Raw genomic sequence first — 144,179 nt, forward strand, 5'->3', positions numbered from 1 at the left:
CCAGCCACATGGGTGAATGGAGAAGAACATATGAGGCAGGCTCAGAACACACAGACACAGGCACCCACAAGCATGGGCAGAAAGAAGACAGACATGTAGGAGGTTGGACACATGGGCAGGCGAGCATGTGAATTACTAGGTCTCCTGTTTGGGTGCTGGAGGTCTCAAGCCAAGCCCCAACCTGGTACTGGTGGTGGTCTCTCTGCTTGTCCTTCTGCTTCCAGTGTTTCACTTGAAGGATTTTTTTAAAGGTTGAAGGGTGTTTTTTTTTTTTGGGGGGGGGGCGGTAATAATAATTCAGGTGGGACTTTTTGCTATTGACCTTTAATGATTCTGGCCTTTGTTTGAATGGGGCAGATAAAGTGGGATGTTTTTGTATTTCTCAGCACTGAGATAATTGGGAGTCATTGATTCGTATCTGATATGATATTGGGGGTGGGGAACTTTTCCACACCCAGCCTGGGTGAGGTCAGGAACACAGAGTTCTGTGCCACTCTTTCTATGGTGTGTGACTCTGGGCCAGACATTGTAATGAGCTCCCCAGCTGAAGACTCATATGTTGATAACTACAAATTGTATTTGGTCTGTAATTCAGGGTGCTGATTTTTTCCCCTGAACTAAGTAAATGATATTCATATGCTGGATTAAAGTAAGATTGTTAACCCTTTAACGTTGCTTTCCTTAAATAAAGCAGATCAAAGAACCTGTGTTGGCAGCTTTCTGGGTGCTGGTTGTTGGCCGATCTTACACAGCAGCTGCTAGCAGCTGCTAGCAAGATTGTTGCTTCAGGGAGGTACTGTGGGAGGACAAAAAGTCAAGATGAGGGGCAGAAAGGGAAGAGAGACAGACAGACAGACAGATAGAGAGAGACAGAGAAAGAGAGTGGCTAGTACTGTACAATAAAGTCAACACAGGTTTGGTTTGTTTTTTTTTTTTTAATACAGATTTCTTTCAGAATTCTTCCCATAAAGTCTAATTCGTGTATAGAAATTTATGTAAAGTCACAACTGTCCGTATAAGGGACTAGAATGTTGTGCTGATGTCCACAAAATGTTTAAAGATTTGAAGGAAGTTTTTAAGCATATTGATAGATACTCTGCGTAAGATTTAAAGGAGGACATGAATGAGGTTCTTAAAGTGATAAAGACATGGATGGCTTGATTGCAATCTGTTTTGTTGGAAAGAGCCAGCTTTTGCTTTGATATCCCAAGTCTATTGAAGTGCAGAAAATGGTAATTGTGATATGATTAGGTCTTGCATAAATGACCAAATTATTAACATTCAATATTTTTAAAAGCCAATAGGAAATTGATTAAGTCATTTGCTATAGATTTAATCTAACATTTAATCTTTGGCAATGGCATAAATATGTGCTTTATATGTCTAATGTGACCAATATAGCAATGTATTTAGAGGTTTATCTCCAGTATGTTCATTATATTACTGCTATATCTTGATTAGTGCTATCTGCTCATATAGACTGTAAACCCTGAGAAGGCAGGAACCTACAAATCCCCAAAATGTTCAGTACAGTGACCTATGTTGGTTAGTACAATGGTCACTCAATTGAATTCCATAAACATTTATTGTCTCTGCAAGACATTCATATTTATTAGTGACAAATGATTGCCGTCACACAGTTCCTCTTACGTTAAAAGTCCTTTAGCTCTCATTACTCGTATATTCATAGATGTGTACCTTTCTACTGAATCTGAGAGCCAGCAAGGGAGGAGTTACTCAGTCTCATAGAAAGCCATGCACTAAAAGTAAACTGACTGTGCTTTCATGTCAATACTCCATGATAATGCCTAATAATCACCATGTCACCTGGCAACTAACTGCAAGAGGAATAGTAAAAGGGAATATATGAAATGTCTGGGGAGGAGTGGGATTCAATAATCCATTTTGCCTTCAAAATTGTGTTTTAGATCCAGATTATGGCCATTTGCTAGTTTTCAGTATGAAACATACAGGTATAATGTTATATGTGTATTGTGTACATGTATGCATATGAATGAACATGTACGTTACACTCGTGTATTGCAAATCTATTAAATATTGATATCTTTAAATAATTAATTAATGTTTTGATGACATCAAAAGCTTGCTAGTTAATGATCCAATTTTACACAAACTAGATATTAATTTATACGTGAGAAATTTATTTGAATTTTCACATTGTTTATCGCTATGCTTTCCTAAGTCCCAGGGATCCTTTTCTTCTGGATCTTGTTTTTTCTTCTAATTTTACTTAAAAGTATTGTTACAAATAAGGAGAAAGCATCTTCATCAAATAACCAAGCAAAAAAGAAATAGAATGTTTCTTTTTGTGTGTATATATAAGTGTAAACAAAACCCCACCTGCTGGGTTGGAAAGTCAGCAGTTCTCCTGGGTAGAGGTCAGGTGGGGTGGAGAATTTAGAACTAAAATTTCATTCACTTTGATTTTTTTTTTAAATTCCACATTTGTACTCTTCCTAAATTTTAAATTTCTGAATATTGGTCCATTCAAAATGCAGCTTTTCCTTCCTACCTGTATGATAGCACACAAACACACCCACACAAATATGCATTCAGGCACACGCACACACACGCACACACACACATACACACACACACACACACACACACACAGAGGAACCACCTGTTCATTTCAGAAAACACTAGCATGTATTTCTTTACTTTCTATTCAAGGTCTCCTGACTGCAAGCCAGACCTTGCAAAAAATGGCTTCTAAGGAAAAGAACCAAATTGAATGACTGCCATGTGATATGCAATAATATTAGTCCATGAGTAGGAATCACATTCATCCCTGAGCATGGGAAAAAGTGGAAAAACTACATGGAAGAATACATTAAAAAATCAGGGGGAAACAAGTGCTTCTATCCTGATTTTGCTTTTTAAGTAACACTGTCCTCTTTAGATTGCAATGTCTATGAGGAATAAGCTGATTAGTGGAGGAAAATACATAGGCAGTGGCATAAATGTGTCATTTTACAAACACTTCCTTGATTCTTTTTAAGAGGGCAGTACATGTGGAGGCCAAGAATAATAATACAGTTAGCAGTTACATAGCACCTACTATGTGCCAGACATTACATAATCATTTTGCAAATACTATCTCATTTGATCGTCATAACAACCCCAAGAGGTAGGCACTATTATTATACCCATTGTACAGATAAAGGAACTGAGGCAAACAGAGGTTAAGTGACTTGACCAAGGTGGCACAGCTAGTAAGTCTCTGTGGATAAATTTGAACCCAGGTCTTCTAGACTCCAGGCTCAAAAATCTATCCACTGTGCCACCTGGTTGCCTGCATGGCATGTAACCAATTTCATGGTCACAACCACATGAAGAGCATGAGATGTGACCAATTTCAACTTTAACTGTAGTGTCAGCATTAATTTTCTAATTGGTTCACAGAGGAAAGATAAGAGCTTACTTATAACCTAATGATAACAGGTAGGAGATAATCAAGAAAAAAATAGTTAAATTTATGGTATTCCATAGAGTTCCCATGGGCACTACCTAAATGGCAAATCTTTTGACCTCTCTAAGTATCATTTTCCCCATTGGCGGAATGAGTATCTTGGCTTAGACGGCCTTTGAGGTCCCTTCCAGCCCCAGAGCTAGCCTCTAGCATTTTAGATTTTGTTTATTAGAATGTTTGTTAGCGAACTAGAAGGTTAATTATAATACGGAAATTAAAATTCTGATTCATTGATGCCCTAAGACAAACATTTACAACAAATAGATAGGTAGGACCAAAAGAATTATAAAAATGGTATTTTGGGGGGAAATAAAAATTAATGCTTATTGTTGAAGCAGTCTGGTCACAGAGGATTGAGTTCCTGGCTTAAAGTAAGGAAGGTTTGGGTTCAAATCCTGACAAGCTCTATGTGCTTCAATTCCCTAGGACGTCTCTACTAAGGCATAGGTCCCATTATGACCAGCACTGGCAGAGATGAAATCCTTCTAGTCATCCACTCACAACCTACGAGGCATTCTGGTCTTTTCCCTTTCCCTCACACCTCATATCTAACCAGTTGCATCTTTTCTATTCAATACCCACAATACACATCCCCCTTCCACTTACTGCTGCCCCACCTTGTTTAGGGTTGCATAATCTGCAGTCTGGTCTATTGCAATAGCCTCCAAAATGATGCCCTGAATCCAGTTTTTCCCCACTCCAATCCATTCTCTATCCAGATATACCCTGATATTTACATACAGAGGTCTGACTGTCATTCCAATGTTCATAAAGATTTGGTGTATTCCTATTGCTTCTAGGGCAAAATACAAACTTCTCTATCTGGTATTTAAAGTCCTTTATGATCTGGCTACAGACTCTTTTTCCCTTGCCTTCCTCTCATATGTACCTTCTTTCAACCAAACTGAACAACCTACTGTTTTATTTATATAACATTCCATCTTCTGCCCCTCTTAGTCCCATCTTTGCATAGATGACTGTCCTCCACGCCTAGAACATACTCCCTCTTCTTGCCTGTCTCATGGCATCCCTCTCTTTCTTCAAAGCTCAGCTCAAGCACCATCTCCTACAGAAAACCTATTCTAATCCTCCCAGTCACTTGTGACATCCTAACCCCTGCACCTGAAAACTACTATGTATGGACTTTTTATTTTTCACTTACTTACCTATGTACATGAGTGATGCCCCGCCAGTCAACCCCACTTTACAATGTAAAGTGGAGGAGGGCAGGTTGTTGGGGGTTTTTTGGTTTTTTTGTCTTTACGTCCCCAGCCCCTAGCACAGAGTCTGGCAAGTAAAAGCCGTGTTGAATGGAATAGAATTCAGTCAAGGTTCCTTCAAATATAAATGTACTCGATCTTCAGGAAAATAATGACTCATAGGAGGTTAGATCTAGAAGAGGCTGTAGAGATCTAATCCCTCCATTTGACCAGTGAAGAAATAAGTCATAGAGGGGCAGTTAAGTGGCACAGTGAAAAGAGAACCAGCCCTGGAGTCAGGAGGACCTGAGTTCAAATGTGACCTCAGACACTTGACATTTAGTTGCTGTGTGACCCTGGGCAAGTCAATTAACCTCAATTGCGTCACCCAAAAAGGGAAAAAAAAGAAATAATTTGGCAAGAAGTAACTTGCCAAAAGCCAAAAAGCAAGTTAATGTGGCCCCCTAGAATCTCAATCTCATAATTACCAATTTAATGTTTTCTACTGTATCCTACTAATGTTATAAAATATATACACTTGACCCACCATTATTAGGATATGCATTTTGAATTGTCTTTCTAGTCATGGAAGTGGTGTGTGTTGAACCATGTACGTCTCCCGCAATTGAGAGAATAGACATGGGGGAAACCTTTAACTATGAAACAGAGCAATGTTAGCTAGTGTATGTTGGAATTGAAGCCCTTGCCTTGTTCTTAGCAAGCATTCAAATAAGTTCAACAAATATTGCGTCAGTATTGTGCTGTTTGTGCTAGGCTGTACTTTTAATAAACCATAAATTCTATGAGAGCTGGAAATGCATTTGTATCTCTCTCTCTCCTCGTATCAGGAGGAAGGGTCCAGCAAGAGAGAGGGACATAAGGAACCATATACTCCTGTTTCTTCTCTGCTGATTCAGCCCACCCTCCTTCCAAACCCCACCATGTGGCAGACACAGTGGCCCCTGCCAATGCCCTCTTCCCTCTTTGACTGAACACTTATCCCCTCCTGTAATTCCTCTGGAGGAAATTTAGGGGCTCCCACTCTATTCCAATCTTCAGGTCTACTTCCTCTGCCCAACATTTGTGAGCCAGGCAGATACAGGCCTTAGATATACACCCAAAGCTGCTCATACCACTTTGAGAAATCTCCAAGTATAATACTATAGTACTAAGAAAGACCACCAGGCTTTACCATCTGTCCTGTCTATGTGCCCTACTGAAACTGGACATTGACATCTGGCCTGACAATGTACTCTGGGCCTTGCCATTCAATCTGCAACTGTACCCTCCTTTTATGTATTTTCTCCCTGAATTAGAATATGAGAATAGAGACTGTTTCATTTTCATACTTGTATTTTCAGTGCTTACCATAGTGCAGGCACTTAGCAAATGCTTTTTCATTCATTCATTCAGCATAAGGAACATTAATAATATTTAGTGAATGTACTAGGTACTATATTCCATAATCCCAGTAGCTTAGCAAAATTGGCTCAGAGAACTGATATTCACTAAGACAGAAGGACATAAGAAAGACATAATTTTAGACCTAGAAGGAAGCTTAGAAATTATCTAGTCCAACCTTTTTCTTTTTATAGATAAGGAAACTGAGGACTAAATTGGTTAAATGACTTACTCAAAGTCACACAGGTAGTAAGTGACAACCTGGATTCAAACCCAGATCCTGATCCCAAACCCAACACTCTATTCATTGCAGCACACTGCTTCTGAAAGATGAGAGAAATGGAAGCAAAGATAGAGACAGAGAGAGGACCCCAGCAAAGGAAGCTGATTAAGTGATGTATGAGGCATTCTATTGAATAAATGCATATTCAATTCACCTGATGAATTTTAATAAATATTGGTCAAATAGCCTGGGATAAAATAGAACCAGAGAAATTATAGCGATCGCAGCTTTGCCTTTGCTTGCTTCTTGCCCACACAAATTCTCCTATTTTGAGTGAAAGGGGCACATGGGGCCCCTATAGCTTTAAAACTGTAATCTACATTGCTCTGATGCTTGGTTTCTCAACTGGGCTTCTAAAAGAATCAAGCGTCCAAACTAAAGGCAAGGAACTTAAGTTTGTTTTATATATTAGAAACATTTTAATTATAAAGCAAGGCAGGATATTTAAAAAAAATTCTGGGAAAGTGGTGGCATTCTACATTACTTCTTGAAGACAGGCAAGGTCTATTCTGAAGACCATTATAGAGAGATCACTTAGGTGGCCCAGATTTTCCTATTTCATTTTAAGAAATGTTTATACAAATACACACACATATAAGGTTTGTTTTGGTTTTTGTTTTGGTGGAGCAGCTACGTATCCATCACAGTGCCAGGCTTCAGGAAATATACTAAAGAAAAATAAGAGATAGTCTCTGCCCTCAATTAGCTTATGATCTCACCGGAATGACAAAGCATATACCAAAGAACAATTAAAAAACAAACAAAAAAAAGGAACAACTAGAGAAAAGGAAGTGAAATTTCTGGGAGGATGATCATGGAAATTCCCCAACTCTCGAAGAGAAGTCTGGTTTGTTTAAGTTAAAATGGTCTACCTGGTGAAATCACAAAAGCTTCAGTGTCCTAGTTATTTCAAACAAGATGAGACCAAATGAAAAATTTGTAACTGGGGGCAATCATGCACTGGAAAGACAGGCTCTCTGGATCAGTGCTTCCCGCGGTGGGTTTCTCTGATGCTCTGATAAACTGAGCAGTGTGTTTGGAAAGGAGGTTTTTAGTACTGCTTTTGTCTAAACAATCCTGCACAAAAATAGATGCTATTGTGAATACAATCACCAGAGGATTGTCAGGCAAGTGTTTTGTGAGCAGCAGCCCATAGATATTGGGATTTTTCTGGGTTCCAGGTGGGCAGAGCCACCTGATTAGCAGCCAGTCTCCAGGGAGACAGAAATTGCTAGTAGCCATTGACCTAGATGCCTGAAGAAGCACACTGTGCTAAGAGTTAGACCGCATTTAATCCTTTCCCTGCTAGGAACACTGAGAGCCATCGGCATGACAGATGGCTGAAATATTCTAGATTTTATTTGTATGCATAGACTTTGTATTAATGGAAAGAAATGTTGGGAGTTTCCAGCTGAATGATGCAGCACACATCTGGATGGAACACCAAAGCAGCTGGGCATATATCAAAAGTGTCACTGATGTTAGAGAACCCTGTAGGGTCATCATTGTCTCTAAATGAGGCTCCTGGGGCATTCATTCCTTCGCCTCCAGAAAGTCTTCCCAAATCACCCTGGGCATGAGGTCATTCTCGGATTGTGTATCCATGTATAATCAATTCAGATGTTTTGAATCAAAACAGATGCTCCTTCAGACAGCTTCCCAATAAAATCCTAAAATATCTGAGTTGAAAAGGACCTTGGCTATCAGCTCATTGTTTTACAGAAGAAGAAATAGGATATTTGAATTGTTGTGACAGCTCTCTTGATTTCTAACCTATGACACCTCTTGACAGGGATCAACAGGAAAGGGTATTAGAGGTCACACAGTCTACCACCTCCGTTCTACAGATAAAGAAACTAAGGCCCAGACAGGCTAAATGACTTTCCAAAGGTTCTTAAGTAGCATGTGATAGAACCAGGACTGAATCGCAGAACTCCTGACTCCTTGTGCTCTAAATCTTTTTCTAGTCCCTCAGAAACTAGGTGGTACTGAAGAGGTTTAAGGAAAATGATGATGGGTAGGGAACCATAGGTTTCTAGTGGTGCTCAAGATCCCAAAATACCAACACGCTGGGTCCAGCCAAAAGAATTTGACTCAAGCCTTCTCAGCCAAGGGAAAAGACAAGGTTTATCAGGGATTCACCTTTGTGACACCTGTTTTCACAAGCGGGCCAGATTCAATCTACTGAGCTAGGTTGAATCTGAGCTGAGCTAGATTGAACCTGAGCACCTTCATGGAGGCAAGATGGAGATTATATACACAAAGACTGTAGGAGGGATTATATACACAAAGACTGTGGTCTGGGGTGACTAGAGGAGGGGTTCAGGGGGGGTCCTGAGGAGGACTCTAAGGAGGATGAGATGAGGTCAGAGTCCAGGAACCAAGAGAATGGGATTAAGGGTGGGAAGTAGCTGAAGGCATGGATATTGATAATATCAGGGTTGGGAGGTAACTGAAGGCATGCATAACTATAGTAACAATAGAGGGCAAGACTTAGGTAGAGATTTGGGCCTAATGATAATGTAAGGCTACAGTCTCAGGGGAAGGCCAGATCTAGTTGGAAGATTCAAGGAGAATTCAAGGAGGCTCCCAAAGACTATTCCAGATTCAAGGGGGTTCCCAGAGACTGTGCCCTCATCAGTACAGTGGTTAGAGCAGTGGGCATGTAATCAGGAAAGTCTGAATTCAAATCTGACCTCAGATACTACTTAACTGTAAGACCCTGGGCAAGTCATTTACACTGTTTGCCTCAGTTTCCTCACTTGTAAAATGAGGGTTATAATAGCATCTAGTCTCCCAGGGAACTTGTGAAAATCAAATGAGATATTTGTAAAGGTGCTTTGGACAGTGCCTAGCACATAGTAGGTGTTTAATAATTGTCTCCTTCCTTCCTTCTTTCTGCTGTATCACATATAACATAAATATAATCATCCTAGGGCCTGAGCATCTCCCTTTATGGAAAAGATGTTAACTCTTTCAGATCATCAGTGTGCTTTAATTAGCTCTCTGTGATGCAGGAAATAAATTACCTGCCGCTAATCCACCTGTCTATCCCTGCCTTTTAGTACCCCTTTGAGAGTCCTTCCTATTCTGTCACTCAGTAGGTACTCAGAGATAGATGAACAAATTTGAATATTAATCTAAATTGAGTCTAATTAGAAGCCAAATATGTCACTAAGGTTTTACACTATGTGGTCAAAAGGCAAATTGAATTTAAGGTTTAGGGATTCTGTGCTTTGGGGATTATCCAGTGCCATTGCTTCTCACCACTGCCTCAGTTTCCCCAAAAGTAGTTACCTTCTCTATACTCTGTATATATCATGTATATCCTAATGTATGTATATCATAAATATGTGGTATGACCACAAAAGGAAATGGGCCTGTCATGTAATGAGATTAAAGAATAGCCTAAGGATATGCTACGGGTTCCCCAGTCACCCACCCAATGTCCAGAGGTCTAGAGGAAAATCCCTCACCCACTGGGTGGATATCAATGTAGAACTTACAGAAAGACATGGATGAGAGTAATACAGGATGACCAGACATGGGAGATTTAGCAAAGTAATGAAAAAAATTGGGGACCCTGATCTGATGGATAATTCATTTTACCCTAAAGTTCCCCAGAAACACTTCACTATGGGTTGTATTGTGCTCACCTCTTCTTGTACCTCCATTCAACAATGCAAGCTATTCCTTATCCCTGAAAGCCTTTCCCTCCTCATCTCTACCTCTCAGAGTCTTAGTCTTCCTTAAAATCTCAGCCCAATGAGCACTTCTTTCATGAAGCCTTTCTTAATCTTTCTAGTCACTAGTATTCTCTTCCTCCTCAAATTACCTTGTATTCCATTTACTTGTATAAATGCTGTGTCTCTCCAGTAGGATATAGGCTTCTAAGGGCAAGAATGATTCCATTCTTGCCTTCATGTTTCCATTGAAATGACTGGTAGAATTTAGGAGCCACCTCAGTTCCCAAATATTCAAGCTTTTGGCAAGTAGAAAAATATAGCAGCCATGGTTTACATGCTAGCTAAGTAGTAGTTTGCCATATAAATGCATTTATAAAATTTTATGGAGAATAGAGGACTATGGGCAGTATCACATCACAAAACAGCAAGAAGTAGGGAAGAGGAAAACAAGTATACCTTGTGTGTTCTAGAGTTTTTGGTGACATCAATAAAGCCAATCAGACTACTTGCCCCCTCAAAAAAAGCTTTGTGAGAATGATTTGTATATCTATCGAAGGCATCTTTGATGTATATATGAGAAGGAAAGATTTTTTAAAATGAAAGTCTGAGATTATTCCGGAGTCTCTTAAATGAAATCTATAACCATTCAAAAGAATTTGGCCTAACCATCCACAAGGAAGCTGAAAGCCCTTCCAGCCCCACTGTCTCATAGTCTAGCTGACATGAAAAGATTTGGGGCTCAATTAAATGAACCCACCTAGCCATGGCAGATCCATTTATTTCTTCTGCTCAATTTATGCATTTTAAGTATAACAAGCAAGCTCCCTGTCATCTAACCTCCACCTCTGTCCTGTCTAGACTCAGAAAGCAAATGATAATTATTTGAAAAGAAGAAAAAAAAGCTATTAGTGTTCAGAAAGAACAGACTGCTCAAGCCTCTGGCTTTGCTCAGAACTCTTATAAGCAAAATTGTATTTTTCTCCCTAGGCCCAAATATGAAAAGGGGTAGATCACAGGATGATTCTTAAATTTTCAGTGTGAGCAATTATGCCTCAGAAATTGGCAGAGACTACAGATTAGAGCCTGATTTATTGTTTATGTTCTAGACTTAAGAAAGTGATGTAGAAAATGTTTATAATGCAGAGCAAACTTAAAAGTTCATCCCCCCCTCCAAGAGATCTGGTTGTTAAACATTTACTGGCATACCTCTGAATAAGAATCACAGATTTAAAAGTGGAAGATACCTTTAAAGTCATATAGTATAATTCTCTCATTTCATTGATAAGGAAACTAAGACTCAGAGATATAAAGTGACTTGCTTAAAGTCATGCATGTAGCAAGAAGGAAAACCAAGATTTGAACACAGATCTTCTGATTCTACATCCAGAACTCTTTCTACTGCAAAATTCTACCTCTCAAAAGTAGGTGGAGATGACAGAGATAATAAACTACAGCACCAAACTAGGATTGTAACCATACTGTACATTTGAAGGCAATTCCCCACCTCATGTTAACCAGGCCCCACCTGGGATTGCTCTTCTCTGCCCTTTGGCAAGACAGATTCTAAACAATAGTTGGAGAACTCAGTGGTGTTGTGATTGCCATAATGCCACCTCATACTGCTGCCGGGGATCTTATTCTTGGATTGTGTGTCCAATGGAGGAAACATGAATGGAGACCCATTCAGCCTCTTCTAGCAATCCAGTATACTCTATCTTATACTTTATACTCTATCACTGGTTGGTTGAGCATCTGGCCAATAACAGTGTAGTATAGTCACTTTCTGGCCATCTTCTCCTCCTGCTCCCTTCTCTCAGGAAATCACTTTCCTTTCCCTCCTACCAGAATTTTAAACTCCATACCAAGGTCTCCCAGCTTTGATAAATGAACCTTCACCATATCATGCAAAACCATGCCTCTACTCTTACTGTACTCCTTTTCAGCACCCCTTTATATGCTTTCTTCTCCATTACAGTGCAGTCTCCTTGAAAGCAAGGACTATCTTGAATATTTATTTTTGAGTCTTGAGAGTTTATCACAGTGTTTGCCACATAAAAAGGGTATAATAAATGTTGTATCTATCAATCCAAACATCTCTCTCTCCATCTATCGCTGTGTTTAAAACAATATCAAAAAAATTAAAAACAACATTGACTTCCTGATCTAATTAATAGCTTAATCAGACAGTGGTTTAAAAAGGAAGAATATGCCCAACACCACAAATTTTTTATGTAGTATATTGCTTATACAGAAGCATCATGGCATCGTGGATGGAAGGATTCAAGAAGGCTCAATCTGATGAATATCAGTTCAGTGACTATTGGTAAAAATGTCAAAACAAAACAAAACAAAACAAAACCTTGAACTCTTAGTGCCCCCAGACAACTCTCTAAGACTGGAAATCACAACCTACATGTTCTAAAATGTTTATAGCAGCTCTCTGTGGTATCAAAGAACTAGAAATTGCAGGGGTACCCATCAATTGGAGAATGGCTGAACAAGTTGTGTATACAATCATGATGAAATACTACTATGCTGTAAGAAATTGTGAGCTCAACGAGTTTAGAAAAACATGGAAACGTATGCATGAAATAATGAATAGTGAAATGAGCAGAACAGAGAGAACATTGTACACAGTAACAACAGTATTGTTTTAAGAACAACTTTGAGTAAACAAGTTATTTTGATTATTTTGAATACTTAGCTATAAAAGATATATAAAGAAAGATACTATCTGCAACCAGAAAAAGAAATGATAAATAGAAGTATGTAGAGAATAATTTTACATACATATATTATGTATATACATATACATATACATACATACACACACACACACACACACACACACACACACATATATGCCCTTTTGTGTCTAATGGTAGCCATCTCTGGGGAGGAGAAAAAAAAGAAATTTACATTATAATTTTGTTGTATATCTGAAAGCAATAGCAAGCTGTTCATGGTAGATTTGCAGTTTCATGTGCAATCATCTTTTTTATTGGAATATATATGCATATATATATATATATATATATATATATATATATATATGGAAATGCTTGTTTTATTCCATAAATTAAAAATATTTTTTTTAGAAAGTTACCCTTCTACTTTAGTGAAAGGATTTTCTACACTGGGAAATTCCTACCAAAAAAAATCACAGATCCAGACAATAATTAAATGAATGAATGAATAAAGTAAGATAAAATAAGATTAATTTCCTACCTACAACTTTAAACCAAAGTTTCCAAATAGTTGTTATCCAAATCTTGTTTTCAAAGGGCTGCCCATTGAATGGTCGATAATGAAACACAGAGCCAGACCTGATGCATGGTGAATCTAGATTATTGCTTCAAGCCCCACACCACTGTAGTAACTGCCACCTGGGCAGGATGGAGGAGTCACCGAGATATGGGGTGAACCCCCCCCCCCAAAAAAAAACATACATACATACAGTCAGTCAGTCCACAAGTACTCTCCCCGCCCCCCAAACATTATCACCTTTTGTGATTTTTTTATTTATAAAAATGCTGTTACCCAAATGAGTAATGGATAGGACGGGGGAGAAAGCATACCATTAGTGGCTCTGTCTCATGCCTTCTTAAGGATGACTCCACCGGGGCATTGACTTCATGGTCTTTCTTACCTTGAATCCCTCAGAGACAGCTGAATTAGTGGAATATAGGCCACTGTTGGCACACTAAATAGTCCAGGTTATGGTTGCCCAGCTGCATTTCCCCAGTGATCTATTTGCAGCTATCCAAGTTGATTGATTTCCAGTCACTTTTCTTCATGATAGGCCCTGGTTACCTCATGTTGTCCCTCAGGTATAAGTAGATGGTCTGTAAATTAATCCTAAACGATATGGTGATATTTTTTTTTCACCAACCTCTAATAAAATGTATTTGGAACATGGAGCTGAATTGATTCCTGGCTTTGCTTTAACAAGTATGTTTTATGACTGTTCTCCTGTACTGCCTTATATTTACAGAGACCCCATCTCCCCAAAGTACAAAGCACTTAACTGATTCTCCAATTAATTCTCCTTGCTTCCCTGTGAAGGAGAAAAGGGTTAGGCACCATTAATTCCACATTGTAGATTGGAAAACTGAGGTGTGGAGAAGCATGAAAACTAACTGTGTGGTTGCCCATCAAGGCTAGCTCTCTCATTTTTAAGGGGCTGGTCTGGCTATCTACTAATTTCCAGTCCTTATGCCTCATTGTATTGTGATAACCCTGGGTTCATAGGACCAAGGATCTAGAACTAGAAGATACTTAGAAGTTGTCTAGTTCAACTTCCTCGTTTTATCAATGAGGAGACTGAGGCCCAGAGAGATAAACTGACTTGATAGAAGTAGTAAATGCCAGAGCCAGCATTCAAATTCAGGTCCTTTGACTCCAAGTTCAATGTTCTTGCCTAATGATACAAAGGTTTGATTCCCCAAATAGATAAAGTCAAGTTAAGTCAACAAGCTTTTTTAAAGTGCTTTCTATGTGCCAGACACTTTTCTAAAGTGCTGGGAATAAATATATAAGAAGAAAGAAAAACAATCTCTGCCTTCAAGAAGTTTGTATTCAAATAGCAAAAGATAACACATAAAAGGGAGCTAAAAATCAGTGGGAGAGGAGGAGGGGAAAGGGGAAAGGGAAAGGGTCAGGGCAAAGGTTACCAAGCAGAAGCATGGTAAACAAAGTCCAGAGTGTCAGGAGTGAAACCTGGAGAGGAATAAAGATGTGGCTGACCTAAGTATTTTCCTTAAAATGGGCATTCTAGAAGGAAGCAGCTAATTCTAAGAAGGGACTGCACAAACAGAGAGTACTTCTGGTGTGAGAAAGGCAAGAGTGGAGTGAACATCCAGCATGAAGAGGATTCCGTGGAATGGTGAAGAAAGACTATAGAGTCAGAAGTGGAAGAGCCTAGAGAAGGATGAAGGTAGAACCAACATTTATTCAGTCCAAATATCCCTATTATAACCAATCTCCATGGAGTTGATCACAATGACACCTTGAAAATGACTGTAAATGAATCAATCTCTTTAAATTAAAAAACAACCCAGAGATGATAGGTCAGCACATTTTCTTTGTATAAGAATAGTACATCACTGTTACGTTACCATCATTGGGAAATCCTTAAAGTTGTCACAGAGGAAATATGGTGCAAGAAGCTAGGTAATAGACTAAAAATAGGTCACTGGACCACTTCTAGTTTCTCTACTTAGTCATGCTAACTTATCCGTCTCTACAGTATGACTAACATTAGGAGTATCATTCTGTGGATGTTAAAATATTTTACCATCAATTTGTTAAATTAGGAACATGTTCCTCCAGAAAGCTAGCGAACAAAGCACTTGGAGAGAAAACAATGGTTGTCTTCATTTCTTCGAATTGCTGTCACAAGAAAGAGGGGCAGAACTAAGAACAATGAGCAACAAAGAGGGAGAATTAGGCTTTATGTAAAGAAAATCTTCCTAACCATTAAAGCTATCCAAAAGCAGAATGGGTTTGCCACCCAGAAGAGCATGACTGGGGCGGAAAAGCAGGTGGGTGGCACCATAGCGTCCCAGAGCACTGGGCCTGGAGTCAGGAAGACTCATCCTCCTAAGTTGAAATCTTCCCTCAGACACTTACTAGCAGCATCACCCTGGGCAAGTCACTTAGCCCTGTTTGCCTCAGTTTCCTCATCTGAAAATGAGCTGGAGAAGGAAATGGCAAACTATTTCATTATCTATGACAAGAAAACCCCAAAGAGGTCACAAATGATCAGATACAATTGAAATGACTGAACAAGAAAAAGGATGGAAAAAGTCCTTGAGATTATATAATATGAAGAGCAGGGGAAGGGAATACAGCAAATATTTATATAGCAAATATTATGATCCAGGCACTGTGATATGCATTTTTAACAAATACAATCTTTTAATAACCACAAAATCATTGAATGATAGGTGCTATTATAATCCCCATTTTATAGTTAAGAAAACAGGAAAACAGGGGTTAAGTAACTTGTCCAGAGTCACACAGCTAGTCAGTGTCTGAGACTGGATTTGAACCCAGATCCTCCTGACTCTAACACTATCTCTAAGTGTGAGCACCAATTGAAGCAATTGTAGAAGGAGAAAAAAAAAACATTATGGAAGGAGCTGTTTTCAAGTATTCGAAGGATAGGCATTGTTCTGTTTGGTCCTAAAGGGCAGAACCAGAAGAAATGGGTATAATTTACTGAGAGACAGATATGCCTAATGTAAAGAGAAAAAATCCCAAATTAGAAATGTTCCAAAGAGACACTAGCTGCTTCAAAAAACAGTGGATACTTCATTACTTATTGACTTCCAGAGAAGCCTAGATGACCACTTACTGGAGACATCAGAGAGGGATTCTTGTTCAAACACAAGTTGGACTAGATGGTCTCTACAATTCCTTCCATCTATGAGATTCCATATTCTGGTCCTGTATTCTGAGTAAAACCCCTCATTCAATCTCTCACCATGATGTAGAGGTGACCCAGGGTTCTAAAAGGGATATGCCAGTTTTTCACGAACCCTGCCAGATTCTGCCAAGCTGGAAAAGCTGTTAATTTTTATCATGGCCATGGATTATCTGTCATCAAAAAACCTAAGTGCAGAGATGCTCATCTTCAGAAAGTTGACCCCTCAGTGATAAATGATGCCTCGAGAAAGATGAAAATGCAAAATGACCTTCAATCTTGTGTACTCTCCTTCTGCTTTTTCAGTCATAGGAGCAGAGTGACAGAAAAGGTGATGGCAGATATTAAGAATTGTGCAATTCTTAGACCATGTATAAACATTAGCTGTTAGAAAGAGAAGAAGGCCTCCCAAGTACATTAGTTGGAACAAGGAAGTGAGACAGAGAAAGATACAGAAAGGAGAGAGGGAGGGAGGGGGAAAGGTAGGAAAGGAGAGAGAAAATGAGAGAGAGAATTTATTGAATGCTTAATAGTTACTAAGCACTGAGCTAAGCAGTGGGGATACAAAAAAAAGGAACCAAGATAGTCCCTGACCTCAAGGAGCTTACATTCTAATTACAGAAGATAGCACTGAAGAAGCAAAAACATGGACAAGAATCCTATCTATTAAAGAGGCACGAATGAATTGAATGAGTGTAGCAAATTCCCATATTGATAATATACAATTCATCTAAATATCTATAGTAAATGTGCTCTAGCTAACCATCCCAGAGTTAGTCTACTAAATTTCCCCCTTCAAAGTTCTAGGGTTAACCTAAGGGTTTGGAATGTCTCTATCTACTGCTATTAGCTTAAAACTCCACTAATTGTGTTCAGACACACACACACATCATCATCATCATCCTCATCATCCTCATTAATATAAACTTCATTGGCTCACTATTACCTCCAAGGTCAAATAAGAAATTCCATTTAGTATTCAAAGTCCTTCATAACCTAGCCTGTTCTTACCTTTCCAATCTTCTCACAATTTATTACCCTCCATGTACAATGGAATCCAGTGACACTAGCCTCTTTGCTGTTCCTTACACATGAAACTTCCATCTCGCTATTGTATATTTTCACTGGCTATCCCTTGTGCCCAGAGGACTCTCCATCCTCAGCTCCACCTCCTGAACTCTCTGGCTTCCTTCAGGTCCCAACTAAAATCCCACCTTCCACAAGGAAGCCTCTCCTGACACCCCTTATTGCTAGTGTCTTCTCTGTGTTCATTATCCAGCATGTACCTTGTTTGTATAAAATTGATTTCATGTTGTCTCTCCTCCATTAGACTGAGTTCCTTGGTAGTGGAGACTTTTACTTTCTTTGTAAAGCCTTAAGACAGTGCCTGGTACATAGTAGGTGCATGATAAATATTTGGTGTCTAGTGACAACTGAGGCTTTTTCAAGACATTCTCCATTTGCAATTTTGCAACTGCAGTCAAAGGTTGCTGTCTGTCACATGGGCAGGTGAACTGAACCAGCTACAAAATGTCTCTTGATACTCCAAAGTTATGTTGTGTCTTCCATTACACGTTATCACAACTCTCTCAGAAGCCAGCCTTCCCCCTTCCCTCCACCCAGATTCGTCCATATGGGGAGTACTATCGGTAGCACTCTGTGCATGTATCAATCCCTCATTACATCAAGTTAACAATGTTAAATATGTCAATCACTTCCTTAGCAGAATAATTTACATTAATATTCCTTGTGGGCAAGTTCTCACTAGGAAGTCTTTGGTTTCCTTGTCATTCCCCTGCATCAACTAGAACTGCACTCTAATTTCAGATAAACAATAAAGGTGGCAGACTGATCACTTACCTTTCTATCTACTCCAGGAACTTGGTAATTCTCACCTGGAGGAAACATTCACTTTCTCTCTCTCTTTCTCTCCCTTTCCCTCTCCCTCCCTTCTCCCTTTCCCTCTCCTTCCCCCCTCCCTTTCCATCCCCCCTCCCTCTCCCTCTCCATCTCCATCTCTCTCTCCCTCTCCTTTTCTCTCTCTCTCCCCTTCCCTCTTCCTATCCCTCTCTTTCTCTCTCTCCTGCCCTGGAAGAATATAAGTCAAGATTTTCTTGTCCATGTCATTGCTTTTTAATAGTATTGAACAGCTTTGGCTTCTTTTCCTCATTATCCTAGCCACTGAGGGGTCCTTGGATTGACTGGAAGCAAGATAGCACAGATGAGTCTGTGTTTGGAGCCTGGTCTTTTTTTAAGCATCGCTGGCTGTGATTCAATGCCTTGGACACATGCTTGATAGCTTTCCAACACAGTCATTTGATGCAGAAAGGAGGAAAAAAAGAATATAGCCAACCTGCAGCTAAAAATAATTCCAGAGGGCTGGAGGCAAAGCTGAGGTGATGGAGGCCAGCTCCTGAAACAGTTGATAAACCTGTAGCCTTCTGCCAGTCAATTTCATGCATTTTCTTTTCTTTCTTCCTACCCTTTTGACCCCTCCTTTTGGTACTTTCCCATTTCAGGGAATTCAGGCAGGAGAAAGCCATGCATATTAAACTAGCAAATTTCTGGGTGCTTTTCTACTCATCAATCTAGAGCTCAGAATTGCTATTCAGCGATACAGTCCTAACTTCTTGACAGCCTAGTGGGTTAGAGAATTATTCCTCTCCTTCAGCTTCCAGGAACCTATCCTGGAGCCTAGTTGCTTTGTTCTGCTTTGGCAAGATGAGGTTACTTGCCTCAATGCCAGAACTGGTACCATGGAGAAAGCACTGAATATGGAGTCAGCAAAACTGACTCTTCCACGTACTGTCTCTATAACCTTGACCAATCCACTTAACTTCTCTGAGCCTGAGTTTCCTCTTTTGGGTGAGGGATTTGGAATAAAATATCTTTGAGGTCCCTCCCTTTCCCAGGAATCAGGGGCTGAAAATAAGTGTGTGTAAATGTGTGTGTGTGTGTGTGTGTGTGTGTGTCCCATACACAAACACGTACTTATATATGTGTATATGTGTGTATACATATACACACATACATTATATACATTTATCCACATACACACACAAACATATATATATGTATATATATATATACAATATATGTATACACACACATATCTATCTTGTGATCCTAGAAATAGAGCCAAGTTGGTCATAGATGAACAGAAATAGGGGGAATGAGACTAAATAATAATGCAGCTGACATTTCTGTAGTACTTTGCAAAATACCTCACTTCAAGAAACATCATCCTCACTTTACAGATAAGAAAACTAAGTATTAGAGGAAGAAAGCATCCAAAGGCACAAAATTATTCAAGAAATATTAATTAAACATCTACTATCTTGGCACTGTGTGCGATGCTGGGGACATAAAGAAAAAAATGAGATAGCCCCTTATGTCGTGGAGCTTACATTCAATGGGAAGAAGGTGAAACATGTACATATATGCAAAATATATACAAGAAAAATACAAAGTAATGGTGAGAGAAGAAAGGAAAACTAGCAGCTGGGGGAATTAGGAGAGATGATATAAAAGGTGATACTTGAAGTGACCTTTGAAGACGAGGAAATGCTCAAGCCAAGGATAAAGAGGAAATGCATTTAGGCATGGGGCCATGCAGAATCCATACCAAGATGAAAGATGAAGTACCATGTGTCTAGAACAGCAAGAAGGCCCATTTAGCTGGACTACAGAGTTTGTAAATGGCAATAATGTGCAATAAGGTTAGAACGGTATGTTGGTGCCAGGTTGTAAATGGCTTTAAAGGCCAAGCAGTGGATTTTGTGTTGGAGAGACAATAGATGCATGTAAATAGGGAACCAATTAATAATCACTGGAGTTGAGAGTCAAATCCAAGTGTTCTGACACCAAGACCAAAGTCCTCTACATTATACCATGCTACCTCAGGGAACTGGGCAAAAGTTGTGAACAGAGAGCAAACAAGCAGTTTCTATGGGTTAGAGATGTTAGATAATTGAAGACTATTTCAATCTCAGAAATATTTGATTCAAAGCCAAATCTATATATATAGATTAAGCTTAACATCATTCCTGGTGTTAAAATCTCATGGAAACTACTGCTAATAGCTGATATATCACGTGCAGTTTTCCTGGGGACAAAGGAAGTCCTCTCACCCACAGTACAGGATTATGGTTAAGTTCATTAACTGTTTAAAAGAAATTTAGATAGGATCTAAAAGGATCAAAGAACTTGTACGTTAAGAGAACCCTAACAAGTCTGTTTCTCTTGTTTTGAAACATTTCATCTTCTACCTGCTTTGTTCTTCCTTTATGGAAAATTAACCGGTCAATATCATAAATTAGTTAGGGTTCCAATTCTTATCTATTGGAAGAAAGAACATCCATATTCTCAAATCTAAGAGCTCTTATCTTCTTTTTGCTCAGTGGGATATGATTGAATATTACTGCATTATTTGTTGTTCAGTCATTTTTTCAGTCATGTCTCACTCTTTGTGACCTTTTGGGGGGTTTTCTTGGCAAAGATAATAGAGTGGTTTGCCATTTCCTTCTGCAACTCATTTTACAGATGAGGAAACTGAGACAAACAGGGCTAAGTGACTTGTCCAAAGTCACATAGATATTAAGTATATGAGGCTAGATTTGAACTTAGGAAGAGGAATCTTCCTGACTCCAGGCCCAGCACTCTCTCTACTGTACTGCCTAGCTGCCCTAGCTATATTATGAGAACATGAATAATTCAGAGAAGCAAAGGAAGACTCAAATTAACTGATTCAAAATGAAGTAAATAGAACTTCAACAACTTGCACAATGACAAGTAATGGAAACAGAAAGAAAAAATTAAAATGAATGTTATATTATTGTTATGACCAAATTTGGCCTTGGGAAAGAGTTGAGAAAATTTACCTCCCTTCCTTCTCTGCTGAGTTGGGGGACTTTGAAGGTGGAATAATAAATATACTGTACAACGGTTGATATGTTCTTTGATTTTGTTAAACTAGTTTTTTCTTCTTTTTATTTTTGTTACAAGGAATGGATCACTGAGTAGTGAGGCAGGGGTCAGGGAGAAGAGGAATAATGAAAAATCAAGGTGATATGGAAACAAAAGATATCCATTAAAAAGACATAAAAATAATATCAATTAAAAAGACATAAAAATAAACGCAATAGGTGTTGTGTCCATAAAGGGACTTCATAAATTTCAGATATGATAGAAGGGATTGCCTTACTAAGATTATGTATCTTTATACAATTCCTATAATCTCCATCTTCTGGGAGTGATAAAAATATATTGATAATAGTAACTTGTCTCTTTCAGGACTACTAGGTGAAAGGAGGGAAATACTATAGTGAAGAAACAAAATTTCAGAAATAGAAGAGACCTTAGACATCATCTAATTCAACCTATAGAACCTACTATATAACTTCTATATAATTTCTAATGTAAGCTACAGTTGAAGATCTTCAGTGATAGGAAACAGCATTTCAACAGTTCGTTCCACTATAATCTTTGTAATAGAAAGTCGCAAAATCCCAAACTGGGGTGGGGGTGGGGAGGGGTTGGGGGAGAATTGAAGAGGCCATCTATTACAACCCATACCTAAATATGAATCCTTTCTACTCAACCCCAATACAACCTCCTCTTGAAGACTGGCAGTCATGGTGAATCTACTACTTCTTGAGGCAGCTCATTCCACTTCAGAATAACTTTGTTAAGAATCTTTTCCTTACTATTTTCTTACAAATTTTCTCTAACAAGGAAGCTGTCTCTGGTAACTAAGATTTTAAGAGAAAGAGAAAAAAACAACTATTCAACAAAATTAATCAATACTTTGACAAACTCATAATCCTTCACCTCTGAAAAGAAAGGAGAAAGATACATTGCCATTCGAACAAAAGTGGGGCAGAGTAAAGATATATTTATAAATGAAAGTAAAGTAAAAACAAAAGGCAACAATATAAAAATGTTTTTTGAAGTGGAGAATAGAAATGCCACAGAATCTATAATAAAGGAAGAAAATAATGGTTGAAAATGTGCAATGTTAATGGGGGCGAGGGTGTAAGATTGCCCCTACCCATTAATAGGCCTCATGTGGAACCCATTAGGGGAAGCTTGCTTGAAGGAAGGCTTCCACACCTTTTGGTACTAAGCTAATTTGGCAATGAGTCAGGTTGTGGTGCCTTCTGGCTCTGAGCCTGTTAGCCAAAAGAGTGTATATTTGGAGAGGTGAGCTTTTGGTTTGGGGCTCACTCATTGGAAGAATGTTCATGTGATTTGGCCAGATGAGACTCTGGGTAGCTGTTAAAGAGCCCCCTAGCTTTGAAAACCCAGACGTTGGTGTTTCTCTCTCTGGGAACTGTATGCATTGCTATAGTCAGACAGTTAGAAGCCTGTCTGTTGATTTTTTTTTCTGTTTGTATTTTCTCTGAAGTTCAGGATGCTGACTTTTTCCCCTGAACTAAGTGAATGATATATGTGTATTTAATTAAAGTAAGATTGTTGACCCTTGAAACAGCTATCTTTCCTTAGTAAAGCAGACCAAAGAAACTGTGCTAGCAGCCCTCCTTTGTGCTGGTGTTATTGGCCTTACACCTCCACAGTAGTTGCAAGTAACATTGTTGTTACAGAATGTAATGGAGTGAGTAGCTTTAGGTCTATCTTGAGACCAAGGACTTGAAAAGGAAGAGAAAGAAGGGCATGGATGAAATGGCCAACAAAAGTTTAGCTCTTCAGATAGTAGAGTACAATACTTTCTTATTGTATAACATATCATCGAACAAAAGAGCTATTCCTTGATTTCTCCCCCTCCTTGATCTTACTATGATCATTGGGTGTTCTACATAATGACTTGTTTTATGAGCTGATGTGTTGTTGCCCCAACTAATAATAAGTAACAATAGCAGGAACAATTAACAAAAATTATAATAACAAATAAGTAGCTTGAGTACAGGAACAATGGGGTACTTCTGTTTTTCTCATCAATATTAACACAATGTTTTACCAGGACAACCTGTAATTTTTTTTCACAAAATCTATATTCATATCCAATCCTCTCATTAATTCAAGATCTTTTGTTGTTCATCTTTCATTCTCAAAGAGGACCAGTGACATCATGAGGGTGACGACTTGTGTATGAATTGGATTTAAGTAAAGCAGAGCTAGGCAAAACCATGAAAAACAAGTCAATGACTTGCTAAAGGAGACCCAAAAAAATACTGAAAAATACACTGAAGAAAACAACACCTTAAAAAATAGACTAACTCAAATGGCAAAAGAGCTCCAAAAAGCCAATGAGGAGAAGAATGCCTTGAAAGGCAGAATTACCCAAATGGAAAAGGAGGTCCAAAAGACCACTGAAGAAAATACTACCTTAAAAATTAGATTGGAACAAGTGGAACCTAGTGACTTTATGAGAAATCAAGATATTATAAAACAGAACCAAAGGAATGAAAAAGTGGAAGACAATGTGAAATAACTCATTGGAAAAACCACTGACCTGGAAAATAGATCCAGGAGAGATAATTTAAAAATTATTGGACTACCTGAAAGCCATGATCAAAACAAGAGCCTAGATACCATCTTTCAAGAAATTATCAAGGAGAACTGCCCTGATATTCTAGAGCCACAGGGTAAAATAGAAATTGAAAGAATCCACCAATCACCTCCTCAAAAAGATCCCCAAAAGAAATCTCCTAGGAACATTGTCGCCAAATTCCAGAGCTCCCAGATCAAGGAGAAAATACTGCAAGCAGCCAGAAAGAAACAATTTGAGTATTGTGGAAACCCAATCAGAATAACCCAAGATCTGGCAGCTTCTACATTAAGAGATCGAAGGGCTTGGAATGCGATATTCCGGAGGTCAATGGAGCTAGGATTAAAACCTAGAATCACCTACCCAGCAAAACTGAGTATCATGCTCCAAGGCAAAATATGGATTTTCAATAAAATAGAGGACTTTCAAGCTTTCTCAGTGAAAACACCAGAGCTGAATAGAAAATTTGACTTTCAAACACAAGAATCAAGAGAAGCATGAAAAGGTAATCAAGAAACAGAAATTGCAAGGGACTTACTAAAGTTGAACTGTTTTGTTTACATTCCTACATGGAAAGATGACATGTACGATTCATGAGACCTCAGTATTAGGGTAGCTGAAGGGAATATGCATATATATATATGTTTATGTATATATATATAGGTGAATGTATATATATGTATATATCTATGTGTATATGTATGTATGTATATATATGTGTATATGTGTGTGTGTGTGTGTGTGTGTGTGTATGTAAAAGAGAGAGAGCAGACACAGGGTGAGTTGAAGATGAAGGGAAGATATCTAAAAGAAATAAAATCAAATTAAGGGATGAGAGAGCAACATACTGAGAGAGGGAGATAGGGAGAGATAGAATGGGATGGATTATCTCGCATAAAGGTGGCAAGAGGAAGCAGTTCTGTGGGAGGAGGGGAGAGGGCAGGTGAGGTGGGAATGAGTGAACCTTGCTCTCATCAGATTTGGCCTGAGGAGGGAATACCATACATACCCAATTGGGTATCTTACCCCACAGGAAAGAAGAGGGAGGAAGATAAAAAAAAATAAAATAAAATAAAATAAAAGGGGGGGGTGATGGAGGGAAGGGCAGATGGGGGTGGAGGTAATCAAAACAAACACTTTGGAAAGGGGATAGGGTCAAGGGAGAAAATTCAATAAAGCGGGATGGGTTGGGAAGGAGCAAAATGAAGTTAGTCTTTCACAACATGAGTAGTGTGGAAGGGTTATACATAATGATACACATGTGGCCTAGGTTGAATTGCTCGACTTCTTAGGGAGGGTGGGTGGGAAGGGAAGAGGGGAGAGAATTTGGAACTAAAAGTTTTAAAAACAGATGTTCAAAAACAAAAAAAAAAAGTTTTTGCATGCAACTAAAAAATAAGATACACAGGCAACGGGGAATAGAAATTTATCTTGCCCTACAAGAAGGGAAGGGAAAAGGGGATGAGAGGGGAGAGGGGTGATAGAGGAGAGGGCTGACTGGGGAACAGGGCAACCAGAATATATGCCATCTTGGAGTGGGGGGGAGAGTAGAAATGGGGAGAAAATTTGTAATTCAAACTGTTGTGAAAATCAATGCTGAAAACTAAATATGTTAAATAAATAAATTTAAACTTAAAAAAATGCAAAAAAAAAAAAAGCAGAACTAGGCAAAGTCATCAGTCTCACTTTCTCCTCCAGCATCATCAGAGTCTACTAACAAGACAAAGGTCAAGAAGACTGGTGATGGCCTAAGATGTCTCAAGATTTTTTAAGGCCATGGACAATAAGACATTTGGTAGGTTGAAACATGCTGAATAAAAAGATAGTGTTGCCCGAGAGAGGGAGAGAAATAGCTCATGAGGACTAATCAATACATGGAATTCTTTGGGGATTTCCAATTCTGTACAAACATAAAATCTATCTTTAACTTAGTACAAGTATAAGAATCCATCAAAAATGACTTAGGTAAATCTTAAAGATCAAATGAAATAATATTTTTAAACATTAAACCCAACACTTGGCAGATAGTAAGTGCTTAATAAATGTTTGTCCCCTTCCCTCCTCATTAAAAGTGACTGTAAAGATATGGCAGAAAGGTACTCCTGAAATTAGGATGGAATTGAATATGCTCTCCTAGACCCATAGGGTCCACTCCAACACCAAACTATGAAGGCTTCCCAGCGCCAAACCATATCTTTTAAAATTCCTAGTTTCCTTCAAGGCTCAACTGAAGTATCACCTCCTAGCCAAGGTGTCTTGATAACATCAATTTCTAATGCTACTCCCCACCTTGAAATTATTTTGCATAGTTTGTTCAGATCTATATTTTTTTAGCCTACTAAGCTTCTTTTATGGAAACTTCTACCAAGCAGATCAACAGCTCTTCTTTAATGTATAGTCCTAGAGATTGTCTAGGTCACTAAGAGATTAAGTGACTTGACCATGATCAATCATTCTGTCAAGCAATAAATATTTATTAAGCATGTTCTATGTTCCAGGCATTGTGCTACATATTAGGGATACAAAAAAAGGCGAAAGACATGTACCTGATCTCAAGGGGTTAGCTTACAATCTAATAGTCACAAACCCAGTATCTATCAGAAAGGGGCCTCCACTTTCTTCTCTTTGGATTTACTTTGTTATTTTCAACTTACTTTTCTCTCTGTGTGTTATTCAATAATTTGTTAATCCCCTATGTTCAAGAACCATCTCACTTTTGTCTTTGTATGGCCAGTGCCTGGAACGTGGTGCTTAATAAATGCTTAATGAATTAATCAGTGAAATGTAAATTGGGATGGGAACAGTGAGAGTGTGTAAAAATAGAGAGACAGGGAAAGCTCAGCTCATCGGAGTTGACTCAGAAGGCAAATGCTTCCAGTCTGATCAAATTATCCAATTATCTTTTCCCTTGGTAGAACTAGCTGTAGAGTACCCTCTCAGATTCAGTGACAATATCGTACCTTTTGCATTCTAAGTTCTATGCCAAGTCTGAAGGACAATAGATGTTCCCATCTTCCAGGATGAATGTTGCATCTGAATAGAGAATCAGTGATCTTAATAATAAATAGCCTTGTAGGTGACAATGAATAGAATATTGGGCTTGGAGTTAGGAAGACCTGAATTCAAATCTTCCCTCATATACTTACTGATTGTCAATGGCTGACTCTAGTCAAGTAATTAGTCTCTTTCAGCCTCAGTTTCTTCTGTAAAATGAATGGTGGTAGACTAGATAACTTCTAAGGTCCCTTCCAGCCTCAGTTTCCTCATCTGTAAAATTAGGGGGTTGGACTTAATGACCTCTATAGTTCTATCTAGCTCTAAATCTATGATCTCATTGACTCTTGCTTGACTGGCCCTTTGATTACTTTCTGTAGGCTGCTTTTTCAGCTCCAGAATAGCTGCTAGTTGCTGTCTACCTGCATGCATTTGGGCCCTCTTGCCTTATCTGCCCTTTGTCTGTCACTCGCCATGTTTATCTGACTCTTGGCCATTATTGTCCTGACCTCCTATGTTTCTTGTTTATTCTCCCACCCTAGTCAATGTTTCCTTTCCAATTTCCTCTACCTGCTGCTACCCATAACCTGACACAATCATACCATAAAAAAACCTCTAAATCCCTAATAATATAAGAAATATCAGAACCACTTGGATGCTTCACCTCACACCATCAAATTGGCAATGACGACAAAAAAGACCAACACAATCAAGGTCGAAGGAGCTATGAAATAACAGAGACAAATCAATATTGTTGGAGCTGTGAATTGACATAACTGTTCTGGGATTCAATTTAGAATTATGCAGTAACATAATTAAACTATTCACACCCTTTCATCTGCTACCGGGCATATATCCTCAAGAAGGTCGATTATAGAAAGAATGCTGCTTATGCTAGGGGCAGCTAGGTGGTAGAGTGGATGGAGCATGGGATCTGGAATTAGAAATACTTTAGTTCAAATCTGGAATCTGGCACTGACCAGATGTGCTCTTGGGCAAGTCAGTGAACCTCTGTTTGTCTTTTACCTCAACTGTAAAAAGGAGATAAAAATAGCATGTACCTCACCAGATTGTTGTGTTTTTGTTTTTTTATTTAATATATTTAGTTTTCAGCATTGATTTTCACAGGAGTTTGAATTACAAATTTTCTCCCCATTTCTACCTTCCCCCCCACTCCAAGATGGTGTATATTCTGGTTGCCCTGTTCCCCAGTAAGCTCTCCCTTCTGTCACCCCACTCCCCTCCCATCCCTTTTTCCCTTCCTTTCTTGTAGGGCAAGATAAATTTCTACGCCCCATTGCCTGTGTATCTTATTTTCTAGTTACATGCAAAAACTTTTTTTTTTCTTTTTGTTTTTGAACATCTGTTTTTAAAACTTTGAGTTCCAAATGCTCTCCCCTCTTCCCTCCCCACCCACCCTCCCTAAGAGGTCAAGCAATTCAACATAGGCCACATGTGTATCATTATGTATAACCCTTCCACAATACTCGTGTTGTGAAAGACTCACTATATTTTAGTCGTTCCTAACCTTTCCCCCTTTATTGAAATTTCTCCCTTGACCTTGTCCCCTTTCAAAAGTGTTTGTTTTTGATTACCTCCACCCCCATCTGCCCTCCCTTCTATCATCCCGCCTTTTTTTTATCTTCTTCCTCCTTTTATCCTGTGGGGTAAGTTACCCAATTGAGTATGTATGGTATTCCCTCCTCAAGTCAAATCTGATGAGAACAAGATTCACTTATTCCCCCTCACCTGCCTTCTCTTCTCTTCCTACAGAACTGCTTTTTCTTGCCACTTTTATGTGAGATAATTTACCCCATTCTATCTCTCCCTATCTCCCTCTCTCAATATATTCCTCTCTCATCCCTTAATTTTATTTTATTTCTTTTAGATATCTTCGTTTCATCATCAACTCACCTTGTGCCCACTCTCTCTCTCTCTATATATATATACACATACATATATATATATATACACACACTCACATATACATATATATACATAAACATATATGTGTATATATATATATATATATATACGTATGTATGTATGTATGTATATGCATATTCCCTTCAGCTGCCCTAATACTGAGATCTCATGAATCATACACATCATCTTTCTATGTAGGAATGTAAACAAAACAGTTCAACTTTAGTAAGTCCCTTGCAATTTCTTTTTCTTGTTCTTTTTCTTGATTGCCTTTTCATGTTTCTCTTGATTCCTGTGTTTGAAAGTCAAATTTTCTATTCAGCTCTGGTCGTTTCACTGAGAAAGCTTGAAAGTCTTCTATTTTATTGAAAATCCATGTTTTGCCTTGGAGCATGATACTCAGTTTTGCTGGGTAGGTGATTCTTGGGTTTAATCCTAGCTCCATTGACCTCAGGAATATCGTATTCCAAGCCCTTCAATCTCTTACTGTAGAGGCTGCCAGATCTTGGGTTATTCTGATTATGTTTCCACAATATTCAAATTGTTTCTTTCTGGCTGCTTGCAATATTTTCTCCTTGATCTGGGAGCTCTGGAATTTGGCAACAATATTCCTAGGAGATTTCTTTTTGGGATCTATTTGAGGAGGCAATCGATGGATTCTTTCAATTTCTATTTTGCCCTGTGGCTCTAGAATATCAAGGCAGTTCTCCTTGATAATTTCTTGAAAGATGATATCTAGGCTCTTTTTTTGATCATGGCTTTCAGGTAGTCCAATAATTTTTAAATTATCTCTCCTGGATCTCTTTTCCAGGTCAGTGGTTTTTCCAATGAGATATTTCACATTGTCTTCCACTTTTTCATTCCTTTGGTTCTGTTTTATAATATCTTGATTTCTCATCAAGTCACTAGCTTCCACTTGCTCCAATCTAATTTTTATGGTAGTATTTTCTTCAGTGGTCTTTTGGACCTCCTTTTCCATTTGGGTAATTCTGCCTTTCAAGGCATTCTTCCCATTGGCTTTTTGGAGCTCTTTTACCATTTGAGTTAGTCTATTTTTTAAGGTGTTGCTTTCTTCAATATATTTTTCAGTATTTTTTTGAGTCTCTTTTAGCAAGTCATTGATTTGTTTTTCATGGTTTTCTCACATCCTTCTCATTTCTCTTCCCAATTTTTTCTCTACTTCTCTAACTTGCTTTTCCAAATCCTTTTTGAGCTCTTCCATGGCCTGAGACCAGTTCATATTTTTCTTGGAGGCTTTTGTTGTAGGCTCTATGACTTTGTTGACTTCTTCTGGCTGTATGTTTCGGTCTTCTTTGTCACCAAGGAAAGATTCCAGAGTCTGAGACTGAATCTGGGTGCATTTTTGCTGCCTGGCCATATTCCTAGCCAACTAACTTGACCCTTGAGTTTTTCAGCGGGGTATGAATGCTTGTAGTTAAGAGAACTATGTTCCAAGCCTGGGGGGATGCGCCAGCTCTGCCACACCAGCACTCCTCCTTCCCCAAGAACCCCCAACCCAGACCGGACTTAGATCTTCAGCAGGCTCTTCACTCCTGCTCTGATCTGCCACTTAATTCCTCCCACCAGGTGGGTCTGGGGCCAGAAGCAACTGCAACTGTGGTTCTGTAGCTGCCCCACCTCCACGGCCCCTGCGGCCGTGGCCGAACCATGACCTCCTTTTTTCTCTCTGTCCCCAGCAGCTTTTCCCACTAACCTTCTCTGTTATCTTTGGTGTTTATGGGTTGAGAAGTCTGGTAACTGCTGCAGCTCACTGATTCAGGGCCCTAGGGCATGCTCTGCCCGTCTCCTGGTCTGGTTGGTCCACACCGCCCACGCTGGGCTCTGCTCTGCTTCGCTCCACTCCCAGCTCCATGCAGGATAGACCTCACCCAGAGACCATCCAGGCTGTCCTGGGCTGGACCCCTGATTCCCTCTGCTATTTTGTTGGTTCTGCAGTTCTGGAATTGGTTCAGAGCCATTTTTTATAGGTTTTTGAAGGGAATCAGCGGGGAGCTCACACTAGTCCCTGCTTTCCAGCTGCCATCTCAGCTCTGCCCCCCTCACCAGGTTGTTGTGAGGGTCAGATGGATATTTGTAAAGTGTTTAGCACAGCATCTGACACTTAGTAGGTGTTATAAAAGTGCTAGCTAACAAAATTTTCATAGCACCATTCTGTGTGGTAGCAAAAAAAAAAATACCAGAAATTAAATGGATCTTCATCAATTGGCAAATGGCTAAATGTACTATGATATATGAATGTGACAAAATAATATTGCACCACAATAAACAACAAATATGAGAAATTCAGGGACATATGGAAAAACTTTTAAATGCATGCAGAACCAAGAAAACAGATCTGAAACAATGTACTCAATGAGTATATTAATGTAATTTTTTAAAAAATGAATCAAATAGCTAAACTCAGATTAACTGTAGTGACTCATTTTGATCCTAAAGAGCAGATAATGAAACATATTTCCCTCCTTTTGATAGAAAGGTGGGAGACTGTGGGTGATGAAAGTTTCTTATGCTTTCAGATTCATTTTTTCAAGGTTTTTTTTAACTCTTTCTTTCCTAGAAACTAGGATGCAGGGAGGGAAGGATTCATTTGTGTTTGATTGTGACATAAAAAATGAATATTTTTAATAAAATGTTGTTAAATAAATTACATGAGAGGATAGAATCAAATGGAATAGGCTGCCTTGTATGCTAGAGAATTCTTTGGCACTGAAAATGTTTAAGCAGAAGCTGTACTAACATTTGTCAGGTTGTTAATCTTACAAAATCTGGGGAAGGCAGACAGATCCTGAAGATGCAGTTTGCACACCACTCTGCAATTGTTAATTATCTCTATAGCTATGAAAGGGTGTCAAGATGTTGTCTTGATGCTGAGGATAGAAACATGACTGTTGGCATGGATCTGATTTCTGGGTAAGGTTGTGAGAAAGAGGGGAGCCATTATTGAATAAATGAAGTAGAAAAGATGTACAAAAGAGAGAAGTGAGTGTGGATCAGCTATTGGGTACATACAGAGGAGATACAGAATATGAGGATGTGAGTGTGAGTCAGGAAGTAGGTATGAGTGCTGACATTCCAGGCCCATCCTGCATTCCAAATGAGGAAAGAATAGTTTGAGCCATGTGTAAATAGGAAATTCATTTCTAGGGACTAACCAAGACACATTTTCCTTTCCTGAGTTGATTATGGTCTAGGCTTCTAGTTCCTAGTACTGATCCCTAAATAAAAATCTCAGTAATTAGAAGCCTGTGGTAACAACACCCTAAAAGATCTGTGTATCTGAATGGCATAGTTCTGAGTTGCCTCATGGTTGAAGAGAATGCTATGGAGAAGGCAACAGACCCTGAACTTAGGTGTGAGTAATTAGTAGTGAATGATGATATGGTGATGAGTATATATGAGTGGGTTTTTGTCAAAGGATATTATGGAGGCAATGCAATGCAGAAGAAATAGCACATGAAATCATTTGATTATTATTAAGATACTTAGATCTAAAAAGCACATTTTAAGTTTGATGCAAAAAATTAGGACAAATTAAATGTTAAGGATTGCCATTTAAGGTAGTGTGATTTAAGGGAGACGTTGTGGTACAAGGTAGAATGAAGGCTTCTTTGGGAGTCAGAAAACTTGTTTTTGATGAAAGGTTCTACCTTTTACATTCTGTGTCTATACCTCAGTTCACTTAACTGTAAAATGAAGGAGTTGAACTTGATAGCTTCTGAGGTTCCCTTCAGCTCTAGCTTTAGGACCCTGTAATGGCAAGCAGGGTGGGACTTTTTGCTGTTTTTTCTTTTGTAGTGCTTCTCAGCACTAAGGTCATCAAGTAAGTGCCTTTGATTGAGCCTTGCCTTTGTTTCAATCAAAAGTCTTTCAATCAAGAATCTTTGATGACCTGCTTGAGTCACAAGAAAGCCTAAGTCACATGAGTTTGAGTCCCATCGTTGTGACACTCTCTGACTCTGAAGAAGTGTATACATACCCTAAGGTTAGCATTTTGCTTTGGGGGCTCACTCATGGGAAGACTGTTCCTGTGATTTGGCTGGATGAGACTCTGGGTAGCCGTTAAGAAGCCCCCTAGCTTTGAAAACCCAGGTGTTAGTGCTTCTCTCTCTGGTAACTATGTGTATATTGCTATGGACAGATAGTCAGAAGCCCTGTCTGCTGATTTGTATTATTTGCTCTGTTTATATGATTTCTGCTTGCAATTTCTGTTTGTGTTTTCTCTGTAGTTCAGGGTGCTGACTTATTCCCTTTAACTAGGTGAATGATATATGTATGGTTAATTGAAGTGAGATTGTAAAAAACCCTTAAAGTTGCTTTCCTTAGAAAAGCAGATCAAAGAACTCATGCTAGCAGCCCTCCTGTGTGCTGGTGTTATTGGCCTTACACTTCCAGAGCAGCTGCAAGCAGCATTGTTATTACAGACCCTAGAATCCTAAGATCCCTTCTATCTCTAAATGTATGACCTGATGGCCTCTGTTGACTAATGTAACATACTCCAAGAAGCTGAGTGGATTGAAAATACAAATAATTCAAGAAGTACTTAGATAAGTTCATGGATAGATGTACAATTGGTAATTAAGGTAGTCTAGGAATATTTGGGGGCACATACCTAATATTTTGAGGATGATGTTAAAGATGACAATCATACTTTCCCACAAACCATCCCTTGCTATCACTGTAAGAGATGAAATTCTAGGAAGGATGGAACATGGTCCTATTCCAGAATAATATCTCCAATATTTTATTACATTCCCAAAACTATTTGCTTGATCAGTGTTTATTTTGCCCTTAATTGCTTCTAAAACTATTCCTTTCCTTCCAATTACAAAGTCCAATTCTGCCTGCCACATTATTATTTCAAATGAGACTTTATAAACCAACCTAAGCATCTCAGCCACATGCTGTCAGGATAAATGTATAAAGTAAGAGAATCTTTAGCATAGATCTGATAAATCCCGTGTAATATTCTTAGAATTTTTTAAAGTTCTTAATCCAGGTCTCCTGAATTATCAGGCTCTAATATATGAAGACTATGTGTGGAGATTAACAATGATGTGGATGATGTGGAGACTAAAAGACCATTAAAATTAATTTAATGTGCCCAACCATTTCATGATTAATTTATTTTGTGTTTTAAAAATTATAAAATAAAACAGAAGGGATTGGATTAACCTCTGCCCTGATGAATTAGTCTGAAATTATTGCTGAAACATATCAAATAAAATGATTGTATAACTCATTAAGATATGTATTCAGTTTCCAAACCATGGTGAAGAGCCTTGTAATTTTAAACATACAACCACCAAATTGAGAAAGGATTTGGGTCTTGGTGGTTATCAATCAGCAATTTTTCTAATCCATCTGAGCACCTGGCAAAAACTTCAAATGACTCATCTGTTAAAGCCACACATTTATATGTGCCTTTTGGGAGGAAATATCTAAAGTGGAAAAATATTCCCCAACAACAAAGACCATATTGTCTTATTTCATTAAATTGTATTTTTTATTGTTCTTGAAATGGAAGATGGCAACCTCAAGTGGTCATTAACAATCAGCCCCTGGACTTCATAGTGGGCTCTGTGAAGTTATGTGTATAAACTTCTATCTAAAGAGCCTAGAGTAATTCTAAAGAAACTGTTGCTAAATCAGAAGTGATTGAAAGGTAAGCAAGGGGGAATTTGTACTATCATATTTTTTTAGGAATAGGAAACTAAAAGAACAATGAGGTCATATGGCTAACTGTCCGACACAGTAAATCAGTATTGAAGCTTTTCAGACACAGATCTTCTCCTTTCCACCCACCCACCCACCCCCTATATAGTATTGTAATATTTCAATTACATTTACCTGTAGTGTATTCCAAAATTTCCTATTTATCATCGTTTCTTAACTTTTTTGATTGGCATGCTCTTTGGGTATATGCCCACATTAAAAGCAATTGCTTTTAAGTATCAGGCAAAATAAATTCTAGAGGGCTCCCATAATTAAACCATACCATAAGGTTTAATTAGCTCATGTGTTTTGAAATCCCATGATAAAAGGAAAGATTTCAATGCTTTCACTGGTAAGGACAAGGTTTAATTCATAGAAGTTAAAAATGAGTTAATGCAGGTCATAGGGAAAGAAGAAATAGTCCCTGCTGAGACATTTGTAATTTTTTGCATGTGATATGTTTAAATGTTTTCAACCGTTTATTTATAATTAGGCATAGTAAGGGATTAAAATGAGTCCTATCATGTAATACTTCCATAATACTTAGGTAATGGATCAGCACAGTCCTTTACAAGCCCTTGGCAGTTATCTGTCCCAAAATCTTTGTATGATCAACAGCAGAGTTTGAGGATATGCCTCTCACTGCTTCACTACAGATTCTGCTTCTGTGGCAGAACAGGCAGTAAACCCTTCAGGGGCAGTTTTACAGACCCCTGAGGCTTAGTGCAGAAGTCTTTCACCAAGTGTTTCTCAGGTGGACCCAAAGAAACCACTTAAAGGAGAACAATTCATTCCATATAACCAATATAGAGTCAAAAGATTACAGATTTATCTAAGCTGGAAAGACCTTAGAAGTCCGTCATCTAGTCTGATCGTCTCATTTTATAGAGGAGGAAACTGAGCACTCAAGAGGCTAAATAACTTGTTTTCAACCCAAGTTCTCTCATTTCAGCATTCTTTCAACTATACCACTCAGTCTAAAATGAAGAGGTTCAACACTTAACTTTGAAAGAAATGATTATTAAGTAACAAATTACTGGGGAGAGCCAGAGTTATTTCCTTTTTAAGGAAATTTGTCCTTGCCCCAAAATTTACCTACCTAGACCATCAATACAGTAAGTGGAGTTGTTGCCCCACCTAACTAGAGAACCTAACAAAGAATTTAACCTAAGGTGAATTCCAACCCATTGTGTTCTACTCAGACTTGGGAGGGGGTAGATCCTTTGTTTAGATTTTCCAAGGTTAGGGGATAGTCTAGAAGTAAATGACATAATCAAGTCACATCACTCATCCTCTCATTAGAATAGGTCTGTCTATCATTATAATATTCATTCTCTCATTAATTTTTCACCAATCAGAGTTGATTACCATCCTCAGGAATATCCACTCTTCCAAGGGCATATAGGCATTGAGTGGGTTCCATCAGGGGTTCTTGGCATTCAAGAGTTCCACTGACCCCTTTTATCAATTTTCTACTACATGGTTAATAAAATGATTAATTACCCAGAAATTGTGTCTCTTAAACTTTATATGTCACACTTTTTATCTCTGCCTTACACCAATAGGAAATCACCTGGCTTATAAGAATGGCACTAGATTCAAATCTAGCCTCCTCTATTTTCAGATGAGGAAACTAAGACCCAGGCAGGATGATTGACTTGCCTGTGGTTACATAGTTAGTAGTAAAAGCATTATAATATCCATCTTTTATAAGAGAAAACAGGCTATGAGAGATGAAGTTACTTGCCCCTGGTCATGCAAATAGTGTTAGATTTTGAATTACAAGCCAGATGTCTCCTGAATCTAAGGGTTTTTTTTGTTGTTGTTGTTGTTTTTGTTTCGTTTTTTGCTGTTTCAGGAGGCATCTGGTTTCCAGTCCAAAATCTAATCCTATTCGGTGACCATGGATAGGTAACTTCATCTCTTACAGCCTGTTTTCTCTTATGAGAATACTTTTATTACTTTTATAATGCATGTATTACTAACTAGGTAACAATAAGAAAAACATTCAACCTCCATGGGCCTCAGTTTCCTCATCTGAAAATTAAGGAGTTTGGTCTAGAAGCCTTCTTGTTTTTTTTTTTTTTTTGGCAGGGCAATTAGGGTTAAGTGACTTGCCCAAGGTCACACAGCTAACAAGTGTGTCAAGTGTCTGAGGCTGGATTTGAACTCAGGTCCTCCTGACTCCAGGGCTGGTGCTCTACTCACTGTGCCACCAAGCTGCCCCTCTAGAAGCCTTCTTAAGTCCCCTGAAGTATCTTGTAAAAGTTACAGTCCTATATAGATGTGATTGATTGGGCAAGTCATTTAAACCACTTTGTACTTTTGTTTCCTTCTCTTTTAAATAAGAAAAGATAACAAAAATTACCTCTAAGATGCCTTCCAGCTCTATGCAATAATCCTATGGTGCTCTGAAAGGATGCACCCAAATCCCTATAAATGAGGTTAATCAGAGGTATGAGCCTCATTTGATAGAGATAAAGTTACAGATGACATCTTGTCTAAGACCACAAGCAGATCAAGGATTTAAACTGAATTTTCTCATCCCCTGTCCTTTGTGACCTAGCTTTGATTCATGGAGCAGGCATGACCAAAGTGGAGAAAGGGCTACGTCTCCCAGAATTCATATTCCCAGAGAATGAATACTCATTGGGAGAACAAGTATTCCAAATTCTGAATGTGTGTTCACTAAACAAATTGATTGTGTTCAGGAAACTAAGAGAAATCAGACATAAGATGAAGTGGTAATGGAAGTTTCCATTAAGATTCATGCGTACAAGAAGGTAAGGATGTGTCAATGTATCATAGAAATGAATGCACCTGGGAAAGAGAAACATGTTGTGCCCAGAACATTAGTAATCGATGCATGGAGGTGCAGTGGATAGAGTGCTGGGCCTGGAGTCAGGAATACCTGAATTCAAATCCAGCCTTAGACACTTACTAGCTGTGTGACTCTGAACTAGTCACTTAACCTTGTTTACCTCAGATGCCTCATCTGCAAAATGAGTTGAAAAGGAAATGGCAAATCACCCTCGATTATTCACCAAGAAAAACCCAAACGGAGTTGTGAAGAATTGAACACAACTTAAAAACACTCGACCACAAGAAGTGAGTCCCTAAGCATGAAGTCATTAACTGGGAGTTTGTAGATCTAGCTTTAAATCCCAGCTCTGGATGACAGTTAGGAGGTCATTACAATATTACAGGTAAGAGGTGATGAGGGCCCGATAACTTTGGATGAAGTGAAGGGGACATATCCAAAAGATGATGTGGAGCTATAAATGACAAGAGTTGGCAATTGATTCCCCTTGTGAGTGAGATTTGACATTGAATATGACAATGAAGTTGGGAATTTGGGTGAGTGGAAGGATGGTAATGCCCTTAACAATACTTGGAAGAGGGTGGGTTTGGGAGGAAAGGTAATTAGGATTAGTAACGAGGTTCCTTAATTCCCAGTCTTACTGTCAACCCAAATTACCTTTCTCTTTGGATCCACCACAGTCCTTACAAGCTTGCTTTTTGACACCAAAGTTTTTCTACATTTAAAAGACACCTGTGATCATAGAACCAGAGTGTAGCCCTTTATAATTCAGTGGGAAGTGAGATTCTGCCTGAGGAAGAAGGCTGTTCCTTCAATGCAACTATCTCCTCCCTGTCATCAGCTCCAAGAAAGATGTCACACTTGCAGGAGTTCCATCCTTTGTCATTTCTACTTTACATTTCTCTAGGGCTTGGCACAGGGTAAAAAGAATTTTAATTCATTCACTCATTTGAAACAATCCTAGAATACATGAAGAAAAGAAAATCAGAAGTCTGTTCTGCTCTGCAGCATACCAGTAAATTCTAAAGTCACACTCTTGCACAAAAGAGTTCCAAATAGAAAACAAAATTTCTCTAAATCTTTTCATGGTTTAAATGAATTTCTCATCAGTGGCTATTCATCTTTCAAGTTTTGATTTTTAAGTATGTAAAAGATACTCATGAAAAGAAATAGTAACTTGAGAATAAAAAAAAGTAACATCAACTCCACCCTAACCCCCATCACACAATATAGCTTTCTGGATGCTTCCCTAATATCTCCTTCTGTTTTACACAAGAAGACACATGAGCAAAAAGGTCTTATGCTAGGATTAATTGGATTCATGCAAAAGTTTCCATTTGCTCCTAAGACTTAGCAAATTAATTTGGCACATAATGAAATATGGCGAAACAAATCCAGAATGGATATTGCAAATACTGCCTAGTTCAATTACTATCAAAATGCCTATACAGAAAAAAAATATTAAAATCAGAACACATAATTGCAGACTTAATTACAGCTCTGTGCTAACCAGATGTAATCATGCTGGATTTGTCAGAGCGCTTAAACCAATTCTGAAGTCTCTAAACTAGTTGTGAAAGAAATGGGAATGTACATCCAATATTGAATTATGGTCAGGCTTGTTCAGACTGGGCTGAGTCATTTATTCTAATTTAACCTGATCTGTTAAGCCTAACCAATGAGTGGGGAAACTAGTATGTTTAGAGCCCCAGTACTCAAGGGCCTTATAGAATAAAGGCAGTGCATTAGACAAATGGAGAATCTGTCATGTCCTATTCTGCCCCAGATATATAAATTTGAATTGCATTTAGCAGTGGGTAATGGCATCATTAAATTTCATAATCATAAAATATCATAAATTACAAGGTAATCTTAAAAAATCATTTACTTCTACCTTTTCCCTACTCAAACCTTTAACAAGCAATAACTGACAATTAGATAGCACTTTGAATTTTGCTAATGATTTTATGTAGATTACCTCATTTGAGCCCCAGGACAACCCTGTGACATAGAGCTCGCAGACTTGAAAATAAGGAAACTTGCAGCTCAGGAAGTTTAAACTACTTGCCCAAAGGCATTCCCTGGTGTCAAAGGTGAGATGTAAACATGGGGCTTCCTGATTCTAGGTCTGCCATAATGGACCTGCTCTCCAGAGCAGTAAGTTTGGAGCCAAGCTGACCCCTTAGAATCTCAACCTTGCATTTGTTAACATATTATTGCTCAAAGCACTTACATATCTAATGTCCCATCTCTTTTTCACATATAGCCTTATAATGCAGATAGGGAAATAGTTTATGTCCCTCTTCAGGAATTAATTCAACACCATGTAAATGGTCACTGATAGTTGGGAATAGAAGTAAAATGTCCTGATTCCTCATCCAATTCACTCTTCTAGGAGGGGGGAAAAAGATATACATTATATACATATATTATATATGTGTGTGCCTATGTATATATGTATATGTATGTGTATGTGCATATGTATGTATATGTATATGTATGTAAATGTGTGTATGTGTGTGTATGTGTATATGTATATGCCTATATATATCTATGTATTCTGGACAAGGGGGAAAGATCTAAGTAAGAGAAAGCAGGATATATAAGATGTGTTTCTTTTTCTTTATCAAAGCATGCATCCATGCCATGGTATATACATGTCCATCCCCCCAGCTTGGGGGAAAGGTCCCTTATAACTCTCAATTCTGGGATTCTGTCATAATTTGCAATGTCTGGGTATATCTCATCATAAAGGAGCTGGTCACCACTTTTTTGGATCACCAGATGGCATTAATAAATATGGATTAAGTTTCAAGTCCTGGTTCCTCTCCCCATACCAGACCTCACATTAATTCAACTAAATAAATGAATGTTAAGCATATTGGAATAAGATGTTTCTCAATTAGACAACATGGTCTAGAATGCTGAGCCTTCAGTCTTTGACTGCATTCTGACAGAGATTCCAGTTCTCTAAAGAACACTTCCCTTTTCTTTGTTTATGAATTTCTTAACAAAAGATTGTTTTCCTCCCCCTAAAACCAGAAAGCAGACTGGTCCATGGGGTCTGGGCTCCTCCTTGAAAGATAAATGCTCTGAATTATAACCTAAAAATTGAATAAAAGGCTGTCTTTTTTGTGAAAAAAAGAAAACATTTTATTGAATTCTAAAATACACCAAGTGGCATGGTCTGAAAGAACAACTCACAGTACTGAAAGAACTTATGGATGGGGTTATTGAGCCACCATCAATGATCTTTTAAAAATGAACAAGGACAAGGGTGCTAGAGATTAGAGCAATGTGAACTAAGTTTTCAAAAAGTAAAGTGAGTAGATTCTTCCAAAAATAGACCTGTGATCTGTATCTCAATGAAATCATTAAAAAGGGAAAAGGACCCAGATGTACAAAAGTATTTATAGCAGCTCTTTTTTGGTTACAAAGTATTGGAAATTGAGGAGATGCCCATCAGTTGGGGAATGACTAATCAAGTTGTGGTATATGAATGTACTGTAATACTGTTGTGCCATAAGAAATGATGAGCAGGCAGATTTCATAAAAACCTGGAAAGACTTACATGAACCGATGGGGAATGAAATGAGCAGAACTAGGAGAACATTATACACAGTAACAGCAACATTGTACAATGACCAGCTTTGATAGACTTAGCTCTTCTCAGCAATGCAATGATCTAAGACAACTCCAAAAGACTTGTGATGGAAAATGCTATCCACATCCAGAGAAAGAATTATGGAATATGAATGCAGATTGAAGAATATTATTTTCTCCTTTTTGCTGTTTTATTTCTTTCTCGTGGTTTTCCCTTTTTGTTCTGATTCTTCTTTCACAACATGACTAATGTGGAAATTTGTTTAACATGATTATACATGTATAGCCTATATCAGATTGCATTCCATCTTGGAGAGGGGAAAAAATTTAGACTCAAAATCTTATAAAAATGAATGGTGAAAACTAAAAATAAATAAAGAAAAATTTTAAAATAAGCTTATGAACTTGATTTCAATTCCTGGAAATGTTCTGCAATGTCTGTTTTTTTTTAAACTTATTAAATTTTTTTTTCCCAATTACATGTAAAAACAATTTTAACATTCTTTTTGAAAAGGCTGTCTATTTGCAGGGAACTCTCCCACCATGCCAAGAGTATTCCCACAGAGCATTCTGTTCACTCCTTAAAGAATGTTGATGCTTCATGTGTGCTGCTCCATGGTAGGTATGTGGCATATTGACAATAGAGCGCTAAATGAACAGTCTTGACTTCGAAGAGCTAGTGGTGAGGCATGCTCTCTCCTTTCAGCATAAAGGCAGTGGATTACAGATGCAAAATGAGGGATTTATTGACAACTAAGGTCAATGGGTTGGTTTGCTTCACTTCATTATACTTTTTCATTCGGGGGAGGAGTAATTCCAAGAGATAATGATATGTGGAAAAGCAATTCCATATGGAGGAAAGCACCCTGGATTTGGAATCAGAAGACCTGGGTTAGAATCCCAGCTGTAACCCTTATTTGCAGCTGCTGCTGCAGTTGCTTTTGTTGTTGTTGTTCATCCTTCCTTTTCCAAGAGGACCAAAGACATCACAAAGGTGATGCCTTGACTTGCAGGTGAATTGGATATGAGTGGGGCAGAGCTTCACTCTCTCCTCCTGAGTCGTTGAAGTCCAGTGGCAGGACAAAATTCAAAACCACTGGTAATGCCCAACATGCATAGGATGATCTGGGCCTTTCTAAATTAAGGTCTTTACCAGCTCTCAGTTTATCTGAGGCCACACTGATTCAGTAACTAAAGGCTGGGTAACAGTAGAGACAAAAGATGGCTCCATTTGCCATCACAAAGTTATCTATATAGAAGGGGAAGACCCATAGAGTTTCTGGCCAGAACAGAATACAAATGACCCAGGATATATTCTGAACTCAGAATCTGAGTTTAAACCCAGACAGATTCTGTCAGTCTTGTAGTTGATTTATAATCCCCTTCTGTAATAATAATAATAAATAGTAGTCATCCACTATTTGCAAGAAGGAAAGACCTCTAGCAAGGGGAAGTCACTGTTTCCTGATGATTAATTTTTCACCAATAACAATTATTCAGGTATTTTAGTTTACATTAAGACATCTATCTCTCTCTCACTTCTGTCCTTGGCTCCTGGTTCTGTTCTCTGGGACCAAGTGAAACAAGGCTCCTCCACACAACAACTTTTCAAGTGATTTTATTTTAATGCTATAAATATATTATACCAGAAATCTTCATGAAATAGCATATAATGTGCAAACCTGTCCAATGCCACAGAAGTGTAAGTCTTGTATCCCTTGAGTGCTCTCTGGGACTGTTTATAGTGCTAACATGTTCTTGAAATATGACATTTCTCTTCTGTCTTCCTGTTTAACCATAGCTTCCAAATGCTTGCACTTAAATTTTCAACAATTTAATTTGTACCTCATTTAAACTTTTTCAATCACATTTTTTTAACCAATATCATCCTCCCTTACAGAGCTGTCTTAGTAGAGGGAATTTCCTTACTTATGAGTTCCCTGTATCAATAAAATGACAGGTTTAGTCCCTATCTGAATAACTTGTTTAAATATTTCTGAGTAAAGTTGTTTCAAGTGCATGTTATATCTTTTTTATATCTACCTGCTTATCTACTACAAAATATTTATTAGTGTCATCTACATGATCCGATGCAGAACCTGGGTTGAAGAGAGATTCTTTGTGGAAGCTCATATTCTCATGGGAGGAGACCAAATGTAAAATTTTCTCTTCTCCAGGCTAACCATTCCAAGTTCTTTCAACCAATCTTCATATGGTGTGATCTCAAGGTCTTCACCATTCTAGTTGCCTTTCTCTGTAGTCTACAATTTGGAGTATTATCCCTGCTTACTTTGGCCTCCTGACTTCCCTAGCTTCTTTCGAGTCTCACCTAACTTTCTACCTTCTCCAAGAAGCTTTTCCAAATCCCTTTTCATGCTAATGCCCTTCTTCTGAGATTCCCTGTGTGCCCCATATATCCCTTATACACATAGTTGTTTAAATGTGAACTTCTTAAGACCCAGGACTGTTTTATATCTTTCTTCCTATCCCTAGGACTCATCCCAGTGGCTGGTACACAGTAAGCACTTGAAGTTTGATTGACTGAAACTGCACTTCTTATTCATTGATTAGGAAACAGCATTTGATTTAGCAAAGCAAAACACTGTCTTAAAGGCTTTTTTAAAAAAAAGTCTCTGGGGGTGGAGCCAAGATGGTGTCATAAAAACAGGAACTCCCTTGAGCTCTCCCCCAAATCCCTCGGAACACCTGTAAAAAATGACTCTAAACAAATTCTAGAGCTATAGAACTCATGAAATAACAGAGTGAAACAAGTCTCCAACCCAAGATGGCCTGGATAGTCACTGGGAAGGGTCTATCGCACCATGCTGGGAGCTGAGTGCAGCCCAGAATGAGCCCCACCAGAAGAGACCAGGATGGAGCAGACTGGACAGAGCAGACCTCAGGGCACTGAATCACTGGTAGCTGTGGCAGTTTCCAGACTCCTCAAACCACAAATACCAAAAAAAATATAGCAAGTCAGTGGAAAAATTGTTGGACCTGGGTGAGAGAAGGGCAGGGTCAAGCATCAGCCCCAGGGCAGTAAAGGTAGCCGCAGCTGTGGCAGCAGCAGCAGCAGGAGTAGTGGCAGCCACTGCTTCTGGAGCTCTAGGCCCATAGATGATGGGGAGAATCAAGCGACTGATCAGAGTGGGAGTGCAGGGATCTCTTTGCTGGTGCTAAGGCAAGATTCTCTTGCCTTACCCTGCTTCGATCTGGGTCACAGTCCTGGTTGGTGGTCCTTGAGGGAGGAGGAACACTGGTATGGCAGAGCTTGTGGTGGCTGTGGAGAATGAGTCTTCCTGGTAGTCACACAGCAGAAAGGAGTGCCTGCATGCACAAACCAGAGCACAGAAAATGAGCATCATACCACCTCAGAATAGAAGTAACTCTGTAAAGAGTAGAGCAAAACCCCTGAAGCTTGGGACAGAGCACTCTCCACTCTAGAAGCAGTCACACCCTGACAAAGAGCTCAAAAGTCAAGTAAATAGCGGGGAAAATGAGCAGACAGTATAAAAGGACTCAGATTATAGAATCTTACTTTGGTGATAAAGAAGACCAAAACGTATAGCCAGAAAAAAGACAACAAAATCAAAGAGCCTACATCAAAAGCATCCAAGAAAAATATGAATTGTTCTCAAGCCATGGAAGAGCTCAGAAAAGATTTGGAAAATCATGTAAGAGAGGTAGAGGAAAAATTGGGAAGAGAAATGAGAGTGATGCAATAAAACCATGAAAAACAAGTCAATGACTTGCTAAGGGAGACCCAAAAAAAAAATACTGAAGAAAATAGCACCTTAAAACATAGACTAACCCAAATGGCGAAGAGCTCCAAAAAGCCAATGAGAAGAAGAATGCCTTAAAAGGCAGAATTAGCCAAATGGAAAAGGAGGCCCAAAAGACCACAGAAGAAAATACTGCCTTAAAAATTAGAATGGAGCAAGCAGAAGCTAGTGACTTTATGAGAAATTAAGAAATTATAAAAACAGAACTGAAAAAAATGGAAGACAATGTGAAATATCTCATTGGAAAAACCACTTACCTGGAGAATAGATCCAGGAGAGCTAATTTAAAAATTATCAGACTACCTGAAAGCCATGATCAAAAAAGAGCCTAGACATCATCTTTCAAGAAATTATCAAGGAAAACTGCCCTGACATTCTAGAACCAGAGGGTAAAATAGAAATTGAAAGAATCCACTGATCGTCTCCTCAAATAGATCCCAAAAATAAATCTCCTAGGAATATTGTAGCCAAATTACAGAGTTCCCAGGTCAAGGAGAAAATGTTGCAAGCAGCCAGAAAGAAACAATTTGAGTATCGTGGAAACACAATCAAGATAACAAAAGATCTAGCAGCTTCTACCTTACGGGATCAAAGAGCTTGGAATATGACATTCCAGAGGTCAGGGGAGCCAGGATTAAAATCAAGAATCATTTACCCAGCAAAACTGAGTATAATACTTAAGGGCAAAAAATCAACTTTCAATAAAATAGAGGACTTTCAAGCATTCTTGATGAAAAGACCGGAGCTGAATAGAAAATTTGACTTTCAAATACAAGAATCAAAAGAAGCATAAGGGATTTACTAAAGTTGAACTGTTTACATTCCTCCATGGAAAGATGATATTTATAACTCATGAGACCTTTCTCTGTACTAGGGTAGTTGAAGGGAGTGTATATATATATATATATAGACAGAGGGCACAGGGTGAGTTGAATATGAAAGGATATCTAAAAAAATAAAATTAAGAGATGAGAGAGAAATATATTGGGAGAAGGAGAAAGGGAGAGATAGAATTAAATTATCTCACATAAAAGTGGCAAGAAAAAACCGTTATAATGGAGTGGAAGAGAGGGTAGGTGAAAGGGAATGAGTGAACCTTGCTCTCATGGGATTTGGCATAAGGAGGGAAAAACATACACACTCAATTGGGTATCTTACCCTACAGGAAAGTAGAGGGGACGGGGATGGGGGGGGGGATGATAGAAGAGAGGGCAGATTGGGGGGGGGCAGGGGCAAAGGAGAAAATTGAAAAAAAGGGACATTATAGGATGGAGAGAAATATAGTTGACCTTTCACAACATGACTATGATGCAAATATTTTGCATAACAATAGATGTATAAGCTATATTGAGTTGCTTGCCTTCTCAAGAAGGGTGTGTGGGGAGGGAAGAAGGGAGAGAATTTGGAACTCAAAGTTCTAAAAACAAATGTTAAAACAATTGTTGTTACATGAAACTGGGGAATAAGTTATACAGGCAATGGGGCATAGAAATCTATATTGCCTTACAAGAAAGTAAGGGGAAAAGGGATGGGGGTGGGGATGGAGTAGGGTGATAGAGGGGAGGGCAAACTGGGAAAAGGGACAAAAAAAAGTATCTCCCATCCATATCTCAAAAACTTTCAAGATTCCTTGGAACATATAACAACAGCAACAATCCTAATCAATGACCCCCTAATTGTAAATATCAGCAAAGATATATAACAAGAAGAAATATGTTCCTCCAATATATCAGCCCCTGCAATGCAGGAGATCCAACGCAGAATCTGGTTTGACGAGAGATTCTCTGTTGAAGCTCACATTCTAAAGGGGAAGACAACATGAAAACAACTATGTACATATAAGGAATATACAGAGAAAATAAATCTTAGAAGGAAGGCACTAATGTCAAAAGGGACCTGAAGAGGTTTCTTGAAAAAGGTGGCATTTTAGCTGAAAGTGGAAGGAAGATAGGAGGTGGAAAAGGACATTCCAGACATGGGGGACAGAAAGAAAAAACATACAGCATTTGGAGATGGCGTGTATCATGGGAAGGGCAGCAATGAAGCCAGGGTCTGTCATTGGATTGTAGAGTATGCAAAGGGGAGTAAAGTAGAAGACTAGAAAAATAGGAAGGGACTGGGTGTAAAATAGTAAAGATATAGTCTATTGTTGAAAATTATTTGTGAAAGACTACTTGTCCCTATTAGAAGGAGGATTAGATTTATCAAGGATTTCCTCAATTCATGTAGTTGGCACTCATAAATATTTTGAGGCAAATAGTCAGGTAGACATAAAAAAGATATAACACACTTGAAACAACTTTGCCCTGAACTATTTAAACAAGCTATTCTGATAGGGACTAAACCTTCCATTTTATTGATATAGGGAACTCACAGATAAGGAAATTCCCTCTACCTAGGCTAGTCTGTAATTTATAGTCTCAGAAACCTGCCCTGAGCACTGGAAAGTTAAGTGACTTGCTTTGAGTCAGTTATGTCAGAGGCAAATCTTAAACCCAGGTCTCCCTGACCTCCAAACCAGCTCTCTATCCATTATTCCATAAGTAATTTATTGAAAATCAAAAATAGGAAATGAAGAACTAAATCATACTGGCATTGATCATAATTTAATCTCTAGGTTAAGCAATGTAAGATAGCTGCCACAAGAATGAGACTAAAAAAAATCCACAAAACACCTTATTCAGCAAATGTCTGACTTACTTACCAGAAAGAGAGAGATATCTATCAAAGGCAACACTGGATTAGAATATAAACTCATTCATAAAATCTTATGAAAAAGGAGAATGGATAGTTTTGGGCCATACTGTCTCATAAAGCAAAGAGAAGCAGTGGAGAATAAAACCAGTTTGAAAAAAAATTGGCACAGCTTGACAACTAAGCAAAGTAGTCCCAAGGTCATTATACAGTGAAAAGAGGAGAACTACAAACAAAAAATAGAAAATATATGCAAAAATCAATAGCACATTTTTCTCCCTATCAATGACCTTTAGTGCCAGATGTGCTAATAGAGGGGGTATAAATGGCACTAAAGATGACAAATATGGGGAAAGCATTCAGATTGAGTCAAATGGACATAAAAGGTCCATGCTGGAGGCAATACAGCTGTGAGAACATTGAAGAAACAATATATAGGCATCTGAAAATGAGGAAGATACCAAAGATGTGGAAAAATAAAATCTATGACCTATCAAACCCCCAAAACCAGAGTCTGTTCTAAGAAAGAAACAAATGAAATTAGGGTACGTGTGTTCACATTTTAATTTCTCTCACAAGCTGGAGACATGCATTGCATGGGAGTTACAGTCCAGAACTAAGCCTCCCTAAGGGGGCCAGTCCAGAACTGGCTCAATTTGGAATTTGGGGGTACAGGGCTGCATGCCCTTCAAAAAGTAAGTAGGCGTTTCCAAGTGTAGTCAATCAACTCTGATTGGTCAATGCACTGGGAGGTGGGCTATTTTAAAATGAGGTCTTGGATTACATGATTTAGGTCACTTAATCTTGGTACAATACCTTTTCAAGATGGGCTAATATTGTCAAGATTTAGTGGTTTAGGGGTGCTCTGAACTCCAAAATATGAAATGAATTTGACCCCAGCCTTCTTACAGCCAAAGAAAAACAAAGTTTATTAAAGATTCACCACGTTGGGTAGAGTATTAAGAAATCTTACTGTTTTGTGATGCTCCTATTGACAAGCCAGCCGGATTTAATCTGCTGAGCTCTATTGAATCTGAGCGCCTTCATAGAGGCAAGATGGATCTCATATGAAGAAAGGTTGTAGGAGGGATCTAGGGTGGTCAAGTAGTCTGGGGTGATGGGAAGAAGGGTTTAGGGAGGATCTTGGTGGGACTGGGGTGACTAGGGGGGACTGGGATGAGGTCAGACTCCAGGAACAGGATTAAGGGTGGGAAGTAGCTGAAGGCTACTTGGAGATGACAGACCATGGAGGGCTAGGGTAACAGACTTGGGTATATATATTTTGATAGGATCAAGGGGGGAAGGGGAAGAGTCACAATCTGGAGGTAACCAGACAATGGAGGGCTAGGCTAGGCTATTTGGGCATGAAAAGCCAGATCAAGTGGAAAGATTCGAGGTGAGTTCAAGGGGGTTCCCAGAGCCTGAACCCCATCAATATCATCCATCATCATTCTATCTTCAGAGCAAATACTTGCTCTATCAGACCAGCCCCACATCATACCAGACTACTCCCAGTCTTTGGGCCATCTATCTCCTGGGTTGGAGTTTGACCAGGCTATTAAGATTCAATGCAATCTCATCATCAGTACCTTCCTTCTAAAGGAGATACTGAATTTGTAAGGGGGAGGGGGTTGGGGGCAGAGGACTCTGAGTCTCTAAGACACTGATTACTAAGATTTAAAATCATTTTTCACACACCTTAATACCAAAAAACATGACTAGGTGAGCACCAATATCTCCTGAAAGGCTCTCACTTTCAAGAAAATATCATTTTAATGTTGTCTTTCATGCTTTGATATCCCTGAGGTCAGGAGTAAATATTTGAGCAGTCCTATAAGATCAGATTAATTATACTATAATAGCTAGAAAATGGCTAAAATTTATATAGTGCTCTAAGGATTGCAAAGCCCAAGTTCCCACTTGGTCTTTGTTTAGGCCCTGATTGTCTCAGAGTGAATGTAAATAGAAATTGTTTCTGTTTTGGCCAGAAACCTGAGTGTCTTCCCCTCCCAGATTTATTTTTTTTTTTTTTACATAGGTAATGAGGCCATTCTCTGCCTCATTTCTTATCTAGCCTTAATCAGTGAATGGGCACTGCCTCAGTCAAATTGAGACCTGGGAAAGACCTTAATTTAAAAAGGCCAAGGTTTCCCACTGCATCTCCAGTTGTCCTGATCTATATCTGGCCAGTGGACCCAGATGGCTCCAGAGAAGAAAGTGAGGGTGGTTGATTTTGCACAGCCCCCCCTCACTTAAATCCAATTCAGTTGCACTTCATGGTATCACCTTCCCGATGTCATGGTCCTCTTGGAGACAAAAAAATAGCAAATATTAACTTGATTTACCCTCATATCCACCCTGGGAGGTAGGTGCTATTATTATCATCTCCATTTTACAAAAGAGTTAATTAAAGCAGATAACAGTGAAGTAACTTGCCCAGGGTCTCACAGCTGTTAAGTATCTGAGGCTGAATCTGAATTAAAGTCTTCCAGATTCCAGGCCTAATCTCTATTCTCTTGAATACCTAAATGCCATAGGACATTTATGTTCCTTGGCATAATAGTAGTCTTTGTGAAACAACTCTCAATGGAAGCTCTATATAATGATACAGAAATGAAAATCTCATACAAATAAAGAATTCTCAGGACTTTAGACAGCTAGCATTTCTATAGTGCTTACTAAGTTCCAGGTGATTTGCAAATATTATCTTACCAGATTGTCTCTTCAACCCTGGGAGGTAGGTCCTATTATTATCTTCATTCTATAGTTGAAGAAACTGATCTGATAGGTGGCTGTAACTTGTCCAAGATCACACATCTAGTGTCTGAGGCTGGATTTGAACTTGAGTCTTCCTGAGTCTAGGGCCAATACCTCTATCCACTGTGCCATAGACAATACTAATGGTGCTCGAGGTTTATGAAGTATGCAGGGAAGACTAGCACCTCTGGTGTGAGGGTTTTCTGAGCCCTTTTCAGGGCTACTCATCCACCTTTGGTCTCTACATGGCACTCAACCTTCATCTGTGGCTCCAAGGAGTTGTAGCATTCCCAGTGGCCATACCCTGGTAAACTGTCTCTCTGAAATCCATATAAACCAGGTTAAGGGTAACTGACAGGCCTCTAAACCATTGGTGAGTTAGGGAGGTGTCCATCCCAAGCATGTGAAGACATCCCCAGTGCAGTGGGTTGATGAGAACAATTTATTCCAATGGCCATGAAGGCAACTGAAGTAGGCATTGTGGAGCACTTAGAGCTTGATCAAAGACATCAAGGTCATCCACTGCCTCTTAGGTCATTGCCAGCTGTCCTGACTTTTGTCTTACCACTGTACTTACATGAATCTAGAAGAGAGTGAGGCTGATGATTTTGTGCAACTCTGCCTCACTTAAATCCAATTCACACACTAGTCATCACCTCATGATGTCATTGGTCCTCTTCAAAAAATGAAGGACAAACAACATCTACATGCTTGAAATGAGCCTTGTCATTTCTCCTTTCCTTTGTAACAATAGATTTCAGTTGCTCTTACATAGATTTATAATATTTCATTTTGCCCTGAAAACTTTCTCAACAATAATTATTTTAATTAAATGGGGAAAAATGTTCCCCAAAGTGCAGGCTTCCTTATCTCATTAGCAAATAATACTATTCACTGTTTAATTACCTGGTTAATTTCAAAGCAAACAAGTACCACGGGGTAGAGAAACTGACCAGAAGATGCAATCTTATACATAATTTCATATGTACAATCTTTTTGCAGTTGCTGTCTATCCTCAGATCTCTAGAAAAAATTACACACTATATATGGACCAAATGACTTCATTCATGCATCATCTCTAATTCATTAACTAACTTATTGAACAAACAGTTATTGAGCATACCCTCTCTGCAAGATGCTCTGTTAGGTGCTAAGGAGGATCCACCTCAGATGCTTACTAGCTGTATGGCCCAGGGCAGCTCACACAACCTTTCTGGGCCTCAGCTCCTTCAACAATAAAATGAAGAGACTAGATTTAATGGCATTTAAGATCCCTTCCAGCTCTAATCTATAATGATCCTATGATCAAAAATAAATCAGACACAGTCCTGATCCCACTCCCGTAAGGAAGGTGTGAGACATACACAAATAACTATAATACAAAATTGAATGTGACAAATGTATAATAGATGGAAATCTTTTCTGTCAGAGAAAACTTTATTTATCCTTTCACTTCACTCCTGGGTCATCTCCTCACCAGCTGCTAAGGGTCCCTGACCGAGAAACCAATCCCTGAAAAATTTAACCCTTTAATGTCTAGAACTCCTTCCCCACCCCCATAATGATTAGTGGTTATCACAATCAACCTCTATATCTTGGCTTGGGTTCCAGCCATATTTCCCATCACCATTCTGCCCTTTCTACACCATCATGTGTGTAGCCTCTCCTCCACCTGTTGCCTTTTTCCTGTATGGAATCTTAATCAGTTAAAATCTGTCCCCAAGGGCTCCAATCACCATATCTGTAATTTCCAAAATCAAAATATGCCTCCCAGGCCACCACTCCCCTATATGTAAGCTCCTTGAGGGAAAGGACTGTCTTTATTTTTCTGTCTTTTCTCCCTAGCACTCAGCATACTATAAGTGCTTAATAAATGCTTTTTAAAATTCATTGTTCATTTCCCTCTCCTTGCCTTGATTTTAAAAAATCACATTCTAGAATCTAAGAAGAAGCTGAGCGAAGTTCACAACTTTATACCTGCTCAATATTTAAAGGTTTGAGATGCCTTGTGAAAGTCCAGAGCCCTACTGTTTCCATAACAACTGATTCCCCTGAAACCCATTTAAGGGAATAGGGCAATAGAATGACCCCATGTTTTAACATTTAATAAAGCTCTGTTAGATATGCAGAGAAAAAGTGTAAAGTTTATGTTGGCCTTGTTTCTATGTCGTATGTCTCATTGAGCAAAACAAAGTTGTTTTTTTTTCAAAAGCAAGGCAGATGAAGAGGCCTGTGGCCCTCTCCATTGGTCTGTATAAGGAGCAGCTGAGGCACAGCTCAACATTAAGAAATGGGATTGAGAATGGCTGATGCATCCTTTATCACTGCAATTTCCACAAGGTTATAAAAGTCATGCTTGGATAAAATCATGAAAGCGCTAAAGCAATGATCTAAGAAATGGATGCAGATAAGCCTTCTCCATCCTAAATTATGAGCAGAGAAATGGAAATAGACACGAGACTACTGGTTCTGAAAAGAAGGATATGGTTTTGCCAGATCTGTGTACAATAAGACAGCAAATCATTTGATGGACATTTCACTTTGAGTCCCCACTGCAGCTGCTGAGAAATCTATCCCTTTGGTATGTAGGGAAATGGGCTGTATTTGGGGCCTGGGAGAAATGGTTGATTCTCAATGTATTTTACAAAAATTTACAAGAGGTTCTAAACTTCCCCATTACTCTTTCTATGAAGTATCTTGATGATTTTTGAGATAGTAAAAGAGTCAGGATTTGTACTCTGTGTCTTTAAAAGATCATGTGGGGTGGGGGGTGGGAGAATATGCCCTTTCTCTTGGCATCCATGGGGCCCAGAATGCTTTAGCTCTGTTCGAGGCAGTTAACTTGGGCCCAGCCTTTTAGAAACTGATAAAACTTGTGCTTTAATGCTCACATGAAATAAGTACATAATCATGTTTCCAAGGCCTGAAAAATAACAATATGGCCCCAAAGGCATATAAAAAGAAATTTAACACACTCTTTCTTCCCAGGTCCTTCTGGTTTTCATGGGCTGCTTTATTGCTGGCCTAGTAAAGAGAAGGAAGTGGAGATGACTAAAAAGGAGAAGAGGTGGCAGAAGTAAAGGGACTAAATGCATTTTTGGGGATGATTGGAGTGCTAATGATTTCCTAAAAGGCCATTTTATCTTATTTGTTAGGATCAAATATCTTAATTTCTTGATCACCCTCAAGGGAATACAGATTTTTTTCATCTGAAAATACATAGTTAAATATGTTAAATGTATTTTTTTGTTCCATGAATTAAAAATGGTTTTGTCCTCACAATACCCAAACAACCATGAAAAAGGGAATAATTTAGAGCAGCAATCATTTTTGTCTAGCCAAATCTAAACAAGTCTGACTGATTTTTTTTCATGGCTTCTCTGTTGTGTTGGCATCAAAAAGGCCCTTGACTAAAAATAGAAAGCCATCCAATCGGAGGTTTGTAGTTTCAAGAGAACTTAAAAGCCATCAAATCCAACCCCCTCATTTTATAGATGGGGAAACTGAGAAACAGAGTGATTAAATAAGTTGTCCAGGGTCATTCAACTAGAGAGTACCTAAAGCAGGACCTGAACATCTATGTCCTCTTGACACCAAGGCCAATTCCTGATCTTCTCCACCACCTAGTTAGTAATGATATTTATCTCTGTGTTCCCAACCTCCCTTTCCCATGTTCTTTTCTGCCTCATAGTTTTATAGGCATAATACAAGAAAATCATTGTTACAGACTTGTGAAGCTAGAAGGAACCTTAAAAATCATCTACTCTAACCCTGTCATTTTGCAAATGAGAAATCTGAGACCCAGTGACTTGCCTAAGGTCACACAACTAATTAGTGATGGAACTATATCTCCTGATTTTCTGTCCACTAGACTTTTTACTACATTACCACAGTTCTTATTCCCTTTCATCTTTTTCTTCCTACCAAAATCAGCTGTCAGGAAATAAAATTAAGTCACTGTCTTTCTACCTCAGGAGCCCTTCATATTTTAAGTCTTCACTTTCCTTGGATGAAATTAATGTTTTAATCTGTAATGATGGATTAATAATTGCCCTTATGCAAGGACTTTGTCCAAAAGCACACATCAAATTGATGGTAGAACCAGGCCTATAGACAATTGTCAAAGAGATTGCAGGAATAAGTAATCAAATGGGAGGGATATTTCAAAAGATGAGGTATAGTGGAGAAGGGGCGGGAATCCTTCAAGGTATCCCTGAAATCATAACATATAGGTGGCCACTTACTTCAATGATGATAAAGCTTTCTCTGCCTAGAGTCCCACCTAAAATTCATGGAATCCTCAATCAGTCAATCTACAGAACGCCACACTAAGTACCAAGTGGAGACACTGTAATTTTAGCTCATCATTTGCAGGAAGCATTATGGTTACAGAATTGGACCATTCACTCAAAGAACCATCCGTGCAGTTCCTTACCTCTATCACTCAAAGGGATCCTGGTATTCAATGAGTTAATCCAGCCCTTGAATTGAGGAAGAAATTATATATTTTATGAACTAGTGATTTTTTTTTAGATTTATTTGTGATGAATGAAATAAGAGAAACTTTAATTTATACAGACCCCACTAATGTGGAAACTATAGTCTACCTTTTAAGAGATAAGGACTATGATTTCATCAGTATAGAGAACTCCCAGGTGAGAAAAGCCCTTCTACCAATGCAGGTTGGCACCTTCTGGGGCACTGAGTAGATCGGTGTTTGGCCTGAAGTCACACAGGCAATATGTATCAGATGGTACAAAGGATAGAGCTTGGGATTTAGTCATGATGATATGAGTTCAAATTCTGCCTCAGACATGAGCCGTATGGCCTGAGCAGGTCATTTAAGCTCTCTCAGACTTATCTTTAAAATTATTAGGGTTAGGCTGGTTTACCTGACTAATTCTTATGAAAGAAGGGATAATAGACCATAAATCTAAAGCTGGAAAGGACTTTACAGATTATCTAGTCCCAAATAATCCTTTATAGGTAAAGAAACTGAACCTCATAGAAATTAAGTGCCTTGTGCAAAATCATCTAGGTAGTAATTGTCAGAGAAAGATTTTGAATGTAGGTCCTCTAAATACAAATCCAGTGCTATTTCCATTGTAGCAGACTTACCCATCTAATCTCATGAAAGTCATTTTGTTTCCTAGTTCCTTAGTTTTTTCATCTCTAAAATAAGAGTGTTGAACTACATGACCTCTAAGGTCTTTCCTGGGTAACCACGTGACTCAGTGGATAAAGCACCAGGCAGAAGATTCATCTTCCTGAATTTAAATCCAGGCTCAGACATTTACTAGTTGTGTAACCCTGGGTAAGTCACTTAATTCTGTTAACCTCAGTTTCCTCATCTGTAAAATGAACTGGAGAAGGACATAACAAACCACTCAGTGCCAAGAAAACCCCAACTGAGGTCATGAATAGTCAGACATGACTGAAAGGACTAGACAACAGGGTCTCTCCCAGGTCTAGAGGACCTTACACTATAAGCCTACATTTCTTTTCTTTTCTAAGTCAACAATTCAGATTTTTCATTAATTCAAATTGGCTTTCTGTCCAGTCAGTCCAAATCAATACAGATTTCATTCAGAAGGCAAAATCTACAGCAGTTTCAAAATTCTTAGCAAAGTAGATGAAGAGTACATGTAACCACAGAAAAGGCAAATGATTGGGTAAAATACCCCAGTGATTCTCAATAATAGTTTTTTTTTTAATTTGGGAAAATTTTGGTATTGAATTATTCCTGCTTTCATTTAGTGTTAGTGGTAATTGATGAAGCTCCTTGGAGAGATGTGAAAGGGTTCTTTTCTACATGCATAAACTAATCTGTGATCAGAGGTATCCAAAGAAAGAAGAGTTTTGAAAGCAGCCCATCTTGATATGAGTTTGATATGAGTCATGGTAAGGAGGTATGATGAATGAATCAAATGTTTGAAGTCCTTGGTAAAGAAAGGCTTCATTATAAGGTGTATATTTAATTAACAGGAAGCCTCAGTATATAGTTGAGTATTTACGACAGTGCCACCACAATTCACTTTGGCCAATTGTGTCAAAACTCTCCAGCATGTCAAACAGACAACCTGTTGGAATCAGAGAATCTAAAATCTGGAAAGGAAAGCTATACACAGGGCAAGTCGTGCATTTAGAGTTAGAAGTCAGTACTGTGTCTAGCTATGACAAGCAGCATAGCTCTTCTAAATATAAATAGACACCTAAGGCTATCACCCTTGATATCATCCTTCACCTCCCTGGGGCAGTACTGCAGAATGTTAGTTAATGTATTCGTTCCAAGGCATTTGCTCAGTGCTCCCAACCAAAAGAGAACATTTATTCTATGCAGGAAATTAATGAGAAATGTAGCTTTTCCATGAAGTTCCCCCCAACTATATTCATTCAGTCATTATCTCTCCCTTTCTCTTTCCCACCCCCCCAAAAAGCTTCCATACTTTTCCCTAATTTGAATATTTCTGTCAAGGGGATGCATATCCTTTCAGTCACCTAGGTTTGCAACCTCAAGTTCATCTTCAACTTTTATTCTTTAATAATATTTCATTTTTCCTCAATTACATTTTGAAACAGCTTTTAACAATTTTTTTTAAAGTTTTGAGCTCCAAATTCTATCCCTCCCTTCTTCCTCTACCACCCTCTCTGAGACAGTAATCAATTAATCAATATATAAATCAGTAAACATTTACTAAGCAGTCTCTACATGCCAGGCACTGTGCTAGGCACTGGGGATACAATGAAAAAAATTAAAACAATCCCTGCCTTCTGGAATTTTACTTTCTAGTGGGGGAAGCAATATGAACATATACAAATATATACAAAATAAATATGTCTAACTGCAAGGTGATTGGGGTGGGAAGAAAAGTAGTATTAGCTACTGAGGGAATAAGGGCTTCATATAGAATGTGACACTAGAGAAAGAAAATGAGGATTCCAAGAAGCAGAAGTAAGGAACAGGGAGGGATGTATGTTCCAGGCATGAGGAAAGGGCAGTACAAAGTGACAAAAACAGGCAATGGAGTATCATATAAAAGGGACACTAGAAGTGGAGCCAAGATGGAGGAGAAAAGGCAGTGCCATGCCTAAGCTCTCCCCAAAACCCCTCCAAATACCATTAAATAATTCCATAAAATAATTCCTGGAGCAGCAGAACTCACAAAAGGACAGAGTGAAAATAATTTCCTAGCCAAAGATTTAGAAGGTAAGCAGGAGAGATCTGTCTCACTTTGGCAAGTATAGAGAACAGGCTGTGCCAGCAGAGACCAGGCTCCAGCAAACCAGTAGCAGACCTTAAGAGCCACCGAATCTACAGCCGTAGCAGAGCTCTCAGTCCACAGATGGTAAAGGGGTCAAACAACTGGTCAGAAGATTACAGGGGTCTCTTTGCTGACATTGGGGGAAAGACTGTTGCTTTGCCCATATTCAGATCTAGGTTATAGTTCTGAGTGGCAGTCCCAGGACAAGGAAGAGCATTAACACAGCAGAGCTTGTGGGCCACAGTGGAGCAGGGACCCTGTTCACAGTTATAGGGCAGAAAAGAGTTCTTTTGGTCACTCACACAAGCCAGGAGAGGAGTAAACACCTCTCCTTAGATCCTACCACCTTGGAAGAACTAAAAACTTACAGGTCCCTAGAAGTATCTCTGAAAACAGATGTGCAAAATCCCTGAAGTTTGAGACAATGCCCCCTCCACCTGGGAAGCAGAGCCCCACTTTAACAAAGGGTTAAAATGGAAAAATGAGAAAACCACAGAAAAACAAGGATGATCAAAATATATACTCAGAAGAAAATAATAAAGTCAAAACTCCTACATCCAAAGCCTCCAAGAAAAACACAAATTGGTCTCAGGCCAGGGAAGAGGTGAAAAAGGACTTTGAAAATCAAGTGAGAGAGATGGAGGAAAAATTGGAATGAGAAACAAGAGTGATGCAAAAAAAAATTTTTTTAAAAAGAGTAAACAGTTTGGTAAAGGAGATGCAAAAAAAGGAAAGAAAATAATATCTTAAAAAAAAGACTAGGCCAAATGGTAAAAGAGGTTAAAAAAAAAAAACCAATGGAGAGAAAAATGCCTTGAAAAGCAGAAATAACCAAATGGAAAAGGAGGTACAAAAGCTCACTGAAGAAATTAAAAATAGAATGGAGCAAATGGAAGCTAATGACTTTATGAGAAATCAAGAAACAATAAAACAAAACCAAAAGAATGAAAAAATAGAAGACAATGTGAAATATCTCATTGAAAAAATAGCTGCTCTGGAAAATAGGTCCAGGATAGATAATTTAATAATTATCAGACTACCTGAAAGCCATGATCAAAAAGTGTGTAGACATCATCTTTCAAGAAATTATCAAGAAAACTGTCCTAACATTCTAGAATCAGAGGGAAAATAGAAATTGAAAAGAATCCACCAATCACCTACCGAAAGAGATACCAAAATGAAAACTCCTAGGAATATCATAGCAAAATTCCAGCGATCCCAGGTCGAGGAGAAAACACTGCAAGCAGCCAGAAAGAAGCAATTCAAGTATCATGGAGCCACAGTCAGGATAATACAAGATTTAGCAGCTTCTACGTTAAAGGATCAGAGGGCTTGGAATATGATATTCCAGAGGACAAAGGAGCTAGGATTACAACCAAGAATCACTTACCCAGAAAAACTAAGCATAATCCTTCGGTGGGGGAGGGGGGATGGATATTCAACAAAATAGAGGACTTTCATGCATTGTTGATGAAAAAAACAGAGCCGAATAGAAAATTTGACTTTCAAATAAAAGACTCAAGAGAAGCATAAAAAGGTAAAAAGGAAAGAGGAACTATAAGGACCTTCATAAGGTTAAATTGTTTACATTCCTACATGGGAAGATGATACTTGTAACTCATAAGAACTTTCTCATTATTAGGGCAGTTAGAAGGAGTATATATAGACAGAGGGCACAAGTATATGTTGAATATAAAGGGATGATATCTAAAGAAATAAAACTAAGGAGTGAGAGAGGAACACACTAGGAGAAAGGGAAAGGGAAAGGTAGAATGAGGTAAATTATCTCACATAAAAGAGGCAAGAAAAAGCTTTTACAGTGGAGTGGAAGAGGGGGGATGTGAGAGGGAATGACAGAACCTTACTCTCATTGAAATTGGCTTGAAGAGGGAATAATATACACACTCAATTGGGTTTAGAAATCTATCCTACTCTACCAGAGAGTAGGAGGGGAAGGGGATAAAACAAGGTGGGGGAGGGGGGTTGGTAGAAGGGAGGGCAGATTGAGGGAGGTGGTAGCCAGAGGCAAAGCACTCTTGAGGAGGGACAGGGTAAAAGGAGAGAGAGAACAAAAAATGAACAGGGGGGAAAGAGGATGGAGGGAAATATAGTTAGCAATCATAACAGAAAAAATTTTGAAGCAAGTTTCTCTGATAAAGGTTTTATGTCTCACATACATAGAGACCTGAGTCAAATTTATGAAAATAAGAGCCATTCCCCAACTGATAAATGCTCAAAGCATATAAACAACTTTCAGATGAAGTAATCAAAGCTATCTGTAGTCATATGAAAAAAAATGCTGTAAGTCACCATTGATTGGAGAAATGTGAATTAAAACAATTCTGAAGTGCTACCTCATACCTATTAGATTGGATGATAGGACAGAAAAGGAAAGTGACAAATGTTGGAAGGGATGTGGGAAAATTGAAACATTAATGCATTGTGGGTGGAGTTGTAAACAGATTCAACTATTATGTAGAGCAATTCAGAAATATACCCAAAGGCTTATAAAACCATGCATAACCTTTGACATAGCAATACCACTACTAGGTCTGTATCCTAAAAGAGTTTTTGTAAAAAACAAATAGGAAAAGGACTTATAGGTACCAAAAAAGGAACAGTAAAAAGACCAGTTCGATTATACCACAGAATGAATGAAGAGGAATATCTAATAATGCTGGAAAGGATATTTTTTTTTCAGATATGGAATAGGTAGTTTTGTTCCTCCACACTCACAAAAATAAAGGTAAGGTATGATGAATCATAAAATAATTACAATCATTAGAGAAGCTAATATTCAAGCCTCCTTTGAATATTTCCAACAGTTTAGCAGCCCTATTTTATAATTTATCATCTCTATGTAGAGTGCAAAGTAGGTACTCCCTCTCTTTCTCCCCCTTCCTTCCCTTTCTTCCTCTCTCTCTCTCTCTCTCTCTCTCTCTCTCTCTCTCTCTCTCTCTCTCTCTCTCTTTCTGTCTCTCTCCCCCCATCTCTGTCTATCTCTGACTCCATCATTTTTTTTTTCTGTTTCTCTGTCTCTGCATCTCTGTGAATGACTTTAAATACCAAAGGAGTTTGTACTTGTTCCAAGAGGTAATAGGGAGCCAAAGAAATTTATTAAATAGGGAATGATATGATCATGCCTGCAACTACACAGAGAATCCTCGAAATGGGATAAAACTCAGGAAAGGGAAACAATTTGAAAGTAAATGCTAAAAAGCAAATCCTTTAGGCTTCCCTCTAAAATCTGATTGCTTATCTAATCCTGTCAATTCTATTTCTATATTGACCCCTTTATCTCCATTCTTACAGGCCCCCCTCCTAGTTCAGGCGTTCAAAACCCTATCCTAGACTACTGCCACTTTGATCCTTTTACTTTCTTGCTCAAGAAGTTCCTTGTTACCTCTCTAAGACAAAATACTGACCCCTCTGTCATTTAATTCCCCTCATAATTTGGTTCCAACCTAACCTTTCTAGAAATAGGACCTGTGCTTTCATTAGTATGGGGAACTCTTCTTTTTTCCTTTTTTTGGTTGATTAGTCATGTCTGACTCTGTGACCCCACTTGGGATTTTCTTGGCAAAGATATTGGAGTGATTTGCCATTTCCTTCTCCAGGTCACTTTACACATGAGGAATCTGAGGCAAATAGGGTTAAGTGATTTGCCCAGGGTCACACAGCTAGTAAGTGTCTGAGGATGGATTTGAACTCAGGTCCTCCTGAATCCAGGGAACTCTGAGGTGAGGAAACCCCCTCTACCAAGCCAGCACTTCTAGGGCACTGAGCAACAGTTCATTGAGTCACATAAGGTCCAGGGCTGTGCTGGCAAAAGTTTAACAACCAGCTCTGGGGGGAAAAATTCCACAATATGATTTTATATTAAGTCTACATTATCATTTTCTCCATTACTTTCAATTAAGCCCTCCAACCAGGTGGGTCCATCACTCTCCTGCTGATGAGGGTTTGGGGTGAGAGGTGCTCGACACCCCAAAGTACAGAATACCGGTCCTGCCGAAAGAATTCGACTCAAGCCTTCTCAGCCAAGGGAAAGAAAGTTTATTAAGAGTTAGCCACATAGGCCTGCCCCAGAGATCCCATCCCTTGCGACGCCTGTAAGGAAAGCGGTCCAGACCAATCTGAGCTAGATTGGATCTGACCACCTTCATGGAGGCAAGATGGAGATTATATACACAAGGTTGTGGGAGGGATTGAGGGGTGGTCTGGCGTGGCCAGAGGAGGGGTCTAGGGAAGGACTTAAGGAGGAGTCTAAGGAGGAGCCTGAAAGGACTGTGATCGGTCAGACTCCCTGGTGGGGAAATAGCTGAAGGCTATATGGAAATGACAACCATAAAGGGCTGGGGTAGCGAGCTAGGGTATAGATATTTTGATCAGGTTTAAGGATGGGAAACAGGATTAAGGGCGGGAGGTCGTTGGGAGACAAGATAAGGGTAGGAAACAGCTGGACAATAGAGGACTGGGCAAGGTAGGCATTTGGGCTTAATGGTTTAGCCTCAGGCCAAGGCCAGGTAGAGTGGGAAGATTCAAGGAGAGTTCAAGGGTTCAAGGGGTTCCCAGAGACTGTGCCCTCTCACTGCCAGGCTTGTATAACCAGTAGGTATATGGTGACATAGTGAATAGAGCATAGGCCTTGAAGTCAGGAAGACTATGTTCAAGCCCAGCCCCCAGACAGTGGCTCTTTGGCCTTGGGCAAGTCATTTATCTTCTTTCAGCCTCAGTTTCATCATATGTAAAATAAGGAAATAGCAGCACCTACCCAACAGAGTATAAGGTGCTACTTCAGTGCCAGTTTTTGTGTGTCAGAAGCAGAATTTAAACTAGCTTTCCTGGCTTTGAGGCCACCTCTCTATTTGCTGCGCCTTATTGCTCCTTGATTTTCCCAGGCAATCTCCCATCCCAAGTATTAACCAGGTCTGACCTTGTTTAGTTTTTAATATCAAATGAGATCAGGCATATTCAGGTGGTATGAATGTAGATTATCCTTCCAGACTGATTAGAATCACTTCTTACTTAATCTAAATACACCATTCTGCAGACTTCTCCCTTCCCTCAAAGCTCCATGTGGCCCCATCCCCTTGGAACTCTGGGATGGGGGGGAAAGGTGGGAATGGGGAGGGAGGGAATGGGCAGCAGCTTCAGTGACCCAAACAGAGGACCCATGGCATAGCCATGGCATGGGGCTACACTGCTGTCATCCCTGCCTCCAGACTGCAGGGGAGTCAAATTTGCATAATGTGAATTTAGGTAAAACAAAAACTGTCTATATGTCTTACTCTCCTCATGTGATCCACATTCTAGACAAATGAACCTATTACTTCTATTCTCCTAATATTCTATATACATCTCCTGTGTCTTTGCATAGTCAGTGCCCATTTCTAGCATGTACTATCCTCTCATCTCCTCTTTAAAGACTTTTTAACGTACCTTCTAGGATCAGCTCAGGGGCCACTTCCTACTACACATTTGTGATTTCTGCTCCCCCCACCACCTTGTTGTTAGTGTTCCCCTCTACCATGCATTCAGTTTGTATATATTTCCTGCAGAAGTATTTGTGTACTAGTTTTCTCCAGGTAGAATGTAAACTCCTTGAGGGTAGAAACTTTCATTTTTTTGTCATTTCCTCATGGGCTATGTCCATGGTGCATATTAGACACTCAAAAATGCTTGTGGAATTGAATTGAATAGAACTTAATCAAATTGCAGGCAAATTTATTAGTTCAATAGAAAACAATTAAGTACTTACAGCAAACATCATTGGAAGGAATGTTACCATGAGATCACAGATTAACTTGAGTATTTGAGATTTGGAAAGCATCCATTTGTTCATTCATTCAACAGAAATTAAACAGCTATACTGTGCAAAGAGCTTTACTAGGCAACAGGGGAGCCACAAAGTTTTGGTGAGGTACAGTTGGTGTCCACATAGAATTTACAGTCTAGTAGTAGGATAAGAAAACAACACACATAAATATAATAGGCTTATAATCCCCTGGGTAGAGGGCTCAGGAAAGGAGAGTGAGGATTGGATTCATTGGGGTAATGCTTTCAATAAAAAAAATTAGAAGACCAAAAATGGAAGGGAAAATAGGAAAGAAATCTGTTGCATTGTCCTCTAGTTCTCACCCTCATCACTTGTTAAAATTAATTATCTGAAAAAAAAACTGAAGACGGAGGACCTATGATTTAATTTGCAAAACTAGCATTTGCATATCAAGCCAGGTCATCTCACTCCTCAGATATCAGAGACAAGAAATGATTTAAAGAGCTGATTTTTATAACAGAAGAGATGAATAAAAAAAATTAAAGAAACTTGTTTGTTGTATTGTTATTGTTTGTCCTCTTTTGTTGAAGAAGACCTATGACATCGCAGGTGATGTCTTGACTTGACCTTGAATTGTATTTAAGAGAGGCAGAGTTCTACAAAATCATCAGCCTCACTCTCTCTTCCTGAGTCATTGAAGTCCGATGGTAGGAAAAAAGTCAAGATGACTGGCAATGGCCTGGAATGCAGTGGATGACCCTGACATCTTCAAAGTCTGACTAAGCTCTAAATGCTCTACAATGCCTGCTTCAGCCACCTTCATGGCCTTTGGAACAAACTGTTCTCATCCATCCATTCCGCTGGAGGAAATCTTCACATCTTGGGGTAGACATTTCCCTAACTTGCCAACAGGTTTGAGGTCTGTCAGTTACCCTCAACTTGGTTTAGCCTGTCTGCCCAGACAGTTTAAAAGTGTGTGGCAACTATACATACTACAGCTTCTTAGAGCCACAAGTGGGAATTGGATGAATCAGGTGGACACCAAAGGTTAGAGAGCAACCCTCACACCAGAGGTGCTAGTCCTCCCAAACACTTCATATTTGGTATATTATAATATACATGTAATTGATCACTCTCCCCCCAATCTGTCCCTTCTTCAACCCATCCTGCATACAGCTACCAAATTATTGTTACTAAACCATAGATTTAACCATGTCATTTTCCTATTTGGGCAAAAAAACCTTTCAATCACTTCCCATTGTTTTTAAGAAAAAAAGATAAAACCCTCATCCTGTCTCATAAATCTCTCCACAACCTGGCTCCCCCAGTACCTTTCTAGTCTAATTTCATAGCATTCCCATTCATATATGTTCTGTTTCAGCTAAACTGTTCTGCTAGCTGTTCCCCATATGGAGCATCCCATCTCCTGCCTGAGCGCCTTTACACAAATAGTACTAACTACTTGGAATGCTCTCCCTCCTCACCACCACCTCATGGAATCCCTAACTTCCTTCAAAGTATAGCTCAACCACTACCTCTGAAATGAGGTCATTCTCACTCTCTCCACTCATTAGCACCATTTCTCCCTTGGAATTACTTTGCATGCCCTTATCATCCTACATGCTGTATCTCAACAGTAAAAGGCAAGCTCTTCAAGAGTGTTTTTCATCTTTGCCTTTGGATTTCCACACTTAACAAACAACATATCACACATTCTAGTCAATAAGGGTTTGTTGAGTAGAATTGAATATCAGAAATTGGGCAGTGGGAAATAATTCTTGTGGCCTACTGAATAATACCTTAACTTTGCCATACAAATTCATCTAGAGGGCCCCATACTCATTTTTTGTGGCTTTATCTTTTTTTCTGAATCCCCTATAAAACTTTGTACCCTTGCCAAAATATATTGTTTACTGCTTCAGGCAAACTGTACTTTCCCATCTTCATCTCTTTGCCTACCTCATTCAAAGTGAGAACCTGAAAAGACCTTAGCCTGAAAGGGCCAGGTCTCCCACAGCATCCTGGGTCATCTCCAGTCACCCTTATGAATATCAGGCCACTGGACCCGGATAGCTCTGGAGGAGAAAGTGAGATTGGTGACCTTGCACAGGCCTTTCTCACTCAAATCAAAGTCAACTACAAGTCATGTCATCATTTCCCTGATCCACTTTGAGAACAAAGAGCAAACACACAATGTTGTTTCCACTGCCTGAAATGGCCTCCCCCTATATCCCTTTGTCAAAAACCCATGACTTTCAAGAGCAGATCATAAAGCACTCCCTTTCTGAAGCCTCCTCTGATTTCTCTGATTGAGCCTTTAACTCATTTTAGTGACCACACCAGTGGTGTTATTTTTAAATACCTCTATTAAGGCACTTGTCATCAGTCTTGCATTCTAATTAGTTGAATACTTGCCTCATACCCCTGACTGAATTGTAAGGTATGAGAAGGCAGGATCTAGAACTTACTCAACCCTGTATCTTTTAAGTAACCTAATTTGGACATAGCAGGCATTTCAGAAATATGTATTGAATTGAAGTGAAATGAACTAAATTGAATCAAGTTAGAGAAGATCTTTGCATTAGGTGACATGTAAGATTTTTTACAACTCTGACATTCTATGGTTCTGTGATCTTGCTTTCCTCTTAGAGGAGGCCACAGATGTGGAGATTTGGATTCACAGTTGGATGATTCAGCTAAATTTTTTTTTCTTTTTATCCTGGCCTGTAAGTTACCTGCACTATCTCATTAAGTTCAGGCAGTGGAAAAATGTTTGTATTCTTGGGTATTTAAATCGAAATTTAAAAGGCTGGCACATGCTGGTAAATATGTCAGACTGCATAAGCAGATTTACCATTCTGCATTTTATAACTTGGGCTGATTCTAAGTCAGCTGTGGCCAGGTTGACTTTATTGTACTATAATTCTCAATTCAACAATTTGCATTTTCTTTTAGGTTGAGTAACTCTTTCCACTGCTTATTACTTTACTGTTGCTACAGGGGCAATGTAATACACAGATGGCTTTCAGGAGGGGAGTAGGTATTTTCTGTGATTACCATTCCTTCTCTCTGCACTGATTATTGTAAGAATAAAGATCCTAGCATGTCAAGTGGAGAGGTTTTCTGGACCTTGAAAATGGAAAGAATATTTTACTTGGCTCAGAAACAGTCTACAGTTGTGCTCTGGTGAGAAACAACAGACCTGTCCCTCTAATTTATTCAGATAAATTTTTATAAGCAATCATGAAACCAACCCAATATGACATGCCAGAGAGATAAGAGCAACTCAGTACAAGCAGTGATAAGGAAACACTGATTTCATGGATAAAGTTACATCTATTTGTTATACTATTTCAAATAAGGTCAAAACACTTACCATGCCTCCTTCACCTCCAATTTTCTTTAGTGACGTCAACTATATTTCTTGGAGAACCCAGATGACAAAAGAAATGAATTAGTGAAATCAGCCACGGATATTCACCTAGAAAAATGCAGTTATTCTGGGTTAAAAGTGAGTCTTAATCTGTAAAAGATGAATATTGTGGCACATGGACTGAGGATAACTGAGAGATATACAGGAAAAGGATGAGCTGTCCTGAGACTAATGGATTCCACCTGACTGGAGGGCCTCCACAAGAATCTGGGTGATTACTTGTCAGGAGTGCTATAGAGGCATCTAGGTGGGATAGAGAGCTAGACTTGGAGCCAGAAAGACATGAGTTCAAAGCCAGCCTCAATCACTTATTAGCCTTTGTGACCCTGAGCAAGTCACTCTCAGCTTTTTCTATCTGTAAAATAGACATGATAATAGTATCTACCTCCAAGGGTTGAGATAAGGATAAAATGAGACGTATTTATAATGAGATGTATTTATAAACATTCTGCAAGCCTTAAAGTGCTATAAACATGCTAGGGGAGGGGGAGAGGGAATAAGCATTTATTAAGTACCTACTATGTTGCAGGCACTGTGCAAAGTGTTCTAAAAATATTATAGTAGTAGCTACTACTGCTATTTTTAGAAGAGATTTTGATGTGGGTTAAAGTAAGTGACATTTCTTTTAATTTTATTAATTAAAAGTGATATAATTAACAAGATTGTCACAGGATCACAGAATTTAATTTTGGAAATGACTTCAGATAAAAAAAGGATCCCCTCTACATCCTCCTTGAAATGTGGCCATTTAGCCTTTGCATGAAGACCTCCAGAGATGGAATCTATCATCTCCTAAAGTAACCTATTGTATTTTTGGACAGCTCTAAATGTTATAAAGTTTTCTTGTCATTAAGCCTAAAATTTGGCACTTCGTAACTTTTACTCATTGTGCCTAGTTTTGCCTTCTGGGGCCAAGTAAAAAAAAAACTATCATATGCTCTCTGTCTTCTCTTCTCCAAATTAATCATCCCCAGTTCTTTCAAATTTATGTGGCATAATCTAAAGATGCTTTAGCATCCTAGATTTCCTCCTCTGGCCAAACTTCCAGAGATGAAATTCAATAGTATAAATGAATGAATGAATGAATTGATGGGTGGATGGGTGGGTGGATGGATGAATAGATAAATAAATAGTGAATGAATGGATTAATCACAAGTTTGAGATGGGACTAAATGGCTCTTTGGCTGACAAAAGATGTGGGGGGGAAGGAAGGAAGGAAGGAAGGAAGGAAGGAAGGAAGGAAGGAAGGAAGGAAGGAAGGAAAGAAGGAAAGCATAGATAGATTAGGTAGAGAGATGATAGAAAGATAGATAGATAGATAATGGATGGATGGATGGATGGATGGGTGGGTGGATGGAAAATTCTGGACCACATGATCTCTAAGTTGCCTTCTAACTCCAAATCTCATGATTTCATGTGACCTTGCCAGAGACTGAACTATCATTGCCTGTGGGAAAAATGGAAAATGGTCATCAAAATAAAGAATGTGAATTCAAGCAGAGTGGAATGAAAGATCTAGATAGATCATTGAATTAGAAATGATGGAAATTGGATAAGGTGACATTGTTATGATGTTTCTTTGAATGAGAATGTATTTTCCCTTTTTTAATGCCTTGATTATTATATTTGAAGAACATAAGGTTATGGTTATTGAAACATACCATGGAAATGATTATTTCACACCCCTTAAATACAGCAAATTAGCAAAGAAAAATGATACAGTTCTGAGTGCGCCCTTTGACTCTACATACACAAGGATGAAACTATAAGTCCACGCTTATGAGGAACAAAATTTCTTTCTCTGGGGCTATATATTTTTTCTTTCATTTAGGTTCATTGATTCTGTAGGTCTACATTTTTCTCAGGGCTCCTCTAAAAGATATACCTTATTATTTCAAGGCAAGGTATTCATTAGATATTGTCAGTTATACTCCTTAAAAGGGTTGATTTATAGAACCAAAGTAGGAATTTTTTAAAAACCCTTTTAAAACATGATCTTAGAGAAAATCAGCAAAATGATGGAATGGAGGGAAAGCAATTTAGCCCAATTCTCTCCCACAAATACACCAAGAAATATCTAGGCAGAGCATCAGACTGAGTAGTGATCAAGAAATTCAAAAAGAAACAACAGTGAGTCATTTTTCCAGGCTAAGATTGTGAATTTAGCCTCCGCAGACAATTAACAGTCTCATTGACTATAGAAGAAGAAAGTGAGCCTGTAGCTCTATTTGTCTGCCTCTGCATCTGATTGTTAATTTATCCCAAAGCCTTAGAGGAAGGAAGGAAGTTGCATTGCTGTAATGGTTCATAGATTCAGCCCTCTTGTGTTGACCAGGGGTGGCATGACTCAATCACTTCCAAGTTCAATCACTCTGACTCCATAGTAGCGTCACAGATTTGATCCACAGACAAATGACCATGGCAAGGCTGCAAATCTGGAGGAGAAATATCTCTGAAATTCTTCCAGCTCAATGACGGCAGATGGGGCCACAACCATCTACTGGAGTCCCACTCAAGGGTAAACAGCCATTTTGTTGCCTAGATACAACATAGGTCAGACCAGGAGAACAATATCCAAGACTATGCCTTGGATCTGACTGATTAGGTCCATAACAGGGGTGGGGAACCTGTGGCCTCAAGGCCACATGTGGTCTTCTGGGTCCTTGAGTGCAGCCTTTTGACTGAGTTCAAGTTTTACAGAACAAATTCTTTTATTAAGGGGATTTGTTCTGTGAAGTTTAGATCCAGTCAAAGGACTGCACTTGAGGACCTAGAGGGATACATGTGGCCTTGAGGCTGCAGGTTCCCCACCCCTGGCTTAGGACATATTCATGTTTATAGGTCCCTGACCCAAAATATTTCTGAGTTCCTTAAAGAATGCAACACTCAACACCTGGAGAACACAATAATAGAATACTACAATCTAGAACCATGCAAGTCTTTAACACTCCCTCTACAAGTACACAGAGCCTGTCCCTAAAACCCAGTTTCAGCTGGGAAATAAGGCTGAAAGAATGAATAAACAACAACAAAAATGGACTCCTATGATAAGGCAAAACTACTATTTTTAGAGTGAGCTGAAGCATAATGGATTTTGTCCCAACTCCTTCTTTTAACACTTTATGTTTCAAGTGTGTTTATTGTAAACAACATAATGTTGGATTCTGCTTTCTTATCCATTCTGCTTTCCTCTTTATTTTATGGTTAAGTTCATTCTATTCACATTAATAGTTATAAACATTTTTGTGCATATTGCGCCATCCTATTCTCATACTTTTTTCTTATCTTTGCTACCTGCAACCTCTTTACAACAATGATGAGAAGGGAATGTGCTCAGCACCAGTGTCCTGTGCTTGATTAAATCTGCCTTGCCTCATTGCTCCTTTTCTCTTTCCCTTTTCCAGGCCCCAAAAACAAATTAGAAGAAATAAACAGAGAGCCTAGATTATGCCAACAGATAGATGACAGATTAATATAAAAACTTTATATGCACCATAGCATCTAAATATTGAAAGGAAAAGCCAAATGAGGTGAAGTGAGAAATAAATAGCAAAACCACAATAATGGAAGACTTCAATGTATCCCTTACAGACTGAGATAATTTTTTTTAATTCAATCATGAAATTAATGAAACAGAATATTAAAAGTTATATATGCTAGATCTCTGACAATTACTGAGTAAGAATAGGAAAGATTTTCTACAAAAAAGGGCAGAAATATTAATCATACTTTAATGACCAAGAGACAATTAAAATTATATTCAATAAAGGGATTTAATTCAATAATTAATTTAATTTAAGAAAGGTTTTAATTCATTATAAACTAATTAACTTAATCCTAAGGAACTAGTGGATCAAAGTACAAAAGAGTATCTGAAATTTGGGAAATTCAGTCAAATCAATCTTTAAGGGAAACACTTTCATCAACAAAAGACAAAAAACCAAAATACTAAATTGCACATGCATTTTAATAAGCTAGAAAAATAAAAATATTAAAACTCAATCAAGTATTAAAATAAAAATACAAAAAGTAAAATAAAGAAGAGATAAAATTTTAAAACACTGAATAATGTGAACTAATTTTTAAAAAATAAAATAGATAAATTATTCATTAATTATATTTTAAAGAGGAAAACCAAGTTATGAGAATCAAAAATGAAAAAGAAGAATTCATAATAAATAATGAAGTAAAGCATATTATTAGATACTATTTGACCTAAATACATGCCAATACAACAACCCAAATAAAATTGCTGAATATTTTTAAAATACAAATATCCAGATTAACAGAACAATAAACAAAGAAATCATTAACTCAATCACAGAAAAATAAATCAATTAAGGCATAAATGTTCTGCTAAAGCAAAAACAAAAAGCCTTCAGGGCCAAATGGATTTGCATGTAAATACTACCAAACTTCAAACAAAAATTCATTGCAATCTTATACAAGCTGCTTCAAAGATAGGAAAAGAAGTGGCCGAACCAAATTCCCTCTATTATGCAAATGTTATCTTGATATCTAAACAAAAGAAAGTCAATGCAGAAAAAGAAATCTATATTCAGATATTCCTGATGAACATGGACATAAAATTAATGATATGTTAACAAAGAGTCTACATAAAATTTTGAAACAACCATATATTCAACCAGGTTGAATTTACACAAAGAATTCAAGATTGTTTCAATATTAGGGAAACTATTAACATAATAGAATAATATAGAATAGAATCATAAAAATCATATGACTATATCAAGAGATATAGACAAAGCCTTTGGCATGATCAACACTCCTTCCTGTGGGGCTTTTTTAAGAATACAAGAAAACATACTAATAAATGGACCTTTCCTCAATATGCTAAATTACAGCAATCAAAAATAAAGAGTAAACATTATATGGAATGAGTATAAACTAGAAGCGTAAGATCAAGAATAAAGCCAGAATGCCCATTATCATAATTACTTTTTTATGTAATGCTAGAAATGCTTGCTATAGCAATAAGACAAGAAAAGTCCATGGAGAGCATAAGCACAGGACAAAATAAAATGGAAATATGGCTTTTTGAAAATAATATAATAATGAAGTTAGAGAACCTACAGAATCAACTAAAATGACTTAACACAATAATTACATCAAAGTTGTAGAATATAAAATAATCTTCCACCTGCATGTATATTATCAACAAAACCCATTAGGAAGAGATAAAAAAAAGAGAAATTCCCCTTAAAATAACCATGGAATGTATTTATACTTGGAAATTACCTACAAAGGCACACAGAAGAACTATGTTAATACAACTGTAAAACATATTATCAAAACACAGAATGAAATAATTTGAGAACTATTAATTGTTCATGAATAAACTGAGCCAATATAATAAAAATGACAATGCTAATTAATTTACTGACTCAATGTCACACCATCCAAATTATTTTTTTTATTAACTTATTTTTTTAATTAAGATTTTTTATTTTTAGTTTACAACACTCAGTTACCATCTAAATTCTTAAAAGATTACTTTATTGAACTAGGGAAAAAAATTATAATGAAATGCATTTGGAGAGAGAAAAGGCCAGGAATTTCCAGGGAAATAATAAAAAACAACCAAAAGGAAAGAAGCAATAGGTATACTAAATCTCAAACTGTACTACAAAGTAGTAATCATTAAAATTATTTTCACTGGTTAAAAATTGTGGCTGATCAGTGTAAGAGATTAGGCATATCATTTAACAGAAGCAAACAAAACTAGTAGACTTCTTTACAACAAATTCAAAGACCTCCAGATATTAGGAGAATAGCTCAATATTTGACAAAAACTGATGGGAAAACTGGAAAGCCATGTGAAACAAACTAGATATGGATCAATATCTCACACCTTCTGTGAAGATAACCTCCAAATGGATAAATGACTGAGATATGAAAGGTCAAATTGTAAACAAATTAGATCAATAAGGAAAAAATGTATCCTTTAGACCTGGGGGGAGGAAAAGATTCAATGACCAAACAAAGGTGATGGTGAATTACAGAAAGTGTAACTGATCATCTTGATTAACTAAGAAAAATCTGGGCAGCAAGATTCTCTGATGTCTAATTTCCTAGATGAAGTACTAGGTGTCTACACAAAAGAGAACAAAGAGGAAAATATCCCATATGCCATATATATGTATAAACACACACATGGATACATACACACATATGCATATGCAAGCATGGGCAGCTAGGTGTCACAGTGGATAGAATGCTGGCCTTGAGTCAGAAAGACTCATCTTCCTGTGTTCAAATCTGTCCTCAGACATTTTACTAGCTTTGAGACCCTAGTCAAGTCACTTAACCCTATTTCTTTCAATTTCTTCATCTGTAAAATGAGCCAGAGAAGAAATGACAAAACACTCCAGGATCTTTGCCAAGAAAACCCCAAATGGGGTCACAAAAAGTCAGATATGACTAAACACCTGAACAACAACAAAATATGCATGTATATACAATATATATATATATATATATATATATATATATATATATATATATATATATATATATATATAAGCTGATGTGTGTGTATATGACCTTATAACACAGCACCTCCTTTTAAATATATATGCAAAATTATTCTATACATATTTCTATTTGCCAGTCCTTTCTCTGGATGGAGCTACTGTCTGTCTTCATATGTCCTTTATAGTTAATTTGGCTATTTATAGTAGTCAAAATGACTTATTTGCTCAAATTCATTCTTAAAACAATATTCCTATTACTGTATACAATGTTCTTTTGGTTGTGCTCATTTTGCTTTTCATTATTTTGTGCAAGTCTTTCTATGCTTTTCTAAGATTATTGAGCAAATCATTTCTTATAGCACAATAGTATTCTGTCACAATCATGTGCCACAACTTGTTCAGTCATCCCCAAATTGATGGGTATCCCTGCAATTTCTAGTTCTTTGCTGCCACAAAGAGAGCTTCTATAAATATTTTAGAACATACAGATTCTTTTCCTTTTTCCTTAATCATCCTTATAAATAGGTCAGAGGATATAGGCAGTTTAATAACTCTTTGTGCATAGTACCAGATGGTTCTCCAAAATGGTTAGATCAGTTCACAATTCCACCAACAATGAATTATTGTCCCAATTTTTCCGCATCCCCTCCAACATTTGTTACTTTCCCCTTCGATAATTTTGGTAGGTGTAAAATGATATCTCAAGGTTGTTTTAATTTGCATTTCTCCAATCAATAATGATTTAGAACATTTTTTCATATGGCTATAAACTGTTTTGACATTATTTAGATTCTGTTGTCAGTTTACCGTTTTCCCTTTATGGTCCTATGGATCCCACATCATCTGGGTCTCTTGAACCTTCCTCTCCTTAAAATTTTTTATTCAAGTCATATCTTGCCATAAGCAACTATGTACCATTGATTTAAAGCTACATTTTCTGTTACTAAAATCAGACAAAAAAACCTGATGTGGTCTTATTCATTCCTGAGTTATTAGCAAGAAATAACAAATGTTAAGAAACGTTCATCCAATGTAAAATCTCTCCTGGTAGATTTCACTCAATCTCTCATTTTTATCGCTTTTGGGGGAAGACCTCAAAACATATTCTGAGAATTATCCTACTCACCTTCAAAATTCACCTTTAGAAAAAAAAAAAGGAGGTAGTGGCGAAAATCTTCAGCTCAGTTTGCAAATGGGCTAATCAAGGTCCAGAATTCACACTGGCTTGTGCAAGTTCCAAATTGAGGTCTGTGACAAAAACCTGCAGTTGGAATTCCCAAAACTTGTTCAATGGCAAATCCTCACTGAGGATGGTGTGGCAGCACTGGGTTGGGAATCATGAAGTAAAAGATATACTCCATGCCATCAGTGAGGAAAAAAAACAGTTTTGTAAGGTCATACATATGCATACACATGGACAAACATACATTAAGATAAATAATACAGAGCTATTACAACTAAATGCTGACTGAATAGTGCAGACAAGGACTGGAAACATCACAAGAGTTTGCAACAATACTCAAATGAATCTAAGATGTCATCAACATGAGTATACCCTCCAGTGCTACAGGTTACAACTTATCCATGACTGCCCAACTTGCACAATTACATGTGTCATCACCCCCCCCATAAGTCTACTCTTTCCACCAGTTCCTTGAGTTATCCTGATTTTCCAAAAACACCAGTAGAGTACTGCATTATATTCCTTGCTCACAGATGATCCTTGGACAAGTAAAAAAAAAAGAAAGACATGACATTGTTTTACAATTCAATTATTCATCTCATATGGCAGTGCCCATGATAAGCATTCACCAAAAAAGGCAACTAAAAATAATTGCAGCTTATGAGCCAATGTTTATTAAAGAGATTCTATAAGCAATTCAAAAGGACCCTCCAAATTAAATTAATATACACTTTGAAATTTCAGTGCAAAAGTAGGCATAGAGAAGTATCACAAATATATGTGTATATACATTTTTAGAAAAAAAAAATGTGGTTCAGGAACAAGAAATGAGAGGAGTCAAAGACTTGTAGACTGCACAGTCCTTGTACCTACACATCATTTCTACTTTCTTTGGGAAAAGAATCAGAATGTCCCAAACATGGCAAGTATCAAATAATATCAGAAGAAAAAAATGTGAAATTGATTATATGTTAATGGATTCCAAATGACTGATTAAGAATGTGGGAATCATTCTTAAAATAGCTGTCAGTATACAATCAGACCAATAACATATTAGGGCAAAGATTGGAATTGATACCATAACAAATACAAAGCATTTGTATCGTGCCTTATAGTACTCAAGCTGCTGTCATATCAGAGGAATTAGAAAAAGATTCTTGGAAACAAGACTAAGTAGGATTTGAATAAGTGATGAGAGAAGGGAAAGGTATTCAAGGTGAGAGAGACTATGGAAGTATCACCACAGAGACAAGAATATGCATGGTATCTTCAGGGGAAATATATCACCCCATGTAACAACAATGCTGCTAGCAGCTGTTTTGGGAGTGTAAGACCAACACCAGCACACAGTAGGTCTGCTAACACAGGATCTTTGATCTGCTTTTCTAAGGAAAGCAACCTTAAGGAGTTTACAATCTCACTTCAATCAAACATACGTATATCACTCACTTAGTTCAGGGGAAAAAGTCAGCACCCTGAACTTCAGAGAAAACACAAGCAGAAATTATATAAACGGAGCAAATAACACACATCAATAGACAGGCTTCTGTCTGACCACAGCAATACATACATAGTTACCAGAGAGAGAAGCATCGGCCTCTGGGTTTTCAAAACCAGGAGGCTCCTTAACAGCTACAAAGAGTCTCCAAACCAACACTCTTCCAATAAGTGAGCAAAATGCTAACCTCAGAGTATGTATACACTTCTTCAGGGTCAGAAGGTGTCACAACCATTGGACTCAAACCCATGTGACCTAGGCCTTCCCGTGACTTAAGCAGGTCATCAAAGACTCCCAATTCAATCAAAGACTCTTGATTGAAACAAAGGCAAGACTCAAAGGCACTTGATTGCCTTAATGCTGAGAAGCACTCCAAAATAAAAAATAGCAAAAGTCCCACCCTGTTTGCCATTACACCCCACCTAGCTGATCTCTGGAAAGGTTATAAAAATTTTATTAAAAAAAAATAAAATTAATTCAATTTACTTTCAGATTTTTCAATGAATATTAACATATGTCACTTTTTGAAGAAAGGGAATATGAAAGATTGCTCCAGACTACTCCTAATAAAAGAAATAAAAATTAAAACAACTTTGGGATTATACTTCACAATCACAAAGATGGCAAAAGGTAGAAATGGTCAAGGTTGGGCATCAAGAAGACAGGCATAGTGGAGCTGTAAATATTGATCCAACCATTTTAGAAAGCAACTGGAAACTATTCAAAGAAAGTGACTAAAATGTCCATTTTCATTAATCTAAAGATTCCACTTGGGGCTTATGCCCCAAGGAAAAATTTTTTAAAAATAGAAACAAAGGTCCTATTCACACCATAATATGCATAGCAGCCTTTTTTCTGGTAGTAAACAAGTAGATCAAAATAGGTGCTCATTGTTAGGAAATGGCTATACAAATTGTCATACATAAATGTAATGGAATATTACTGTTATTGGAAGAAAAAATGATTATGAATAATTCAGAGGAACATATGATGATGTAAATGAAGTGACACAGAGTGAAAATAACATACATAATGACTATGGCAATATAAATAATGATAACAATAAAATGAAACAATTCTGTGTAATTATAATGTCTTAGCTTGGTCCCAGCTTGGGAGCAGGATGGAGAAAATATATCTCACTTCTTTCTTAGGAGAATGTTGTATATACATATATATATATATATATTTCCAGATGCAGTTCATATTTTGATTGGTTTTACAGAACTATTTTTTATTTTTATTGGTCTTTGTATAACCTTTATGAAGATTGGGATCCTTCTCTAATGCTATCACTTCAAGCTCCCCTATTAATGCCAGTCTGTTGGATATCATCAATATCATTTATAAGCACCCCAATATCATTGTTCTGGAGGAGAGAATGAAGTTGATGGCTCCACACAGTCCTGCCTCACTTAAGTCGAATTCACTTGCAAGTTAAGACATCACCCTCCTGATGTCATTGGTCCTCTTCAAGAATGAAGGACGAACAACAATCTGTGAACAGTAGTAGCTACCCCCTGGGATCCAACTGGTACCAGTTCCCAGTTAGGCAATACTACTATTTCCTCCTCCTCCTCCTTTTCTCTGTCTGTCCATATGGGAAATTATACCCTTACATGTTCTAGAAAATCAGGCTTTGATGAAGCCCATTATGATTCAAATGGAGCTACTTTACTATGCCTTTAAACCCAAATCACTCTGGCTCTCACTGATTGTCCAATAATAGGTCCCAGCCCAAAGTCTTACTTGTTTAATATTTGGGTTTTGATGGCTCAGAGTGAGGATAAATAGCAATTCTTTGTATTCTGGCCAGACACTCTGAGGGTCTTCCCTTCCCAGATTGCTTCTTTTGTGCGGGCAAACTAGGCCTTCTTTTGCTTCAATTCTTACCTAGCCATTAAGTACTCATATTAGGAAGGCAGAATTTATGATTTCAAAGAGAATCTCATATGTGCCTAAAAGGTCCGGAACCGCAGGATATAAGGAATTCTCTAGGCAGAAGGCAGGAGAACTAAAGCATGTATTTACACTCCACAGTAACAAGCCCACAAACCAGCGTCCCCATTTTGACATTTTCATCAAAAGCTTCCAGGCCCAATAAGTCCGCCTCACAAGGGTAACCAGGAGGCCACAGAGAAGTGAGATGGTAAAAGGCAAAATCGTATACATGCTTCCCCTCTACGGTAAGAAGATTACCCACTAGCCTCCAGTCAGCTCTGCTACCGGCAGCTCAGCTTCAGCTGTAGGCGTCTCTGGCTCCAACCGGAAAAGGAAGAGAGGATCTTCAAGCTGTTCTCTCCCGTCTTATAGAGTTTTTGACATCATCAAGCGCCGCCTGAACGACCAGGGCTGATTGGTTCTTGACTTGGCCCCTCCCCCTAGCGTAGACCAGGTTAACACACCTCCCCTCAGCCAGCCCCATGACTCATCACACAGGAAGTTCTCTGATTCCTGGCATGGTCACTGGGCTTCCTGCCCCGGAAGAGCAAGCCCCAGTGTCCAGGGAAGCTCAATGAGGTAAGCTGAGTCATTCAAAGAAAACAAAGTCCATTCTGGTTACAGTACTGAATGGGCATTGCCTCACACAAACTGAGACCTGAGAAAGACCTCAGCTTAAAAAGTCCAAGGTCTCCCACTGCTTCTCGGTCCATTTCCAGTCATCTGGAACTATGTCTTGCCACTGGACTCAGATGACTCTAGAGGAGAGAGTGAGGCTGATTACACTGCATAGTTCTGCCTCACTTGAATCCAATTCACTTGCAAGTCAAGATATCACCCTACTGATGTCATTGGTCCTTTTCAGAACCTAAGGACAAACAACAGCATCATTTCACCAATAAAATCAATGAGGTTTTACAAAAGGGATATTTACTGACAAGATATGCCAAGAAAAATTCCCTCCCTCAACATCCTAGACACACTCCCCCTTAAAGTGTATTCAGTGATTCACAAATCATTTACAAATTCACAAATCATTCAGTCCACCAAATTAACTTTCTCTAGCTAAATTAAGCTATGTTTAGTGACACAGCCATTAGACAAGTCACTCCCTGCAGGTAACAGCAGCTTCTCAGCTGAGCTGGCTCTGACTTTTGACGACTGCACTGGTGCTTCGCCCAGTTCATCTGGTAGAAAACTCTAGATGGATTCCTTTCACTGGGCCTTTGTTCTTCCAACCTTTTAAAACTCACAAGGTCATAGCCATCCCCAATAGTCCTTTACCTAAAAGACAAAAGAACATTTGCAAAGAAGCTAAGAACAGAGGTGCCAATATTTGAATTGTGTGGCCATATTCAAAGGCCACATGTTGACCTAAAAGGAAAGAACACAAGACCTCTCCCTGTATAAAAGTTTCTAATATGTCTTCCCTCAGTCACAGCCAGGAAAGAGAGACTTGAATTGCCCTCCTCACTCAAACACACACCTAATAGTCATGACATACATGTGCATACTTTTAAATACATATGGGGAATTGCATCATCAAGTACACTCTGCATACTTACTCATAAGGACTAAGCTTTCATCAGCCAGTCCCTGTTATATTTGTAACAGAGAAAGTCTCCTGAGTAGAAGGAAGAGAAAGAAATGCATTCAGAAATAAATACATCTTTTTAAAAAGGCATCAATAATTTTTTTAAATCAAAAGAAATAAATATATTTCTACATGGTGATTATTAGACAGTAAATATTGTTGAAATTGAACAATGGGGTTTTGCAAATCCATTAAGGCAAGGCTTACTGAGCTAGAATCATTATTCCCTTGACAATAACTTTCTTTCCAAATTGATTTACCTTCAAAGCAGGTCAGATAGGTTATCAATGAACCTTTATCTGAAAATACCTCAAAGATTCCTCAAATAAAAAAATACATAGGCAATGTAATGAGAACTGAAGCAATTTCAATTCACCTGTAGCCAATTCTAAGCAGAAACTCAACAGTTCAAGTCCATCCTTGGCTTACATCCCTGCTTCCTCATGAATAATGTTCCACTGGAAAAGTACTTGGTCTTTCTAGCAGCAAGTGAGTGTCAGCAGGCACATGCTTGGAGCTGTTTTGTGCAAGAGTTGTGATAGATTTCTACTGTTACCTCCACATTCTTTCATCTACTCCCTCCTGTGAGCCATGACACACAGATACAAAATAGATGCCCCACTGCTCAGAAGCACAGCATCTGGCCACACAAAAGAGGAAAGCTGACTAGCCCACAGAGATAAAGCCCTCAACCTCCATAGCACCTCAATACTCTAGCCAAAATTACTGCTAAAAAGTAAACCTATAGGTACTAACCTCATCACTGTGAAGAAACAGAGGGAGAACCCAGGAAATTCCACAACTCAGACAATGACCATCCCAGGTTAAAAGTACCCTATAGTTCTACATAGATCTTCGTACAATCAAAGCCATGACTCACAAGCTGTCACCAAAGTGTGGACATCTTCTAGTCATCCAGAGGATACAATTAGTTCAAAGCAATGATATTTAATGAAATAGTTTAAGTATAAAATATTTCCCCCCAAAAGCCTGGAGACACAATCTTCCACAACTGTACAAAAAGAGGTGGTTGTGTAAGAGCAGGAAGAAGAAAAAGAAGAGAAGCATGTGAAGGAGGAGGAGGAAGAGGATAAGATGATGATGAAGAAGAAGAACAAGAAGAACAACAAGAAGAAGAACAAGAAGGAAGAGGAAAAAAAGGAGGAAGCAGAGGAGGAGACAAAGAGGAGGAAAAGATGATGATGATGATGATGATGATGACCTTACATCCCAATACTTCTATTTATCCATGGACACAATAGTGCACACCAATTATGTAAGTGCAATAATAGGATTACAAGCCCTCCCAAGACCATTCCTATCTAAACTCCATCAAATAGGAGCTGAAAAGAAAGAGAATAACAATAATAATGAAAATAACAATAGCACTTGCAGTTTCTGTAGTGCTTTAAGGTTTGCAAAGCACTATACTTGTATTTTCTCATTTAGCGGAAAGAGAGAGAGAGAGAGAACATGAGAAAACGCATGAATAGGAATATACATTAGCAACATGTGACTGGGGTTCATGTTGTGGAGGATATGCATCCAGAGGACATATGTGGCTAGGTCATATTCATGACATGTCTCATTAGAAAGGAACACATGGCTAAAGATCACACACAGAGATGCAAATTATACCTCTGGCACTGCACAGCTGTTGGTGTTTTCTGGTGATACCATCACACTGTTATCACTGGACTTGCTTCCCACTGGTTTCCTGTAATGTTCATTTACTGGCAGGAATGGAGTCTCTGCGAGAAAAGTGGCTGTGGTGGACATATCTCACTGCTTGTCCTTGATATCTACTGCTCATCTAGGCCCCACTGATCCCATGGTCACTGTTGTTCTCTATCAGGTGCAGCTCCACTGGGCATAAGCTTGTAAAGCTTTTCTTGCCTTCAAGCTACTGGTTTCAACTGGTATCTTCAACTAAATTTCTACCTTTCCACATAAGCAGAAGAAGGGGCTGTTATATTCTTTTAGCTTAAAGCCTATGACTTAAACCATACTTCTTTCAGAAAGACAAAAGCCTAACACACCAAATAGAAAAGGAGAAAACCCTTAACAGTGATTCCCTATATAAAGAAGCTCTCTCTCTTCTTGGATCCCTGGCTTTCCAAAAAGAGATTCAACACCCCAGCCACCAAGGGTTTTAAAACACAGATCAGTCCCAGCTAGCTAACGCCTGCAGCCTTGAAACTATTTTTTAACCTCTAATTTGTACTCACTAAAAGCAATATTTCTGTCAGAAATCTCACTCTGACTAAGGGTTAAAAATTCCCTGTAGCTCCCTACTTGATGACTGATTGCTAAATTTTATCCAGTCAGAATTACTTTAGAGACTATTCTCCTAACAAACTGGAAAGGTTTCTCTATTTAATGGGGAAGGAGATAAGGTCACTGTCTCTCTGCTTAGCTATATTTCTTCTTTAAGCAACAAGTTGTCTTATGTAAAATATCTGGTGAGAAAATCCTGCCTCTTTCTGTTCTTCCTTTGCATATCTCTATTTCTTTATTCTCTATTCCCCATACTACCCAGACTATTACGATGTAGAGGCGGGGGGAGGGAGAGAGAGAGGGAGGGAGGAGAGAAATAGAGGGAAGGAGAGAGAGAATAAAGGGAGAGAAATAGAGAACTATATTTTCCCTTTATGACATGAGTAATACCACTTTAGAAAAATCATCTACTTCAATGTAAATGGGCAAAGATATGTAATCCCAATGTTTTAGTTTTCTTTACTGCAGTTCTTATGCAAGTATATCCAAGAGCTGCCCTGTCTCAGATCCCAGAAAATAAACTTGCCTATTAGGAAGTATCTGTCCTCTTTCCTTAAACACAGCACATTGTTCCTCAGGCCAGTGTCTAACTAGCTGTGAATTCAGCATGACCTTGGGTTTTCTGCACACTATAAGTACCTGTGGGAAATAGCTTGTATTCAGAACGCCACTTGCCCTAGGGAAGTATAACTTCTGTGTGAGGTAACTGTTCCTTTTCCTTGCCTTGGATTATAAGAATAGACAAAATTAAGCCTTTTGCTTGACTTGTAGTCTAAATTGTAAGCAGTGAGTTTTATTCCACAACAGCAATAACCCCCTAATAACTCTTCCTATTCCCACTAACTGCCCCTGTAATCCATCCTTCATATAAGTGCTACCCAAATCTTTCTTCTGCATAGATCTGACTTTGTCACTCCTCTAATAAAAAAAATCTTCATTCGCTTCCCATTACCTACTGAATAATAATGTTTAAACTCCTTTACCTGACATCAATGCCTCACTTCACGCAGTAAAACTTACCTATTTTTTTCCAGTTTTGTCTCATATTACCTCTCTCTGTGCATTCTGTCCTAGTCATTCTCTGTCCCATCAACACATGCGTTTTCCTGCTTCCGGACCTTTCCTTATATTATTCCCTACCCCTTCAATTATTGAACTCATATTAACATCTGAAATCCACCTCAAATATCACCTCCTCTAAGAAGCCTTCCCTTGTCTTGTATGTGTGAGATGAACTCTGTTTTGTGTGGACCCCAAATGCACTTAGGATCATAGATCTAAGCCAGAAGGAACCTAATAAATCATCTTGTCCAAGGGCCTCATTTTAAAGGTGAGTAAATGGAGGGCCAGAAAGGTTAAGTGATGCCCAAGGACATATAATAACATGCATTATAGTTATCTGTGATCGTGTGTTTTACTCCACTAGGTTACAAGCTTCACAAGCTCCAAGACCTTCCTTACTAAACTTTATATTGCCACCAGCCCCTAGCATGGTGCTTTAAATACAATAAATGCTAATTAAATCTTTTTGACTGAATGTATGAATGAACTCATGTGCATGTTAGTAAGTCAAGCAATAGAGTGCCATGTGTTTTGTTGACAGGATCATGAATGCCAAAGTTGCTATTTTTTCATGTGCAACTGGACATTCCATAGAATCATGCTATTTTATCAGAAGAAAAGAGGAAATGGGTCTCTGTATTTTTCCCAGTCTCTTCAATGGGATGATTGGTCTCTTACCAATCATCTGACTGACAAGCACGTGTACATGGATTTTGCTCTTATTAGCTAAATGTCTCCTTAGGGAAGTCTAAAATCCTTCAGCGATAACTACTGGTTATAGTTGATAATTCAGGAGATGGATTTTGCCATAAGAGATACTAAGGGCGAAAAATCAACTCAAGCTACACTGTTACTCAGAAATCCTCCAATATGTATCAGAGCTCACTCAAAATTCCTTAACACTTTCATTTCTGAACTTTTAAATAATGTTCTAGGGTTTAGGTGGTAAGAGTGGCACTTTGACTAAAACTATGCAGTTATCTACTGCTTGGTCTGCCTTAATGGAACTAGAACAGAACAAAAGCACCTTTAGAATCTTAAAGAATATTCCTTAGTTACACTATCAGTTGACTTTGTAACAGGTCACAGACATACCATGGAGTCAAAGACTGGTGTAGCATGTGACTAAAACATGACAGAGGTTTGGATTCTGAATATCCCATATATTCCTACCCTAGAGAGAAAAATACAGTATAATATAACTCAACACTTTTCCAAGACCTAATTTTTAAGATGATATAAGGACATCTTTTAAGGGGGTGTTGGTACTTTACATAAAACTTCAAAAACCCTTCAGCTGAAATAAAATTTTAGGGACCCAATATTTTTGTTGCCCTGACCTTAAACAGAGAGAGTAGCTTCTATGAAGACCTTGCAACCACTGTAATGTCAAAAGATTAACTCAATACTTTTTATATTCCTATCTTAGCCAAGGCATTTTTTAAATTTTTATACATATGAGGAGAATTTATTGTGAACACACAAAGGGGTCTCATAGCCATAATCTCCTCCCACTAGAGCATGTCTGGCTAATATTTTGTTGTTATTCAGTCATTTCCACCTCTTTGTAACCCTATTTGGGGTTTTCTTGGCAAAGATACTGGAGTGATACTGGAGCCTTCTCCAGCTCATTTTACAGGTGAGAAACTGAGGTAAATAGGCTTAAGTGACCTGTCCAGGGTCACAGAGCTAATTAGTGTCTGAGGCCAGATTTGAACTCATGAAAATGTGTCTTCCTGACTCCAGGCCAGCACTCTCACTGTTCCACCTAGCTATTCTATATAGTCTCAGCTAATCTATAGTCATACAAATGGGATGAGAAGACAAAGAATATATCAAGAATGATGCAGAGTTAAAAAGTGAATGGAGGTAATAAAATTCTGCAACAAGAAAATAATGAGATTTGTGAAGGTATGGTCCAGTTGTGGATAAAACATTCTAAGAAAGAATATCCCAAGTTGAGGAGATATTTTCCATGGTCTTATCTAGGGAAAGCTTTCTTTCGTGAGGCAGCCCATTTCCCCATAATTTTACTAGCAAATATCCTTTGCAGTAATGACAAGTTCTCTAGAAGTACAACAAAATAAGACAGGTCTAAGGTCCTGAATCCACAGTAACTTCCTCCTAAGACACTTAAAGTCTCCTCATGCCTCTTGACCAACGACAAAAACAGGTCTGAAACCTTTCAAAAACACTCAGAAGGTATTTATGAAGCCCCTATAATTTGTAAGGAACCATGGAAGATAGAGAAGTAGTAAAAACACAGTTCTCACTCTCAAGTAGCCTTATAGTCTTACTTATAGTCTTATAGCCTTATAGTCAATCAATTAACAAGCACTGATTAAACTGTTACTATGTGCCAGTCACTGTGCCAAGTGCTGACAATACACATGCAAAAAATGAGATCGATCCTACCCTCAAGGAATTTACATTTTACTGGGGCAATACAATATGCTGACTGAATAAGACTTATGAATGCAATGATCCCTTCTTGACTTGTACCTGAGATGTATTGACTATTTTAAATAATTGTCAGCAAGTAAAGAACATTTTCCAAAATGATCAGCATTGTAACATAATCCATCATGAACATTTTTAAAGGTCAGTTTTGTAATCAGTCCCTTCCATATCTCTTCATATTAGCTCTACCAGTGGTGTTAAGAATGAGGAACAAGGAAGAATGCACCAAGTATTTATTAAGTACCTACTATGAGCCAGGCTCTGTGCTAAGTGCTTGACAAATATTATCTAATTTGATCCTCACAACAACCCTGGGAGGTAGGTGCTATTATTATCCTCATTTTATAATGAAGGAAATTGAGGCAGACAGAGGTCAAACGATGTACCCAGGGTCACAAAGCTAGTAAGTGTTGGAAGCAGTCTTTGAACTGAGGTCTTCTTGACTCAAGTCTCAATAACCTATCTACCTTTCTTTTTCCTGCTGCATTGTGAGATAATTAAATCAAATCAATTTGACAACAATAATGTTTAGCTTTTATTGACATTTATACAAATAGTTTCATAGAATACTTTTATAAATAATAATTCTCTAATATATTTATTTTACAATGTACAGTATTTAGCTAAATTTTTTTGGTGTTGGGAGGGATGTTAATGACTTAACTACAAAATTAATCTTCAGTATTGGCTATTTATTTAGAAGTTCTTTCCATTTCATAGAAAATTCTAGATATGTAGCTCAGACATACATCAAAAGTACAGTGCATGGGGGGGGGGGGGCGGAGCCAAGATGGTGGCTGGTAAGCACGGACTAGAGTGAGCTCCGTACCCGAGTCCCTCCAAAAACCTATAAAAATGGCTCTGAACCAATTCTAGAACGGCAGAAACCACAGAACAGCAGAGGGAAGCAGGGCTCCAGCCCAGGACAGCCTGGATGGTCTCTGGGTGAGGTCTCTTCCACACGGAGCTGGGAGCTGGGAACGGAGTGGAGCAGAGCCCAGCCTGAGCGGCGTGGACGATCCAGACCAGAAGCCGGGCGGAGGGGGCCCTAGTGCCCTGAATATGTGAGCTGCGGCAGTTACCAGACCCCTGGACCCACAAACACCAAAGACTGCGGAGAAGGTTAGTGGGAAAAGCTGCGGGAGTGGAAGGAGTTCGCGGTTCGGCTTCCAGCCCCGGGGGCAGCGGAGGTGGGGCAGCTACAGCTGTTGTTACTTCCGGCTCCAGGCCCACCTGGTGGGAGGAATTAAGTGGCGGATCAGAGCAGGAGTGCAACAGCCTGCTGAAGATCTAAGCCCAGTCTGGACTGGGGGTCCTTGGGGAAGGAGGAGTGCGGCTCTGACAGAGCTGGCACCTCCCCCCCAAACGTAGAACATAGAACTCGTTAGTCTACAAGCAGTCATACCCCACTGAAAAACTCAAGGGTCAAGTTAGTTGGTTGGGAATATGGCCAGGCAGCGAAAACGCACCCAGATTCAGTCTCAGACTTTGGATTCTTTCTTTGGTGACAAAGAAGACCAAAACATACAGCCTAAAGAAGACAACAAAGTCATAGAGCCTACAACCAAAGCCTCCAAGAAAAACATGAACTGGCCCCAGGCCATAGAAGAACTCAAAAAGGATTTGGAAAAGCAAGTTAGAGAAGTAGAGGAAAAATTGGGAAGAGAAATGAGAAGGATGCGAGAAAACCATGAAAAACAAGTCAATGACTTGCTAAAGGAGACCCAAAAAAATACTGAAAAATACACTGAAGAAAACAACACCTTAAAAACAGACTAACTCAAATGGCAAAAGAGCTCCAAAAAGCCAATGAGGAGAAGAATGCCTTGAAAGGCAGAATTAGCCAAATGGAAAAGGAGGTCCAAAAGACCACTGAAGAAAATACTACTTTAAAAATTAGATTGGAGCAAGTGGAAGCTAGTGACTTATGAGAAATCAGGATATTATAAAACAGAACCAGAGGAATGAAAAAATGGAAGACAATGTGAAATATCTCCTTGGAAAAACCACTGACCTGGAAAATAGATCCAGGAGAGATAATTTAAAAATTATTGGACTACCTGAAAGCCATGATCAAAAAAAGAGCCTAGATGCCATCTTTCAGGAAATTATCAAGGAGAACTGCCCCGATATTCTAGAGCCACAGGGCAAAATAGAAATTGAAAGAATCCATCGATCGCCTCCTCAAATAGATCCCAAAAAGAAATCTCCTAGGAATATTGTGGCCAAATTCCAGAGCTCCCAGATCAAGGAGAAAATACTGCAAGCAGCCAGAAAGAAACAATTTGAGTATTGTGGAAACCCAATCAGAATAACCCAAGATCTGGCAGCTTCTACATTAAGAGATCGAAGGGCTTGGAATGCGATATTCCGGAGGTCAATGGAGCTAGGATTAAAACCTAGAATCATCTACCCAGCAAAACTGAGTATCATGTTCCAAGGCAAAATATGGAGTTTCAATAAAATAGAGGACTTTCAAGCTTTCTCAGTGAAAAGACCAGAACTGAATAGAAAATTTGACTTTCAAACACAAGAATCAAGAGAAGCATGAAAAGGTAATCAAGAAACAGAAATTGCAAGGGACTTACTAAAGTTGAACTGTTTTGTTTACATTCCTACATGGAAAGATGATGTGTATGATTCATGAGACCTCAGTATTAGGGTAGTTGAAGGGAATATGAATATATATATATATATATATGAATATATATATATATATATGAATATATATATATATGTATGTATGTATATATATATGTTTATGTACATATATAAGTGAATGTGTATGTATGTATGTATCTATGTGTATGTGTATATATGTGTATATATATATGTGTTTATATATATATATGTAAAAGAGAGAGAGCAGACACAGGGTGAGTTGAAGATGAAGGGAAGATATCTAAAAGAAATAAAATGAAATTAAGGGATGAGAGAGTAACATACTGAGAGAGGGAGATAGGGAGAGATAGAATGGGGTGGATTATCTCGCATAAAGGTGGCAAGAGGAAGCAGTTCTATGGGAGGAGGGGAGAGGGCAGATTAGGGGGGGAATGAGTGAACCTTGCTCTCATCAGATTTGGCCTGAGGGGGAATAACATACATACTCAGTTGGGTATCTTACGCCACAGGAAAGAAGAGGGAGGAAGATAAAAAAAAAATAAAATGCGGGGGGATGATGGAGGGGAGGGCAGATGGGGGTGGAGGTAATCAAAACAAACACTTTGGAAAGGGGACAGGGTCAAGGGAGAAAATTCAATAAAGCAGGATGGGTTGGGAAGGAGCAAAATGTAGTTAGCCTTTCACAACATGAGTATTGTGGAAGGGTTATACATAATAATACATGTGTGGCCTAGGTTGAATTGCTCAACTTCTTAGGGAGGGTGGGTGGGAAGGGAAGAGGGAAGAGAATTTGGAACTCAAAGTTTTAAAATCAGATGTTCAAAAACAAAAAAAGTTTTTGTATGCAACTAAAAAATAAGATACACAGGCAATGGGGCATAGAAATTTATCTTGCCCTACAAGAAAGGAAGGGAAAAGGGGATGAGAGGGGAGGGGGGTGATAGAGGGGAGGGCTGACTGGGGAACAGGGCAACCAGAATATATGCCATCTTGGAGTGGGGGGGAGGGTAGAAATGGGGAGAAAATTTGTATTCAAAATGTTGTGAAAATCAATGCTGAAAACCAAATATGTTAAATAAATAAATTACAAAAAAAAAAAGTACAGTGCATCAATTTAATATAAAATTAATACTGTCAAATATATTCATATACAGATATCAAATTTCACTTTTTAAAGTGAATTCAGATTTTAAAACTACATTGAGATTCAAGTACTAAAACAAAGTGATTGTGTGTTGTAATTTTTAAAAACACCAGAAAGTTTTATTTAGGTAAGTAAGTGACTTGCATAAGGTCACACATCTAGCAAGTGTCTGGGGCAAATTTGAGCCAAGGTCTTCCTGACTCCAGGCCCAGTGCTCCATCCACCTAGCTGATAACCTACTTCTTTATAGCACTTTAAAGTTTGCAAATTATTTCGCATATATTTATCTAATTGAGCCTCATAGCAGCAAACAGTAAAGGAGGCAAAGTGGGATGACAAAAAGAAGCTGTGTTTCTGAAGGAAGGGACCCTAAACTCAAAGCCTGCCTCTGATACTTAATGACCTTAGGCAAATCGCAAGCCCTCTCAGACTCAGTTTTCTTACCACAAAATGAAGAGGTTAGACTAAAATGGAGGGGACCACTAAAGTCCCTTCTTGCTCTAGACTTCTCAGTCCCTCAGGCTCACAAGCTAGATATCATCTTGGATTCCTCACCATCTCTCACCTCCTCTCCCTCCCCGCCCCCGCTGCAGCCCCCATCCAAGCCATTGTCAAGATCTACCCATTTCCCTTTTGCAACATCTTTCAAATGCCCCTCCTCTCTTCTGACACTGCCACTACTCTAGAGCAGGCCCTTATTGCCTCATGCCTGGAGTGATGCGATAGCCTGCTGGTGGGTCTACTTGCCTCAAGTCTCTCCCCACTCTAACCTGTTCTCCATTCAACCACTAAAGTGATTTCCCTAAAATGAAGTACCAGGCATGTGAACCCCACTATACAAACGCAATAAAGCCCAGTGACTTCTTATTGCCTTCAGGAGCAAATACAAAACGTTATGTTTGGCATTAAAAGCCCTATGTATCCTAGCCCCTTCCTACCTTTCCAATCTTCTTACACTTTACTTCCTGACACATGCTCAATCCAGTACATTGGTCTCCTGGCTGTTCCACGAACAAGACTATCCAGGCATTTTTTTCTGGCTATCTCTCATAGCTGACCTTAGGCAAATCACAAGCTCCCTGGGACTCAGTTTTCTCACCATAAAATGAAGAGGTTAGACTAGAATGGATAGGGACAGTTAAATTCCCTTCCTGCTCTCCCTCCTCTGCTCTAACTTCTTACCTCCCTGGCTTTCTTTAAGTCTCAAAGAAAATCCCACCTTCTAAGGTAAGCTTTCCCTAACTTCTCTTACTTCCAGTGCTTTCCCTCTTTTAATTATTTCCTATTTATCCTGTGTATAGCTTGCTTTGTATATATTTATTTACATGTTGTCTCTCTCATTCGATTGTAAGCTCCTTGAAGATAGGGACTGCCTTTTGACTCTTTTCGTATCATCAGAGCTTAGCACAGTGCATGGCACATAGTAGGCATTTAATAAATGTTTATCAATTGATATCTCTATGATCCCTGAGGTAGACAGTTGGACTATTATTATCCTATTTTACAGAGAACTCAGAGAAGTTAAATAAATGACTCAGCCACAATAACATCACTTGAAAGTGTCAGAAGCAGGAAGAACCCAGTTCTTCCTGATTCCAAAATAGTCCAAATTCATTGAAACTAACTTCATGTTACACAAGAAAACTACTACTAGGTATTTGAAGACGTAATCAACTATGATGATACTGGCTCAACACTTCTCAGGGCTGGCCCAAAATAGTTCCAGGCTTTCTTGGTGCTCAAACTGGACTCCTATTTGCAAGAAATTTGGGAGCGAACTGTGAAATAGAAGGAAGATACCTCTGACCTTCATCTCCTAAGGAGAGAGAGAACACAGCTGTCTCTTTCCCATTCCATCCTAATTTCCATGACATTGCATTACTCATTTGGGAAACATGAAAAGAAGGTTTGATTTTATATTTCCAAAACATTCTAAAAGATACCAGACCCTTGGTGATATATAAGATGATTGAAATTTCATGGCTGCTGGTGTTTAAGTTAATGGAAATAGAAGCTATGAAATTCCAAGTTATGAATAAAGTGCAACACAAAAACAGACTACATTCTCTGGGCTTTGTCTTTCTATGCTGTTATTCTTGCATGGTTTTTTGACTCATCATTTCTATGCATAAACCTGTGGCCATAAAAGAATACAAGCATTCAACAATAAAAAGGAAGTTAGAGTTGAAACCTAAACCAAGAAATATGAAATAAATTCTTTCTACAACTGCTTGCTGGTGTTTTCACAACCATAACTAGAGCAGGGCAACTGAAGCTTTACCCCAAGGCTCTAAAATTTAGGGTGCACTGACAACACATATTTCAACATCACAGCTCCAACTAAGCTTTGTACCTGATAACGACACGATTCATGAGATGAAATAATGCATGTGAACAGCTTTAACAACCTTAAAGAGTTATATAAATGTCTGCTATTACAATTATTATTTTGTGAGGCATGTAAATGAGTCTGGATCTTAGTATAGGTAACTCTCAAAAAGAAAACTTCTTACACTTATTCACGGTATATGCAACTTAGAGTCTTAGAGAATTGTCTGGGACACTGAGAGTAAGAGTCACCTGCTCAGGATCACACATCTATATATGTCAAAGGCAAACCTTGGCATGGATACTGGTTCATCTGACAGCAAAGCCAACTCTGTCCTCTCATCATATTGCCTCTGTTATCATCCTCATTGTTAACATTGCCATCACAATCATCAATCATCATCATTCTGTTCTCATATTTTTGATTTTATTGAGATATGGGGGATATTATATCATCTAATTCTTCTCATCTTTTTTTGATGGAGTTCAAAGAGAAATGAGCCTGAGACAAGATTATATTTTGCTATTATCCTTTTATATTTAATGTTTTATTGACAATATAATAAGTGGATAAAATAATTGCTTTTTGTAGTTGAAAAAAAAGTATTAGGTTGCAAGCTCATCCTGAATAGGCTCAATGAAAGCATCTTTGGACCACACTGACAGCAGGTAGGAGGAGATGGATAATATGTTCTTTAAGTAGTTTCCATCTGGTTTTATTTCTCCAGCTAGGCCTTTATATTTTAACAGCTTTTGATTCCACATAGTTTAGATATTTTTATTATCTATCACAGTGACTTCAATTACCAGTGTTTTTTTTTCTTAAATTTGTGTGGATCAATGTTAGATCTGGGCAATTGTGAACAACAGTTGTCTACGATAATGCTTGAGTTCTAATAGGTTCTTTGCTGAATATATTACTAGTATGAGAGAGTTTGTTTGTAAAAGATAGCAATATTCTAGAGTATAATCCTGACTACTTGATCATGTCTTTCTATGTGTTCAGTAGGAACTAAATTTTTGCAACCAGCAGCACCATGTTGCACAATTTCTACTATTTTCTTGTATAAACTGCATTGATTATTAAGTCTAAATCACTTAAGGATAATTTTTCTGTAATCTGATACCAATGACCTAATCCTTAATCACTATCAAAGCAAGGTAATTCCTATAGGTAAGTTCACATGTATCAGCTACTTCTTATTTAGTCATTCTTTGCTGATATATTCACGTAGTTGGTGCTCTATTGTCAGTCTTCATTCTTGCTCTATAAAGTGATGTCTTTGTTTCTGAAATATTTCTCTAAGTTCCTACCCCACTCATCATGTACTCTAAGAATGTCTGTCAATCCTCTCTCTCCTTTTTAAAAATTTATTATTTAATCATTTTTAACCTTCTTTTCTTTTTAAAGTTGGAGTTTCAAATTCTCTTCCTCCCACCCCTTTTTCCACTAACTGAGAAGACAAGTGATATGATATCAATTATACATGTGAAATCATGCAAAACATATTTCCATATTAGTCATATTTTAAAAAAGCAAGAAAAATGAAGAGAGTGAGAAAATTATGCTCCAATTTGCAATTTGAGTTCATCAGTTCTTTCTCTGGAGGTGGATAGCATTATTTTTGTCATAAGTCCTTTGGAATTATTGTGGATCATTGTATTGATCAGAGTAGCCAAATCTTTCATAGTTGAGCATTATTACAACACAACTGTCCACAATCCTCTCCTGGTTCTTTCCCCTTCACTTTGTCTCAGTTCATATAGGTGTTGCCATGTTTTTCTGAAACCACCCCCCCCCCATCATTTCCCACAGCATAATAATACCCCATCACAATCATATGCCACAACTTCTTCAGCCACTCCCAAATTGATGAGCATCCCCTCAGTTTCAATTCTTTGCCACCACAAAAAGAGATGCTATAAATATTTGTATGTATATGTCCTTTTCCTTTTTCTTTAATCTCTTTAGGATTCAGACCTAGTAATTTTATTGCTGGGTCAAAGGATTTGCATAGTTTTATAGCACTTTGGACTTAGTTCCAAATTGTTCTCCAGAATGACTGACCAGTTCACTACTCCACCAACAATTCATTAGGGTATCTATTTTTCCTTCACCCTCTCCAGAATTTGTCATTTCTGATAAGTGTGAGGTGGTACCTCAGAGTTGTTTTAATTTGCCTTTCTCTTGTCAATAGTGGCTTAGAGCATTTTTATATGGTTATAGATAACTTTGCTTCTTCTGAAAACTACCTGTTTATATCCCTTGACCATTTATCAGTTGGGGAATGGCACCTATTTTTATAAATTTAACTTGGTTCTATACTCACTGTAGATTTGAGAAATGAGGCCTTTATCAGAGAAACTTATTGTAAAAAAATTTTATATTACTTCATTGTCTATGGTGCCTTTTAGCAAAATGAAGTTTCCTGATTATTTTTTTTAAATTAGGTCTCTTTTTGCTTTTGCTTTGTCTGAGATCATGGTTGCTGCCACTACCGTTCTTTAGTTCAGCTGATGCATATTAGATTCTGCTGTAGTCCTTTATTTTAACTCTGTGTGAGTCTTTTATTTTAAGTGTCTCTCTCTCTCTTGTAAACAACATATTTTTTGATTCTGGTTTTTAATCCATTCTGCTATCTACTCCATTTTATGGGTAAGCTCATCCCCTTCACATTCATAGTTATGATTACTGTGTATTTTCCTCCATTCCATTTTCTTCTGTTTCTTCTCTCTTTTTATCCTGTCCCTCCTTACAAATCTATTTTGCTTCTATCCACTGCCTCCTTTAATCTGTGTTCCTTTCTATATACCCCCCTCTTTTCTCTTATCCCTTCTATTTCCCTATTAGGTAAGTTATATTTCTATACACAACTAAGTGTGTATATATCTATATTTTTCCTTCTTTGACTCAATCCTGATGATAGTGAGGTTTGTACCCCCCCATTTTCTCCTATACTGTAAAAGCTCTTTCTTATGTGCTTTTTTTATGTGAGAAAATGTTCCCCATTCTAGCTCTCCCTTCCCCCTTCTCCCAATGTGTCCCTCTTTCTCACACACATCCTTCTTTTGAGATCCTTCCAACATAATCCTATACATGTCCTCTGTCTATGTAAATTTCTTTTAATTGCCCTAATAATAATAATAATAAAGTTCTTTGGAGTTATATGTAGCATCTTCCCATACTCCTTCTCCCTTTTGATGAGAAAATGTTCATCTTTCCATGTGTGCCTCAAGTTAATGGGCCCTGGGTTTTGTTAATGTCATATGGGTTTTTATTTGGATACTTTCTAAATGCATGGTCATCCCTTTGGCAATCCTAAAAGTGTATGTTAAGACTGATATTGCAGAGGTCTTAATTGATTTCAATAGGTTCCTCCTATTAAGTTTAGACTTTGGGATGTCATTAAGTCTTTTGATGTACAAAGCCACAGCTTTCTCACTGACGGTTTACTGTTCATTGGCTTGCCTGGAAAAGGCCAAAGTGTCAGTTGTATCATCTCTATCTATCAGTTTAATTTCACTTCCAGATTTCAGTTCATAGACTTCATTCACATTCAGAAATTAGCATTAATCAAATACAGATAAGACATTGATATCACTGGAGAAAATTTCCATGAAATGAAGAACTTATTTAACATGATTTTGGGTCCTGCCTTATAATTTGATTTCATCTTTACATACCAAGTGATCAAAATAATGGTTTGGTATGGCTCCTCCTTTCATTGAAAACCATATTCAGTTCTGTTCAGGAGGGGTGATAATGAGCTTCAGAACTTCACAGAATGAACATAAACTATCCTTTTTTTTAAAAAAAAAAAGCTACATTTTATATCAATTATTCTCTTTTGGTAATGTTTTTAAAAGAGAATAATTTTCCACATGGATATTAAATCTTCTGTTATTCTCAAAATATTTTGGTCTAGTTTATATATTTATAGCATGAGTATCCCATAAATGCAAAAGTGAGTCAAAAGCTTTGCAGTAATCACTGAATGTGGTAGAAGTGATATGACACTTTCATGAGGCTTGTTAGATAATTACCAGATCACTAATGAATTGGCTTTATATCCCTGGAACTTTCCAGAAACTATTTTTGCTCCTCAGCCAATATAACATTCTCTTTATAGATTTTTTGATTTTATATAAGCTGTGGAAGTTTTTTTTTTAATTACATAAATGCTAAATTGGCCTATATTTGGAGGATTCACTGGTGTTCACATATTTTGGTGATAAATATTTGATGCCTTCTCCTTAAAAAAAAGTGGGATTGGTTTGGCATCTGAGAGAAAGCTGGTAAAGTACTTGGCTAGTTTTTCATGCACAGCTATAAAGTGAAGTGTTTGAACCAACAATTCTGGACTTTATCTGGCCTCACTGTGGAGGAGATAGTTTTAGTGACCTCTCTTTTCTTAGTTATTTGTTATCCATTACATAAGCTATTTCATGTTTGAATCAGCTTAAATTTTCTTGGTTTTGAACTACTTGTCAGTACATAAAGGATGAGACATTTTCCATATTCTCTTTCTTCAGGGAATTTCTTTTTTCTGATTTCTTTACTTTTTAAACCTCTATGATAAAGGCTTTATTGTACATTGAATTTTTAGTTTTGCTCTTTGTGTTTCTTTTGTGTTCTCCTTTCATAACTTGACATTTTAGCTTTTGTTTTCAGTTGTTGATTGAGGCTAACTAGAACTTCTCATTATTATTGTTTTCTGGAGTCTATTCTGTTGCCTTTAATTGAGTGATCTGGTGTTCCTTGTCTGCTATTTCATTCATTTGTTCAGTCATGTCTTCATACACACTTGTGTTTAACCTGATTTAGTGATCAATGCAATATGAACCAAAGCGCTTTAAGCCAATAGGGTATTGGTCGCTCCGATTTGTTCCAATGTATCTCATCTTCTTGTGGGTATCACAACATACTTTCCTCTATCTCAAACTCATCATCAGGATGGTTCTAAGTTGTTGTTATTCTTGTCCTTGTGGTTATCACTATTCACACTTTATAATATTGACACATGGAAGGTTTCCTTCTGGTGGCAAACTCTGCCCCAGCCCTACTTTGCTCCCTTTCCCCTCTCCAAAACATATCCAGTGTTTGCTTCAAGGGTCTGTGTCTTCTCCTCATAGGGTAGTGTCTTGGAAGCATCTATTTCATTCCCTTCATTTAATTTGTCTAAAAATTCAATTTGTGGACTTATTTCATGCTGGTACTCCCTAGCTGTGCTTTGAAAAGCTTGCCCAAGCTGTGCCAAAATTGTTAATTTTGTCTCAGTGTCTTGGTACAATTTTGCTTTGGAATGCAGTCTCTCACCTACCAGAGAAAGACAGACAGACAGACTCCTACACTGCTCCCCACCAACCAGGGAAGTTCATCAGACCACCTGTGCTAAGGGACCCTGAAAAACAGTTCCTAAAGCACATAGGAAGAAATCCTGCCATTTGATGTCTGTTTCCTCTCCTATAATATATGAATATTAATATTTGTACTCCCTACCTTATGGGTTCATTGCAAGGAAAATGCTTTGTAAACCTTAACCCTGCATCTTTTAAAAATAGGCAAAGCATAATTTCAAAGGCAAACTTTATTTCAGCAACAAATGCTTCCAAATGGCTGCATTTGTTTCCACTGCCACTGTGAAACAGATGTTTGTGTCCAGAGCTGTGAAAACCACCAAAGATTGGCCAACAGTGCCTAAGCTCCAGCTACTGCTCACATGCTCCTTGCAAGCATGTCTATGTCTCAGGAGCTGTCATGGGACTTCTGTGGTATCCTGGGAAAACATTTGCTTGAACATTTGTGCAGTTAGGACAGCCAAGTGTTTCCAAAAACATTTACTTCGCAAGATATGGCTGGCAGTTAAGATACGCCTGTGCGTGTTTCTGGAAAGGGCACTCAGCTGTCCACAGTGCTCCCTTTGCCAGTTTGGAAGACATGTATAAAAGCCATTTGCCCTTCTGGTGATTTGCATTGTTATTGTTTTGACACTGTATCATTGAATTAATACTGACATTGGCACCGTTTCCTGCATAAAGCCCAGCATCTTCACTGCCAGCCTGAATATTTGAATATTATATTTTAGTCCAACTCAATTTTAAAACTAAAAAGATGAGTTGAAAAAGAACTGTTTAACTACTCTTCTATAGCGAATAATGTCTAAACCAGTATAGAAACTTCCAAGCCTGAAAAGTATTACTGCCAGAGTTTTTATCATTTTTTTTCAGGTGGAAAGAGCACTTAGAATCAAAAGGTCTGTGTTCAGTTCCCACTACCAGAACTAAATAGCTGTGGGACCATGGGCAAGTCACTTCCTGTGACAATTTCCTCATCTATATGTAACATGTAATAACACTTAACATTACCTATTTCGTGGGATTGTTTTGAGAAGATCACTTTCTAAACCTTGAAGTACTATAGAAACAAATTGAAGTTCATCTCCAAAATAGGGAGAATACCAACTTCATAAGGTTATTGTGCAGAAAACATTTTGTAAAATCTTAAAATGCTATAGAATGAGAGGTGTTATTATTATTACTGGCTAAGTTATGAAATCATCGTGATTGTAAACCCTAACATAGTTAAATGTGAAGTATTATTATTGCAATTTTTACTACATCTTTAATTTCATTAATATAGGAAGTCAGTGTAAGAAAACTCCCTCTCCTAATACAAATCAGTACCTATTCTACAGCTTTTATTTTTAGAAAGCTGCCTGGGGCACTAAGAGTTTAAGGGACTTGCCCAGGATCACACAGCCAGCATGTGTCAGAGACAGAAAAGTCAGAACTTAAACTTAGGTGTAGTGCTATCAAGGCAGTTTCTCTAATCACTCTACCATCTTGTCTCTTGTCACTATTTTTTTTTTACTAGCAGAGTAAATAAAGTACTGATCAAAGAGTCATGGGACCTCAATTTTATTCCTAGTTATGCCTTTAACTACCTTATGTGACCTTGGAGGCTTCACCTTTGGAAGCCTCAGGTTTCTCACCTATAAAATGAGAGAGTTGGATTATATGATCTGTAAGGTCCTTTTCTGCTTTAACATTCCATGAGTCTAAATTTCCCAGCACCAAAATCAATCAAAATCATATCTGTGTGCAGAAATATTGGAGGGCACCACAATATAGTGATGATTAGCCAACATCCATAATGTTCCTCCTTCTATAAACCTTTCTGAATTATGACTGTAAAATATGATCCCATTGACAGGACTGAGATAATAAAACACATAAAATTATGGAATCATCAAACATGGTAGTTGAAATGGACCTTGGAAATCACATTTTAGAAGTCTTCAGGTGGAAATGACCCCATGGTGCTATGAAAAGTCAAGAAAACACTTGTGCCTTCATCTTGCAACATAACCTATACCTCTATTCTCCAGGCTCTATGGTCTCAGACCTCGTAGGCAAAAAGATGGCAGTGATTATGACTTACCCAGGCTCACACAACTAATAAGTGTGTGATGTAGGATTCAAATTCAGGTCTTCCTGACTCCAGGTCTAGCACTCTAATTGTGGTTTTGGAAGAGGAGGAGGAGGAGAAGGAGAAGGAGAAAGAGGAGGAGGAGGAGGAGGAGGGGGAGGAGAGAGAGAGAGAAAGAGAGAGAGAGAGAGAGAGAGAGAGAGAGAGAGAAATGATTAGATGGATAAAAGGAGAACCAGGAAATGTCAGTGCCATGGGATCCAAAGGAAGAGAGAGTATAAGTAAGAAGGATGTAGTCAATACTGTCAAATATTGCAGAAAGGACAAGGAGGATGAAGCCTGATAAAAGACCACTGGGTGTACAACTGGAAAGTCATTGGTGACCTTGGAGAGTGTAGTATTAGTAAAATAGTAGGAATTGAAGGCAGATTATAGTGGTTTGATGAATGAGTGGATAGTGAAGAAGTGAAGTCAGGGAGTGCAGGTGACTTCTAAAATGCTAGTGGTAAAAGAAAAAGTGAAAAACTACTTTAATAGCTAGAGGACACAGAAAGACCACAAGAAGATTTTTTACAGGACCTGAGGAACCTGAGCATATTTTCAAGCAGACAGGAAGGAGCCAATAAAGTGGCATAAACAAAAGAGTGCAAGGAGAGTGGAGGATGATGATTGAAGGAACAAAGGCCCCAGATAAGATAAGCAGGGATGGAGGCTCATCCTAATCTAAATTAAATGAATTTATTCTATAGTCCTATTCCAATGCCTCATCATGGCATTGAAGTGACCCTGGGTTTTCAAAGGCTGTGCTGAGAGTATGCAAGCTCTAGCCAGTGCTACCATGCTGAAAAGGATCATAATACAACCCAAGCAAAAGACTGATTCTACATTACATGAACTAGACCAACTAAAAAACAGAGAGACTCAATCCCAGAAAGCTAGTCATTTTGTGATGAAATATTTGGCCATGGCAACCAGTGAAAAAAGAGAAATACAAAATTACCCTCAGTTCTGTATAGCCCACTTTCACCTCTGAAGTGGTGGTAGTAGAATGGTAGAAAAGGAGACACGGAGGGCTCAGAATCACAGGTTTATACCATCTATAAACTTTATCTTAGCTATTGGAATTCTAAGTGGAAGCTCTTTGTCCAATGACTAATGAGTGAACATACCATAGGAGGAACTACACAGCATTAATCTTAACATTCTCATTTCAAAATGAATCAGACAAGAAAAAGAAACTACAACTAAATAGAAGGAGAACTCATCTTCTTCTCGAAAAAGCAAATAAATGTTTTGGCAGAATTAGTTTTATTATGTGTCTAGATGAAACAAGAAACATCATGATGTGGTCATCTCATTTTACAATACTCATGATAAGTATTTGATAAAAGATTGTCATGAAATTTAATTTCAATTTGTGCACCAAAATTATTGAAGGGAATAAAGATTTAAAGAATTCCATAAAGAACATGATAAGGTTCTCAAATTAATTCAATATATATTTTGATACTTCATGACTTAAAAACAAAGATAGAGGAAGACAGCAAAAAAAAATTTGGAAAATATAAATCATGAATAAGGAATGAGAGAGACCAAATTCTAGAAAATTTCACAGAAGCTCCACACTTAGATATTGTGAATATTTTATTCAATAAAAGAATAAGAAATTACTGAACATAGTAAACATCAATTATTATCACAAAAATAAATCAAACTGATCATATTTATCCAATAGGAAATTGTTTTTTACTGATGTGGGTGTTCTTCCTGAACCAACCATCAGTACACAGCCTATAGTCATACAGACTCAGAGGAAAGATTTTTAAAAGATAGAAGAGAAAATAAAAATAAGGGAGGAGAGAACATGGCATGCAATTAAAATAAATTGAAGGTGGCATTTAGACAAGTTATTAACAACTAAAAGAACTGTTTAACTACTCTTCTATAGCGAATAATGTCTAAACCAGTATAGATGGAAGAAATGACATTGATATCAATTATAATTTCAAAAAGAGAGTTTAATTAATTTATATCATTTGCCAAATGAAGGGATCAAAAGAGCCTAAAAAGCATTTGAATCAGCAAACATTTGACAAACTTACCAACTGAAATGACATGGGTAACACCAGTTTAAAGTAGAAATTCATTTGAAAAATCTTGAAAAGGATGGGAAAGAGTCTGAATCACATCATCTAATAAAATAGTGAAGCAGGAGAGTATGAAACCATTTTAAAAGAAGTTTGGTAAGAGACCTAACTATTCAAAGTCATCCTAAGGGTATGTTTAAGGGTGAGACTGGGAGAAGGACAAGAAATAGAAGAAAGACAGAAAAGATCTAAAAAATGTTATTTTTAAAAAACTCTTTTTACCACCAATGTTAAGGATGCACTACATTGGACTCAAACACCATAGTTCCAAATGTGGCTACAAAAAAGCAAAAATGTCAGTGAAAACAGCGAAGACAGAGAAAGCAGCTAGATTAGGTCATGTGTATATAGAAATCTGTGATGGAGGCAATACAATTGTGAGAATAGTAAGTAATCAATTTACAAAATATCTGAAGGAGGGGAACTATGGTGAGTCCCCTGGTGAGATTAGATAGTAAAGTGGATCCATGAATACAGTCCTTTTCTTGATAGTTCTAAGGAGTTGGGGGGTGGGGTAAGAGTAGAGAAGGCAGACTGTGGAGATGACCCAAGACTAGGAATTGGCAAAATGAGAAAAACATAAAGACAAAGTGGAAAGAAATTAAAAGTTGGAGGATAGTATATTATTGAGATGACTGACTGGTCAAGGCTGTGAAACAATGTAAGTAAAGCCAGAAAAGAGTGTTGGACTGGAAAAATAAAGATCAACTGAGGATCTGTAGATCATAATATCGATAAGCATATTTAGGAAAAGTAAAAGAATGATATATGTAGGAAAGGAGAAGACTGTCATCAGAGAGGAGTATTAGGGAATTCTTCAGGATATTGAGAGTAGAACACTTGTGATTGATAGTGAGGTGTGTAATGTGACCAATTCTATGGTTGAGGTAAAGAGGACAAGGAATGGCCATAGGAGTTGAGAGGGTGTATGAATGAATCACCAGATTGTTAGAAGACTCATCAAATGGAATATTGAATGAATTGAGGATGATGCTTTGAGTTGAGAGGAAGAACTAGAGGCTAAAGTTATTAATGAAGCTGGAAAATTGTCGTTGGGGATAATGTATGACAGTTACAAGGGTGGGGATAGGGTGATATAATTAGAGAGCATGAACTTTTAAATAGGAGAGGATGTTGAATGAAGACAGTCAAATAAAGGTCTAGAAATACCAGCGTGCAAAAAGAAGTCTATCAGCATCCTGGACGAGGGTCAAGGGAAAGCTGAGAAGTCTCAGTTTTTGCAAAAGAGTACAAAGTTACTTGTAGTTGATCTGTAAAGTTCAACAACAAAAAAGAGTGATGGTAGAAACATTTTTAAAAGAGGTGAATGAAGAGTTAAATAGCTTATTATCTGTGGGCATGTGGTTCCTGCAGTATATGCTCTCTTCCTCTTTAAGAAGTAGCATCAGAGACACTCAAAGAGACTCTAACTATCTCCCATGGAAGAAGAGAAGGGAACTGAAGGGGAAAAGACAAAGGTCACAGTGTAGTTCAGGAGAAGGAACACTGGATCTGGAGTCAGAGGATCTGGCTTCCAAACCCACCTTTAGTACTTATTACCTGTGTAGTCCTGGACAAGTCATCTCCCTGGGTCTCAGTTTCTTCACATATACAATAAAGATTCCTCAGGTTCCTTCAAGCTCACCACCACCTTCACCAAAAAAAAAGTGACAAAAAGAGCATTAATAAGAACAGATGTGCCCCATATACAATATATTTAATTAATTAATAATTATAGATTTATATATAACTATATAATCAATTGATAATTATGTATAAATTATATTTGAATATTAAATATATGCTAGTTAATTAAATATTCAATGGTTATTTCTTTATGTAATGTTTGGTTGAATATATTTGATATTTATCATTTTATTTTTATTGTATGTAATACAATTAATATATTTAATTAATATTATAGATCTAGAGCTTGAAAAAACCAAAAGACATATGTATACATACATGTACATATATATGTTCTCTTGTGCCAGCGCATGTGTGTGTGTGTGTTGAGAAAGGCATGGGAGAATCATTGGTGGGCCTACTATTAAAGGACAGGGAGCCTTTTCCAAGCAAAGTTCCCCAGTACCACAGCATGGTGGATAGAGAGTTGATTTTGGAGTCAGGAATTCCTGAGTTCAATTTCAGCCTCTCACACATTCTGACTATGTAATAATGGGTAAATCATTTAACCTCTCACTAGCCCAGGTAGTTCTCTTTGCCAGGAGAAGGAGTTTCCATATCATAATTTCCCCACACTGAAGAAGTTACAGTTATGGACCCAAATTCCAAAATAAGCCATGTCTATGGCATCACATAATTGACTAAATGAAATAGAGAATGAGATAACACTGTATTTATTTTTGTTGATTATTTTTTTAAAATCAGGGAATTAAAAATTAGTATCACAGAGGGCAGTAGAGAAGTGTGTATTGGGTATACTCAGCCTGCAACACATAAAAAACAAAGAATTATGGAAAGCTAAAGTAAAGGATGTCATCAAAGAAATGTTCAAAAAGAAGACATATTGGTCTCATACCCAGAGCTAGGATGGAGAGCTTCATATTGCCAAGAGAAAGAAAGAACCTCCCCACCCCTGGCATGTTAAGTGTAATTCCTCAGGTGAACTTAGAGGACAACATGGATAAATCACACAGGATGATAAGGTGTGAATCCACTGTAATCTGTATCTTTGAAGGGCATGACAACATCAATGAGATCATAGTTCCATTTGTATATTCTTGGATATCTCTCCCTCATTTGATCTCATAACCCTCAAACTTCTTATGTACTCATATTTGATTTATGTTATATTTCTATCCTACTATTCTTCTATTAAATTATGCACTACGGGGACACAAAGATTGTTTCATCAGTGTGTTTCTCTCCTCCACCCCCACCTCCACCATACTTTGCACTGTACATTGTTCATAGGTATGCATAGAGTGTGAGCCAGAATGTCCTGGGACGCTCCAGGAAGCATTCCCATTGGTCATTCTCATTCCTTTCAGGCCACACTCTGCCTGTGGCATCATACCTAGTAGGTTCATATTTGCTGAATAAATAAATGAATGTAGATGAGATAGGAGAAGAGATATGTGGATCACAGGGCTCAAGTCAGGAATCCTAACCTCAGCTCCAAAACTACATTGATTGGAAACCTTCAATCAAGTTTATTTGTTTGTTTGTTTTTATTGCAAAGGATATGTAAGAGGAGAAAACAGAAATGGAGCAAGGGTATGGCACTCCTCATAAATTCCCATATGCAAAGAATTGGGCATGGAGAAAGGGTTAAAATCACTATGAAAAAGGAATAATGCTTCTTTTTAGTTCCTCTACCTCAAGCACTGGATTTCTACCAATGTACCTATTCCAGTTTTGTAAATAAGTCCTTTATGTTGCCAAGTCCAGTTTTTTCCTGGCTAAAGACCATCATAGACATTCCAAATTGAACATGTCCATTGTAATTTTTCCAGTGATTAAGACTCAACTCTGCACCAATTCTCCTGAGATTTTTTTTCTTAATGAGCAACTAATATTCCACATTATTTAGCATGCTTAATGAGTAGAACTAAATGACCTGCATTTCAGTAGATCAACAAAGCAACTAATTCTCTTACAAGCAGCTACTGAAAATAGGAATACAAGGGTATATAGAAATAAGGTAGCTGAAAAAGAGCTCTTCCAAAGTTATCATTTAACAGGGATGGTCAGACCATGCATGTCCCCAGCCTATCTTCACCTGACTCTGTCAATTTGTATTCGTAGAATTTGGAAGAAGAAAAAGGAGGAGGAGAGGAAGGAGGAGGAGGAAGAAGAGGAGGAGGAGGAAGAGGAGGAGGAGGAAGAGGAGGAGGAGGAAGAGGAGGAGGAGGAAGAGGAGGAGGAGAAGAAGAATTCAAAATCCTTTTATTAAGTATTTATGATACGTAGAACATTAAGCAGTGTGGATACAAACACAAAAGTTCAAATGATCCTTCCTCTCAAGGAGCTCACAATTTAATGGGAGGAAACAACGTATCGAGGAGACTTCAGTTTGTCAGATAAAAAGGCCTTAGAGTGCAAACCAAAGGAGGAGGTAAAGCAACTTTCTTCATTGTTATTTACATTAATAAACAGTTACTGATGTTGAACCATTTGACAATGCTAATTACTTTGATATTGAGAACTTTCTTTTCCAGGTCTTAGATAGCTGGGGCTACTGGGGTTAGGATGGGGAGAATTTTATCACCTCCAAGCCCAGTTGCCAGGTCACAGAAGGGTGGGTCCAGCTGAAGAAGGGGGAAGGGGAAAAAAGGAGGAAGAAGAAAAGGAAGAGAAAGAAAAGGAGGAGGAAGAGGTAACAAAACCAGCAGCAACAAGTACTGGTAACTCAATTCTAGAGGTGGTTTCCCACAGTTTGTCCCAGCAAATGAAAGCTGATGTGAAAATTTGAATCTCTTCTTTTAAACCAACAAACTAATTAAATCTGCAATCATGTCAGTTGGATTTGTTTCAATGGGCTATTGCAGGGTTGGCATGATAATAATGCTCTTATATAATTTACCATCCAGAACCATAAGAAGATAATAACATGAAAATAAATGTATTACAGGCCTCTTTTTTTCTTTCAGGTTTTTTTTTTAAGTCAGCAGTTTTCTCAAGGGAAAGTAGGCTGTTTGCTCTCATTGTGTTTTGGTAACACTCTCTGCACACTGACCTGGCTCATAAATAATTATGAAGCCTCGGGAACTTGGACTTTTTGTTGCAGCCAGCTGGTTTTATTTATGAATAACTTGGGCAGCCAATCATCACCTGCATTCTAATTTCAGTACCAAGTCAGTAAAGTTGTGTGGACTAGGGGATCCTTTCTCCTCCCCCAAGGCTAAGCCCCAGGCCACAGCCCACAAGGCATTGCCGCCATCATAAAACTATATTGTCTTTTTCTTTTCCTTTCTTTTCTTTTTTCTTCCTTTTTTTCCTCCTGGGGTGTGTTTGTTTGTTTTCATTTCTTCTTTGTTCAATTTCAACTTGGAATTTTGATGGAGGATTGCAATGACTTCAAAGACCATTTCTGATATCGTCAATCAGGCATGAAACAACATCCCTGTCCGTCAAATCAAATAGTATGACTTAAAACATGGATTTTCAAAAGAAAGCAAAGGACATGCAAGGGATAGGAGCTAATCACTTTTTAAAGTAAAACACAAAACAGCGACTGGAGACAGAGGAGTGGATCTCAGAAGTTCAATTCAACTCAATTCTGTGAGCACTTATTAAAGTGAAAGCAAGGAAATTCCCCCCAGATCATTGCTGCTGCACTAGTAATTGAGGACTTAGTGGATATTGCACTGATCTTAGTGCAGTGGTTTGGTAGATCAATTTTCTCTAAGGCACAAGGATCAGCAAGATGATGATACTAAAAATCAATTTATTCTAAAGGCAGCTTGACCAAGAAGGTCCAGTATCCAGTTATCCTTATTTTATTGACAACTAATAAATTGCTAGGATGCTTATATTTCATGTCTATATTCTCTAGTGTACTCTGTGGGAACCCAACTTCCAGTTGGGCAACACAGCTCCCTCCTTCTTTCCTTTTATCCTTCCTTCCTTCCTTCCTGCCTTCCTTTCTTCCTTCCTCCCTCCCTCCCCACACTATTTCTTCTCCCTCTATCCACATAGGCAATTATACCATTAGCTGCAGGTGCTCTGCCCAAAGGAATATAAATTTTGATAGCTGAAACCTCACAAGATATCCTGAGACTTATGGGTTAGATTTCTTTCTTCAGGACCATGCCTTAAAACCAAATCACTCTGGCTCTTATTGATTGGCCAACAATGGGTCCCAGTCCAAGCCTGACTTGATCATTGTTTGGGCCCTGATGTTTCAGAGTGAGTGTAAATAGCAATTGTTTCTGTTTTGACCAGAATCCCTGAGGGTCTTCCCCTCCCAGATAGATTTTTTTTTTATTATTAGGTTAAAAAAAAACCCACTCTCTGCTTCATTTCTTACCTAGTCTTTATCACTGAATGGGTGTTGCTTCAGTCAAACTGAAACTTGGGAAAGACCTTAGCTTAAAAAGTCCAAGGTCTCCCACTGCATCCCAGGCCACCTTCAGTTGATTTATGATTTTAAATTTCTAATAGGGTAAATACCAATAGATATAAACCACATATATAAAAATTCTTTGGAGTCATCAATGATTTTTAACAGTGGTATTGAGAGCAAAAAGTCTGAGAACCACTAATCTGAACTGCCAAGTGATGATGCCCAGATCTAGTATTTTTGCTTAGTATGCTGTTAAGGTCTTTTTGTTTGTTTATTTTTTTTCTCCTAAACCTTGAACTGCCTCCTTTTCCCAGTATAATAATACTCATATGTTCCCTTTTATTGAAAGCATGCTACACAGGTACCATTGATTTGTTGGGTAGGTAATGGAGAGAAAGAAAAATATGTTGATAGTTGAGACAGCCCTAAATAATGCTACTATTTCCCAGTTTTAGTCTAAATAGCGCTACCCTGAATGATCAGTTTTTCAAGGGATGATCAGATTCTGTGAAAAACTAATCTTTGCTGCCAAAAGGCATGTGACTTCATGCTACCAAAAAGTCAACTTAACAATTTACAACAAGAAATTATGTTTCCCAAAAGAGAAATCTACTAAGGCAGAGCAGTAGTCTAGCCCCTCACCAGTATATTGATGTTCATAGATACCTTCATTTACAAATTTAGCCTCTGGACTACCGTGGATGGCAGTGGAATCAGATATAGGATTGCATGGTGACTGAAGGTAATGCTGTAACAGGAAGTGAGAGGGGCACAGTTGTAGCTGGCACATCCTTGTCTCCTTGCTTCTATTGATGTTAGATCTGTGGCATTCAGAGAGGACCCATAATACAGTCTTGGGGGCATTTTAAAAGAGACCTATTTTAGTGCTAGGTATTTGAGGGACAGACGGAGACAAAATTACTCAAAAAACATTTATTAAAGTAGTGGGAAGAAAAGAGAGAAGGAGAGAGGGAAGAAAGGATGAGGAGAAAGGAAGGAAGGAAGGAAGGAAGGAAGGAAGGAAGGAAGGAAGGAAGGAAGGAAGGAAGGAAGGAAAGAAGGAAGGAAGGAAGGAAGGAACCATGCCTGCCTTCAAGGATCGTAATGCAGGTTTCTGGTAAAGGGCAGATAAAAGCAGAGGTTCTATGACCTTGGGGAACATTTCTGGGTTCCTTTATTCCTGTACTGCCTCAAACATGAAATCACTGAAAGGTTCCACAGCAGCCACTAATCTCACTGTAGGCAATCAATAAACATATATTAAGCATCTACTATGTGCTAGGCACTGTGCTAAGTTTTGGACAGACTACCCTGAGTTATTCATACATATATGGTACTTTTTCACAGGGAGATGAAAAGTCTAAAATAAGATATAAAACATCTAGACTAGCCCTCATCCCCAAGAGAGCTTCATGCTGTGGTTGGGAGTGATGAGAGAGACTCCAACTTAAAGGAGTTTATGCCTTAGGAAGGGTTTGGATCTATTATTTCTGTGGAACTGTAGTCTATTGTAGTGTAGGTTATATGGGAATAATGTTTCTGGTTTTGTTATTTTCTGTTTAATCCAATTAAACTGCTTGCTAATGTAATGACAATTATGCACAGACATCAGAGATTGACAGTTGTAAAGGGTGTGGTAAGCTGGTGGGAAAGAGCCAAAAGATATATGTTGTTGTTGTTGAGGTTTTCTTGGCAAAGGTACTGGAGTGGTTTGCAATTTCCTTCTCCAGTTCGTTTTACAGATGAGGAAACTGAGGCAAACAGGGTTAATGACTTATCCCGGGTCACACAGCTAGTGTCTGAGATTGGATTTAAACTCAGGAAGATGAAACTTCTTGACTGGCACTCTATCCACTGCGCCACCTAGCTGAAGATGATAAACTTCAAGATGATTAAAAAAACCAAACTAAAAGATAGTCAATGGATGACTTACAATTCACATACACATGTGTCTTGCTAATCGCTTAGTTTAAGAGTAGGTTGTATACACCCACTATGCCATCTAGTGGTTACTTAAGAAACCAAATTAAGCTCAGAAAGCTGATACATTAGTACATATAAAGTAAATGCCAGTAGGGAGAAAATCATACGGGTGGATCCCTTCTCCAGACAATGCTGGAATACATTGCCCTAAATCTTTTTCCAAGGTGCTCCTTTTCAAAACACCAATCCCTCCTTTCATTTCTTCTGATTATGGATTATATGAACATCCGTTCAAAAAAATGTATCTAATTATTTTAGAGAGTTTCCCTTTTTTGATACCTGACAAATTAAAATTAAAATCACAAAATATTAATACTTGATTACACCTTTAAAGGGCAGTAGATAGAGTGCCAGGCCTGAAGTCAGTGCTCATCTTCCTAAATTCAAATCTGGCCTCACACATGTGACCCGGGGTAAGTCATTTAATCCTGTTTGTTTCAGTTTTTCATTTATACAATGAACTAGAGAGGGAAAGGGCAAACCACCCCAGTATCTTTGTCAAGAAAACCAGGTGGGGTCACGAAGAGTTGAACACGACTGAAGTGACTGAACAACACAACTTTAAAATCACCAGGTATAATCTCTTTATTGGATAAATGAGGAAACTACAATGCACATAACTCCTCACATATTTTTGTGTTGTTAATGATATATATGTGTTATTTAGACCCAGAAGTGATCTTAGAAGTCATCTTCTCCAAAACCTTTGTTTAATAGATAAGGAAACTAAGGTTCCGGGAGAGTTTGTGACTTAAATGTTAAACAAATGATAAGGAGCAGGGTCTGGATTTTAACCCAGCTCCTCCAACTATAAATCTACCATCCTTTCATTGTCCACCACCACTTCTGCATCACTGACACCTCCCTAAAGGCTGCCAGCTGTTCTAGACTGCATGAGCAAGCCTAGGTGGTCTTCTGATTCCAATACCATGGTTCTTTCTGTTACACAATGCAAGCTCTCTCTGAAAAGTGACCACTCCTAAGGATTCTGGTAGCTTCCCCACCCCACCTAATGAGAAAGCCCCAGGGAAGCTCCAATCCCCTGAGTCATCTTGTCAAAATAAGCCCGGCAGCAATAACTGAAAGCCCCTTGGCTGAGAAAGTTTGAATATCAACTAGCCACCAATTCCCACTGCGTCTCTCCCAAATACTCCTCATCCCCTCTCATGGCAGTGTGAATCAGCACCAGTGCTCAGGTCCAGGGTCCTTGCTCCCACCCTGCAAGGCCTGGTCCTGCTCAACCCAGAAAAGAACCCCATAAAAACCCACCAGCTTTTATTGGTTTTGGTCAACGCGCCCTGTTTCTATTGTCCCTGACTGCCCTTCTTATTGTATTTCCCATCAATAGCTCTGGCTTACTTTGCCTTCTCTCTGATGAATCTGTTGGGTATTCCACACTTCCTTGGACTGTACTTTGGGATCCTAAATCACACTTAATCTATGTTAAAACACCACTGCCACACACCTAGATGGGGCGCAGACCTCATAATTGCCACTATACTGCCTATTTCACCACAAATTAAAATTATATTAGATAAATATTTGCTGAATGTCTACTAGGTATAAGATTCTGTATACCCTGCCGCTGCTTCCTGTCAAAAAGGGGCCTGCCACAGCTAGGACACACATACATGGAGCAAATGATAAAAATAACTCATTTCCATAGACCTTTAAGATTTATAAAGCATTTCTCTAACAACAATGCAATGAAGTATGCAGTATATTATCATCTTCATTTTACAGATGAAAAAACTGAGGCTCATTCATGATCACACAGCCAGGAACTGTCAGAGCCAGGATTTTAAAGTCAAGAATGATGCTCATTCTGTTGGAAACAATAACAGTAACTGACACTGGCAAAGGGTTTTAACATTCATAAAGTCTGCTACATATACAATCTCATTTGATACTCACAACAACCATATGAAATGGATAGTACAAGTATTTTATTTCCATTTTTTAGATGGGAGTACTGAACCTCAGAAAAGTTAAATGGTGTGCCCACTAGCCACAGTTATTACATATGACAAGTAGGATTCAAACCCAGGGTCTTCATGACTCTGACCAAGTCTATATGCTATGTTACTCTGCTCTCTAATAAAACTACATTGGACTGTTGCTTAAATAATTCATTTGTATCATCAAGATGACACATAAGAGCAAAGGTCAGAGGTCACAGCTTTTTCTGTCCAGCGTGGTATATCTGAATGGCAGAAAATTAATTCTCTATAGACCTAGCTCCAATATTGTTATACCACTGGTTCTTCTATGTTTCATAGGTTTGTTTTGGTTTTTTTTTTAATAGAGGAGCTTAGTTTTTGGGTATCTCTTGCTTTCCTCATCTCCTCCTATTTCCAGAGCTCTATAGTTCTAACCTATTTTGGATCTGTATGGCATTGTAAGAGGAAATGGTCTGCAGAAAGATGTCAGAGAATCTTCTTCCCATGGAAATCTCTTCTATAGCCTCAGCCCCAGAGTTACCTGGCTCACTGCAGAGACCTCCCCCACTTCCCTGGCGTAATAGCTTCAGAACAATATTCAGCAGCTTCTCTCCCTCCTTCCTTCAGTACTGGAGCCGAAACCTGATCATTTTCACAATACTGTAGTTACAAGGCAGAATGTCAAGACCCTAAAAGGTACCTTAGAACCCAGAATGTCAAGACCCTAAAAGGTACCTTAGAACCCAGAATGTCGAGACCCTAAAAGGGACCTTAGAACATAGAATGTCGGAGCTAAAGGAGACCTGAGAGTATTTCAAGCCTGGAAGAAACCTTAGAACACAGGGTGTCAGGGCTAAAAAGGAACCTTAGAACACCAATATTTAAAGATGTAAGGGACTCAGAATTTAAAAGGTCAGAGAGAAAAGGGAGTTTAGAACATGGAAGGTCAAAGATGAAAGGCACTTCAGAACAAAGAATGTTAAGAAGTGACCAAAGAACATAGAATGTCAGAAAGAGAAGGAACTAGTATATTGGATGTTACAGATGCAAAGGTCCTAGTCAAGATTGCTTGTTTTATACTCCTCATTTGACAAAGAATACTGAAATGCAAACAAGGTAAGTGACTTTCTCAAGATCACACAGTGATTGAATGACACAGGCAGGACAAAAACCCAGACTGGGGAGGTGGGGCAGAGGGGACGACGAGTTTAATTGCCCACATGAATTAGGGGACCCCAGGCACTGGAGGAAAGCAAAGGACAAAAAGTATCATTGGCGTTTGGAACACTGCCCGTTGGAAAGCTGGGTAAAGGAGCCCCAATTCCCTTATGCTCCAAAGCCAATAATTAGCAGCCTTCTCTATTGACCACAGGGACTGTGCAAAAGAGTAGGCAATTCACATACAACCCCCTTTGCCACCCACACAGCACATGTGCACCCCACCGCTCTAACGTTCATGTGAAAAATGTGCGAAACATTTGAAATGACAGCTTGGTGAAGCTACTGGTGGTGGGAGTGTAAGGAAAGTAAAATTCCAGCCTCTCATGCTGAGCTTTTTAGGCAGCCCCAGATATGTTTCTCTTTCTTCATTTCTGGGGGTTAAAGGTAAATGTGACTGACATCACAGAATTAAAACAGGCCGTTGTGCTGAATGACGTGTGAAAAGTAAAACCTTTGTCTATGGGAGTGTGAAAATAGAGAGAAAATGGAGAGGTCGAAGCAATGCCTGCTGGGGTAGGTTGTTTGAGGTGAATGAGGGAATTCATAGAATGGCAGATTTAGAGCTGAAAGGAACAAAAGAAATCATTTAGCACAACCATTCGATTTTACAGATGAGGAGACTGAGGCACAGAAGTGACTTGTATGAAATCACAAAACCAAGATTTGAACCCACATATCTCAGTTTTCTCATAAGTAAAACAAATGGTTGAAATAGAAGATCTCTAATATTCCTTCCAACAGAATCAGCCATGACACATCCAAGGCTTCATAGGTGATAAGGGGCATAATCAGAATTTGAACCCAGATCTTCTATCTTCTAATCCAGTATACCTTTTACTGTCTCTTGACAAAATTGTTAGCACGATAGAAATTGTTAATACCAAACGTACTATGGACTGCCACTTCCTTAAATGTTCCCTGTAATGCCAGAATTTCTGTAATGTCCCTGAATTCCTACTCTTAAGATATTTAGTCTTGTTTAGGTCGAGCTGAACCACACCCTAGATCCCCCCATCTTGGCTCATGGGAGATCCTGGCTCAAGCTGGATCTAGGCCTTTGATGTCCTTGGCCCTTTCCATTAGGATTCATGGCATGAAGGGCAAAACATCAAGAATTAAGTGGCTTTCCTTGCCCGAATTGCCAAGGACCACTGGAGTCTCATGAGCAGACCTTGCTACATCATGCTGTCTCCTCCCTATCTCATCCTAGAACTATAAAAACTTTTTCATAGGTCTCTTTGGTTGGGAAATCCGGTGGACATCCCCCAGAGTGGCAGGTTTACTGCCCTGTTATCTCAATTAAAGATGCTTTATTCCTCAACTCATGACTTTGACTTATTTTTGGTATTGACACTGTAAAATCCAGTTACCTTTTTAAGAGGGTAGTGCTTCCGCTCATTTCCATATCCTGGAGTGCCATCATTTCATAGTGCCATTACTTACCAAGCACAACTCCTAGGAGGCCAACCCTTTGGAGAGATTATGATTAAGAAAACAAATAGACTAGAACCCTAGATTGAAGGCTACAAAGGACCTCAGAGGTTATCTAGTTCAACCCCTTCAATTGACAAATAAGGAAACTGAGAGCTAGAGAGGTAAAGTGATGTGCTGAAGGTCATATAGGCAGTAAATAGTAGAACCGAAATTGGAACCCAGGTCCTCTTAACTCCAAATGCAGCCATCTTTCCTCTGCCTCTACCTCTATATCCCACTACCTCTGAAGGGAGGGAACAGGAATTAGTTAGTTAACCTGGGTTATAGTTATGGTATTGACACTAAATCAATTATGTGACCTTGGGCAAGTGAGTTAACCTCTGTCCATCTCAGAGGCCTCATATGTAAAATAAAGAAAATAATAGCTTCCCTATCTCAAAAGGGTGTTGTGACAAATAAAACATGGTCCAATATTTCTTAGCTGTAAGACTCTGAAAAAGTAATTTCGTGTCTCTGAGTCTTGGTTTCCCTGTCCACTAAGTGGGTATAATCATTGGAATTACCTTCCTTACAAAGTTGTTATGAGGAATGCCCTTTGTAAGTTGTAAAATGTCGTAGAAACATCAGTTTCATTATTATTATTATTATTATTATTATTATGCAGCGTATGAAAGACTACTGTGAAAAGTAGAATTTACTTTACAAATGTAAGGATTTAGGGCATCATGGCATAGCAGATATGGTGTGGAGCCTAGAATCAAGAAGACCTAAATGCACATCCACATTCCCTAAATTGTATATAGAACCAAGCCAGCCTCCAACATTTATGGTGTGAAGCTTAGACAGCCCCTAAACCTCCTTGAGCCTCGGGCAACTCCCTAAGACTATTTGTTTGGGAGGTTACAGTGGGTGGAGGGAATCCTAGCACAGTGGGAATCCCAAATCCTTGAAATAAGTGATCAGAGTGGGTTCCAAGAATGGAATGCTGGTACATCTCCATGTGAAAGGCCAGGATTTGGGCAAGGTCAGAACTAGACTGTGACCTTTTCCCTTGGCCTTAGCTTTTGTGCTTTCTAAGATTCATTTGCATATCAGAAGCAACTGGGTCCCCAAGGCTACTAAAATAAAGGGGTCAGAGACAGAGAGCTCAGTGAGATTACTGCCGAGCCGAGCTCCCCAGAAATAAACCTCAGAATTTAGGACCAATTAAGCATTGAATTACATAATGTTCTGGCTCTAAAGTAAAGGGAGAGGAGGGGTATTGGTATTAAAGACTCAGGCCTCACTGACCAGAAAATACAATGCAAAAAAATAAAATTAATCCTCAAGGCACTAGTTAGTTGGGAGCGGCTTTGCTCTGTGTTCCAAAGAGCTTGGTGCCTAAGATAAAGAAGCTTCTTCTGGCTAACACTGAAAAATAGACTGTCCATTACTTATGAGGTGAGAAAATAAAGCAAGAAAGGTTTTTTTTTTTCATTTCCCCCATAAGACTGGTCTGGTTCCCCACTCCTTGACTCCCATTGAAAGTGTAAGGGCTTCTTTTTTTTCTAAAAGAACTGTAGCAGAGAAAGCTTTAGGGGTTTAAACCAAAAGAGCCATAGGGAGCCTACCTCATCCTGCTTTGAGGAGGGCAAGGGGGAATTGCTGGTAAATATTTAACACCTGGGCGAGAAGGGGAGGCCGGCAGACCGATTGTATGGCGTGATGCACTCTTAAGTTTAATATGCATTATTAACATGTTCTTCATCACTTTCTTAAATCGAGACAATCAGCAAAATAACAAATCAAGGCCCAATCTGTAGTATTTTCCAATTTCTGAAGTATAAATGCTTACAATGAAAATTTAACAATCAACTCTAGCGTGCCAGTTGCAGCTAGCTCCAGCACACACTTAGGAAAGAAAAGCATTCCCTACTAAGAGCTGCAGTTGAACCCAGAAGTTAGTGCAACACCAGTCCCAAAGCCCATTGACATGGGACTCTTTCCTCACTGGTACAGATCAATGCTCTAAACCTATGGGAGGGGCAAGCAGAGGCGGTAAGGAGAGTTCTTTGGGTCACTTCATGAGACATACAAATAGAGACCGGCAGCTCTTCTCATACTAGCTTCTTCTCAGAGTCTTTTCCTTCAACAACCTGGCATCATCCACATTCTCTCAAAGCAGAAAGCCAGAAACACCCAAAATGACTACAGCAGCAGAATGGTCTTGAGCAGACCCAAAACCTTGAAGAGACTGAAGAGCTCACCTCTCTCCCATTCTCAGAAACTCTGCCCTGCCCTGCCCCTCCTGCAAGAACAGGCCACTGATCTCCAGCAACAAGGAGACAGTGCCATACCAATGAGCTTTGGGAAATGTGGCTACACGGAAAACAGGGAGAAGTTCCATAATCAAATACCCAGCTGAGACACTCCTGGCAGTGACTAAAAATAATCACAGAACCAACAAAGCAAAACTGAGCAGCAACTACACACCTTTTATTTACAGATACTGCATAACAATGGAAAGCAGACTCAGTAGAACTACAAGATGACAACCCCCAGAAGACATCTGCAGCTCTGCAGTCATTGGCATGAGCTACCCCCTCTATCCAAGCACCCTCATCCTCATCACATGTATTCTCTACAACTGCAAAACCCCTAGTGCTGGCCAAACTGAATTAAAATGTATTTGGGAAATGTTTAACAAAATAAATGAAAACACAATACAACATAGATAATGTTCATTTGTGGTATGCTAAGTCAATATGCTACTGGCAAGGATACTTTTTTTTTTTTGAGTATGACACCACTGCCCTGTTATTTACTCTCAACCTGTCTTCCCTTATATCCATTCTTCCATGTAATTTTCAGGAGAGTGTGCCCCAGGTTTATAGGGAAAAGATTTTGTTACCAATTTTAACTATATTTTAATGCTTTTTTTTAACTATTTTATTTCATTAAACAATTTTGACTTGAATTAAGCAGGTCTTAATCTGGATGACTATTAAAGGTAAACATTTTGGACAGGGGCAAGTTAGACACAGATCTATAGAGCACATTGAATCTGGTAATCTTGTCTGAATGTATATGCAAATTCAAGTAAGGAATTAGGAAGAAGATATCTCAAGTTCTATGTATATTTCACACAAACTATATATGTATAATGTATATAATATATAATACATATGTATATATAAAGATATAGAAATATAGATACAGATATAGATATAGACATAGACATAGACACAGATATAGATATAGATATAGCTATAGATATAGATACAGATATAGACATATACTGATTTAGAATTTGGCATTTGCCTGACCTGAAAAAAAAGAAAGAATCCCACACAAATCAACATATTCTATTTACAATATTTAAGACCCCAACTCTTTTCCCTGCTTGATGCATAAGTATGATCAGAAAGTAGTGGTGCTTTCTTACTATTGGTAAGAAAGAATTCTTCCACTTGGCTGCTAATTTATCTCTTTGGTTAATTTATGTGTTGTCATCTAACAGGTTTATTCCTTTAGGTCAGGACAATAATTGCGCAATTGTATTTTCTGCCCCATCAAGGCTTAAGAACATTGGTAAGCCATGGTGAAAAAAGTAGACACTGGTTTTATTGGATATGTAATTTAGGGAACATGATCTCTGTCATTAAAATCAGAATAAATCCAATGGAGATTGACAGCAGGCTTAAGAGAAATGTGCCACTGGGTCACTTGAAGCTTTCATCATTTAAGCCTAAAGATATTAGACAACCATTAGGAAAAGGGAGTCAGCTTTGTATAGAATGTTCTTCATCACTGGAGAACCCATGACTACATGTCAGGGAGGTGGCAGAAAGGATTCCTGCTCAAGTATGCATTGGGCTTGATGATCTCTAACTTTCTATGCAACCCCGATATTCTATGAAAGAGACCTGAGCCCTGAGCTGAGGGGCAAGAGATTTGGGTTCAAGTCTTCATTCTGCCATTTTGTAACAGTCTAACTATAGCAAAGCGACTGCTCTCTGGGCCTCAGTTCTTCCCTGTGAAAAGTATGGGCATTAAACTAAATGTCTTCAAAAGTCTTTTCCAACTCTGATATTCTTTCATGCTAGGATCATGTGCCTTGGCAAATAGGGGAGGTACTGAGCTAATTCTCCCATGTCTCTATAGAAGGTAATGGTCAAGGTTCACATGGTCATTCTGAATCTTCAGGGTTTCACAAGAATGAAAAATGTTAATATGTTGGTAAGTTATTAACCCTTTGGAGATGGTAAGATAATTTAGCAAATAAATGTATTTTCAAAGCAGGAGAATTTTCCCTTGTGACCAATAAAATCAGTTGCAATTAATTGTCAAGGAAAAGATTTGGTATGGGTTAGGATCACACAGAATGCAGCAATGCCTTCAAATCAACTCTATACAAATAAGATCCATGACCTGATTTTATGTGAATTACCTTAATAATTCATGGTAGCATCAAAGTATATTAGATAAACAGCTGTCTTCAGAGTCCTGAAGATCTGAGTTGTTTGGCCTCTGACACATACCATTTATGATTATGGTCAAGCCACTTAACCTCTAAAGCAGCTCTCTAAGACTATGAGTTGCAGAACAGTTAGTGATATGCTTTGGTAGAAGAAGTTTCCTCCCAAATGATTTCCTATATCAATAAAATCACAAGTTTGAATTCCCCACACACATATACACACACCAAAAAAAAAAAAAAAGCATTAAGGGGCAAAAGAGAAGGGGGCAAGAAGTTGGCTTGTGGAATCAAGCTTGACTGAATGCTGTATCACATTGCCTAAAGTTCAGCAAGAGCTATTTCATGTCTACGGGGATAAAGTGTGATGATGGAACTCCTGACTTAAGGGAAATAGAGAGATACTCTTCTATTTCCTTGGTCAAGTGAACAATCATTTATTTTGTAGGTGCTTGAACCTTAGCATCCCCTCAAATAATTATCCAATCTCTCTTGTCCCCTTCACAAACTCCTAGAAAGGTCATCTAGAAGTTGCTTCCTCTACTACCTTTCATTTCTCATCCCTTTGAAACATAGTGTAGAAAAGAGAAAGAGGGGTGGGGGTACTCGTTCTTTTTTATCATTAGGGCATGTGAGGAAAAAGAGAATACAAACATGGAGGAAAAGGTGGGAGAACAGGCATCAGATAATCTCCACCCTTCCCTGAACTGGACAAAGGTAGGAGAGAGAAGGAGGGGAGAGAAAGAAACAGAGACAGAGAGAGCCAGAGATAGAAACAGAGACACAGAGACGGAAAGAGTTGTGATTATCCATGCAGACACTTCCTCCATAAGTGTAGATTATGACACATTTACAACTTTTCATCCAATGTGAATCTTGTCCTTATCTTCCTATAAGAGTTGCACAGGGAATCCACCCAAAGTCCTGGGAATATCCTTAAAGTCGTTTGATGTTGCATAGGTATGGACATGGCACACAAACTGTTGATTTTTTCCCCAGTTCTTGCTACATGACTGGCCCTGACTTGGTTTTCTAGACAACTTACTTGGACAGTTGCTTTGTAATTCTCAACTTTATTTCACTAGATCTTTATTTCATTAGATCTTGTTGGAAGATCTTGGACCCATTAGGGGCTGGTCAGTTTGGTTGGTTTAGAGAAGACATGTAGTCTAAGATAAGGAGTCAATCTCTGGATGAAGAAAGTTAATTTCATAGAATCATAGATATAGAACTGGAAGTGAACTCAGAAGCCATCTGGTTCAAACCTCTGCGATTTTACAAATATGGAAACTGATGGGGGTGGGGCAAGAGGATTAAATTATTTGTCCCAATTCAAATAGGTGTTAGCAGCAGGATTTGAACCATGCCCTCTTCTCAAGTCAAAGCTTTGGTAACAAGCTATATCCCTTGTCCTGGCCAGATATATTGCAAATGCATTCCATTGGCTCTAAGGAGGAGTAAGAAACTATGGATGGATGGTTTGGTCCAACACATTCTTTTGGTCAACAACATTTATTTAGCAGAGATAAATGGATTCTACACCACATAGTGATCTCTGAAAACAGCCATTCAGACTTGGTAGTTTTAGTGGTTATCAAAACTGAAGACTATTTGCTGAGAATTATAATCACTCTGATATTTGTTCTGTCTCCACAAAACAAACAGCAAGAGTTGGGTTGGGTTAGCTCTCAAACCCATATTCTAGCCATAATCTTTCTCTACCATATCCCATAAGGAATTGAAGTTCATAAAATAATACAGAGATCAAAATGTTCATAGATCCAGTCTAACATAAAAAGCATTTATTAAGCTCCTTCTATGCACAAAAATTTTCCTGATCCCAAAGAGGGTATTTAAAAAAAACAGAAAGAAAAGAACTGACAGAACTGAGTGTGTCTTCATCAATAGGAAAAATAAGCATAATATTGGAAAAAAGAATATAATAGAATATAATTGCAGAGAATCCTGGGAGATACAAACTGACTCAAAGTAAAGTGAGTAGAGCCAGGAGAACAATTACTAACATGAGAACAATTTTGTTAATTTTTTTTAAAAAGACTTTGAAAGATAAGGATTATGACCAAAACAATAACCAACTGTGTCTTCAGATGATGTATCAAAGAGCACATTTCCTACCTTCCCATAAGTCCCATGTGATGGACTTAAGGTGGGGAAAGAGATATAAAATTTTGGACATAGCCACGATGAGGATTTGTTTAACTATGCATACTTGTTGCAAGGTGTTTTTTTTTTCCCTGTTTTTAATTTGAGGGCAGTAGAAAGAGGCAGATGACAAAAATGATGCCAAAAAAAGAAAAGAAAAAAAGGGTTGAAAAAATTTTTAATATACAGTGGATAACCGGAGGAAGTTCAAAAGGAAGCACAGACAAGCTGGACAATTTTGAAAGTAATATGATGAATTAATTTCATATATGCATGTATTTGGAGAAGTAAGCAATATAGATTAGAAACTCATAGTTTCATGTACTAACTACTTTTTGAGTTTTATTATGTGTATGTATTTATATATATATATATATATATAAATGCCCTATTGGATGTCTGCTAAGTTCAGAATTTTTAAAAATAATGGGAACCTCTTTTCCTCTTCTTTTTATTTCTGCAAATTGTGCCCAGTCCTCCACAGTCCAGCTCATGCCTCACCTACTTCATGATGCTTTTCCTGACCACTGTATTTTATAATGTGTTCTCCTTCCTCTACACTACTGTAGCATTTACTATGTATAGATCTCATTTTGGTATGCAATCATATATCGCCTTGTTTTGTCATCTAACCATTTGATTGTAGGCCTTATCATCCTAACAAACCTACAAGCTCCTTAAATGTTAGTTCCATACCACAATAATATATATACAGGTTGATATAATTTAATTTGCATATATTTTGCACTTATACATTTGTTTTTATGTTATCATCTTCCTTCCTCATTCTTCCCCCAATAGAATATAAGGTCTTTGAAGTCAGGGACCCTTTTTTTGTCTTGAGGTATCCCCAATCTCTAGCACAGAGCCTGTCATATAACTGTGCTTAAGAAATGCTTGTTGATTCTCATTGAATGATGAGAGAGGGGAAGCTAAAATAGCTCCTTACCACTTGGTACAAAATTAGCATTTTTTGTGGTGATCCCATGGCTCAATATATGCTGAAGGGGTAAATCCCATCCAATATGTAAGTCACACCTCCACCATTTAGGTTGAAAGCCCCTAATGAAAAGATACATTAATTATTCTGCCAGCATAGGGCAGAGCACTTAACCAGCCTGAGTAGCTGTAAGGTCATCCTAGAGCAATCCTTCTATGATTTTACATTAACCTAAAGCAAAAACAAAGCTGGGTACCTCACCTGGTTCACTACAAGATAAATAGGGAGGCAGTCACCCAGGAGGTAGTCAAGGAAAACATTGTTCCTCCAATTGCTATTCCAAACAGCAAATGATGCTCCTTGGGAGAGTGTGGGTTTCTTGGTTTTGTCTGCTATCATCTATTAACCATTTTTCACATTCGATTTTGAGAAGGGGATGCAGGAGACACTTTTGGCATGCCATATTAAAGAAACACAAAATGGGTTGGCATATGAATGCTTCTGAGCTACTATGCTTATCTCAGTTTCCATGCCTTTTTTTCAAACTTTTCCTCAAGCCTACCAGTACCCATACTCCTCCCCATCCCTTGGTATCTATACAAGTCATACTCATCCTCCATCAAGCAGCTCATGTCCCTCCTCTTCCATGATGTTTTTTCTGGACACTCCACCCCAAAGATCTCTCCTCTCACTGAATTCCTGCAGTATAACATTTGTTCCCTCTGTGTCACATTTTGGTCTGTAAATGTGTACTAACTTGCTTTGACATTTGAGCATTTGCTCAGGTATATCTACCTAAAAGTCCTATAAGATGAATAAATGAAAATGAATGAATTAATAAGTGAAAAAGCATTTATCTAATGCTTACTATGAGCAAAACACTGTGCTACATGTTGGGAGTACAAATACAAAAGTAAGGCAATCCCTGCTCTCAAGAAATTTACATTCTAATGGGAGAAATAACATGTTTAGGAGTTTGGAGCTGCAAGTCAAATGAAAGGCCCAGTGGTTATTAGGGTGCAGTGGCAAAAAGATGGCAAAACCTTTTATTTAATATCATCTCCATTGATCAAATTATATTTATTTCTGATATTGGGAAAACTTCCTTATTATAAGGAATAGGGACGATATCTTTTTCCACTTCTCTAACCTCCAGAGATACTGCCAAAACCACTGGGTATATAATATAACATATTAATATAACATCATAGAGCATTGAAGCTATAAAGGACTTTAGAGATGAGATGCCTGTTTTTCAATGCTATTATTTTGCAGATAAGGAAACTGAGGCTTAGAGAGGTTAAATGAATTGCCAAAAGTGAGATAACTTTGTTTCTGTCAGAGCCTGGCATAAGACCCAAGGGAAGAGTAAAGGGATGCCTCAGATGCCTCTCTTTTGTTGAACAAACAGTTTTCCCTGATGATTAGGCTCAAGTTTGAAGGATGTCACATTTAATTTCTGTTTTAGATCCTTTGCTTTTTAGAATATGTGATTTCATTCCCTTCTGTGATTTCTCTTCCTTCTAGTTTTAAATTGCTCTCTTTTTATTTCTTTGCTTGTGTACTTGGCTTTTTATTTTCCTTGATATTTTGATATGTCAAGCTTTTTAAAAAGCTTGTGTCCCTCTTTTTTCTTACTAGATAAACCATCAAGACTATGCTTAAAGGCTATCCCAGTTTTATTAATTTGGGGGGAGGGTACATAGGACTAGTTGGTCTATGACCTTTCCATGACTACCCTCTTAGGGGACAATACTATACCCAGTTGGCTTTCAATCCCCTTTCTGTTAGCCCCATTGCCCAGACATCCTTGCTGGCACCCTGCCTGATTCATTCCCTTCCTATTCTCCTTTGGCTCCATGGCTGGATAGATTCAGTATCTGCCATTTCTTGTGGACTGGGAGGAAACTGGAGGAGTGTTGTAGCACAGCCACTATCACCTTAGAGGGTGCTTATCCTATTATCAGTCCCCAGGCAGGAGGCCAGATATTTCCTACTGGTCTGATTCTTCCTTTGTTCTTTTTTCCTTCATGTGGAAGGGAAGTATAAGCTGCTTCTTGAAGGATGGGAGAGGGGAAGTGGCGTTAATAAAGCATTAATGTAACAGTGGGGTATCACAACCCATAAAATCAAATTCTATATGAATATCTGAGTTCTTACTTGTACTCCTTCCTCTTCACAAAGAGGCTGGTAAAGAAGGGGAGATGAGAATTCGGGAGCCATGGAGGACAAGTAGGGAGGGTTAAAGTGTGAACAACCAATCTCTCAACTTATTGGTCACACAGAACCCAGGTCTCTAGAGTCAAATCAAGTATTCTTTTTCTTTCACAAATCTTTGTTGAATTAACATTAATTAACCTTTTGAGTTACCAGTAAAAACAAAAAAGTATATAGAGAGGAAATATGAAAATAGAATACTTGGTGTAATTTTATGACTAGAAAAGCTTTAATAGTAAAGAGACAGAGGTTAAGTAAGGAAATTTATACAATCATACTGTACAATGAGGGTGACCATTTATTCCAAGGAAATAGTGGAACCTACAACTCAGTTCTGTGAGAAGTATAATAAGATCATGAATTCCTGGTGAGCTACTCCATTGACTCCTAGCAGAAAAGGGCAACACAAGGCAATGAAAGTGGAGAAAATAATTGAAAAATGGGGAATAATTGGGGAGTATATGTCAATTCAAATTAGTTACCAAAGAACAATTCTACATCTTCTACCCCTGAGATGTTTAAATTAAAGGTCATAGAAGTTAAATGAATTGCCCAAAGCCACAGAGTTTGTTAATTCTAAAGCCAGCGATAGAGACAGATTCAGTACATTATATATATATATATATATATATGAAACAGACATAGAATAATATAATAGTACTATTTTACATAGAATAGTGTAACAATATTTTTAAAGAGTAATAGCAGCTCATGTTTATCTCAGACTTTTGGCTTTACAAAGTGGTTTCCTCACAAATACAAAAAGCCTTGTGAAGTAAATAGTACAAAATTATTATTTTGCTCGTTCACAGCTGAAGAAACTAAAGCTGAGAGAAGTAAAATTATTTGTCCAGGATCACACAGCTATAATGTGCCAGATCCAGGTTTATACCCAGGTCTCTTGACTCCATGTTTTTAACTACTTCCCACTATACCAGGTCTCTCTACATGCATAATTTTTCTGCACAAACTCAAAGGCTTTCACTAAACTTCTTGTTATCATGGTGTGCAGTCCTTAGTTCTCAAAAAGCTATGCATTGAAACATAAGCTCCAATAGGTTCTCTTGAGCTGTGAAGTCTAAATTTGACCTCAGTAACAGACTGAGGATCAAAGACCAGCATCATTAAATGTGTTGATACCCATCACCAGAGGGTAAACCACAAAAGGATGGGCTGTTGTTGGGGGTTTTTTTGGCTAAAATAACTAATGAAAATAACCTACTAACTCAATGAGGATTTGAATCAATATTAATGTGAAGCATGCCCACACCAATGAAAATAAGAATTCTTGAGATATCAAAGTAAGTAATCTTGGAAGACAGATATCTCTGCTTTCTCTACAGTGATATTATTTAGATAGTAATAGGAACTGGACCTCTTATTTCACCAGTATAGGGAACTCACTATTGATAAAACTCCCTACACTAATTGGTAACACTGAGCAAATCACTTAACCAATTATTGTCCCCAGGAAACAATTTCAACCCGTAGATTGCAAACTAGCTGTGACTCTTCATTGGTAGAAGGTGTTTCCTCAATAGGACTATCCTGTACCAATTAAAATTTGGTTTGGTAAACATACACACATTCATACACATACACACAAACACATACACATACAAATGCATGGTTAAGGCAGGAATTCTTAACATCAGGTCCATGAACTTTTTTACTTAATATTTTAATGGCTGTATTTCCATAAAATTGGTTTCCTTTGTGATATTACATGTTTTATTTTGTTCATTTAAAACCATTATTCTGAGAAGGGGACCATAGGCTTCACCAGATTCCAAAGGGGTCCATGACCCACAAAATAAAATTTAGGAATTGGTAGACTAAAGAATCTTTAGAATGAAAGACAAATATACTCTCCAAAAAAAGTATTACCTCTGAAAAAGAGAATGATAAAATTTAAATCTGAAATTTTAAAAGGAAAATTAATTGATTAAAATCAAAAGTTGAAATTGGAAGACCACACAGGAAAGAAAGAAAGAAAAAAAGAAAGAAAGAAAGAAAGAAAGAAAGAAAGAAAGAAAGAAAGAAAGAAAGAAAGAAAGAAAGAAAGGAAGGAAGGAAGGAAGGAAGGAAGGAAGGAAGAAAGAAAGGTAGAAGAAAAATTATAAATCTTGAAAAAATATAGTTTAAAAAATTAATATCAAACTATCATATCTCAGGAAATCATACAGAAAAATTGCCCAGAAATGGTGAGAAAAGACAGTAAAGTGTACACCTCCTTTTTTATTTGGCCAATTCTACTTCCTAAGGAGTTGTTTTCTACAGTGAATGTTTGTATATCTTTTTTCCATTTGTCTAGCTCTGCTTTTTAAAGAGCCCTTGCACCTACAGTTTTTCATTGGGTTGAGTGTTACAATACCAGTGGCTCTGCAGCACTCTAAACAAACCACACAAGTCAGCTTTTGGAAATATACTCACAATGTGCACGCACTGAGAATTCTAGGATCACAGCTCACAATGTACGAGACATACATGTGTATCCATATGGCACTGGTGAATACATTGCTGCTCTGTTTACCTTTTAAGCAGCATGGTGAACAGAATTTTACCATGCAACAATTACGTGATGAAAAGTTAAAAACCAATTTTTGGAATGAAAAAACAAGATGTGATGATTATGTGGTGGCAACAATTATGAGGTGAAATAAGGTACTCAGTACAATAACATAAGAAATAATTAAAGAAAATTGTTCTGAAGTGTTAGAACAAGAGGAAAAAGTAGAAATAGAAAAAAAATCTGCTGATCACCACCTGAAAGAGATCTTCTGAGGAAAACCTACAGGAATATCACAGTCAGATTCCAAAACCCAGCTCAAAGGGGAAAAATTATAAGCAACAAGAAAGAAACTATTTAAATACGCCGGTACCACAATTAGAATCATGTAAGACCTAGCAGCAGTGACACTAAAAGACAGCAAAGAAACTGAGGTTGTAGCCAAAAATATCATATCCGTCAAAGTTAAGCATAATCCTGAATGAAAAGAAATGGATATTTAATAAATTGCAAGACTTTCAGAATTTTGTTTAAAAAAAAAAAACCTGAACTCAATAGTTTTGACATGTAAGATCCAAGAGAAATATAAGGTCCATATCAAAAACTAATTACAAAGGACTCAATAAGGACAGACTACTTACTTTTTATATGAGGAAATGTATAGTGTATGTTTAAGACTGTTATTAGTAATTGGGTAGCTTGAAAGAAAGATTGTGGTAGACCTGAGTATGATATGATTCTAAAAAGTAAAACCATTTAGGGAGAGGTAAAAAGAGCAGTTATCTTGTACAAATGAGGTACAAAAGGAAGGATTGATACAGAGAAATTAGATGGGGAAGGAAGGCTGGTAGTTCTGGAACCCTATTTTCATGGGAAATGGGTTTAAGAGGGAATGACATATATGTGTATATATATATATGTATATATACATATATACGCATATGTATGTATGTATGTATGTATGTATGTGTGTGTGTGTATATATATATATATACATATATACATATATAAAGTGTCCTAAATTCAAAAAGAAATCAAAGGCTAAGGGGATAGGGAGGGGGAGAGGATAAGGGAGGGAGTTTTAGAGGAGAGGATGAGGGAATAGAAAAAGGGGAGTTATAGAAGGGTGTTTAGATTAATAGGAATGGGAGGATAAGGAAGGCATCCTTGGAGAGGGGTTAAGTTAAGTAATAGGAGGGCAAGGTAGCAGGTAGAAATAAAGTAGAGGAGTCAGGAGGGATAGGAAGTAAGAGACACACATAAAATAAAAATGAGGAGTCAAATTTATTAGGGAAAAAAAAAGCAGGCATAGTAATCATGATCTCAAAGTTAAAGTTAAAATAGATTTAATCAAAAGAGAAAAAATAGGGAAACTATACTATATGTCAGCCATATTAATCAATATTGTTTTAGACTATTTAAAATAACTAGACAGTATAAAGCTGGAATATTGCTGCAGTATAGGAAATGATGAGTTGGTGGACTTAGAAAAACACAGAAAGATTAGGACTTATGAAGGAAGAACTCATCCACCCTCAGAGAAAAAGAGGATAAATAAGTAAAGTATGGTCTTATATAGACGCATATGAATGTATATGTCTGTATATGAGTATGATTATGAATATCTAAGTATACATATATATGTATTACATATGTATGTATATATCTATGTGTATATGTGTATATATGTATGCTGCAGACTACTAAGAGAGAATGATGGATACACTATCAAATAGAGTCACTATATTGGGTGCTTTTGTTTAATTAATTTTCTTCCTTATAAAAAGGAGGGTTTCCTCTCATTTCTCAAAAGGAGAAGGAATGGAAATACTGTTCCCATGCCCTATAGAAATGATTGTGATATAATGCCAAAAGACATTGATAAAAAAATTTGTTTTGAAGACACTAAAGGTGGAAGAAAATCTAGGATTTTTACAGGTCTGAAAGTCCACCATGAGTCAATAGTATTTTATGGCAGGCAAAAAGCTCATCTGATTCTAGGATACATTTGAGACGCAGTGTCCAGGACTAGGGAGGTAACAATCCAACTTTACTCTACCCTGGTCGGATCCCATATGGTATACTATGTTCAATTCCAGATACCACATTTAGGGAAGAATATTAATAAGCTAGGGACATCCAGAGGAAAAGAGTAAGGATATTAGGAACACCAGATATGCGCATATGATGCACCATATGAGCATTAATTGAAACAACTGGGGATGCTTAATCTGGAGAAGGGAAAAATTGGCAGAAGCATGATATTATAGCTTTCTTCAAGTATTTAGAAGACTAGAAGGTGGAAGAAGAATTAAAAGTCTTGTTCAGACAAAAACTTAAGCAATAAAAAGGAGGAAACAACAGTCAGACTCCAACTTGACTTAAGGAAAAACTTCAAAGCAATTATGCAAAAGTGGAATGGGCAGCCTGATGGGAAAAGGGAAACAGGTGCTTCCTAGATGGCTGTTGTCAAGCAAAGGACAGATAAGTATTTGCTAGATATGTTATAGAAGAGATTCTTATTTAGTGTAGGTTGGACTAGATGGCCTCAGAGGTCCCTTCAAACTCAGAGATTCTGAGTGATCCTGTATGTGATTTCTCTTCTGTGTATCTCTGATAGACATGCCATTTCATGCATCAGCAATTGTTAGGAGTATCTCTGGGCCCATGCTGAATTACATCAGCTTCCTTCTACTAAGGAATTTGCAGTAAAAATCTGCTAACAAAGCATATGCGTGTGTATAGATGCACATGTAGTCATAAAATTCAGGTCTAATTTTGTAGCATATACCAAAAACATGTTTTTAACAGAACTGAACCATATCATTGTAATATTTACAAAGACTTAAATAGTAGCATTTGGCTCTTCTTTAGCATTTTGTAAATACATGTTTTTATAACTATTTTTATTAGGATCTTATTAAATTATTCTTTAAAGGGTCGACCACACAAACTTTAAAAGCAATCTAATCATCTGTTTCTTGTACAATTCCTGCCTGGTTGCCAAATGTCTTTTTTGATTTTCTTGAAACCCTGGTAATCAAATCAGATTCTCCTATGAGTTTCTCCTTGTAAGTCTGAAAAGACCATGAGAACAAGCCATCAAGAGGTCTGTGAGTTGAATCTATAATAGGTTGTGCAGCCAGAAGACCCAAGGAGCAAGGACTGATTTTGAGAAACCAATAATGGTTTAGCTGAGAAAAAAGCTCATCCAGCAGCAATGACCATTAAGATACGAACATGGTGGTATCAATGTAATGTAGAAAGTTCATTAAGCTGAACCTGCTGTCCCCAGAGAGAAAGATAGTGTTGGGGAGGGTGTCCCCCACCTTGCCTCATGTTTGGAGAGAATGATTGCACTTCTATTAGATAGATACATAGATATACATACATACATTCATAAATACATGCATAGACAGATACATACATAGATATATAGATATAGATAGATATAGATATAGATAGATACATAGCTTTGAAGCAAATATCACTTTGTAAAAGTCAATTGGTATTAATTGGCTAAATGGAACTAAACTTCTGATAGCTAAAACTAGAAAGGTCCTTTCTAAAATAGGGACATGAGGTGATAACATTAGAGAAACACCTAAGAGGTATCCCTAGAATAATGAAAGAGAGATATAGCTAGCCTCATTCTGGAAATGTGAGACTTGAGTAATCATTATACAAACTGGCTAAAATATCCATACTCTTCAGCCCAGTGATTCCACCTCTGGACATATACGCTAAGGAAATCATTGACAACAAGAAAGGATACATATAAACCAAAATATTTATAGCAGCACTTCTTGTGGTAGCAAAGTAAGTTCCAGTCAACTGAAGAAATGGCTAAGATAAATTGTGGTAGATAAATATAATGGAATATTGCTACGCCGTAAGAAACAACAAATATGATAAACACATGTAGGCATGGAAAGACTTATGTGAACAAGGTACAATAAGTAGAGCCAAACAAAGAATATACACACTGACTGCAACAATGTAAATGGAAAGCACAAACACAAAGCAACAAAAAAATGAGTTTCATAAAATTACAAAGAACTATTCTAGTCCCCAAGAAGAGATAAGAAGACTCCTCCCTCCACTACTTTGCAGAATCAGAGACCCTGAGTATGGAATATTGCATGTATTGGTCTATTTTTTAATGTATTGATTGGTGTTGCTGATTTATTTTCTCTGCTTTTTCTTTTTTTCTTTTTAAGAAATTCTTTATTAAAAAAGAAGACCCTTTGGAAGGTAAAAAGGATGGAATACAGGGGAACTTGAACAATGAAAAGTAAAACATATCAATACAAATTTATTTTAACTAAAAGAAATTACCTGAGATTGCCATATTATCCTTGAGTATGAAATTTGTGAAGTTTTCACATCCACAGGAAAACAAAATTGGCCAAAGATCATTCTGGCACACTGCCATGACTCTTCCACATTCTCCAGCTAGATCTGGTTTATACCTGAAAGGGCCAAATTCCTGCAAATATGTCAGATTCATTGGTACTTGCACACCCATATGCAGACTCTGGGCTCTGAGGTGGCTAGTTACAAATACTTAAGGGTTATGTTTCCTATACCTCTTTTTTGTACTTGCCAAGATGTATATCAATTTGCCTCACAGAAATGTCCTTTAGTAGAAGAGTCAGTGAGTGACATAGCTGAGTATTTATAGTCCCTAGTCAGCTATTATTATCTCTTGTCAATTACTTGGCTCTGTTGTGAATTCCCAAGGATAGCCTTCTATGACAACTTCATTCTTTATGACTCAAAATTCCCCTGAAGTCATTGAATTGCAAAGTGGAAGGTGTGAAGCTGTGAAATGGTTCAGCCATTCTGGAAAACAATTTGGAACTATGCTCAAAAGTCACAAAATTGTACATTCCCCTTGACCTAGCAATACCATGACAAGGCTTAACAGAAGAAGAAGAAGAAGAAGAAGAAGAAGAAGAAGAAGAAGAAGAAGAAGAAGAAGAAGAAGAAAAAGAAGGAAGAAGGAGGAGGAGGAGGAGGAAGAAGAAGAAAAGTAGCCTAAATGTATAAAATATCTATGGCAGTTCACTTTGTTATAACAAAGAATTAAAAACTAAAAGGGTGCCCATCAATTAAGGAATGAGTGAACAAATATGGTCTATAAATGTAAGGAAATATTATTGTACTATAAGAAATTATTAAAGGGATGGTTTCAGAGAAACCTAGGAAGATTTGTATTAACTGATGAAGTGAAATGAGTAGAACTAGTAAGACCATGTAAAAAAAAACCTTTAAAAGACAAGAATTCTGATCAATGGAATGACCAACTACAATTCCAAAGGACTAATGAGGCAAGCATGCTATCCACCTTTCAAGAGAGAGGTGATGGGCTCAAGTTGCAGAACGACATATATGTTTTTCAGATACATCCAATGCGGGAATGTGTTTTGCTTCATTATATCTGTTTGCTACAAAGCTTTTATTTTTTTATTTTCTCAATGGAGGAGGGGGAAAGGAAAGACAGGAGTGCTAGAAATAGGTTTGGCAGCTTCCACTCTACCCCACCCCTCCAAAAAGAAAAGAAGGTTATTTAAACATTTATGAAATGCATAGAAAAGGATAGACTGAAGACCAGAAGAAATGACAATTAGGACAACTATGACAGTTACATGTTATATTTTTATATACTTAAAAAGAAAAGCAAGATCTACATAATAGACATTTGAAATTTCATGTGTAATTCATTTTCCTTCTCTACTGCATATGCGAAGGTGCTCATTTTAGTTAACATTTGTTACATTCAGAGGCAGTCATATCTATGATAATTATGATCCTATCAATATATCCAGCCTTACCAAAAACCCTTCTTTAACAGCTCCAGACCTTCTTTACTCTCTAGGATGTTAGAAGCAAAGCCACCCACATCTACATTTTCAGCACCCTGAGCCTGTTTCTGCTAGTTAATATTCTTCAGGTTGTAATAGATCTCAATTAGAGTGTTTAGGCCTCTTTAGTGTTTATTGAACCAACAAAGAGGATCATGAATTCATTTGTTACCAACATGGGAGCCACCATTAATCATAATGAAGGATGAGAGTGGAAGTAAGATTTAATCATTGCCTTCAAGGTCATCAATGTGGTAGTATAACAACACACCTTCTTAGCATCTACAACCTTGAACATAAGCCAGAGATACTCTCAATTTGCCATTTGCCCCAAATTCAAATTAGGCAGTTGAATAATAGAATGGCTGGTCATGGTGTGGGAAGACAAGAATTAAAATACTGCCTCAGAAATTTCCTTCATATGAGACCCTGGAAACATGATTGAACTTCTCTGTGCCTCAGTATCTTCATCTATAAAATGGGGATAACAATAGTACCTATCTCCCTTATTGAAGATAAAATAAGATAACATTTTGAGCACTTTGCCAACTTCAAACACTATGTAAATTCTAGTTGCTGTTGCTATTTTCAGTGCCATCCATCTTTAGCATCAGTTTGCCAATCTTCTGCTCTACAACATTGTTTCTTGGTAATCAGAGCTGGGGCAATAGACCTATTGATGTGGGCAACCACTTTTGAGACACCCTTTCCCATGTAGTAGGTCTTGGAGCACTGGGACTTTGTATATGTCATTATAACTACCTCTAGTCACAGCATCTTGAAAGAGACATTTTGCAGCATAGACATCAACCTCAATGGTGTGTTTCCACAACAGTCAAGGATCTTGCATGTTTGAATTTTAAAAATAGACATATTGAGTTCTTAGTCAGGACTAGTGATACCAAGAAAAAGCCTTAAGGGAACAGCTTTTCACTATAAGAGAGGAACACTGCCTAACTACATGGCCAAGGGAATAGTGTTGGGAAACGCTACGGAAACTATGCTTGTGAGTGCAGTTTGATAAAAGAGCTTAACACTGTATCAACCACCTAAGATAACAAAAAAGTAGTATTGTCATTCAGAAGAGCAGAAAGGACCAGAAGAGGAACAGTCCCACACAGCAGGTGACTCATGATGTAGCCTATCCTTAAAAAAAAACTAGAATATCAAGTGCTGTTGTCCTAAGTTGTTAGTTACCATGGGCATATAGGTTTCCCCATTTGTGTGCCTCATGCTGTTTCTGTGTGTGCCCATTCTCCCTGATGCTGTTCATTGGTAAGAAATTGTAACCCAAGTTTATAGGTAGTCTGATGTTATGCCCTGTTATATTGTTATATTGTCATGTTATGTCTTGACATGTTTTGTTTTGTTATGGTTTGTTATGTTGTGTATTGTGTTATGTGTTATTATGATTATTATTAGTTTGCATTCAGTTAGCAAATGTTTCATGTTTAGGAGTAAATTCACTTGTTTGTTTAAATCTGAAGTGCACCAATGAGAGTTAAAAAATTACAGTTGTGAGTAGGAGGTAAGCTAGATAGTACAGTAGATACAGTGCTGGGTGTGGAGTGAGGAATGCCAGAGTACAAATACAGCCTCACATTGAGAATGGGTTGTAGCTACGTGATTACCCCCTTGGAGAATCATCTCACCCTTCCAGAGGGGTGTGGGCAGGTGGAGTGAGTAAGCCCAAGAAGAGCCTAGAAAAAGTTGAGTGTACAGCCCCACTCTCTGTGCTTAAAACATGGATATAGGACAATTTTATGGTGCATCAGTAAGCCTTGGTTCTTCTTTCATCAATGCATTACCTCCTTTCTGGTTACAAAATGATACACCAGCCAAGATTGCTCTCTACCTACTATTTATCTATCTACCTTTCTAGCTAACTCTATATCTATATATCCTTGATTTCATCTTTTACACTACTTCTTGAACAAAATACATCATTTGTAATCTGCTGTAGCCTGCTTAAATATTCTACTTATTTTTCTATTACTCCTTAATTACCCAATTCTTCTAAGATCATGATCTTCTGTGGTCCTTAGCCAGATGCCATCATTGAAAGCATATTGGGATAAAATAGATTTTTGTGGCAATAAGTAGCTTGAGAAAAGTGTTAAATAATTTCCCATGTGTAAATCAGACAAATTTCTTTCTCCAGGATAAATACATGTTTGCATGTATACGTGTATACATTTGCATGTGTGCATAGATGTATGCATACATACATTTATACAAAGACATGCACAAATAAAAAGTAGTGGAAGGTTTTTCCTTCTTTTCCCAATCTGAACTACCTGAATTGACTACCTAAAAAGAAGCCAATTTACTTAGATTATCTAATTCTTCATTTTCTGCTAAACAAGCTTAAATAGTGAAAACAGTTCTACACTGTAAAATGGATAGGATAGGATAGGTGTTATTATTATTATTATTTCATAGATGAGAAACAAGTTATGACTTGTTTAAGTTCATCTAGTTAATTAGTTATGAACTAGAAGTAGAACTGCTATTTCCTGAATCAAAGACCAGGGTTTCTGCCACAAGACCAAGATGAGCACCTTGATACATTTCCCAAGTTGTCTAATACATGCGCAGAGACAGAGCAATTACCTATCAGAGTAACTGAAGCATTGAGGCCATCTCTCTCCTCTAATAGTAAGAAGAAAAGAAAAAATGAGACTTTATGCAGGTCAAATAGCATTCTAAGTCTTTAAGGGACAGTTTCAAAAACAGGATCAAGGGAAACATAGATCATAGTTTGCTTTGCAACTAAAAAGCTTATGGATTTGCTGTGGCACATTTCAATTTTCAGATTTGAATTATACAGAGGAAGAAGAATAAAAACAAGTAATGTTTTAAAAAATGATGCTGATATCACCTGGGATTCAGAATTGAACTTTTGGAGTTATGTGCACCTTATCCAATCTTGGGGGCTTCTCACAAAAATGTCTCTTTGATTCATGCCCTCACTCCAGGTTTCCCCTGAAAACATAAGAGAATTTGGGCTCATGTTTAGGATACTACAAAAAATGTCCTCATCTTCCATGTAAGTAGTAAGGTTAAAAATACATCAGATACAGGACATGTTTTATTTCATCCAATGTCAAACACAAAGGACTCATACCTATGCTCATAAATTGTTTTTCCCCCTTTCTAGTGGTCCTCTATTTCCCATGGATTACTTTAGGGTTAAGACTCTCCTCCAAACAGAAAACACTCAAGGCCACTGAGGAAGCAGTTCTTCTCCCCCTGGCAAGCCCCAACTTCTAATACACTTATGTGGTTATTACTAGTGTTTTAACTACCTTCTTTGAATCCTGTCTCTACCCCAGTAGAAGAAAGGTTGCTAGAGAAAGTTGCTAGAGAATCAAATAACTGTTTCTTCTCATGAGTCCCATTTTACAGGGTTATAGGCAATCCTTGAACCTTATCATGATAACTTGGTTGGCCTCCCCCATAAAGGGAAATCCCCTGAGGTTATCAGAGAGCTGAATAACCCATTCCCCCAGGCAGCCTCATCTCCTCCTATGAGAGTGGCAAAGATGACCAAAAAATAACAAATATTGGAGGGACTTTGGGGAAACAACATACTAGTATACTATTGGTGAAGCTACATGTGGGTACAACCATTCTGGAAAGCATTTTCATATTACAGGTAAAAAGTTACTAAACCATACATGCCCTTCAAACCAACTATACCTCTGCTAAGCCTATACCTCAAAGAGATCAAAAGAGAAAAAAAAATCCTTTAAGTACAACCTATACAGTTCTCCAGACATATAGTACCCTGGGGTGGATCTCCACTCCCAGCCTCCCTCTTCACCTTTGCCCAAAGAAAAGTATTCATGATTGCTAAAAAAAAATCAGCTCTTTTCCCCTGACCCGCACAACGCACATAACTCACATAGTGCTAGTAAAGGGCAACATCTACACTGGCTCCACTTCATCATGACTATGTCCTTTGCAGCACCTCAACTCTAGCTCTCACTTGATCTAAGAACTTCTCTCAGTTCAGGTTTAGTCCAAGAACTCTTCCATAGTTCTGCCACTGGAAGTTCAGAGTTAATGGCTCATATTATCACAGTTGTCCAGGAACCTTCACTGCTCCACTGCTGCCTCTGTTTGCTGGCATCTCTGGGATCATATGGCCCCCAAATGGATCCCATATAAGCATGAGTTTTCTTTCCAGGGACCCAAGTCAAAATTTACTCCTCCTCTTGGTGCTCTGTTAGCTCTACTTAGCAAGGGACCAATTGTCTTGTGATCCTGGGTGGTTTTTCTATGAGTATGTATGTTAAGGAGTTCTTAAAAGTGGGGAAGATGGTATAGGTTCGTGGGAAAGAGATGGGAAAAAAGCAACTTTCTATGAAATGCAAGTGTGTTTCTCTTTTTGGTCATGGTGGGGGGAATGGGAGAGGGGAAAGGGGGAAATACTTTATATTGAGAAAACTGGTTGAGTCCCTGAAAAAGGTGAGGCTCACTGGGGAAGAGAGTGGACCTTCTGTATACCTCAAGTATTTTACCCTACTAAGAGGAGCATCAACTCAACCAGGCAAATCAGAATGTCTCAGAGAAGATTGGTCTCTCATGAGTGAAAAGGGGTGACCTAGTGACCTTGAGTTCTTTCTTCTTTGGGGAAGACCCACTCAAGGTAGCAAGAGGCCAATCAAAGAAGGGAAGAGAATTGTTTCTACTATTTATGGTCTTAGTTTTAGATCCTTTATGTTATATTTTAAGTTCAGTGAAATGAAAGCCACCCAGTATTCAACATATTGCTAGCCTGTATGCTTTCAAGAGAACTAAGAATATTTCACCCTTTTTGTGAGACCTAAACATAAAAAATTCTTAAGGGTCCCAGGGGAAATCCTATATGGGGCAAAACAAGTCAAAGTCTGATATAACCAGAGGAAATTTTAGGTGGATACATAAGCCAAAAAAATTAAAAAGCACCCAGGAATAAATTAAATGCCTGTAATCAGTGAAGTAGTCAGTCAATAAACATTTATTAAACCTCTGTTGTGTGCAAGGCATTATACTAAGCATTGGGGCTACAAAAAAGGGCAAAAAACAATCTCTGCTCCCAAGTAGCCCAGACTAATAAGAGAGACAAGATGCAAACAATGATCTACAAACAAGCTATATACAGCAAACACTGGACATAGTCAACAGAGAGATAGCAGTAGAATAAAAGGATATCGGAGAAGATAGCAGATTAGAGGCAACCAAACTGAATGCTCTTAACATTTGCCTCCAAAAAACTTTAAAATAAGGTCTCAAACCAAATTTTGGAGCAATAGAGTCAACATAAAGTAAGACATTTTTTCTGGCCTAAGTAGAAGTTTGTGACCTTGTGGTGAGAGCTTGTCCAGAGCCCACACATGCAGAGACAGCCACAGCAGCCAAAGGAGCAGCAGCAGCAGTTTTGTGAGCTCTCAGCCCAGAGATGGTAAGAGTGTTGGACACCTGGTAAGAAAGAGAAAACAGGGGACCCTTTGCTGGGACTGGGTACAGCTGACATGGATTGGTAACTCTATTGCCCATACACAGGTCTGGATTTCAGTTACAGGGCAAAGAGGAAGACTGCGAGCTGGTCACACAGGACCAAGAGCCCTGGTCACGGTTGCAAGGCAAAGAGAGCACTAGCTTTGCTCTTCCTGGTAAAGACCAGAGTACAGAGCAGGAGACCAGTGATCACACCTCTACACAGATCACATCACCTTAGAAGTACCAAAACTTTATAGACCCCCAAGAACTAGCTCTGAAAATAGCAGCATGAAAAAACTGAAGCTTGGGACAGTACCTCCCCACCTCAAGGTGAGCAGAGACCAGCTTTAACACAAAGTTCAAAGTCAAGAAATGGGCTGATGAAATGAACAAACCAAACAACAAAGAAAGAATTTGACCATAAATAGTTATTGCTGTGACAGGGAAGACATAAACTCAGAAGAAGATAACAATGTGAATAAGATTACAAACAATGCCTTAAAAAATGCTAATTGGACCCAGCAAGCATTCCTGGAAGAGTTAAAGAATGAGATAAGAGTAGTAGAGGAAAATTTGGGAAAAGAAGTGAGAGTAATACAAGAAATTCATGAAAAAAATTAACAGGTTGGTAAAAAAGTCACAAAAAATAATGAAGAGAAAACCCCTTAAAAAAACAGAACAGGCCTAATGGTAAGAGAGGCACAAAATTCACTGAAGAAAAGGACTTCTTAAAAATATAATTGGCCAAATGGAAAAAGAGGTTCAAAATCTCATTGAAGAAAATAATTCCTTAAAAATTAGAATTGGGCAAATGGAAGCTAATGATATCATGAGGTATCAAGAAACAGTGGTTGGTCATTTTCCTTCATTCTCAAAGAGGACCAAAAAAACATCACTATGCTAGAGTCAAGTTACTGATCAGACCAATATGAGCTCAGAATGCTCTACCACAGGTTGGGCACAAATAGTCCGTGTGAACATTTGGAGTGGATTCTCTAAATTTGCACATCTCATGTTTCTTTTGAGCTAACTCAATTGTGCTTATCACAGTTCCTTCTCTGATGTGGGCATGCCACGCTGGGCAGTCCTGTGCCAGTATCATCATATCAATTCCAAAGTTCTTAAGATAAACCTTGAGAGTGTCCTTGGATTGCTCTTCTGACCACCATGTGAGTGTTTGCCCTGTGTGAGTTCTCCATAAAACAGTCTTTTTAACAAGCATACATTTTACATTCAAACAATGTGGCCAGACCATCAGAGTTGCACTCTCTGCAGTAGAGTTTGAATACCTGGCAGTTAACACATCACAAAAAAGCTGTTTAAATAGTTTTGTGCACATAGGTCCTTTTCCTTTTTCTTTGATCTCTTTGGAATTCAGATCTAGTAGTGGTATTGCTGAGTCAAAACTATTTAAACAGCTTTTTTTGTGATGTCTAAGAATTGGAAATAAAGGAGATGCTCATCAATTGGCTGAACAAGTTGTGGCATATGGTTGTGATGGAGCATAATTGTGCTGTGTGAAATGATGGGGGAGCAGGGTTCAGTAAAACATAGCAAGCCATATGAACTGACGTAAAGTACAAAGAACTGGGAGATCATTGTACACAGTAAGAGTTATGTTGTAATGATGATTAACTAAGTGAATCTAAGTGAAACACTTAGCTACTGTGCTTAATAAAATGATCCAAGACAGTTCCAAGCCTCATGATGGAAAAATACTATTCAATTCCAGAGAGAGAGAGCTGATAAACTCTGAGTACAAATTGAAATGTGATTTCCTCACATTCTTCATTTTCCTTGCTTTTTGAAATATGGTTAATATGGAAATGTGTTTTTTGCATGATTTCATGTGTATAATGGACATCGTATTGCTTGCCTTCTCAGTGGTGTAGGAGGGTACAATAGGGAGGGTGAAAATTTGGAACTTAAAATTTAAAAAGAAAAGGATACTAAAACCAAATAAAATTTTAAACTATTTTAAAAGAAAAAAGGGTATTAGCAAAGGCTTTTAATTAGAAGGTGGGGTTTTATCTGAGACTTCAAAGAAGTTAGGGAAGCCAGGAGGTAAAGATGAGGAGGGAGAGCATTCCAGGCAAAGGAGACAGCCAGCAACAATGCCGAGTTAGGAGATTGAGTATTTTGTTGGAGGAACAGCAAAGATATCAGTATCATTGGATTGAAGAGAACATGATGGGAGTATAAGGTGTAAAAAGACTGGAAATGTAGAAGTGGGGCAGCCTATGAAGAGCTTGGAATGCCAGAGAATTTTCTATTTCATTCCTAAAGCTTCTATTCTGGGTGACAGGTTATACCAGATATTAGGGGACTGTCTCATTCCTGGACCTGATGTTTCTTCCCTCAATGACTAGGCATTTGTTGGTATCCTATGGTCCATTGAAAAGATAGATGAGAGGCACTGAATGAAAATTAGGGGCTCCATATGGCCCAAACAATACTCTATAGCAGAAAACATAAGCACATTAGTAAAGTTAACCTTGCTGAACACACTGAGCTAAAATCTATTATTACTCCAGGCTCACATGCTGACATGGGAATTAAACAGATGAATTTTCATCAAAGAATCCTAGAGGTTAGATAATTCATAGCAATATTTTTATATCTATAAGATCTCTATAATAACAATCTAATGGTTAGAGTAAGAAACATGTTTTAGCAACTGGATCTAACAATGTAGCACAAGAACACAATTCTCAATATATCTTGCATAACAAACACAGTACCAAATCTTATCAGTCTTGAGAATATTTCAAAATATTACCTATCAGGTCTCAGTTATGCCAATTAAATTATCTGCATCCTTAGCCAACTCTTTGGTTATAGGTATGTACTAGCATAATTCATTTAAATAAATAGTGGTAGGGAAAGCCATTTCTAACAGGTAAGTATTAGTGATAGAAAATCCAGACACTTTGATAAGAAACAACTTGATGAATTTATTAATTTAATGCTCTTATTTGATCTCATCAAGTTAGCACTCCTTCCAGTAATGCAGACTAACATTCATCCATGCTGGCCCATCCTATGTGCCTCTAGTCCATGTCCTCCCACAAATTAAAAAAAAAGAGGGGTCCTTTTTCTTTTCTTTTTTCTTTTTACTTTAAATGAATGCCATTAGAGCATATGGGTTGTCCCTTGGTTATCCTTCAGTCTGACTACATAACCAATCTTTTTTTTTCCAGGCAAGCACTTCTCTGGTACCATATGTTACATATGCCACTGCCCCTAACAAATTCCTTATTTGTAACATGTGACACTAAGTTCATGCTCACCATGAACCTCTCCATTAACTTTTTGGTGATCTTCAATTTCAATTCTGCAGAGATTATATTATTCTATTACTTACATGCTTACAACATTATATGAAGAATTTTGGTATTAAAAAGATGGGGAAGTAGAAGTAAGATAATGGAAAAGCAGGAAGAAGTATGATAAGCTCCTGCTTCATTCCTCTCTTTTCTTCCCCTGCCCATGACCACTACAAACAAATCTAGAAAATGCACTGCTCCGAGTCCCAATTTAAAAACTTTTACACACACACACACACACACACACACACACACACACACACACACACACACCATTTTTCCAGCCTGACTGCCTAGGGAGACAGACATAGAGATTTGTTTCTGGTCAACACAAAGAGAGGCTGTGCACTGGGATAAAAAGACATCCCAGATCTAGTATAGAGGGTTCTAACCTTGTGTAGGATGCAGGGACATGTACCAATTGGAAGCTCTGCCAATCACTACCCAATTCTGGGTCACAGATCCAGGCTGAACTGAAGAGGGGACCTATACCCAGGGGTGGCATTCCAGCTTAGGGATGATCATAGGCCCTAGGCTGTAAAATGAGGAAGGAGCAAGTTCGGAAGTGAGGAGAAGCTATTTGTCTCTAACCCTTAGGAATAGAGTGGGTTTTCAGTTCCAACTTCCACCTGAGTCTGAAACCTGAGGAGGAATTACCAGGGAAGGAGCCACAAACAAATGGAGAACCTGAGGTTCTGTCGCTCTGGACTAGCAGGGTTTTCCAGCTGACTTACAGGGGTAGGGTCCAGCTGCAGCAATCTACTAAAACTTCAAATAGAGAAAACCCAAAAACCTGTTTCTTAGTCCCAAACCTAAGTCAGAAACTTCCAGAACTCAGATGAGGGAGGAGAGTGAGCAGTAATCAGGTTTTGCCCTGTATCATACCACTTAGCGAGAACTAAAAGTGTGTAGGTCTTCAGTCTAAGCTGTCCTTAAAATACTGGAATAACATAATTCTTAACACCACAAGAAATCAGCAGGAAGATCATCCCAGACATTTCCTCTAGAAGTACACAGAGTCTTGCCCTAACATAAATTCTAATGTCATGAAGTTGGTTGGGAAAATAAGCAAAAAAAAGAAAGTCTCACCATAAACACTGCCTTTGAAGACACAAGTGCAGAAGAAGAGGATGACTCCAAAACTACAAGCAAAGACTCAAAGACAACTATAGCTTGAGCACAAATCCAAATATAATTCCTTGAATAAATGAAACAAGAGTTTAAAAAAAAGAATGCAAATTTTTGTTAATTAAATCAGAACACTAAAGGAAAAAATGGAAAACAAATGAGAGCTACAAAATAAAGAATTGGAAAGATAATGAACAATTCAGCACAAGAGGTACAAAATCTTGCCCAAGCAACAAACTCCATGAAAATTGGAATAGAACAAGTAGAAGCCAATAACTCCATGAAGCAAAAAGAAATATTAAAACTAAGTCAAAAGACTAAAAATATAGAAGAAAATATAAGATATGTGATAGCAAAATCAACTAACCCAGAAATGAGATCAAGAAGAAAAAAATTAAGAATCACTGAACTACCTGAATGCCATAAACAAAACAAAACAAAACAAAAGAACCTTACCACCACATTTCAAGAAATCATAAAACTACACAGATCTTTTGCAACTAGAAGGCAAAAGGAAAATGGAACCCACCAGCTGCCTCTTGAAACAAACCCTAAAATAAAAAATTCCCAAAAACATTGTAGCCAAAATCCAGAATTCCTAGGTCAAAGAAAACATATTTTGCAATCAGCCAGGGAAAAAAAGCATTCAAGCACCAAGGATCCGCAGTGAGGATCACACAAGATTTAGTGACCACAACTATAGAGGAGTAGAGAGCTTTGAATATGATATTACAGAAGATGAAGAACATTGGCCTACAACCATAAATAACTTACATAACCAAACTAAGTATAATCCTATGCAGAGGAAAATGAATCTTTAATTAAATAGAGGACTTTCAAGCATTACTAATTAAAAGATCACAACTTCATAGAAACTTTAAAGTGCAAACATAGGAGTAAAGAGAAAGAGGAAAAGGTAAACTCGAACCAACAACTATAAGGGACTAAACAAAGTTAAATTGTTTCTATTCTAATGTGGGGAGATGATAAATGTGTTCCTTTTGAACCCTATCATCAGGAATCATGGAATCTAATTAGATAAAGGTTCTGTTGAGAACCTTTGAGAGGTTGTGAGAGGTTTTGTTATTCCTTGATGATCTTAAAAGAATAAGGGAAAGGAAAGGGGAAGAGGAGTATACTAGGGAGAAAGGAAGAGGAAAGTTAAGGAAAAAACATTCCATATAATTGGGGCACAAGTAAAATCCAGGGATGAGGAACCCGCGGCCTCAAGGCCATATGTGGCCCTCTAGGTCCTCAAGTGTGGCCCTCTGACTGAATCCAAACTTCACAGAACAAATCCCCTTAATGAAAGGATTTGTTCTTTAAACTTGGACTCAGTCAAAAAGCCATATCCAAGGACCTAGAAGGCCTCTAGGCCACAGGTTCCCCACCTCTAGAACAAGGAGGAAGGGGTGAGGAGAGTAGCTAATACTTGAACTCCACTCTCATAGTTAAAAGAGGGAAGTATACACACACACACACACACACACACACACACATACACACACACAAACACAAATACACTGAGTACAGTAATATGTTCCATTCAACAAAGAAACAGGAGAGAAGTAAAAAGGGAGAATTAGAGGAAGGACAGGTTGAAGGAGAAAATCTTCCTAAATATACACTTTAAATAGAGAAGAACAGAAAACATTTATAGCAGCTTTTTGTCTGGTGGCAAAAATTGGAAACTGATGAGGTACCCATTAACTGGGAAACAGCTGAACAATTTATAGCATACAAATATGATGGAAAACTGCTGTGTGGCAAGAAATGATGAAGGGAATAGTTTCAGAGTAACCTGGGAAGACTTGTATGAACTGATGCAGAGTGAAGTGAATAGAACCAGAATTACTTATACAATGACAATAATATTGTAATCACAACTTTAAAAGAGTTAATAACTATGATCATCATAATGACCAACCATGAATCCAGAGGACTCATGATGAAACATACTAGCCATTTCCTGATAGAGAACAGAAGGACTTGTCAGGCAGAATAATAACTACTTGATTTTTGTGGACATGGTCAATGTAGAAACTTGTTTCACTTGACGGCACTTATTTGTAAAAGGGTTTAGGTTTTTTTCTCATTTGAGAGTGGGTGGAAAGAAAGCAAGTTTTTTTATTGACGAAAATAAAATTTGATTTAAATAAATTTTAAGATGTATCCTTGCTTCATAGAGAAACTTGATCTCATTAAAGAAAACTATAGCAAGTTCCTCAATGTAATCCATCCTACTTCTTACCTCTGCTTTTCCTGTGCCCCACTCATTTTCCATTTGTAGTTCACTAACATTTAATTAGCATCTAGAACAGGGGTGCAGAACCTGCACCTTGAGGCCACATTTGGCTCTCTAGGTCATCAAGTGAGCCCTTCGACTGAATCCAAAGGGCCACACTTGAGGACCTAGAGGGCCACATGTGGCCTTGAGGCTGCAGGTTCCCCACACCTGTTCTAGAATGTGCCCATTACTGAGAGAAATATAAAGAAATATGACCACACCAAAGCTGAA

This window comes from Trichosurus vulpecula, chromosome 3 (assembly GCF_011100635.1).
Source record: "Trichosurus vulpecula isolate mTriVul1 chromosome 3, mTriVul1.pri, whole genome shotgun sequence".
Lineage (NCBI taxonomy): Eukaryota > Metazoa > Chordata > Mammalia > Diprotodontia > Phalangeridae > Trichosurus > Trichosurus vulpecula.